Source organism: Sarcophilus harrisii, chromosome 4, assembly GCF_902635505.1.
Source record: "Sarcophilus harrisii chromosome 4, mSarHar1.11, whole genome shotgun sequence".
Lineage (NCBI taxonomy): Eukaryota > Metazoa > Chordata > Mammalia > Dasyuromorphia > Dasyuridae > Sarcophilus > Sarcophilus harrisii.
Genome location: NC_045429.1, coordinates 99,491,268 through 99,614,693, shown reverse-complemented (window position 1 = coordinate 99,614,693; position 123,426 = coordinate 99,491,268). Strand labels below are relative to the sequence as shown.

The following is a 123,426-nucleotide window of genomic DNA, read 5'->3' as shown; positions in this document are numbered from 1 at the left end:
GTGCTATTGTTATCTCCATGCTACACAGATAGGGAACTGAGGCACAGAGAGAGACCAAGTGACTTGCCCAGAATCACAAGCTAGTTAGCATCTATTGCTGTTGTCTGGGAGGATCCTACTCACAAACAGCTCTCGAGCACTGCTGCTTCTTTGTTTCTTGTGATTCTTGTGTCCCATGTTCGGGTGCCATATGTTGTGATATGGGAGCCACCTGCCAGTGGCTGCTGCAGGTCTAACTCAGACCTGTAGAATGATCTCTTCATGTGAGAGGATGATGATGATACAAGGAGACTGAGAGGCAGTTGCTGTTCTCTGACCTCTCTCCTCTTCCCTCTGCCTCCAATTTATTTCATTCCCAATCCACAGGAATATCTGCATTAGCAAAGGCTGCTTTGCAATTCCTTCAAGTGTTATGATCCACATCTGCTGAGGCTCTTGGAGAATTGGCCTGCCCCTTCACTTAGGCATGGTCTTAATAGGAGCCAATACCTATTTAAGTGACTAAAATGAGGTAAGAAATAAGGTGGAGAATGCCCCCTTTTTATTATAGCTTTTTATTTACAAAACATATTCATCGGTAATTTTTCAACACTGACCCTTGCAAAACCTGGTGTTCTAACTTTTCCCCTCCTTCCTCTCACCCCCTCCCCTACATGGCAGGTAGTCCAATACATGTTAAACGTGTAAAAGTATATGTAAAATCCAATATATGTGCACATATTTATAGAATTATTTTGCTGCACAAGAAAAAATCAGATCTAGAAATAAAGAAAAAAATTGAAAAGGAAATGAAAAATGCAAGCAAACAATAACAGAAAGAGTGGAAATGCTATATTGTGGTCCACACTCATTTCCTGTAGTTCTCTCTATAGTGGTAGCTGATTCTCTTCATTACTAAACAATTAGAACTGGGAATCATCTCATTGTTGAAGAGAGCCACATCCACCAGAGTTGATCATCATATAATATTGTTGTTGCTGTGTATAATGATCTCCTGGTCCTGCTCATTTCACTCAGCATCAGTTCATGTAAGTCTCTCCAAGCCTCTCTGTATTCATCCTGCTGGTCATTTCTTACAGAACAATAATATTCCATAATATTCATATACCACAATTTGAGAATGCCCCCTTTTAGTAATTTAATAAAAAAGTTTTTTAAAAGTAGTAAAAAAAATTTGGGAGGGGAAGATCTTCAGGGTTCTGGCAAAACAGATACAATTGTTAATTACATTCATTCGGAACTATCAGAATCTAAACAATTTTGAGTTCCAAATTCTCTCCTTCCTTCTCTCTCTCTTACCTCTCCCTCCATTGAAAAGGCAAGCATCAATATCTTTACTAATAATTAGCTAATTTCACTTTTAGGTAGAGCTATAAGATTTACAAAGCATTTTTTGATGTTATCTCATTTGACCTTCACAACAATCCTGGGAGGGGAGGTGTTATTATCATCCACATTTTACAGATGAGGAAATTGAGGCTAGGAGAAGCTACTCTTGCCCAGAATCACACAGCTAGTGTCTCAGACAGGATTTGAACTCAAGTCTGCCTGACTCCAACTCCAGCATTTTATACTGTGTCACACAGTTGAACCAGATCCAATATTCAGGCTATGGTCTAATCAGGGCAGAGTAAGAAGGATTTTTTCAATTTTTCTTCCCTAAGACAGTGTAATTTAAATATTCTATTTTCCCTTCTGTTATTTGGGCAACTTATATTTTTGTAAATATTCATCCATTTCACTCAAATTGTCAGTTTTACTAGCATATAACTTGGCAAAAAAAACCTACTTAATAATTGCTTTAATTTCATCTTTATTGGTAATACTTCATCTTTACTTTTGATATTAGTATTTGGTTTTCTTCTTTCTTTTTTTAAGCAAATAAATGGTTTATCTATTGTATTGTATTTTTTCATAAAACCTTACTTTTATTTTTTAGTTCAGTCATTTTCTTGGTTTCAATTTTATTAATCTTTCCTTAGATTTTCAGAATTTTCAACTTGGTGTCTAATTGAGGATTTTAAATTTGTTCTTTTTCTGCTTTATTTTAGTTGCACATTTGGTTTGTTCTTTCTCTTATTGGTGATCATTTTTGTTTATATATATAATTTTTCCAGTTACATGTAAAACTATTTTTTTACATTTGTTTTTAAAACTTTGGGTTCCAAATTCTCTCCCTTTCTCCCTCCCTCCTCCTCAATTGAGAGGACATATGTGAAGTTATGCAAAACATGCCTCTAAAAGTCACGTTGTAAAAGAAAACATACATTTACCCCCCAAAAAAAAACTTAAGAAAAATAAAATTTTTAAAAAGTATGTTTCAATCTGTATTCATATAGTTTTCTTTTTTTAAGATTATTATTTTCAAAACATATGTATATATAGTTTTCAACATTCACCCTTGCAAAATCTTGTATTCCAAATTTTTTCTCCCTCCCTTCTCCCTGTCCCCCCAGAAGGCAAGTAATCCAATATATGTTAAACATATGCAATTCTTTTATACATATTTCCACAATTATTATGCTGCACAAGAAAAATCAGATCAAAAAGAAAAAAAACTGAGAAAAAGACAAAACACATGTAAACAACAACAAAAAAGTAGAAATACTATGCTGTGATCCACCCTCAGTCCCCACAGTCCTCTCTCTGGTTGCAGAGATTCTCTCCATCACAAAACCATTGGAACTTGTCTGAATCACCTTGCTGTTAAAGAGCCACATCCATCAGAATAGATCATTATGTAATCTTGCTACTGCTGTGTACAATGTTCTCTTGGTTCTACTCACATCAGTTCATGTGAGTCTCTTCAGACTTTTCAGAAATCATCCTGCTGATCATTTCTTATAGAACAATAATATTCCATAACCTTCATATACTATAACTTATTCAGTCATTCTCCAACTGATGGGCATTCATTCAGTTTCCAGTTTCTTGCCACTACGAAAAGGGCTGCTACAAACATTTTTGCACATGTGGGTCCTTTTCCCTTTTTTATAATCTCAGTAGAGACACTGCTAAATCAAAGGGTATGCACAATTTGATAGTTCTTTTGGCATAGTTTCATATTTGGCATAGTTCCAAAATGATTGGATCAGTTCACAATTCCACCAACAATATAATGTTGTTCTAGTTCCAACATTCATCATTATCTTTTCCTGTTATCTTAGCCAATCTGAGAGGTGTGTAGTAATACCTCAGAGTTGTTCTAACTCTTACCAATAGTGATTTAGTGTACCTTTTCATATGACTAGAAATGGCCTTAATACCTTCATTTGAAAATTATCTGTTCATATCTTTTGACCATTTATCAAATGGAGAATGGCTTGTATTCTTACACAATCAGTTTCATCTCTAGGTATGGATAGCATTTTTTTATCTTGGTGTACTCATTAAGAAATATAGATTGTCTCCCAAGTACTGCTCTGACTGCATTACACAAATTTTAGAATGTTAATCCATTGTTATCATGGTGTTTAACTGTTGGAATCCTAATGTTAACTCAACATGAAACAAGGTACTAAGTGGAACTGAGAAACAATGCTTATGTTCACACCTGTACTCATTGGAGTTCACACGTTTGGGAGATTTCAGAGTTTAGTATGAGATATCCGAATTCACACCTTCCTTGAAACTCTTAGGGTCAGAGAGCACTCTGGGAGAGAAACCCATAATTCCTCTCTCTCAGAAGAGATCCTATATAAGAAACAGACAGAAGCCCTCTCTCGGAGGCAAGAGAGATTCATTCCATCTGGAGACTGAAGAAAGCAGAGGCAAAAGACAAAGCTGCTAGAGCTCTTAGAACCAAGGAGAGAGAGCAGAGGTAGAATCAAGGGACAAGCTCTTAGAACCAAGCAGAGAGATAGATAGGCCTCTGAGCTAACCGGGCCCAAGGAAAGAGACAAGACTTGGAAGGAGAAAATAAATGTTTGTATTTTATCAGGTGGCTGCATTTTGGGTGATTATTTTCTTGTAACTGAAACTAAGAAAACCTCCCCAAGAAACCTGCTTTCTCCCAGAGAGAACCATCTTATTTATTATTTTAAAGAAGGAAAAACACAACATTTAATAAAATAATTGACCATTTCTATGATTTTTCTTTGACCCACTCATTCTTTAGGATTAGAATATTTGGTTTCCAATGGAATCTTTGCTTCCATGGCCCTTTATTAAATGTAATTTTTATAGCATTATTTTCTGAAAAGGATGCATCTCATATTTCTGCTTTTCTGCATTTGGTTGTGATCTAATACATGGTCAATTTTTGTGAAGATGTTATGTACAGCTGAGAAAAAGGTATACTCTTTTATATGCCCATTGAGTTTTCCGAACCAGTAACATTTTTTATAGAAATTGGTCTTTTAAGCAAGCTAAGATTAGATTCAATTTTTTGGCTGCAACATCCCAGTGTTGACTCACTGAGCTTGTTCTTCCCTCCCCCTCTTGCACATACTCAACTACTGCTTGAAACATAAGTAGCTCTTAGGGAAATGACAAATAAGCCAAAATCTAAGATGAATACTGCTGGGGCACTATATGCAGGGATCTGCATGAGAGATATTGTAAGAGCACAATTACTCTCCACCAGAAGCAGAATTTGAATCAGTGCTCTTTACTCTATCCCACACTGCTGTTGTTTGACTGGACAGGACTCAATCTTGGGTCCTCCTCAATTTCAGTTATTCATTGATTGTACTGTTATATAATTCATAACCATAGAATGGGTTGTATATGGCAGATATTGTATATAGAGGAATATTGTTTAACAGATGAGTATTTGTTTCATGGGGAGGGTTGGAGCATAAAACTATAGAATTGGAGCTGGAAGGTACCATTTAGTTTAACAACCTCATTTTACAGACGAGGAAATTGAGACCAGGGAGACTAAGCCACCATGATAACAAATGGCAGAGCCAAAATTTGAATCCAAGCTCTCTGATTCCTGTGAGTAATTAGGATCTCCTTTACAAGGCTCTGTCACATTCAACAATTTGAATCAAACAACAGAATTACAACCTCCAAAATAGCATCTGGAGAACTTCACAGCTATAAAGAATCTATCGTTAACTTTGACTCTTTGTTGGATCTTCACGACAGTGGTGAATAACTTTAGCAAGCATATGTTTAAAATTTAACCTGTTTAAGGTTATTTCTGTCATCTCTTTTAAGGAATTTTGTATAATATTTGCATCTGTATAGGACATTGGTTCTCAAAGTATGGTCTAGAGAATCCTGGGGATCTCTGAAACCTTTTTAGAGGGTCTACAAATTCAAAAATAGTTTTTATTTCCAATATGGTAAATGTCTATAAATATAATACAGATAAACAAAAACTCTTTGGAGAGATCCTCAATAATTTTTAATAGGATAAAGATACTGAAAGCAAAAGTTTGAGAACCACTGGTATAGGATATAGCTTGTTGAAGGATTATTAAGATCACACTTTATTCTACCAAATCAAATGAGAAATAATATGTTCCACTTTAGGATTGTTCACTTTTTTAGGAAATTCTTCCTTACATTATTCTAAACTGACTTCTGTGTTTTCTATTCCTTGCTCCTAGCTCCGCCTTTTGGGATCAAATTGAATGCAACTAATTCTATTCCATATGAAAACTCTTCAGATACTTAAAGGAAGCTATCATGTGCTTTTTAAATCATCTCTTCTTTAAGTTGCATATTTCCCAACCCTTTCAATTTATTCTTACATAGTACAAATTTGAGGTCTTTCAATCAGCCTGGTTGCCCTTCTTGATACAACCAGTTTATCAAACTTTAGGCTTTTTAGTTAATATTCCTTTGTGAAAGATAACTGATGTCAATTGATTGGCCAGTATTGAGGGATCACACCGGATGGGGGATCATGAGTAGCAGATGATATTAGAAAATGCAACTTTTTGAGGTTATTCTTGAATTTTGAAGGAGAAATAGGCATACTTTCTAGTGGAAATGGGACGAGGGGAACAATCCTGAGGGGGTGCTATCTCAGGGTGAGAATGAATATTACCTCATAATAGTTTGAGGGAAGATGGAAATGGATGATTGCACAGCATAACACCCGACTAATTTCTGAGGACAGTCATAAACACGGGGTGAGAAAGGAGGGGTAGCAGCATCTGGGAATGGAGGAGGATCTCACTTGTTCAACCAATTTTGAGTCATTCATCCTAAAACACCACATCATTTGAATTGCCTCCCAACATTTATTAAGCATCTACTCTGAGCCAGAAACAGAGCCTTGTTTGGATATGCAGCAGGAGGGGTTGATGTTAGAATTCAAAAGAAAGATCCCAGCAGTGGGGTGGCCACAGAAAGAAAGGATGACAGTGCCTGATTCCAAAGGGTTTCATGGTTTATGATGGCTTTTGTCATGTCTATCTTCTCAGGTGATTATTGCAAGGATTCCGGGAACAGTGGAAAGAGCCTTCTTGTTCAGGAATCAGAATGTTGTTTCTGAGGCTTACTCCCTCTGTGATCTCAGATAAGTCACTTAAGCCCTTGGAATCTCAATTTCCTCATCTGTATGTTTTTAGAAATTGGATTGTTTTCCCAGATCTACATCTGCAGTTCTAGAATCCTTCATTGTAGTGAGGAGGAAATAAGCTCAAAGAGAGAAAGTTTTTCTATAAAAAATGAGGGAATCAGACTAAATGATATCTAATATTTTTTCCAGATCTAATATTCTAAGCCTTTTTGATCTTTTTCAATAAACCAAGGCAGGGGTGCTGCTAATGGCTAGTGCCCTCCCCCTCAAATTGCCTTGTTATTTGTGTGTATATCTATGGGCATATGTGAAATTATATATATATATATATATATATATATATATATATATATATCAGAAAGGCAGTGTGGAACAGTAGGCAGAAAGCTAGCTGAAGAGCTGGGAAGACATGTGTACAAAGTCTTGCTTCTGACATAGAATAGTTGTGTGATCTTGGGAAGTTATTTAGTTTGCTCTTTTTGTTGTTCAGTCTTACTGTAGTTCCATAGACTATATCATCCATGAGGTTTTCTTGGCAAGTAATAGAGTTAATGGAGTGTTTTGCCATTTTTTTCTCTTGCGGATTAAGGCAGAGGTTTAAGTGACTTGTCCAGGGTCATACAGCTAGGAAGTATCTGCAGTTGAATTTGAATTCAGAACTTCCTGACTTCAGGTTTAGCACTCTATCCTCTGAGCCATCCAACTACCCTAGTGCTCAAGGAAACTATTTAAGACTATAACTTACACAGAAGGTACCAACTTGCACTGTTTCATATACTAATGAAATTACAAGTTGAGTCCCTATCTCTATTCTTTTGTATCCATTGTCTTCCTCAGCAAGATTATAAACTTTTTATATTATTTTTAAGGGGAGAGATTATTTCTCTTTTATCTTTCTTTTTTATCATTAAAGCCTTTTATTTTCAAAACATATGAGTGGATAATTTTTCTACACTGACCCTTGCAAAACCTTGTGCTCCAAATTTCCCTCACTTTACCCCACTGCCTCCCCTAAGTGGCAAGTAATTCAATATATGTTAAACTTGTGCAGTTCTTCTATATAAATATTTCCACAATTATTGTGCTGCACAAGAAAAGTCCAATCAAAAAGGAAAAAAAATGAGAAAGAAAACAAAATTCAAGCAAACAACCAAAAAGGGGAAAATGCCATGTTGTGATTCAAACTCAGTTCCCACCTCTTTTGTCTTTCTATCCACACATATTAGGTGCTTAATAAATATTCATTGATTGATTGGAGTGGGTGACCAAGAAATGTTATGAACCTTTCCTCTAGTGACCTCTTGAAGAATCGATTAGACAGTATTGGATTTGGAGTTCCCAAATCTGGGTATAGATTCCAGATTGTCACTTGCTGGCTATATTTCTCTAAGTAAGAGACTTCACTTTTCAGATTCCTTCTCTGGAAAATGCCAAGTTGGTCAAAAAATTCTTAATTTTTTTCTTAATTTTACTAATTTTTTTTCTTAATTCTACTCTTTATCAACTGATGGAGTAGAAGCCTGATATCTTTACCTTGTTCTGCAAATGAAGGAAGGAACCCCAGGAGGCATGACCTCTTAGCTAGATGTAATCAGCCTACAGAGAGAAAGAGGGAGGATCTGGCTTGACCCATTGCATTCTGCACAGTCATCCTTCCTCATTCTTGGAGAGCACTTCCAGGGAAGAGGAGAGTAGCAAAACCAGAAGCAGGATCTGGGAGCAAGATGTAACTGAGTGTAAGGGATAGTAGGACTGGTGGGAGCAGGGAAGAAAAAGTAGCAGGTTGTAAAAGCAGAACCTGGCACTCCATCATCCCGTAGCATCCCTGTCCAAGTGAGGAAAGGAACGAAGCCAGCCTGGTACTGAGGAGGCGTCATTCCTGCTGGGCTGCCAGCTGCCTTGGCTGTGGGGTCAGGAATGGCTGGGAGCCCATCTGGTTTTTTTTTTCCTGAAGGGGAAGAAAGGCAGGGAACAGACAGTCCTAAGTCCTGGGTCCTATCCAGGATGGGAGCTGTGTGCACATGTATATGTGTGTGTGTATTAGCTTATTCCTGCCCTAACTATCCCTCTCTCACAAATTGCTGCCCCATAAGGCTTTGTGGACTCAACCTCCTGCTATAGGTCTTCACTTAATTCTTTATCCACCAATCTATAAGGAATTACTCCCTTCCCTAATTTCACTAATTGTTGATTGGGTATCTATATTTATTATTGTTCAGTCATGAACAACTCTTCAAGACCCCAGTTGAGGTTTTCTTAGCAAAAATACCAGTGATTTGCTATTTCCTTCTCCAGCTCATTTTACAGATGAGGAAACTGAGGCAAACTAGATGAAGGACTTGCCCCAGAGTCACACAACCAGTAAGCGTCTGAAACCAGATTTGGACTCAGGAAGGTGAATCTTCCTGGTTCCAAGCCCAATGCTCTATCTACTAAGCCACCTAGGTACTCCCTGTATTACTAATTACATTATAATTTATATTAAAATTCATTTTGCACTTGTCTCATCTCCATAAATCCCCTTTGATTGGAAACTCTTTGAGATCAGGTTCTATCTTCTCTCATCTTTGAATGAAATAATGCCTGATTGATTGCCCAGACCTTGATATAGGTACTTGATAACTAGAGATATATAGAATCTCAGAGTTGTTTTATAACTAGCTTTTTGGGAGGAAAATGCATCCATAATTCACTTTAAGTTGAATCTACATTTTCTCCATCAGTTTCTTAAGTCCAGACAAATGACAAAACAATAAATTGAGCCCTGATTTGTATCATTCCCTGATTTCTGAGGTGTAAATACTCCCATTGAAAATGTAACAATTGACTCCTGTTAACACATTTTGAGTTGTTTCAGCAGAACATTGATCTTCCATCCCATACCTGACCACATCATTACCAATAAGTAGTTATTTGGCCTGTGCTTGAAGACCTGTAGTCAGGGGAACTCACTACCATCAAGGCAGCCTGTTCAACTTTTGGATGACTTTAATTGTTACTAAGGTTGAGGGTCTGTCTGTTTTTCTGTCTGTCCATTCATTTGTTTATTTTTTATTTATCTATTCATTTGTTTATCTGTCTATCCATTCATTCATTTGCTTGTTGATCTATCTCTATCTGTCCATTCATCATTTATCTATCCTCTATTTATCTACTTATTCATTTATCAATTTGCCTATCAAACTCTTTGATAATTTTGCTGTTATTTCAATGAGATTAAATCTGCCCCTCTGCCACTTCCCCTTATGGCATCTAGTTCTTCCCTCTGGGGCCAAGCATGATGAAGTTAATCTGTGTTTTGTAAAACAACTCTTCAAATACCTGAAGACAGCTAATCTAAACCTTCTCTTCTCTTCTCCAGGTAATCAGTCAGTAGGCATTTGCTAAGTGCCAGGCACCTGTCCAGAGTACTCAAGATACAAAGTAAGTCTCAAGAAGTTTATGTTAATGGAGGAGACATCATACAAAAAATTGGGCATACAAAATACAGTATAAGTGAAAAGTAATAGATGTGACTGGCAGTGGGGAGAATGGGGAAAGAATTTTTGCAGAAGATGGGATTTGACCTGAATTTGGAAGGAAGCTAGGAAGAGCACTTTAGGCAGAGGGGAACAGAGAGTGAAAAGGTAGAGTTGGAGCATTATGTGTGAAGAGTGACAAGAAGGCCGGTGTTGCTTAAGAAGCAATATTTCAAGTATTTAAAAGTTGTTATTTCCTCAACAGATATTTCTCCTGTATCCTTTGTACTTGGTCCAACTATTTATTCCCATTTTTTAAGTTGTCATTTCTATTCCTCATGCATGTGTGTCTGTGATGTTAGGTCCCTCAATGTGGTAGTTCCATTGTCACTGATGGAGAAAAGATTTTGTTCTAAAAATCTTTACAGATCTTTGCCATTTTTCCATCTGTTGTCACCTTCCAACTGCATTAACTATAGAGAAACAAGATTCAGGCAGGATAAGTTGGAGTTGGGAGATACTAAGATTAAGGACTGAGAAAGCTTCTTGAAGAAGGTGTGACTTCAGCTAAGACTTGAAGGCCAGATTCTTGAGATATTGAAAGGTATAGAGGATACAAGATCTAGATGTACTTGTTGCTCATTGATGATTAAAAGGATGTTAGAACAAACATGGACTCTCCTAACAAAGTGTCTCCATGACTATGTCTAAATCGTGCAAGATGCCCCGAGATGAAATCACAGAGAGAATTTTGTTCAATGATCCTAGAAGTGAGAAATGTCAAATGGGATATGGGAATTATCTTTTGTCATCTGGAGAAAAAGGCAGATAGGTTGATATAGTAGATAGAGTCTTGGCCCTGGACTCAGGAGCACTGAGTGCAAATTTGACCTAAGAAACTTATTAGCTATGTGAGCCTAGGCAAATTACTTAACCTTATTTGATTTGGTTTCCTCATCAGGAAATGGCAAACTACTTCAGTATCTTTGCAAAGGAAACCCCAAATGGGACTGTCAAAAGCCAGACATAACTGAAAAATGACTGAATAACGACAGAGTTCAAATCAAATCTCCACAAGTAAATGAAGAATGCCTACCGCCCAGATTGTGATGGACAATTGGATGGATAGCCCAAAGATACATCCATCTATCTATCCATCCATCTATCCATCCATCTATCTATCTCTGTCTCTATCTCTCTCTCTCTATTCGACAATGGAAATAGGCATGAAGTAGAACCAAAATTGACTAGGAGAAGGAAAACAGATTGGATTGTACTTGAGGAACTTCATAGAGCTTTTAATAAACCCCAACTCCTTCCTGAACCAAAGACCAACATTTTTTAAACATTAATATTCTCCTGCTGATGCTGTGTGATTGCAGGTCACAGAATTCCTGACCCATGTTCTCTGAACACTTACAGTTATTGGGCATTTAAAGGACAGCAGAGAGCTCCATGATGGGTGTGGGTAGGTTGTAGTATATTACTGATGAGGAAATACATAGGAAAATCGGTGTAAATGTTAGCAGAGATGCGTCAAACCCAAAACAACCCGGTTAAGTGCCTCTGCCCTATTGGATTTCTTTTCACCCTAACAATGTCTCTACTTCTACAATTTCTTCCTTTTATTAGTGAATGTCTCACTGAACCTCCATTTGATGGAGCGTTCTAATCAGCTCCCACACTCTCTTCAAATCTGGACCAGTCGATAACACCCCCGGGACTATCCCTTCCCCTTGTCCCCTGTCTGGGTAACACCTTTAATTTCCCCCTCCTTCTATGTCCCTCATCCACCTCCTTCCTTTAGGCTGTGAGACTGCAGGCTCGTGGGGAGGCTGTTCTCTTCTCTGTCCTGTTCCTGCTTCACTCTGAGTTTTTCCAGGGTTACTCAGTATTCTCCCTTATGCCGTCACCTTTCCCTTTCCCAAAGACCTCGTAATGTTAGTTATAGCTCTATCACATGCTGTTAGATTGCCTTTTTGTCCTGTAAAAAGTCATTTCAGTGTCAGTGTCACTTAGCCTGGGAGCCTTTTATGCATCTGGTGTTCAACAAAACAGGGACCTTCCTCTGGGAGCATGTCTGCTGGTGCTTAGGACAGGTGTCCCTGTTCCTTAAAAAATGTAGCCAAAGACTCAATTTGCCCAACAGATAGTCCAAGGAAGGAAAGGGCCAAGGCATATCATTGCTCTTTCCACCCCAAAGTCTGTTTCCATCCAAAATAAGGTTGTGTAGATGTGGATATGTCCACACTGGCTACAATGGAAGTTCTTGGAAGGATAGGAATCATTTTCATTTTTGTCACCATATGCCCAGAGCATTTTAAAATTTACTTGTTAAATAAATAAATACTAAAGAGACATCTCTTTCCCTTCCTCCTTTCCTCCCTCCCTCTCCTTTCCTCTCCCCTTTCTCCCCCTTCTCTCTTCTGTCTCTGTCTCTCTCCTTTCCTCTTTTTCTCTTTTCTTCCCTCCATCCCTCTATCTCTCCCTCCCTCTCCCCTTCTTTCTCTCTATTCTCTGTCTCTCTCTCTCCTCCCTACCTCCCCTTCTCTCTATTCTCTGTCTTTCTTCTCTCCCTTCCTCTCTTTTTGACCCCTTTGTGTGTGTCTCTCTTTGTGTCTCCTTCCTTCTCTGTCTCTTTCAGTCTCTCTCTCTCCCTCTGTCTCACTCTCCCTCCCTCCCTCAAAGAGAGAGAAGCTTAGGAAAGAACTGTGAAGCTGAGCCAGAAGCATTCTGAGACTTGATTCCAAGTACCTTGAATTGCTAGCTTTGCCCTTTCTCCAGCTGATAGGAACTTCCTTGTCAGATGAACACAGCAGAGCTGGACCCCAGCACCCATTGCCTTGCAAGGGAGTCCCCACAGCACAGTGGTATAGCCTCTTGGAGCTCCTTAGCACTTTTTCAAGGTCATAAGCAGGATTCTGAAGCCTAAGGCACATTACCTGATATTATTCTTGAGTAGGGGTGTGCTGGAGCCAGCTGGCTGGGATCCCTTTAAGAGAGCCAACTGTTAACTCTTCAGATCAGGGCTTGATTTGTTGTTTTATTGATTATCTATACTTAAGAAAGTGATGAAGAAAATATTAATAATTAAGACTAAATGTAAAAGTGTGTCCTACATACATTTTTTTTCCTGGAGAGTTGATTGTTAAACATTTACCAGCACAGTTATCAGTGAGAGGTATGGGGCAGAGGGCCAAGAAGACCTGGATTTGAGACCTGTTTTTGATATATACTGACTGTGCGACCTTGGCCAAGACAATCAATCTCTAAATGTTCCAGACAATTCTCAGGGACTCTGAGTCAAAGAAGATCTTTTGCTGGTTAGAGGAATTTCTTCTTTAGAGTTCTCTGCATCAATGAAATCACAGGTCCAGCCCCTAGCCCTACTTGACAGAGGCTGCCCCTTCCCCACCATCACCCCACACCTAATGCCCTTTTTGAGGCCATTCTTCTTGACATAACTATTGAAATCAACTTCTTCTGCATCAAATCTCTCCTCCCATCAATCCAGCTCCCACATGTCTGTTTGAACATTACTGTCACCTTTAAACTTTAGAAAGGGGTAGGGGCAGCTATGTGGGGCGGTGGATAGAGACTAGCCCTGAAGTCAGGAGAACCTGAGTTCAAAATCTGGTCCTAGACACTTAACACTTCCTGGCTGTGTGACCCTGAGCAAGTCACTTAATCCCAGTTGCTCCAGAAAAAAAAAAGACAGGGTAGTCTCTAATTGTCCATAGGATAAAACACAAACTCCTTAGTCTGGCATCCAGCCAGCTTTTCCAAACTTTTCTTATACTTCCCAACCCATGCACCCTATATCCCTGTCCACTGACTGAGTGGGAGACTTGGAGTCTGGAAGAGCTGAACTCAAATTCAGCCTCAGATACTTAGCTGGGTGACATTGGGAAAGGCAATTAACTTGTCTTCTCAGTTTCCTCATTAGATTCCCCATCCAAAGGGACTAATAATCTTCCCTCCCTCCCAGGGTTAGATGAGGATAAAATAACTTTGGAAAGTGTTTTGCAAATGTTAAGGCAACATACAAATGCTAGTTATCATCATTACCAGCGCCATTACTACTCCCACCACTGCCATTATTTCTTCTTCTACTACCATCACTTCTTCTAGTCTTACCACTGCTATTACTACCAAAACTACCACCACCACCTCTCCTTCTTCTACTTCTCCTCCCCCTACTGCCATTACTACTACTTCTACTACTCCCATCACCATTGTTCTACACTATTCTACTATTGCTTGTTTCTATTTCTACTCCTGTCACTCAGGAGTGACCACCACACCACCACAATCATTACTATTATTATTACTACCAATACCACCATTAGCACTACCACTACTCCCATCTTTGTGCATTTATTCACACCATCCCCCGTTTCTGGAATGGATCATACTCTTTTCCAACTTCCCATTTTTTCAGCCCCCCTAAAACAATTAACTCCTCACTTTTTTGAGATTCAGCTGAAATGTCACTTTCTCAAAGGAATTCTTGTTTCCCCTCATGTGAAAGTGATTCCCTTCTCTCTTCAAACATCTTCTAGTACTTTGCTTGGTTGGACCTCTCTGTATCTCTTAATTCGATCCACTTCTGTCTTAACTTTTTCAAATCAACAAGCATTAATTAAGCACTACCACCACCATTACTTCTTCTACTATTGTTATGTTCAAGGTATTGGGGATATAAAAGGGAAAAAAAACTCTTCATACTCAAGTTGCTTATATCTCATCCTGACCCAACCCACTTCCATTGCTACTGAGGGCACCATGATCCCCTTAAGGTCACTGAGATTCCCAACCTGAATCAAAGTCACCTGTATCTATATCCTTTCAATGCTAAATACTGATGATTTCTACTTTGACATCTTTCAACTTTCAATCCTTCACCCTACTCACACATGGCTCATCCTAGGTCAGAGCTTCATTCTTGCAGAAAAGATTGTCTTCTCCAGCAGATAACCTCCTTTATCATCCTCATTCTCCCACTTAACTTCAGTCTCTTGTCTACTGTCTGCTTTCTTGATGCCTACAAGCATCCCTATTTCTCCCCCCATCCTCAAAAAATCCTCACTTGATTAATCCATCTATCCTTAGTATCATTCTCTAGTTCTTCTTTCTTTTGAGGCTAAACTCCTCATATAAGTTCTCTATAATTCATGCCCTTTCTTCCTCCATTCTCCTTAATTCTCTGCAGTCTGGCTTCCAACCTCATCATTCAGCTAAAATTCTTTCCTTCAGTTACCAGTGATTTTTTTATTGACAAACCTAATGACTTTTTCTTGATCCTCATCCTTCTTGACCTTTTTGCAGCTTTTGACACTATTGAGTATATCTATCTTCTCTCTAGATTTTCTTAAGCTCTCCACTAGTCTATGAACTACTCAAAGACAGATTTTTTTTTATATCCCCAGAACTCTTGGGACATAGTAGGTACTTAATACATGCTTATTGATTCAAATTGAATGATTTGACTCAGGGACATTTGCTTAGTCCTATGTCGTTTAATATTTTTATCAGTCACTTAAAAGAGAACATAGATGGCTGTCCTTTCTGATTTGCAGATGATGCAAAACTGGAAAACACTCTCAGTGACAGGATCACAAATCAAAATTATACTGACTTTGGGCTAAATCTAATAAACTGAAATTTTAAAATCTCATGCAAGTTTTTTTAAGTCAGTTTCTCAAATACAATATTGTAGAGGCATGGCTAGACATCACTATTCAGCCGAAAAAGAGATTTCCTTTTTTTAAAATGAATAGTAAATTCAGTATGACTCATTGGGATATAATGCTAGTGAAGAAAGCTAATTCAGTATTGAACTGCACTGAGATATAGCTTTCAGAACTAAGAAAAAAATTGTCTAAATACTACCTTGATGACAAGCTTACTTATATTGTGTTTGGTCCTAGTTTTCATGTTTTAAGAAAGACTCTTTGATAAACAAGGATCCATACAAAAGAAGGCAATGAGTACTGGGAAGAGGCTCAAATTCATGCTATTTGAAGATCAAAGGAAGGCATTTACCATTTTCCTTTTTTATCAACAGCCAATCTACTAAGTGTAAGATAGTACTTCAGAAGTGTTGTAGTTTGCATATCTCTAACCAGTGATTTAGAACATTTTTTTCATGTGGACACCAATAGTTTGGATTTCTTCCACTGAAAACCATTCCTCAACTGGGGAATGGTTCTTATTCTCATAAACTTGACTCAATTCCCTATAAATCTTGGAAATGACATCTTTATCAGAAAAACTTGCCGAATATCCCTGAATTTCCTGCTTCTCCTCTAATTTAGTTGCATTGATTTTGTTTGTGCAATTTAAAAAATTTCTATGTAATAAAAATTATCCCTTTTATCTCCCACAAACCTGTCTCATTTACTTCTAATTCTTCTGACTGGGGATATTCTCGAGAAGACACAGAAAGTACTTGATAGCTATTTCCACAGATTTAAATAAGTCATAAAACCTGGGAGAGAGATTAATATTGTTCTGTTTAGCTCTGGAGGGAATAATTAGTAACAATGTGCGGAAATCACAAAGAGGCAAATATAGATTTTTTTGAATGGGGGAAAAACAATCAAAATACCTACTGTGAATAATTATAGAATCATCCAAAGGTAGAATGGGCTGCCTCAGGAAGTGGGTATTTCCCCTTCACTAGATATCTTCAAGCCAAAGCTGGGAGATCCTTTGGAGAGGGGATTTATGGTCAGGTAAGGATTAGACTGAATGACCTCTGAGATTCTGTTACTATTAATACCTCTCTGCTCCCAGATTTTTCCTTTTTCTATACATAGAACATATAGCTGCCACAAATGCCTTTCCTAAGGTCCGACCACCCCAATCACCTCTGCTTAAAACATTCAGTGGTTCTCTATCATCCCTTGCTTGGATAAACTAAAATGTCTTTTGCTTGGTTTATGAAGCTCCATAATCTGGTTTTAACTCCCTTTCTAGCTTCATTTCCCATCATTCCCACCTCCTTCTCAAATAGTGTTCCAGCCAAACTGAACTCATTTCCCAAATTTAATGTACCATTTCCCATCTCTCAGCTTTTGCTTAATCAAAGCACACTTTCTTCTTTCTTTTCCAACTTCTTCCCTCTGAATTCTTTTCTATCAATGAGAGAGCATGAGGGGAGTGGAAACAACCCTGGATTTGGAAACAGGGACCTTCGGTTCAAATTCCAGTTCTGATATTTAAGATCTTCATGACCCAGACAAGTTACTCTTTAGGTGAAAATTTCCTAATCTTATTAGATGAAAGGATTGGGTTAGGTGATCTCTAAAATATCTTCCAACTCTCATCCTTCAAAGTTCAGTGTGAATGTACATCTTCCCAATTATTCACATTTTCTCATTTCACATTCCCCTGTATCTATCTGTGTTGTTTCCTGAGTAGAAGCTCCATGAAGGCAGGACTGTTTAATTTTTGTCTTGCTATCCCCAGTACCTGGTAGATAACTCTGTATATAGTAGGAACTTAATAAAAATTTGCTCATAGACTATATGTAAACAGGGAAATGAATACCAGGTTGTTGGAAGAAAGAAAGACATGGTACAATGAAAGGAGCACAGGACCTGTCCAGAGGAACTGGGTCCATATCCCAGTTCTTGACACGACTCATGTGATCTTAGGCAAATCATTTCACCTACCTAGAGTCTCATTTTTTTCAAGCTGTAAAACAAAAGTTGCAAAAGACTTAGATGACCTCTTGGGTCTTCTAAGACCTATCCTCCCTATTATCATAAGTATTTGTGCTATGTCAGTTTTCCCATTGGATTGTAAGTTCACTCTATGTCCAGGGTCTGTCCTAGCCCAATTCTTATATAAATTGCTACTGAACGAATGAATGAATGAATACCCTTGATACAATGAGTAGTGACCCAGAAGCTATGTTAGTTCTTGCTTTCGTTTCTCCAAGTCATCACACCCACTTCAGACATGATGATTTATTTCTGGCCCTTTGCGTGGTTGCATTCACAAAACATCAGGTCAAGGTGTCAGGGAACCCTCCTTGTAGAAAAGGCCTCAAGATATACAAAAATCAAATTCTCTCTTCATTAAAAAAAAAGACCTGCATAGACCCCGACACCCACCCACACTCTTCACACATTCACACATCTTTCCCCTTTCTTTGGAATCAGCCTGCTAAAAAATCACCTTGTCTTCAAGGGATCATTTGCTTCTTTTTTGTACAATATGAGTTAAATAGATTATCTGTCTTTGCACTGAGTCACAGGACAGGAGACGGACGTTCACAGTACAGTTCAGGGAGGGAGGGGAGAAGGGGTAGTCCCCAGGTCCTCTCTCTGGGGAGAAGCAAGGCAGGAGAAACATGGCTCAAAGGGGTTGGTACTTTGGTGGAGCAGGGGGTTGGTGATGGGAATTCAGGGATATGGAGGATGGTTCTCAATACCTCACATGGCACAGAGGCGGGATGACATTTCCCTGTTAAGGATGCAGAGAATGAAAGACTTGGACTGGGGAAATGGAATGGGGTGAGAAAGATAGTGCATATGTCCATTTACCAGATCCATTTACCCGTTCTAAAAAAGTGTTCCAAGTTTAGATTGCTCTTGAGGGTAAATAATTAGCCTTAGTGGCAGGGGGAATGTTGGAAGGAAGAGGCAGGACCCTTCTTAGAGGCCAGTCCTAGGTCAGGAAAATCCTTATCCTTCCCATGACTGAGGCTTTTGCTGGCCCCATGATTGGTTCTGTGACTGTTGCTGCCCTTGACCATCCTCTGGGGCAGCCTTATACACAGAAGATGGTCAGGGGCTCAGTGACAGCCCAGGACCCAGAGCCAAGTGGAGCAAGACCAGATATTGAAGGGGTAGTATGAGCTAAAGAGGCCTGATGGCCCAGGGGGACCCTGGCTCCCGAGAACACAGAGATCAGGATTAACCTGGCTGCCTTCTGCCCTGACCCCTGTGGCGGGCATGGGGGAAGGAGCAGCTAGGATCAGATGCTCATATTCTGATGCTGTTAAGAAAGGAAGATTAGGGATGGTCCACAGAGGCAGGGCCACTGGAAGGAGATTTCCTGGAAGCAATGAGTTCTCTCCTACTGGTCAGTTTAAGGAAGTTCCATTCAAACTGGATGGAAACAGGTACTTACTGGGGCAGCCTTTTACTATATTTGGTATTAGAGGGAGATGCCATCCAGTGGAGACTGCTGGGCACTATACCCTGTCAGAAGGGGAGAAGCACATAGCCTTGGAGGCAGTTAACAGGGCCCAGTGGTGGGGAATGGGGCAGGGGGAAGGGGAGACTTGGGGGTCCAATCATGGCTGGGGCTGCCAACTTCCCCCAGACTGGAGAGGGAAGCTGGTGGGGGTGAGGGAACAAGGACCTTTGGCACAGAGAGAAGTGCCCAGGATTTTTGGGTCCTGGGGAGGTGAGAACATTCCTTTTTCTAATTGTAAGGGATAAAAGAAACTGGGGTGTCAGGGATTGAGGAAAGCTATTTCAGCCTTGAAGGTACCAACGAGCCTACAATTAGCCCTGCTTATGTCAGGGGTATCAGCCAAAATCTGCCTGGTCAGAAGGGCCTTGTGCAGAGGAACCTCCAATCCAGGAGAGGTGGGGAATAGGGGCCAGCCAGTGCTCCATTTGGGATGTTCCATCTTCCCCCAGCTGAGCACAGATGGAAGAATCCTGGCCTTTCTTTTCTTGCCTCGTTTGCTAGCTTGGCCCACCAGGCTGGAGCTGGGGTAACCCCCCTTTGAGATATCCTTCCAAACCACAGTGCTCACACCCTGGGGAAAAGAAGCTGGGGGATGGATCCAGGAGTTCAGAACCCCCACAAGAGGGTTCTTGAAAGGAAGGGGAGGGGACACACCAGCAGCCAACAGGGCTAATGGACTTCCCTCCCATTCAGCTGGGACCCCCCTCCAATTCTCTATAGGCAACTCTGGGCCCCTAAGCCCAGCCATAGACAGTTATGCTGGGTACGTCTCATCACTTTTGTGGCCTGTGGTGTGGGGATGGGGACATCTAGCTCAGAAGATGCTCTGTCTTCGATTCTTTCCTCGGCCTGAAAGACAAAAGAGGGGAGAAAAACAGAGGGTGAAATCAATAAGGAACCTGGATTCAGGAAAATAAAAACTTAACTTCTCAAAATGAGAAACTGGACCCTGGGATAAAGGATATGGAAATCGGAAGCAATGAAGTTAATGAAGGAATGTGCTCCAGGAACTACCCAAGAAAACAGGCCTTTCTACAGGGCCTAGGATACCAAAGTACCAAGAAGATCTCAGGATCAAGTGAGCTCCTCCACAGGGGATCTCCCAACCCAGCAATCTAGAGGAGCTCTAGTGTGTTTATTGACAGAGGGGTGTCTCTGCATATTCATTAGGCAGGATTAATTGGGAGCCCTACTGGGTAGGATTTACTCTGTTGGTAGAGGAGATCTCGATTTAGGGTCCAGGGAGAAACTGAGGAAAGATCGAGCACCTGGATAGGGAGGAAGGAGTTGGAAAATGAGATGAGACACACTAACCCACTCCCTCAAACAAGCTGCTGTTTAGGAGACTCTGCAAACCTCCATGAGATGCATGGGGAACTTACATAAGATCAACTCTTCCTCCTAGACAGAGGACTAGGTATTGACTGAAACAGCTCATGGGATCACAACTGAGCGACAGATTTGGGGGAGGAGGGCATGGAAAATAAGGGATGTTACCTGACTGCTGGAAGGATAGACCCCGGTAACCTGGATCTTTCTGGAGCTGAATTTCCTTCAGAGAGAAGATGGAGGCAGCTGTGGGGTAACAAGAGACAGAAGAGGAATGGGAGGAACAAAAGGAGAGGGAAAGGAAGATAATTAGCATTTATATAACACCTACTGTATGTCAGCCACCGCACTGAGAAACTGATTTGAATGTCACAGTAACCCTAGGAGGTAGATGCCTTTATAATCCCCATTTTGCCAAGGAGAAACTGAAGCAACCAGAGATCAAGTCACTTGGCCTGGGGACAAGCTGGGGGGTCAGTCTCACAAAATTGGATATACCAGAAAGCATCCCCAGAGTGCTTCCAGTGGGCACCTCAGTCTGTTCCTACCTGTAGCCCTTCCTATACCCATAAGTTCTACCCTTATCCTTCACTCAACCTCTTTAACAAGTGGTTATTAAGCACCCACTATGTGCCAGCTGCTGCAGGGGCACCAAGGTGGGAGAACCTGCCTTTCCAGGAGCTCATGGAAGGTATTTAGTTGGTTGGTTCACAGATCTAGGACTGGAAGCGTTTGTAGAGATCTGGTCTGACTCAGTCTTTCTGCAAATGAGGACAGTGGAGTTGAGGGAAGGGAAAGTTGCCCATTGATGGAAGATTAGCTGGAGATAATCCCTTCATGTCTCCTCTCCTAGTTTGCTTGGTCAGGCTGGAAATAGGGGCATTCAGCTGTAGGGAATCATTAACCAGGGTGGTCAAGTTCCAGGGACTGGGGAGAAGGTGGCAAGGAGGCAGGGGACAGAGGAGCAGGTCTGTCTCACAAGGTTGGAGATGGCCCTGCCCACATCCAGGACCTGTCCTAGGTCTTAGCTGTGGATGGGAGAGAGAAAGGGACATGTAAATGTGCACTATATATGAGTTCTCCTGGAAACTGCGGGCTGAAGTCAAACGCAACAAAGAATGAGTGCTTGGAAAAATACACATGATAGGGAAGCTAGGTAGCAAAATGGAGAAAACACAGTCATGATGTCAGGAGGACCTGAGTTCAAATCTGGCTTCAGACACTCCCAAACTGTGTAACCCTAGGCAAGTCACTTAACCTTAATTCCCATCCCCCCAAAAAAAAGAAATATGGAAAAATTTATGTGGAAAAAAATAGTAAATAAAGGACACAAAACCAGCTGGTGAGCATATATACCAGCGATGGAAAAGAAAAAGAGACGAACTCTAAGGGAAAGGAAAGAGACAATGGAAAGATAAAATAGGAGAAAGAGCCTGAGATGTTAACAATTTGTATGATTATGGGCATTTCTTTAAACTTCAAATAGTTTCACATGTAAGCAAAATTGTTTTTATTACTGTTTAAAGTAAAATTCATAATGAATTACATATATTAAAAAGAATCCAGAGATCAAGGAGAGTATAGTGAGGAACTAGAGTTTAGAGACTAGAGAGTTAGCCTCAGACACAGAGAGACCAGGGTTCAAGTGTGACTTCTAACACTTAGTGGGATCCTGAGCAAGTCCCTTAGTTAACTGGTCCTCCATCCCCCGGCCAATCCCTTTGGCCATTCTGTTGGTCAGGGCTTCTCTCAGGATGCCTTTCAGAATATTGGATGTCTTTTGATTCCAGCTAAAGGAAACCTTCCAGCTTTGCTTAATTACATTTTTCTCATCCGGCATGTGTAGGATGGCACATGTCTTATTTGCAAAACAAACTAAAATTGCACAAGCCCCATTATCTTAAGTGACTTAAAATCCACAAAGAATTTAACAAAAAAGTCTGCCCTTGTTAAAAGGAAATTCTGCATGTCAAGCCAATCTACAGACTCTCCCTTAAGGTCAATTTAAATGTACAGGGGCCATCATTCTTCACTGGCAGGGAAAACTGTATTGCTAACACATGTGTGTTACACACACACACACACACACACACACACACAGGCTGAGAACTGGAGATGAGAGCAGAGACCCTGGTGCAGGTCTCTTTCTCAAGAGGGATTCCCTATGAAAATCCAGCTCAGATTTCCCCAGACTTCCCCTCCCCTCCCCTTCTTCTCCTTCTTTTCCTATCCTACCCCTGTCAAATTCCTATCCCTCCCAAAATAGAGAAATCTCAGCTAATCATATAAAAAACAAATCGAAAGAAACTGAAGACTATATAGTTATGAAGAAGGTTGACTCTGGAGAAAGACTGGGGGGGTGGGGGTGGAGAAAGCACTTTCCTTCCTTCCTTCCTTCCTTATGAGATGAGGATCTACAGGTACAGAATTTTGCATATATTGAAGTGTGTGGGTTAGGCCTATTGATTTACATTTTTTTTCTTTTTAAATCTTTGTTTACAAAGGATGGATTTCTGGGGAGGAGAAGAAGGATTTTATTTGGAAGTGAATGCAAGGTAGAAAACAAAAGGCATCGATATCAGTGCTTAGGACAATATCTAGCACTCAGGAGGCATTTAATAAAAACTTGTTGACAGATCATTAAAAATAAGATAATCTCCTCTTTTTCAAGAGAAAGGATGTTAGAGCTGGAAGTAACCTTACAGACAATCTTAGTCCAGTCCTTATATTTTACAATGAAAGAAACTGAGATCTTGAGAAGGAAAATGACTTGCTGGAAGTTCCATAGCTCAAGACAGAATGAATAAACGTTTGGCTTACAGTCCTTAGTTCTTTCCACAAAAACATCCTACTCTTGATACAGAGCCCTGTAGGGCCTTATGGGATCATGTGTTTAGACCTGGAAGACCTCCGTTTTTTAACAGATGAGGAAACTGAGGCACGGGGCAATTAAAAGAACTGTTCAGGGTCACACATTTTATAAGCGTTTGAGACAGTGACTATAAGTCCAATGCCTGTGTACTCTGCCATGCCAACTTTTTAGACCCACTTACTGTCAGGGAGTTGGTGCACACGCTCCCCCAGGGGACCAAAGTAAGGGTGTCTCAGGGCTTCCTCCGCCGATATCCGATTCTTGGCTTCATACTGAAAAGCAAAAGGTCAAAGAAATAAGACCAGGAATGTAGGGAAGGTGATTAGGGAGCAGCAGGGACAAAGGTGCAAAGGTCTCAAATGGCCAGAGAGAAGGGACAGGTGGGATTAAATGTTTTCTAGGCCATGGGCCACAGGATTCAAAGCTTGAAGGATCAAGGATCACCTAGTTCAATATATGTATGTTATTGTATTTTTATTGTAAGGAAGTTGAGGCTGGGAGGGGAAAGAGATTTGTCTCTAGTGCAAATAGTGGAGTCGGGTTTCTCGACTCTAGATTTAGACTTTCTACTACCCCACACTTTCTCTGGATGAATCCTGGTGGTCCAAGGCACAGGGAGGATATTCCTTGGAATGGGGAGGATGAGACCCAGAGGAGGCAGTGTTCAGGGCCCATCCAATTCTTTGAAGTTTCAGGTTTGATTTGCCTGCTACTCTTGGACCCCAAAGTTGGGAAGCCACTCACCAGGAGGAGACTGGTAAGTAGATCAATGCCATCTGTGTCCAACCTGTAACATAACAATGTCCAGATGTTGAGGGGGGAAGAGTGAGCTGACAGAGGCCCTGTTCACCCACCATTTAAGCCTCATAGCACAAGGTTCAGGAGCCAAGGTCCAAACCATCCCACGTCCACCTTGGGCCCAGGATCACAGACTAAGAGTTGGAGGGGAACTCAGAAGTCACTGAGTTCAATCCCTACTTGAAGGATGAATCCCTTCTGCAATATAATGGTCATCCAGTTTAAAGGCTTCCAAAGACCTAGCTGACTTTTGTTAGATTCCTTTTTTATAGTAAAAACATATCTGCCTCTATAACTGTTATTCATTGACCAACTGGTTCTGTATTCTGACAGAAACCTTGTTTAACAAAGGTTATATATGCTGGGGGACGACAAAGATACTTGTGTCTAATTTCCAGCTATAGGACAATAGTTTAACTGGACTTTGGTTCTACCTACTTTATGGAATTGATGCTATCTTCTTGCAAAAGATCTAAGATCTTTTGAGGGCAGGATTGTGTTGCTTTCTTGTATTTCTTACCCCAGTCCTTGACACATAATAAGCATTGAATAAATGTGTGATCTATCTCTCTGTTGGTTAATTATTTCACAGCAGGAAGGGTAGGGATTGGCTTGGTGGGTACCTGGGAGCGTGGTTGATGAGCGGCTGGGGTTTGTAGCGGGGGAAATTGTAGGCTCGGAATTCGGGCAGGGATGTCACTCCTGGCCAGGTGTCCTCCGTGGGAGTCCCTAAAGAAATGACAAGGCGGGGGGTGGGGGAATTGAGAATCAACAGAAAAGGGAAGGGCCAAGCATAGAGGAACACAGACAGCTCTATGGGACCCACGGAGATCTTGCCCAGGTTCGAGAGATGAGATCTTATAAAGGCATCTCTCCTCTCTGCTGATGGCGAGAGGCAGATAACAGGTAGGGCACTCACCAAGCAGGCGGAAGATAAGATGCAATTCTTCCTTGACAGTGGAGCCAGGGAAGATGGGCCTCCCGGTGGCCATCTCGTAGAGGATACAGCCCACACCCCTGTGGGGAAAATTAGGGAGGGAGATCAGGAAAATTAGGGAGGGAGATCACTAGATTCTGATGGAGCCCCGTTTTCCCCAGGGGCGCCATCATGAAGGTCATCCTTTCTGTAATAAACCCACACTGAACCAAGGGATTCCTGTGGGATGGGGATGAGTGGCAGTCAGGGGAAAGAGAGGACTCCATTCAACAGTCATTTTATGTAGATCTTTGTGCTCAATGGGAGAGAAATAGGAGATGCAGAGTTTAGCTAAAACTGGTTTCTGCTCTCAGGGGGCTTACAGTTTACTTCTGCTATTTATTAACTGTGTGATGCTAGGGAAGTAATTTAATGACTTTGTCTAATTTACCCATCTTTAAAATGATAGCATTGAACTGGAGAGCCTTTAAAATTCCTTCTGATTCTAAATCTTGGATCCTAATTCCCAAATCTTGCCTGTAGTAAGGGAGAATAAGCCATCAATATAGATAACTATAATACATATTTTTTTTTAACATCCCATTCATCACAGTTGCTGTTCCAAACTTTCTATTCTTTCCTCAAGCCTCCCATGAGTTCTCTTAACTCCATCCTCTCATCTGATATGTCTTTTAAAAAATTTAACTAAATTTTAAATTTTTATTTATTTTAAACTTTAATAAAATAGTTAAAGAAAAATAAATATTGCCATTGGCACAGTTGAAAATAGGAGAAAATTCGAAATATAAAGCAATAAATTTCCACTTCAAGAAAGCCTATATAATAAAAAAAATACGCATTGTGTTGAGAGCTATCCATCTTTTCTTTGTTTCCTTGTAGATTTTCTTTTGTTCTCTGCCCTGCACTTTCTACTTTATCCTTTTTCCCTTCCCCCGAAAGGCTAATTAAGCACAGACGTATATATGTATATGTGCATTGCATACTTATATACATACATGTAACACATATATCTATAATTACACACAAACATTCATATGCATCTATGTAAGATAATACTACGTTTGCCTGTCTTGTTTCTTTGAAGGTGGGTAACATCTTCTTTCATAAGTGCAAGTCTTTCCATATTTTTCTAACTCCACAATTCATTTCCTACCCTATAGCAATATTCCAACCTTACACTATCTAGTTATTTAAAATAGTCTAAACAATATTAATATGCTTGACATATAATATAGTGCCCCTATTTTCTCTTTTGATTAAATTTGTTTTAGCTTTAATCTTGTGTGAGATTATGATTATCATCCCTGCTTTTTGCAAGATAAATTCCATTCCTGATCTTTATTTTATGTTTGTGTGTATTTGTTATTTTCTCTTCTTCCTAACTCCTATACTTTATTTCTACCCGTTACCCTGCCTCCCTATTACTTAACTTGTCCCCCTTTCCAAGGATCTCTTCCTTATCCCCCCATCCTATCCCTCTTAATTCCATGCCCATTAATCTACACACCCTTCTATACTCTTCCCCTTTTCCCATTCCCTCACATTCTTATTTCTTTATAAATTCAAAAGATTTTGATTCTCTGCTAAATGCATATGTTGTTCTCTCTTTTACTCAGATCTGATGTGAGTAGTCTAACTGGAGAGAGTCTCCCCTCAGCCACAGGAATTGTCATGTCCCAGAGAGTATGGGAAGTTAGGAATCCAAGGTGGGAAGAGTGAGGAACCTCTGCTGACAAGGGACGCCAGGGCCAGCTTTACTGCTGAGACACAGGGCTGGGTGAGAAGGAACCAGACATACGTGGTGCTTACTTTGGGCATTTATAGGAGGGTGGAGTTGTTGGTTTGGTCTAGGTCTGACCAGAGAACTGAACTGAAGGAGGACCTCCCTTATCATATCCACCTCCATTTTCCCTTAACCTTTTCTTTCTTTCTGAATTTAGAAGACTTTTATTTATTCCCTTCTGTTATATATGTATTGTTTCATTGCTGATAAGAGGATTCCAGAACTACTAGTCCTCCCCCATTTCATTCCTCTTAGTCACTTCTCAAATTTCATTTGTACAAGATAACTTTTTACCTTTCCCTTTATGATTTTTACTTTTCAGAATTTTATCGCACTAAGTTCTACTCCAATCTTTGTTTCATATTACCCAATTACTAATGATAACTTTAAATACACAGTTTACATTTTCATGGATAAAGCATAAACCGTTTGTCCTCATTGAGTGCTTCGAAATTAGTCTTTTTGTTTACCTTATATTTCTCTTTGATCTTGTATGTCAAATTTCCTATTAAGTTTAGATCTTTTTGTCACAAAATTTTGAAAGTCTGGCAATTCATTGAATATACATTTCTTATTCTTTTTGTACAGGATTATATTGAACTTTGCTGAGTATATTTTCGGCCACAAATCCAGTTCTTTTGCTCTCCGATATATAGCGTTCCAGACTTGTATTTTTTTTAATGTAGTTGCCACTAGGTCAAGACCTAGTTATGATTGTGACCCTGCTGTATCTTGTTGCTTGTAATATTTTTTCTTTGACCTGAGGGTTTTGGAATTTGGCTATAATGTTCCTATACAATTTCCTCCTAGGATCTCTTTCAGGTGGTGATCAGTGGATTTTTTCTATTTCTATTTTTCCTTTTTGTTCTAACACCTTAGGACATTTTTCTTTCAATTATCTTTATGTTCATTTTGTTTTTGATCTGTTCTCCAGAACAGTTGTTTTTCTTATAAGGAGTCTCACATTCTCTTCTATTTTCTCATTTTTTATATTTTGTTTTATTAATTCTTAGTCTCTTATAATTTTGCTGGCTTCCCCTTCTAGTTTTCAAGGAATCATTTTCTTTATTAAAATTCTGGATTTCCTTTTCTAATTGGTTGACTTTCTTTTCATAATCTTGTTTCTCTTGGATTGTTCTTATTTTTAAAAAAATTTCCCCCTCTTTCATTTGATTTTTAAAGTCTTTTTTGAGTTCTTCTATGAATTCTTTTGGGCAGGCAACTATTTCAGATTACTCTTTGGGGTAGGAGAGGCTTTTATTGCTCCAATATTCCCTCTGAAGATAAACTTCCATCTTTTCTATTCTCACAGAAACTTTCTATGGCTACTTCTTTCTCCTTTTCCAGTTCACTTTTTTTTTAATTTACAGGAACTTGTTAGTGTAACCACCTCTAGTTCTGGATATGGGGATGGGGCCTCTGGCTTTATTTAGGTCCTCCTTCAGTTCAGTTCTTCTGTCAGACCCAGAACCAAACCACCCTCCTGTAAATGCCTGCAGTCAGCACCAGATGGGTGCTGGCTCCTTCTCCCCCAGGCGAGTGTCTCAGCAGCACAGCTGGTCCTGCCATCCCTTATCAGCAGTTCCTTCACTCTTCCCCACTTAGATTCCCAAATCCCGATAACAATCCCTGAGGCGAGGTTACCTCTCCTGTTAGCCTGGAGGTATTTATACTTCGCCTGAACCATTGGGGATCATTCTTTGGATCTTCAAAGGTATCCCAGGAGGACCACTATTCTGACCTAACACTTGTTTATTGTTAATTACTCTATGTTAGCCAAGAGGCTCTATGTAGTCTCCTTTGCGAGGGAAATCTGGAGAATTTGCAATGTTCTAAACTCTTCCTTGATTTGAGATTATATGACACAATCCTGGTTTCCTTTTGGTTTGAGTCTCTTTTCTAGTTACCTTTGCTGGTTGTTCATCCATGTCATTCTCATTATCCACATTATCAATGTGGAAATTTGTATGATTGTATGCATATAACCTGTATCAGATTGCTTCCTGTCTTGGGGATGGAGGGAGGAAGAAACAAAAATTGGAAATGAAAATCTTAGAAAGGTGCATGTTGAAAACTATCTTTACATGTAATTGGGAAAAAATAAATTATGATTAAGTGAAAAAAATGCCCCTGAAGGCGCCTTCCCCTTCTCTCCTCCTGTTCTCACTTACCACATATCGATGGGAGTAGAATACTCTGTGGAGCCCAGCAGGACATCAGGGGGCCGGTACCACAGGGTCACTACTTCATTGGAGTAGGTCTTGGTGGGCACTGACTTGGCTCGGGCCAGGCCTGGAGACAGAGGTATAACCAAACTGTCTGTCTGATGGAGATATCCTCTGCTTTGCCTGAGTTCCCCCCTACCCCCAGGCTGCCACACAGGAGGGGAGATGGAGCTGCATGTGCCCCTGGCCTGGACCTAGGCCATGGGGGAGCTGTCCCCTCACCCTGGCTGGCTCCTTGCTCTCACCGAAGTCTGCCAGTTTTAGCTCTCCCTTCTCATTGATGAGCAAGTTCTGAGGCTTCAGGTCCCTGTGTAGGATCTTCCGTCGGTGGCAATAGGAGAGTCCCCGGAGCAGCTGGAACATAAAGACCTGAAGAGGGTGGAGAGGGTGGGAGGAGAATGTTCTAAAAGTCCAATCTGGCAAGCTCGACAGTCTCTCGGGGGAAAGTGAGTCATACAGCATCCACGGGTGGGTGTGAGGAGAAGAAAAAATATATAAATGCTAAGAGAAAGTGGATGGCCTCTCATCTACCCTCCATCTGGGGTCCCCCCCGGCCCTGGGGGGCTCTTTGCAGTGGCCAAGACCAGGAAGGGAGGCCATCTTCGGGAGCTACAGCATCAATGACCCCAGAATGTGTGGAGGTGAGGAGAGTTCCCGGAAAGACCTCCCCCTCCTCCTTCTGACATTTATAGAGAGACTTAAGATTTGAAAGGCACTATTTATACACAATCTGATTTGAGGCACTAAGGGAAACAGTGGATAGACTGAGTGTTGGGATCTAGAGTCAGAAATAACCGAGTTTTAATCCTGCCACAGGCCACTAGCTGTGTGACTCTGGACAAGTCACTTCACTGATCAGCCTCAGTTTCCTAATCTATGAAATAGGGATAATAATAGCAGCTAGCTCCCAGATTCCTCGTGAGGATCAAATGAGATAGCATAGGAAAAGGCAGGCAGGCATCGGACAATGAGAAGTTAAATTCTTACTATGTACCAGAGGATACTATGTATCCACCAGCGGGGAGCTATTGTTAGCCATTATGCTGAGATGACAGGAAAAGATAATGATAATTGTTGGAGGGGATGTGGGAAAACTGGGACATTGATGCATTGTTGATGGAACTGTGAAAGGATCCAACCTTTCTGGAGAGAAACTTGGAATTATGCTCAAAGGGTTATCAAATTATGTATACCCAGCAGTGCCCTCACTGGGTCTGTATAGCAAGGAAATTATAAAGGAGGGAAAAGGACCTACAGGTGCGAAAATGTTTGTAGTAGCTCTCTTTGTGGTGACAAAGAATTGGAAAAGGAGTGGATACCCATGGATTGGGGAATGGCTGGACAAGTTGTGGTACATGAAGATAAAGGATCATTATTGTTTTATGAAAAATGATGAACAAGCTTTACACGAACTGATGCTGAGCCTAACAAGCAGAATCAGGAATACATTGTACACAATAATGGCAAGAACAAGCGATCAGCTATGAAAGGCTTGGTGCTTCTCAGTGGTTCAGTGATCCCAAGCAGTCCCAAAACACTTTGGACAGAAAACGCCATTTGCATCCAGAGAGAGAACTAAGGAGACTGAATGGGAATCAACACATGCCGTGCTCACTTCTTTTTTCTGTTTTTTTTTTTTTTTAATTATCTCTCCCATGGTTTTTCCCTTTTGTTCTGACTTTTCTCCAACCTGATTCATAAAGCGAGGTGTGTTAAAAAATAAATTTACTGATCCAACCTCGGACGCTTAATGCTACCTGGCTGTGTGACCCTCGGCAAGTCACTCAACCCCAAGTTCCTCAGCCAAAAAAATAAATAAATAAATAAATTAACTTATTACATAAAAAAGTGTTATCCATTGTGATTCTCATTCTTAGAGCCTGGCGACAACCCTGTATAGTAGGTATTCCAGACATTATTGCTTCATTTTTTGATGAGGAAACAGAACAAAAAGAGCTGGAGGACTTGTTCCGAGAAGGGCTCGGACGCACACTGAGCAAACAGAACCCAAGTTTTCCCAACAGCAAATACAACACTCAGCCACGTGGCTTCTCCACCAGCAGGGGTCAGATGTATGCAGGGGAGGGAAGGGGGGAGAGGGACAAGGCAAGAAAAACTGCTTTAAATGAAAGAGACTGGCGGCTGAAACCCCCCCACACACACATACCTGACAAACGCACAACACCCCAGCCAGGGGAGCGGCTCTTCCCCACGAGCCCCTCAGGAGGCTGCGAATTTATTTCAAAGATGCGGCTTTTGCAGTCGTCGCTTTGGAAAATCCTTGGGACTCCTTGTCAGCAAATGCTTTTGAATATATTGTTTTTTCTATTTCTACTCTATTTTTTATCATTTCTATCTTTGGAATATATTTTTTATTTCTATCTTTGGGATATATTTAGCAGTGGCAAATCTTTCTATCCCAGAGGAGAGTTTCTCTCAAAAGAAAAGATAAAAAAGTCATGCGGCACTAAGTTGGGTGATATAGTAATACTAATATTATTAATAGTAATTCTTAATTATTATTAATTAATTGTTTATTACTTTAATTAATTATTACTATTAATTAAGTAAACAGTAATATAATTGACAGTAATAGTAAAAATGTTAATATTATTAATAATAGTAAGAGAGTAATATTAAGACCAATAAGAATAGCATCTGCTATGTGTTAGGCAGTATATCACATGTTTTATGAATGTTGTCTCATTTGATTCTCATAATAATAGAATTATTATTCTATCTTACTGTTAAAGAAAAGGAGATGGAGCGTAAATGGTGTTGTGAATAAGGTAAGTGATCTTCCTGGGTATCCAAAATAAGCCATGACTACAAAGCAATGGACCATTCTTTTCTGTCCTGGAAAATGAGAAAAGAGCTCGAGGTAGAGACCACCAGGGTCAAACCTTATTTCTGACCCCGTTAGCTGTGAGCGCGGGTTTCTGCTGGCATTCAGGTTCTCATGCGTAATAGCATCCTATTTGTCAAATGTTGGTGTGAAGGTGAGAGGAGAAAGAGCAGGCTCCAAAGACCTTAAATGTTTGCAAATAAATGTTAGTGACTATTATTAGTAGGATGGCGGGTGGAACAAGGATAGAATGCTGAACCCGGAGCTAGGAAAATTCACCTTCCTGGATTCAGTCTGTCCTCAGACACTAGCTGTGTGACCCTGGGCAAGTCATTTAACCCTGTTTGCCTCAGTTTCCTTCTCTGTAAAATGAGCTGGAGAAGGAAATGGGAAACCCCTCCAGAATGTTTGCTGAGAAAACCCCAAATGGGATCTCAGAGTTGAGCATGACTGAAATGATTGAACAATTATTATTCTGGAGTTCATCGGCACCTCTAAGGGTTGTTCCTCAAACAACTGAACCAACAGTAACAAAACTGAAATATGAGTAGTGCTTCTCCGGCTCATTTGGATTTATAAGCTCTGGCATATTATATTAATTGTTTTTAAAAGATCCAAATGAACCGAAGACCAGGGAACCAGTATAACCCATCCATAGATTGCAATATTGGAAATAAAACCAAAGGCTGAGTAATTGTGATGGCCAATCTTAAAGGTAGAGATTAATGAGTGCAGAATGCTACATATACCGTCAAGCAAAAATGAATGACAGTGATTGTGCTTAACTGTCTTTCTTTGTTACAAAGTTAATTGAATATGGAACAAGGGTAACTGGACATATCTAGAAAGTATTTGTAAACAAAAGTCAATAAAGAATGTTTAAAGAAGAAAATTAATGTGTGGAATCGCACATGTTTATTATATAATGGATTACTCACCGTCTGGGGAGGGGGTGGAGGGAAGGGAGGGAGAAAAAAATTTGGAACACGAGTTTTGTGAGGGTAAATGCTGAAAATTGTCTATGTATAAGTTTTGAAAATAAAAAGCTTTTTTTAAAAAAGAAAAAAAATAATGGAATTATTAATAGAGGAGAAATAACAAAAGTGGAAAATAACAAATTCAATTGGGTGCAATCACTCTTGCTTAGCTATTTGCAGAGAATGTATTTCATGGAAGGCATGTTTGGGTATCTAAATTAAAATAAAATAGATGAAGTTTTTAAAGTAAAAAAAATCAGGCTTTTTGCAGCTTGTGACTTGTGTGAGCTGATTGGAGGCAGCTGCAGCAGGGGCTTGCTTCTTCCTGCCTTTCCTTGAGATCTGCTTTGATGAGGGTCTGGGCCTGAGGTTGTGGGGAGGGGGGTCCTTACCTTGACATTGTGCATGCTCATGAGGTTCCCGCAGTGGTCCAAGTAGTGCTTCAAGTCGCTGTCCTAGAACACAGCATCTGGCTTGTACCCACTCCACAACAGTCAGAAGGACCCTGGCACCCCAAGCTCCAGGGCAGGAGGCCTTGGCCAGGCAGAGAGGGGGAGGGGGCTAGAATACTAGGTCCTTGCCCTGTCTCATCTCCAATCCCATCTCATCTTTCTATAGTCTGAAGGATGTGAGTTCCTCCAGAGCTAAAGATTAATGGCTCTCCCAGTGAGGGTCACCCAGAGGAAAGAGAGATAGAAGTAGAGCTGTATGAAGGGACACAATTTCTTTCTTTCCTTCCTTCCTTCCCTCCCTTCTTTCTTTCTTCTCTACTTCCCTTCCCTTCTTCCTCTCTTTTTCTTTCATCCCTTCTCTCCTTCCCTCCTCTTTTCTTCCTTCTTTCCTTTCTTCCACCCTCCCTCCCTTTCTCCTTTCTTTCCTTCTCTTCTTCCCCTCTCCCTTTTTTTCTTCCTCCTTCTCCCTTCTACAAGACCCAGCTCTGTCTTACCAGATATTCAAAGACAAGGGTGAGGGATCGTTCCGTGTGGATCAGGTCGTGCAGGGTTACAATGTTGGCGTGTTTCAGATTTTTCAGCAGCGACACTGCAGGAAGATGGGCACATTTGGGTTTTCCAGGCCCTTTGCCACCCTGCTCACCCTGGGATTTTTCCTGGGCTTGGAGAATGCATACTCAGCCTCAGCACTCACCCACCCCATTACTCCCATCTTCTCTTGGGGGCACAATACCAACTGTCACTCTTCCACCACCACAAACTTCCCTCCCACGTCACAAGGTGGCAAAGCGCCATGCCCCAGGGTGAGGGGTTTCAGGAGGGGCCCTGGTGAGGAGGTGAGGCAGCCAGCCCCAGATGCTTATACCCTCCCGGATGGCAGTGCATGGGGCACCCTCCTCATGCTCCAGTCGGATCTCCTTCAGTGCCACCAGGTTCTCAGTGAGTTTGCTTCGCCCTTTGAAGACGGTGGCATAGGTGCCCTGGAAACAATCAGGGCACAATTCAGGTCCTTGCCCTTCCTGCTCACAGCCTGGAGTGTGACAATGGCTGAGGATTCAAAGCCCCTTCCTTTTGTGCTTTACCTCCAGGCCAATGGAGAACAACACCATAGGACACAAGATTTGGGGCCCCAAATGGGCCATGGGCACCAAGACGGGCATTGGCAGATGGGGCAAGTTATTTCTTTTAAATCAAAATCTCTTTTGCTAGACATATACCCCAAGATGGACAGGGACAAAAAGAAAGATCCCCTATTCATCAAAATATTTATAGTAGTACTTTTTGTAATAACAAAAAAACTGGAAGCAAAATAAATACCCAGTGACTGGGGAGTGGGAAATAAATTACAATACATGAACCTAGTGGACTATTATTATTTTACAAGAAATGATAAATAGGATGAATATAGAGCATAGGGAAATGTATATAAACTAATGCAAAAAGAAGACAAAAAAATAAAATACATAATCACGCTTGCTATAGGGGATGGTTACCTGGGAGAAGGATGCAAATTCAAACAAAGGCAATAAAAAATGAAAAATTTTAAAATGAATTAAAAAATAAAAGCCTTAGATCTGAACCTCATATACTTCAGATCTGTCAGAGGACTTGCTAGATTTACAATGACTCAACACTTAACGAGCAATGTCTCTTCTTAGGGACAAGGGCAGCCTTAATCAATTCTCTATCCTGGAAAGTCCCCCTCAGATCTCCCAAGAATTCCCAGCTCAATTAAGGGAATGCCCATCAATTGGGGAATGACTCAGTAAAACGTGTTATGTGTTTGTGATAATTGTTCTATGGGAAATGACGAGTAGGATGCTCTCAGGGGAAAAAAACAATCTCAAAAGTCCTCCATGAACTCAAATAAAGTGAAATGTACTGTACACAACGTAATAGCAGTGTTCTGGGATGACCAGCTGTAAATGACTTTGCTATTCTCAGCAATACAATGATCCATGACTACTCTGAAGGATTTATGATGAAAAATCCTATCCATACTCAGAGAAGAAAGTGATTGTGTACGAGTAGTTTAAATTATTCTCTCTTTATCTTTTTTTAGAAAAAAAATCTTTTCAAAACTTTTGAGGGTTTTTATTTTCATTATGGTGAGAGATCTGTTTTCTTTCACAACTTGACTTTTATGGAAATGTTTTGTGTAACTTCACATGTGTTTCTTAATTGTAGGTGGGGATAAGGGAGAGAGCCGAGAACTCAAAAATTTTAAAAACAAATGTAAAAAATTGTTTTAAATGGAACTGAAGGAAAATATTAAATACATTAACAAAATAAAATAAGGACAAAAAAAAAGAAATGCCCAGCTCCTCTAAAAGCCCAGCTCAGTCTCTTACCTCTCCTAACTTGTCCAGTTTCACATAAGTTTCCAGTTTCCCAAAGCCGATATCTGACTGGAAAGGGGAGAGAGAGAGAGAGAGATGTCATACTGTAGCTATGCCCTACTAAGTGGCTATCATTAATTTTCTCCATGGTGACCCCACTGACTTCCCACAAATTCCACTCCCTCACTAACATCTCTACCCTAGTGTTATTTCTTCAACCGAAAAGGAAATGAGTCACTCCTAGGTTGTATGGTAGAATAGAGTGCTGGCTTTAGAGTCAAAAAGTTCTTCAAGTCACTTAACCTCACTCAACCTTAGTTTCTTCATCTATAAAATGGGGATTATAATACCATCTACTGCCCAGGATTATGAGCATTGTTTGATTTTATATAAATATATATATATATATACATATATTTATATATATATATACACACACATATTTATATATACACACACACGCGTGTGTGTACATATGTATATATACACATACACATGTATATTTTACATGTACCTGTTATTATGACCATTATTATTATATGTGGAAACTAATGATGCTATGAAAAGGAAGGAAAGATTTTAACAAAGATCTCTAACAAAGAGATCATAAACTCTGGTATGTCTGTTAAATCATCATCATCATCATTTTTCCAGCCTAGCTTTGAATCAGGGAAGAGACCCTCCCCAGGAAACCTGGCTTCCAAGTTCTATCAGCCGGTCTGGTTCTCCCTCAAAATTCACTGAAGGGACCCATTTGCCCTTAAAATAGAGCGGGGGGAGTAACCCAAAGTTCGTATGCAAACTTCTCGTATCCCATGCTAAAGAACTCTGAGGGTCTCTAATTCATCTCCATCTTTCCAGGCTGGGCAATTCAATGGCTTCAGGGGCTGAATGGACTTAGGATTATGAGCCTGGGGTGCAATATTAAAGGAGATTGTGTGGGATAGGGGAAAGACAGGAACTCCTTCTAATGCCTGATCAGTTATTAACTAGATATGTGATTTTGGTCAAGTCATTTAAAGCTCCTGGGTCTTGGTTTTCTTTGCTGAGAAATGAGAAAGCTGGAGTCAGTGTGAACCAGCCAGAGCTCATTATTACAATTTCCGTGTGGGCATTTACACCTTGGAAAATGGCAAATTCTGTAATGGCTTTGTTGATTCTCTGAAAATGGGAGAAAATGTTAATAATGCGCCGTCCCTGCCCACCCCCACCTCCCTCCCCAAAAGCCTGTTGCTAAACATTTTCCAACACAATCTAGCTCTCAATGATCTCTTTTAAAAGGCTTTTCCAAACCTGAGGTTTGTTTTAATGACTATCTATGCCGGTGTCTTGCTTTGACCAGGAGATGGAGCCAGAGGCCAGATTTCCCCAGACAGGGAATTTGCTATCAAGACAGAAAGTGGGGACCCATTCAGCCTCCCCGGCTTCTCCCCCAGGGAAAAATGCAGGCCGAAAGCGGGGCCTTTCGTGGGCCGTTCTGCCCCTCCTCACCCTCTGCGAAGGGACTCACTAGGGATGCCCGGCGGGACATTCTGCTGAGGGGTTTGGGCAGCTCCGGGCTCTCCAGCTGAAGCTTCTGCAAGAACTCTGGTGGCAGGCGGATGTCCATGGGCAGGGAGAGCCGTTTGCTGACATCCTGCTCGGGGACAAAAGTCTCGGGTGAGATCCACAGAACCGGCTCCACAAGGGCTGCAGCCCCAGGTCTCCCGCCAGCATCCTTAGAGACTCGGGACAGGGAGCTCAGTCCTCCCGGGAGCCGGGCCCCAGCACTGCCTCTGAGCAGTGAGGAGCTGGATGACCCATCGGAGCCCGTCTATTCCTATAAAATGAAGGTGAAAAGCAAGCTGGAATAGCGAGGAGCCAAGAAGTGGGCTCGAGGCTCCTCTCTGACACACACTGAAGACTTGGTAAGTCTAGGCTAGCCATAATTTCTCTGTGTCTCCGGGAACTCTCCAGAGCTGTAGGGTGCGAGGAGTTGCTCGTGTGCATCAGCGGAGAGTATTTCCTCCTCTGGGATTCGTTAGACCAAGAGATTGAAAAGAAAAAAAAAAAATGGGAATAGTTGTACTTACATTATTTATTTCACAAAGATGTTGTGAAACTCAAATGGAAAATTTGTGTGAACCTTAAAATATAGTCAATGATTATGGTTTGTAAATATATACAGATAAAAACATGCCCAAATCTTGTGTCTATGGGAACTTGCTGTTGTTCTAGTCAGTTTAGTCATGTCTAATTCTTTATGACTCCATTTGGAGTTTTCTTAGCAAAGATACTGGAGTCTTTTGCCATTTCCTTCTGCAGCTCATTTTACAGATGAGGGTCAACTGACTTTTCCAGAGTCACTCAGCTAGAGCCTGAGCCAGATTTGAACTCAAGTCTTTTTGCAACTGATTAAAATGAAGCTTGAGCTAGAGCTCCAACCCTGGAGTCAGGAGGACCCGAGTTCAAATCTGTTCCCAGACACTTAATAGTCTTGTAACTCTGAAGAAATGATTTCACTTTTGGAAGCCTCAGTTTCCTCACCTGTAAAATGGGATTAATAACAAATCACCTATCTCCCAGGTTGGTAGTGAGGCTCAAAAAAAGTATCCTGCCAAATTTAAAGTGCCCAATAAAAGCTAGTTCTTACTGTGATTATTATGGTGAGGGTCTCCACACACACGTTCTGTGATCCTGCTGAGCTCAGAGCCTACCTTGCATGTAAGCAGGGAGTCTGTCTCTTACCTCCATGGAGAAACGGCGCTGGTTGTGTTTCCGGTAGTGCACACCTGGGGAGGACTGGTTGTGGCTGTCCCCAACTTCCTCTGCCGGGGAGATGGCACTGGGCTCCGGCTGAAAGTCTCCTCCCACCAGGGGGCCAAGTTGCAGGTGCCCTTGGGCTAGGTCTAAGGGGGAAAAGGAGCAGCTCTACCTGGGAAGGTGAGTTTGCCCCAGGCTTCCTCCTCCTCCCTTCCGGAGCAGCGGCACCCCTTCCCCAAGCACAGGGTGGGAGAAGTTTAAGACTGGAGGTGACACCAAGAGGTTGGGACTGAAGTAAAAGGGGCTTGCTAGAGAGGGATCAGGATAACTTGGGTTCGAATGCTGCCTCAGAGACTTACTAATTAAGCCTGTCTGTGCCTCAGTTTCCTCATCTGTGAGAAGGCTAGACTTTTAAGGTCCCTGCTAGCTCTAAATCTCTGAGCCAGGCCCCTGGACACCTATATGAACAAGATGCTCCGGACAGAACCAGAACCGAGAATTACTGAGCCCCAGGGTCCTCACCTTCATTTCGCCGGCTGTTAAGTTGATTGAACTGCTCAGTAAATTCAGCCAGAGACTCCTCGATGGTCTCTGTTCGGGGCACAGAGAGAGAGAAGCGACGCTTGAAATTCTTCATCTTGTTCATGGTCAGCTGGGGCCCCTGGCAGCCAGATCCTGTGTGGGCACAGAGAGACTCTGAGCCAGGTGGGTCAAACCTGCCCCGTCCCCACCCTCCTGCCATTTCTGTACATTTCTACAAGAGAACTGCCCCGTTGACCCTTAGAAGCCCCCTCAGGCACACACTCAGGGCAAAGAGAACAGGTCCTCTGGAAATACAGAACAAGAAAATCTGAGTTCAAATCCCACTCACTGGAACCACGTGGCCCACAAAGCTGCTTCAGATGCTACATATACAGATACACAAATTATGTGTGTGGATTTGTGAATATGTATATGTACAAACACATACATACCATGGGGCAAACCCTAGAACACTCAGGACCTTTACCTTTCAAATGGAGTTAATAATAGCATCTACTTGGAGTTGTTATAAGGATAAAATGAGATAATGTGTGCCAAGTTTTTTGCAAAATATGTGTGTCTGTATATATATATATATATATATATATATATATATATATATACAGACACACATATGTATAAGTCTGTATGTAGACTATATAAACATATATATAGTATGATAGTATACATATGCACACAATATATATCTGTGTGCATATTATTTTGTTATTCGGCTGTGTTTGATTCTTCATGGCTCCATTTGGGCTTTTCTTGGCAGAGATAGTTTGTGATTTCCTTCTCCAACTCATTTTACAGATAAGGAAACTGAGGCAAACTAGGTGAAGTAACTTATAGCTAGTAAGTGTCTGAGGCTAGATTTGGTTCTTTCTCTTTGGGCCTGGCACTCTATTTACTGAGCTACATAACTACCTTGATATTATAAATACATATACACAAATTTGTACGTGTATATGTGCATATATTCATATACGAGTGTCTATGTACACACATAAATACATACACACATGTACATTACATGTATGTGAATTGTCTGTATGTATATACATATACTCACATTGTATAAAAAATACACACATTTGTTGTTTGGTCCAGACCCCTGGGATTTCTTTCGATTCAGATCACAGCTTCTCTGTGGTTACAGTGCGCAGTGGCTTTGAGCACAGAAAGGTCACCTTACCTCTTGCTAGTCACAAAGCCAGTATGTAGCAGAGACAAAGCTTGAACTTGGATGTGACTCTGAGACTAACCCCTCTGATCATTACACAGACAAATTCATTGTCCAGAAAAGCTCCCCAGTGTGGCAGAATAGGCTTCAAATGTAACTGAGAAATGTTCAACAAAATAGATAAAATGCCACATACTTTTAATTTGTAATTTTTCTAAGTCAATATGTGGCCCACGGGGATGTTTTCATTTGGCGCTGATGTCACTGATTAGTTAGCTCCTATGACAGCTGTTATTATTGTTATTATTAGTCTAAATAAAGGGCATTTGTTTCTTTGCTCATGATCTCTATGTGTAAATGCTCTCTTCCCCATCAGCTGAAGATAGCTCCCTGAAGATGCAGACTGCATCTCTGCTCGCCCTGAATTCAGTAATGTTTTCCCTAGCATAACTAGGGCTCTCTAGATCCAATACATGATGCGGACAGGTCTTCTGATCTGTCTTAGCCGATGCAATGGTGTTTCTCTCACAACAATGAGGGAGAGCAGAAGCAAAGAGATGGATGGAATGGGAGAATGTGGACCAGAACGAAGTTGATTCTCCCCTTCCTCTCTGTGATAATTATAGGTCCAAGAGTAATAAAAATAAATGTTCAGGGAGAAAAAGGGTTCAAGAAAAATAAAGAGCCCAGAGAAGGTGGCATGGGAAGAAAGGAGAAAAAGAAAAACTAACAGGTATCATTCTTAACTAAAGGCTTCAGAGCTGAATTAAGAAATCTCAGTGAGAGAGAAAGCAGCTCGGGAGAACCAATCCAGGGAGGCTGTCGGCTAGCTGTGTGACCTTGGACAAGTCACTCTGTCTCGCCTTATTTCCTTGTCTCTAAAATGAGGAGCTTGAATAAGACAATCTCTACAGTCTCTTCCAGATCTTAGAAATCTTTATAGAAGGAAGTTCAGGCAAGCTCCTGTGGACACTGTCCTAACCCCTTGGAGACACTGCCTGCTGTCCCTGTCCAAGGTTCTTCCTTCTTCCATTCCCTTCCTCACTTCTCCCCTCCCTCTCCCACCATTCTCCCTACTGTTTCCAGCTCAGACTGTTTCCTTCTCCCCTCCCCTGGAAAGCTGCCCTGTAGTTTGCCTATGACCCTGGCTCAGATAGTCCTTATCTCTCCAGAGGCCTCTCCTAAACTGAGATAGGTTCCTAAGGGGAGACACTCCACCTCACATCCCCTCTGGGCTTTTACTTTTACAGCAGTCAGGGCCAGTTCCAGACTGGATATTCTCATCCCTACCACTGGCCGTGGTATTGTTGCCATGACAACCAGGCCCCTCCTGGATCCTCTTGGCTTAAGGGATTATGGGTCAGTACCATGTTTGTTTTGCTCGATGATCACACCCCTCTGTCCTCAGCCAACCTAGGGAGGCTCCACTCTCCTGGCCCACAGGAGCTGTTCCCTGCCAATCACTGGGAAAAGACCTCAAACTCCTCCAAGAGGGCTGAAGTCCTACAAGAAAGGATGAAGGAACCTTCAGCTTCAGCTTTCTCTAAATTACAAGGTAGGATCCCCTAATGGGAAGTGATCACTTGACATCATCCTCTGAACTTTGTCCTACACTATATGCAAGGGAAACAGCTGAGTGGTGCAGTGGATAGAACACAAAGCCTAGAGGCACAAAAACTCATCTCCCTTCATTCAAGTGTGGCCTCAGACACTAGCTAAGTGACTTTGGGCAAATCACTTAATTCTGTCTGCCTCAGTTTCCTCATCTGTAAAATGAACTAGAGAAAAAAGTGACAAATCACTCCAGCATCTTCCCTAAGAAAACCCCAAGTGAGGTCACAAAGAGTCAGACCCAATTGAAAATGATTAACTACTACAATATGTAAGGGAGGAAGACTCTGGTTTGTTTGGGAACTTCAAGAACAAACACATAAGAGATCCTCAAGGGTTGGGAAGGGAAAAGTGAGAAGGAGCTCTGGGCTCTCTCAGGTGGTTATTGTTAGATTAAGTCAATCAGGACCTGAAGGGACCTTAAGAAATCCTCTAAATACAATTTCCTCCTTTTACTAAAAGGGAAATTTTCAGAGCCAGAGGAGGATTGATTTGGCAGAGCATGCAAACGGCAGAACCAGGTTCTCGACTTCAAATCTGATGTTATTTTCATTGTCCCTCTATCTTGGTGCTCGAAAAACCCAACATGATGAGGGTAATCCTTTGCTACTATGGAGGATACTGCAAATATGATGTCAGAGGTTCTAACACAGCTCCTGAAGAGAAGCTCCCCAGGCATTCTGAGCAATGACTCCCCAGAGGGAGCGTTTGATTCCTGGAAGGGAACAACCCTCTTTTAAATCACAGAAATCTAGAGGTGGATGGAAGCACTCTATTATCTAGCTCCCACTTACTTTCCTAGCCTTATTTTACATGTTCCTTTTTTTCATGAATTTTATTTCAGGCATTGTCTGTTTCAAACTGGCCTAGTATTCTACATATAACATTTCATTTCCATCTCCAAAAGACCAGGGGTACCACCATTACTGAAATGCAGCCTATCTTCATCTCTGTTGTATAGACTCCCTAAATGCCTTCCAAGCAGGTCTCAAGGGGCCTCTCCTGCACAAGATCTTTTCTGATATCCCCTTTCTCACCCCATCCCGCACTCACGAGTACCCAGTCATTGGTGCTGTCTCCCTCTTTTTACTTAGCCCAAAGGCAGCAAGATGGCATAGGGCATAGGGCACTGACTCTGGAATCAGGAGAATCTGAATTTGTATCAATCTTCATATCAAGCTTCAGCCACTTGTGTGACTCTGGGCAAAGCACTTAACTCCAAGTGCTTTCAAAAAAATTACTTTGGATATTGAATACTTTATATTTACATCTCTGCACTGCCTTCCCCCAAGTAGGCTGCCAGCTCCCTGACATGAGGGAATGGTTCATTTGTGCCTTTGTATCCACTACATCTAGCACAGTTTCTAAGGCATAATAAGCATTTAATAAACATTGGTTAAATTGAACTGACTTTCAGGGATGGGTTGGAGCCAGCTCATAATGGCTTCCAAGAACTGATTGTTAAATTTTAGGTGTGGGCATTAACAAATCAGAAACTGGCAAACATTACAAATCCGAGCTTGATTTATTCTTTTGTTTATGAAGACAAAACATAAAAGTGTGGAACATGTGATTTGGGGTTGTGGGTTTTTTTGGATAGCCAGTAGTAAAAATTTTACAAACATACCTCTGCCTTACTGTGGTTCTCATGTTAAAAAAAATTCACCTTATTACTTTATAATCATTTCACAGAGTAAAAGGAAAACATGATACTAATTGATAGGAGCAGATATGCTCGGAGTTATGAACATCATATACAAAGATTAGGGCCTTTGAGGGTGGCAGGGGTCCTCAAACTTTTTAATTAGGGGGCCAGTTCACTGTCCCTCAGACTGTTGGAGGGCCGGACTATAGTAAAAACAAAAGCTTTGTTTTGTAGGCCTTTAAATAAAGAAACTTCATAGCCCTGGGTGAGGGGGAATAAACATCCTCAGCTGCCGCATCTGGCCCGCAGGCCGTAGTTTGAGGACCCCTGGAAGGTAAAAAGCTAATGAGTGGGAGGTTGGGAGAAGAAATTGGCTGAGACTCACTGTGAGTGGATGAGAAAAGCACAGCAGAGTTTCCTTTCTGATCCACTTAAGACTGCTTATAAAAGATCCTAACTACCTTTTAAAGGCATTGTTCCTCTTCTCAGCACAGCCAAATCATTTTGATAACTGCTGCCCCAGTTAACTACACTTATGTGTGGTCAAACCGAAAGTCACAATTTTAAAAAAACTACAGTTTTTATTAATAGTAAAATTAATAGTAAAAATAGTAAAAAAAAAAAAAAAAAAAGTAAATTAGAGGGGGGTTAGGAAAGTAAGGGAAGCACTGAAGATGTAGTTAGGGATATTTGTTTTACAGAAGAGATGATTGCCAGAACAGGGATGATGACAGCCTTCTAATATGTACAGGACTATGGGTAGCAGAGAAAATCAGTGTATTCCTTTGTGTCCCACCTCCAGAGGGCAGAGGTAGAGCCAATCTGTGGAAGTGCCAGGGAGACAGATTTGGCTCAAGTTCAGGGAGTTATTTAATGATCAGAACTATGCAAAGACAAAATGAGTTCCCCGAGAACTGAAGTATTCAAGCAGATCCTGAATAACAATGGACGTTTCTATAGAGAGCTTTAAACTTTGCAAAGCACTTACCATCCATTATCTCATTAGTGACTGACCACCTGGCAGAGATGCTTTCGAGGTCATTTCTGTATTTGGCAAGAAGTTGGTGGTCTAAATGGTTTCCTAGAGCCCTTTCAACACTGAGACTTTCTGCCTTGACAGCTCTTTCCTGCCAAGGGATTCCTCTCATCATTTCAATGGGTCCTAAAATCCCACTTCCTAGAATGTCAGAGTTGGAAAGAACTTTAAAAATTGCTTAGTCCAATTCTCTTATGTTAGGAAAAAAAATGAGTTCAGGAAGTCTCACAGAATATTAAACAGAAAGGACAAGAAAACTCAAATATAGCATAATTTCAATGACACCTTACTCCCTTTGTTGCAGAGACATGGAGGGCTTATGAGTATTGAATACTGTATATCCTATCAGATCTGGTCAGTTGTTGATTAGTTTTGCTGAATTGCCTTAACCTCTCTCTCTTATTTTTTTTTTTTTTTAATTTAAAAAGGGATGGCTTGATTGGAGGAGTGAGTTGAAATGAGGAAAAGACACTTGGAAATGGATATAATGTAAAAACAAGATATCAATAAAAATCAGATTTTTTTAAAAAATCATAAAATGCTAAAATTGTAAGTGACAATAAGGGTCCAAAGTCCCATGCAAAGCAGTAATCTCTTCCCTAGCATCTGTGAAAGGCTTTGTTTAAGAAAGTCTACCTTATCTCTAACTGTACATCAGACTGGAAAGGAGGTATATGAAAAGCATTCACTCTTAATATCATTAAAGCTTTTGTTATCCTGTCTGTGTCTTTCATCTATTAGACTATAAATTCTGATCTGTGTTCTGAATTCTAATCTAAATTGTTTTAGACTAGAAGTTTCTAGAAAGCAGAAGTTTTGTCTGGACTATATTTATACAGGGCCCAGAAGTGAGCTTCATTTATCAAAAAACAAATTGGGGGGGAGGGAGATGCAGAAGTTTTTCTATCCAATTGAAATAGCCTTGGATCACTGAACTGCTGAGAAGAATCAAGTACATTATAATTGGTCGTCACACAAACTTGTTGTTGCTATGTACAATGAAAAATTTTTAAAAATTGATAATGACCATAAGATAACAAGATGACTGCGGACAAATGGAGTGATACATCCCCAACTTCTATCCATGTACACACATAACTCCTCCCACCATGTTGAGATAGCCTGGGTCCAGATGGCAAAATATCCATTATCCAGATGGTAAAATTAAAGGTCAGAAAAGATATGGGGAAATAGTTCGGGTATGATTAGCATAGGAGCAGGGTTACAGGTATCACCCAAGTACCAGAGATTCTTATTTTTTTTCCTACTAGTAAACTCTTAGGACTTGGCTTTGCAGTGTCTCCCACTGGTTTCTTATTGTGAATGCCTCTCCAGCAGCCCTGGATCCCTCACCATCCAGCTGGGCTCTCAAGAGAGGAAAATGCATGTTGTTGTTTTTTCCCCCAGCTCCAATGCTTTCAGACTGATGAGTCATGCTCAGGTTCCCTCCCCCAATCATCCCTAGGCCTCTGGCTCCCTAGAACACCCCTTCCCTACAGCTAGACAATAGAAAGAATGCCTTATGAATGCATGATGGGAAGGGCAAGGTCTTCACTCAGGCCTGGGCTCCACTTTGGGACTGACCGAGTACAGGACTCAGCTGTCCTGAGTCACAAATCAGATGTTTGGGTACTAGAATGAAGGGGGAGATGTTTTTTTAAAGAGACCACCAGAAATGGGGGAAGCCCAAGGGAGACAAGAGGAAAAGGAAGAGTCCTCAAGTAGAAATGGGAAATATCTTTGCCCTAGAACAATAGGATAATAATAACTCACCTCTGACTAGTGCTATAAGGTTATAAAGCATTTTCCTTATGATAGTCTGGTGAGGTGGGTAATCAATCCATCAAGCAAGCATTAAATAAACACCTTAGTGCTGAAGTTACTGAAGGTAAAATCTAAAGCATCCTAGCCCCAGGGGTTCACGTTCTAGTAAGGAAAACAATATGTACATTGATGAGTCTACACAAAATATAGGAAAGGTGTTTCTATTAGCATAAGTAATTCTCAAGCCAGGAAATTCTTTCAATCTGTATTAGAATATAAATTCCAATCTGCATCCTGTATTTTAATCTAAATTGTTTTAGACTAGAAGTTTCTAGAGGGCAAAAGCTATGTCTGAACTGTTTCTATACAGGGCCCAGAATAGAGGGGTTCTCTTTCTGACTTCAAAGCCAGCTCTGGACTTGCCATGCTGACTCTGCACACAAAATAAATATGAGGCAACTGGGGAAGAAGGTACTACCAACTGGGGAATCAGGAAAGGTCTTATTTAGCTGACTTTCTTTTCTTTTTTTTCATTTCTTTTTGAAGGCAATCGGGATTAAGTGACTTGCCCAGGCTCACACAGCTAATAAGTGCCTGAGGCCACATTTGAATTCAGGTCCTTCTAACTCCAGGGTCAGGACTCTTTCCTTATTTAGTTAAGTCTTGAGGGGAAAAAGGCATTCTAAGAATCGGAGGTTGAGGAGAGAATGCATTTAAGAAATGGAAGGTCAGCTCATATTTGCAAATGCATGGGGATGGGAAATGATATTTATGAGATATGTGAGAAAGTCAGTTTGACTGAACTGTGGAGAAAAATGTATATTTGAAGAAAATGAATATTTGAAGAAAAATGTATATAATAAGGCTGGGGAGGTAGGTTGGAGCCAGATTATGAAAGACTTTAAATGCCTAATAGAAATAGAATGAATATTTTTATCCTTCTTTTACAGGAAAAACTGAGAAAGAGAACTTTGAAGGTTAAATAAACCTTTATATCCATGGTCAAATCCAAGTGTCTCCTGACTCCAATTGGAAATTCTCTTCCCTCTATCCTGTAACTCTCTCTCCTGATAGTATCATCCTAATAGTTTAAGGATCTCTCTAATCACTATCACCTTCTTAGGAGGAGTGGAGTGATACATCTCAGGGGCAGCTCTTCTCTAAATATAATTAGGGTCATGGTTTAATTCGGGGGTCAACTCAGAAGCTCTAGACTTAGGGTGAATGCCATCTTTGCCCCACCAAGGAGTGGTCAGCCATTCCACTCTCTGATATAGGGCATCTCCATAAAGCCATCCTATGACCAAAGATTTATGGGGTGACAAGTTCAGTTTGTGGCTCAAGAATCTACCAGTAGCCACCATAAATCTTTTCCCAGTTTTCCCACTGTGGGAAGTGGGGAATTGGTTTAAGGCTTTCTGGGAGGGAAGCAGTCAATTCCCTAAAACAAAAGGGAACATGCTACAGCTACTCTTTTCAGGGTTCCGCACTAAACTCATGGGTAAAGGATTTCAGCCTTGGATTCCAAAGACTTAAGATCAGAGGAGGGTGGAATTTTCTCCTCTGATGATGTCTATTCTTGCCGGGAGTTTTAGTGGTAGAGAGATGGAAGTTTGAATAGACAAATCATTTGGCTGGTGAGAAGTGGAAGATGATGAAGAAATTAAGAATCAGCTGTTCCCTGAGTTCTTTACCTTTTCTGTGTCATGAACTTCTCTGGAATTCTGGTAAAATCTATGGACCCCTTCTCAGAATGTTCATAATTGAAGGAAATGCTAAATTTTATCACAGATTGGGAAAAATAAAGATGCAATTTCCCCCCATTCAAGTTCACAGACTTTTTGAAATTTATTCACAACTCTTTGGAGGATCCACGGTCTTCAGGTTAAGAACTCCGATTCTAGGAATGCCCTTCAATTAGGGAATGACTGAACAAGCTATAGTATATGATAATAATGGGATTTTATTGTGCTAAAAGAAATGATAAGAGGAATGATTTCAGAAAGATCTGGAAAGGCTTACATGAACTGATACAAAGTGGAGTAGAACCAGAACATTGTACACAATAACAGTAACATTGTAAAATGAAGAACCGTGAATGACTTAGCTCTTCTCAACAATCCAATGATCCAAGACAATCTCAAAGGATTCAGTTTAGAGTTTTGTTGTTTTTTTCTGAGGCAAATAGAGTTAAGTGACTTGCCCAGAGTCACACAACTAGGAAGTGTTAAATGTCTGATATCCTTCCTTCCTTCCCTCCCTTCCTTCCTTTATGAATTTTCTTGAACAACACAACAATATGGAAGCGGTTTTCATGGCTGCACAAGAAGTAGAAAGAGCACCAGCCCTGAAGTCAGAAGGACCCGAGTTCAAATCTGATCTCAGACAATTAATGCTTACTAACTGTGTGATCCTGGGCAAATCACTTAACCCCAATTACACCAGAAAAAAAAAAGTAGAACCCCTGTTCTACAATTGAGAAGAAGAGGCTAGGAGCTGGGTCTGTAACAGGAGAAATGATGAAAAGACACAGGGAATGACTTACTGATAATGATAATGATGGGGAACAGGCAACTGGGGAAGAGATGACCACAGCTGGAGAGTGGACGCCTTCTTTCTGCTAGGGACAATCAGGGTATTGAATCCAGCATAGTCCCTGGTGTGACTGGTCAGCCTAAGTAGTGAATGAATTATTGTTCCTCAGGTTGAAACACAAGCTGCCTTCTGTCAAGTTTTCCTGGGGAGAATCAGCTCCCTGGACTTTGTGGGGTGAGGGGAGGAAGAGTCAGGAAAAGAGCCCTGTCACCTTGGTGCCGTCTTCTCCTCAGCCCTAAGCTGGGGACAGAAGGTCTCAGTATGACCCGCTTTATAGCTGGACCAGGGCAGGGTGGAGTGATACAGAGTGGCCTTTGTCCCTAGGGCTGAGGAGCCAGCCGGAGCTGTCACTGACTGACTGGTGCCAGGGTAAGGAGGGAGATGCTAGTGTTGAGGGTGGGGGTTAGTTTGTCTGGGTTGGCAAGGAGTTAAAGGGGCTGTCAAACTGTCTGGGGTTTTTGGGGGTGACCCTAGTTAGGGGTGAAGAAAGGGACACAGAATAAAGTACTTAATTTGTCAAGGAAATCTCAGGCTTGATGCCCGTCAGCCTGAAGCAGGCAAGAGTGTCCCTGCTTTGGGTCATGGGACCCTTCTTCAGGAACCATCTTCCTCCCCCTATCCGGGTCATTCTGAGAAGTTTCAGCTCCACTCTCCCAATCTACTTCCTTCTGAGCTGACCCATGTACTTCCTGCTGGGACAAGGGTGGAAGAGGCGGTGGCTATGTGGCATGGGCAGGGGAGGGAGGAGCTTGAGGGAGAAGGCTTGGGAGAAAGCCAAGGGCTCATTATTCACAAAAACCTAGATGCAGTTCACTCATTTTTGTTTTCCTTCTAGTTTGAAAAAGGGTAGGATCATAATTTGTTGATAGCAAGAAGAGATTGTAAAATTTGAGTTTAATGTCCCTGTTTTACAGATGAAGAAACTGAGACCCACAAAGGGGAAGTAATTTGCCTAAGTTTACATAGTGAGCTAATGGCAGACCCAGTTGCCCACACCAAAATATTGTTCTCCCCTGGGTGGTACCTTTCTCCCTCCCCAAAATTTAAATGCTATTTTTCCCTGCCAACCCCTTTGCCATCAGTGGCATCTGTTCTGACCTCAGTCTGACCTGAATCTTGATTCCTTGCCAAGCAATAAAAGTACCCCAAGAAAAGAATTCCAGGAAGAGTTCCTGGTTACAGGCCCTGCTTCCTACCCGCGGCAGCCCTGAATGCCAGAGCTACTTTCCTGGTTTTCTCCACTCAAAGGCAGGCTCAGCCAAGTTGGCAAGGATTCGCTTCCCTGGCACCCGAGATCTTCGGATGAAAGATCTAGGTGGAGGGAGGGAAATACAGAGCACAGTCAGCCATGGGGTGAAGAACTGGAAAATAGTGAACACAGAGAAGACGAAGGGGAAGAAGGGAAGAAGAAGGCAAGAGATGCCACGACTGCCAACCTTTTACTCTTCTGATGATGAGCTTACAATTCACAGCATCAGACAGAGCTGGGCCCAGGATGACACTCTTTATTCTCCCTCCCCCTAGTCCTCCTCCCCATCATGGGATGTTGGCCTGGAAGGAAACATGGTGCCCAGATGGTCACCAAGTAGACTGGCTGTCAGGGAAGGGAAGTTATTAACTCAAGGTCATGAAGTAAGTGAGTGACAAAGCCTGGAAGAGTCCCTAAGTCTCCTGACTCCCAAACCAGGAGGAGTCTTTGTGATACCACATTGCTCGAGGATTCAGAAGGTCATGAGTCAATCCGGCAGAAACCCTTTCCCCCAGCCCCAGCAGGCCAGGACAAGCCAAGCCTGGTTCCCTTGCCTTTCCTCCCACCCCCACTCAAGACCACAAAGATGAACTCACTAGTTCTGGGACTAGAAAGCCGAGAGAGCCACAAGCAGGTTGCCCAGGCAGCTCTGGCAGAGACTGGCATTGGGGTTATAACCCTAAGTCAGGAAAGGATGGACCCAAAGGCAAGCTCAGAGCTGGACTGACAGGAGCAGGGGAACATGGGGCTAATGGAGGTAAGCTAGAAGAGCAGGCAACAGCGTAGTACAACAGGAAAAGTGCTCTAGGCTAGAGAGCTGAATTTTAATTTTTACTCTGGTAGTAATGGGCTGGGTGACATTTGGGAGGTCACTAAACTTCCCTGTGCTTCAGTTTGCTCATCTACCAAATGGGGATAATAATCCCTGTTTTCAATCCCTACACTGTTTACAGGGACTTTGTGACTATCAAGTCAGAGAACATATGTTAAACTGATTTTTAAATTAAGAGGGGCTCTCTTGGTTTTTCCCTTTTGTTCTAATTTTTCTCTACCAACATGATTCATAAAGAAATGTGTATTTTAGGGGCAACTAGGTTGGTGTAGTGGTTAGAGCACCAGCTTTGAAGTCAGGAGGACTTGAGTTAAAAATCTGGCACTTAACACTGCCTGGCTGTGTGACCCCGGGCAAGTCACTTAACCCCAATTGTCTCAGGGGAAAAAAAAGAAAGAAATGTGTATTTTAAAAAGTTAATATACATATATAACCAGAAAAAAAAATACTTTTTAAAAAAATAAATAGAGAGGGGCCACCTGGGATAGGGAATGAAACTGATTTCACTGGTCAGACAAATACAAATAGCTGCATATTATTCTGAAAAAACACAAATTAACATTGTCTATGTTGTATTTAAATTATTTTTGCTAAACATTTCCTAATTGCATTTTAATCTGATGGGGGTAGTACTTGAGAGTTTTGCAAGCTGCCCAATTGAGCTTGACAAGGTTAGTACAGGGGACTCCCAGGTGAGGAAACTCTACCAATGCAAGTTGGCAGCTTTTCCGAGACTTGTGTGAACCACTGAGAGATTAAATGCCTTGGGCAGAGTCATACAGCTAATATGGGGCTGGACTGGAACCTTTCTAGGCCAGATCTCTATCCATTCAATCATGCTGGTGTCACACAGATTATCGTTAAAACCTCATCGAACTCCACGGGAACCAGAGGTGGAGTTGACAGTTGTTTTCCCCGGAGAAATAAGGCAGACCCATTTCTCAGCTGCAGAGAAGAAGATTGAGGTAAGGAGAGGTTGACTGTCCTGACCCAAAGGAATGGTATCAGATCAGAAACTCTATAACCTGTGCAACCTTAGGCAGGGGTCTTTCCCACATGGGCCTGAGGTCTTGCCGGTCTCCAAAGTCAATCCCAGAGAGGCAGCCTGGATCATGGAGAGCCTGAATGCCAAGGGCTGAACCTGCTCTCAGTCACATCCCATCTCTGACACTTTCTCACTGAGCAAGTCTTTTCAGTTTCCTGAAAAATTAGGGTAATCGTAGTATCTACCTCATAAGGTTTGTGTGAGGCTCAAATGATGTAATATATAGGCTTTGTCAACCCTCAAGAACTACAAGAATGCCAATTAATTAATACAATAATGATGATGATCCTATGATCCCAATGGTCCTGGCTCTTCCCTGCACCCCCTCCCCCTTCCTTTGTCGTTCCCTAACTTAATTTATTGACCTCTATCACAGAGGTACCTGATCTAGAGGAGAGTGACTGACTCCTCTCTCCCGGTCCCTTGACATTCAGAACCCAGACATTGCTGGCTCAGACTCAGAAGGAAAGAGGAGGTGACTTTGAGGTAATTCAGAAAGACAAGAAGGTCCAACAGCTGGTTCCCTCACCCAAAGAAAGCGTTAAAGTGAAAGCTTGGCCCGGGTCCAGGCAAATGTGTTCCATCACTCTGTACCTCCCTGCCAGCTTTAGGAATGTTTCAAAAGAGCAAAAGACCGCGGTCGGCTGAGCTTTACAGACGTCACAACCATCTTTGGACGTTTGTCTACATGTCTTTTTGGAGACATTCCCTTCCGACTGGGGAAACTTGGCCACGGTTCCAACAGAAGGATTGCCGATTGAACTGATAACATTTCTTCTCCTTCTCTACTGCCAAGGTTATGGCTTACCCAAAACAGCTTTGTTCCCCTGTACTGGGTTTTAAGCCCCTGTGTCTTCATGAAGAAAGTCAAGCTCTCCATTGCTTCCCCAACAAAACTCTCGCTCTGGTGGGGTGCTGCTTGACTCCCAAGGGAGCAGAGGCTGGAGAAAGGAGGTGGCTCAAGACTTTATCCCCTCAGAGGTTATCTCCCCTGGGGAAGACAGAAGGGATTAACTCACCTCCGAGCCCTTCCTCCCTCCCCCACCCTTCTCCCTCTCCCTTTCTGCAGCAGATGCTTTGGAGGCAATGATTGGAATTCAAAGCTGATTTTTACAGCCTCTGTTTGGAATGAGGATTCAGGGTGGGATGACCTTCCTGGAGGGACCAGGCAGACTTTCGAGATCAGTCTCTCCTTGCTCTAAAGTGGATGCTTTTGGACAAATGTCCTATCACTCTCTGAGGTAGCCTTGTTCTAATGATAGGTCAAAGGACTATAGATTTTGAACTAGAAAGGATCTTAGAGATCATCTTACCTTATTTCGCCAAAGACGAAACCGAGGTCCAGAGGGATTAACCAATCTTCCAAGGTCACACAGGTAGTAACAGCAGGTCTGAACAGTTCAGGATTTGAACTCAGGTCTTCTGATTTAAAAGCCATAACCTTTTTCTACTGTACTACACTGACTCTAGCTTTCCAGCAAAGAACCAAAATCCCTAGATGTTCAGAGCTAGAATCAACCTTAGAGATCAATCAACTTGTTTAATACCTTACTTAACCTAAATGGTAATTTCCCTAAGATCACACAGTTAGTTAATACTAAGGATGGATTGCTCATGTCCTGCATTATCAAAGAAAATCATTGATCTTTGCTATACCTCACTTTCCCTCTTTGGAGCAGGTTTGTTTTGGGATTTTAGCAAAATCCAAGAAGCCCAAATTAACACAATTCTGGTCTCTCTCTTATACTCCCCTCAACAGGTAGGGAATCACCTGGGCTATTCATGTATTCATTTAACCAATACAGATTGAGCACCTAATATATGAAATGCATATGGTAGTGATGTAATATGATTTTGTAGTCCCCTGATTTTAGGGGAACTTCTGTTCTAATAATAAGTCAATAAATCCTAAATCTTCTGGTTTTAGAGCCTGCCTCAAGGACTTCCCACACTCCCAGTCAGATAATGACACTAATTCTGAATAGACCATTCCTCAATTCATTGCTAAGTGATAATCTGGACAGTGAGAACCAAATTCTAGAGACCACTCCTCTCCTACTTCTGAGTCACAGAATTAGCATGTCAATGATAGAAAAGCTGGATAAATGTGTCTCTTTGCTTCTGTTTCCTTGCTATTTCTTTTGGAGTTAGCCTGCTTGTAATAATGGCGTTACAATTAAGATAAATTTTGCCCCTTGACAAAGAAATGAGTTCAAGCCTGCAAATTCTTTTGAGACACTTTATGACACTGGTCTGTGACCCCAAACTTTTGGGATCCCCTTCCCAACCTCAACAGTAGGTACTGTAATAGACATGTATAGATAACTTTTATTTTTAAAAAGGATTACCACAAAGATCCTATGAAGAAAGATGCTGTCTGCATCCAAAAAACTCACAACCCCTCCCTCACACCCACATTTGTGTCTAATGATAATCATCTCAAAGTTTGGGGTGAAAGGGAAAAAATTATACAATAACTGTTGAATATTTGAAAGGAATAGCAAATTTTCATACTGGATCTACAATTTCAGGTGCAATCCTGGTTTTCTATTCCACTTTGTTATGGAAATGCTTGTTTTTTTTTTTTAAGTTCAGAACAAAATAAAGAAAAAATTTTTTAAAAGGATAGACAGTAAATGGTGGAATGATACTGGTACATTTCAAAAGGAGGAATGGAGATTACAGCTCAGAAATTGATGGGAGGGAGGAGAATCAATCACCTTTCCTAGAGATCTTTAAACTTCTGGAAGACCATGTTATTGTTAGGTTAGATAGGGGGCAGGATACTGCCAAGAGTGAGAGGTGGGGAGGATGATGGACAAAATTACTCCCAGCCAAAGAATCTGAAAATTCCTTAGAGCTTTGTCACAGACTAATGACAACAACAAACACAAAGCAGGCAGTACTGAGCCCTGGGGGAGATACAAAGTTTAGACATAACATAGTTCTTACTTTCAAGGAGTTCTCAGGCTAAGACACATATGCAGATAAATAATACAATAGGTTGGCTTGGTGACAAGGCTAGATTATATCTACTGAACAGAAAGGGGTCTGGGATGGGTGGGGAGAAACACTGCTGAGTCTCTGGATGCAACATGGAGTCCTTAATGGACAAGAAACTAGTTCTTACCCTGTTCCCCCTGAGTCCCCCAACTCAGTCTACATCTCCTAAGACATCTGTGAGATGACTCATGACCAGGGAGGATGCCCACAGCCCCACCTGGGGGGGGGGGTGACTTAGGAAAGGGTGGAATCCTAATGGGAGGCTCAAACCTGACATTAAAGATGTCATCCTGCTAAGAGGTAGGGTGGGGTCAGTAGGGTAGGATAAAAGCTTTTTTCTCAGTCTCTTCTTAAGGGATAGAAGTCCAGACACTTATTGTGCTAACTCCTTCTTTTCTCCATCTTTACTTTAAACTCAAGCCCATCAGAAGACAACTTTCCCTGAAATATAATCTTCATGAACACTAGAGCATCTGGGAGCTTAAATGGCTACCTTCTCTCTTTACAGGGCCTTCCAAATCTCGGAAAGACAAGTTCAAAGAAGCTTTAGCCCCTACCCTTAAGCAGAACCTCTCCCCATCATTCAATCACCCAGGGTTTATGATTCTGATGTAGCTGATTCTTCATGACCAATCACATTTAGGGTTTTCTTGGCAATGGTTTGACATTTCTTTCTTCAATTCATTTTACACATAAGGAAATTGAGGCAAACATGGTTAACTGATTTGTCCACATTTAGGGAGTGACTATGGCCAGCTTGGAACTCAGATTTTCTTGACTCCAGGCCCAGCATTCTATCTATACCCTGAGCCTCTTAAGCTGCCCAGTAATTACTTTTCCCCAAATGTGAATCCTACCAATAGAATCTATGTTAATTTTATGATTCAATTTTCTGCAAAAAAAAAAAAAAAAAATTAAGTGACAGCTATAAAAGGAGACAAAGATGAAATGATCCTTGCTAATTCTTACATCACTATTAGCTTATGCCCATTTTCCTACTGCTCTGCTCTTAGTTTACATTCTCCTGAGAAAGTTTTACTTTATTTGTAATCCTCAGGCTCAAGTAATAAAACTCTCCCTGAGATATAATTCAAGAAAATCATAGCATTAAGGAACTGGAAGGGGCTTGAGAGGACATTAAGTTCAGTCCTTTCATTTTACAGATGAGTATGCTGAAGCTGAGAGCTAAGTGCTTTGTACAGGGTCACACAACAGGTAAATATCTACGGTGATCTTTGAATCAACTCGTCTGAATTCCTAGTCTGTCCACAATACCACAATCATATTCCCCTTCTCAATAAACTCCGGTGACTTCCTATTATTTCTAAGTTTAAATAAAAACTCCGGCTTCCTTTGGCACTTAAAGCCCTTTACAGCCTGCCTTCAATCGACCATTCTAACTATATTATATATTACTTCCCTTTGTGAGCAACTAGCTGATGTAATGGACAGAGCCCTGGGTCTGGAGACAAAAAAGTTTCTCTTACTGAGTTCAAATCCAACCTCAGATACTTACCAACTTTGTGATCTGGAGCAAGCCATTTGACCCTGTTTGCCTCAGTTTCCTCATTTGTAAAATGAGCTGGAGAAAGAATGACAAATCACTCCTATATCTTTGTTAAGAAAATCCCAAATAGAGTCATGGAGTCAGATATTCCTGAAAACTGAATGAACAACACTTCCCTTCATGCATTCCTACAGGTCCAGCCAAAATGATATTATTGTTAAACACACATGATACTCATCCCTCGTCATGCCTCTGCTCAGGCCTGAAATGCAGTCTCTATTTGCTTCCATCCTGAAGACTCCCTAGTTTTCTTTAAAGTTTTGTTTAAATGGTCCCTTCTTTCTACATGTGATCTTTCCTGATCCTCCTAGCTGCTAATGACTTCCCCAAATAATCACTTTGTGTTTATATTGTATGCTGGATGTCCCACAAGTCTTAGGGAGTTTTCTGTTATTAAAAGCTTAAAACTAATACTTATATACATACATGTTATCTCCCTGACAGATCACAATTCCCTCGAAGGCAAGGATTATTTTCTTTTTGTCTGTGTTCCAGTGCGTGGCACAGGGTCTGGCACATGGTAGGTGCTTAATAAATGTTTATTGATTAAATAATTGACTGAGAAGTTCTTTAGGAAATTAGCCCAAAGGCATGCTGCCCAAGAGATGAACTCAGAATTATAGGGCAATCACTCAGTTCTGCTTATCTCTCCCTCTGCCAGAGACTGTCCTGGCGGACAGTCCCCACATGCTATTCATCTATACTGGGGCTGCCCTTCTGGCAATCATCCCAGTGAAAACAGGGCTTCACTTGATCATTCCAGGTAGATCCACCTGCCTCCTACACACTTGGAGATTCTAATATTTCCTCTCTTGGTCTCACATTCATTGAAGGAAGTTTTTTCTTGGATCTAATTTAAATCTCTTCTTAGACACGTCTGGTGGTTCAATTCTGAGCAAGTTATTTAACCTGAGTTTCTATAAAATTGGAATGAAAATAATAGTAACAACAACTAGTTCTCAGGGGGCATTGTGATGATCAGATGAGATACTGTACTATATATAAAGTATTTAGTGTATGTAAAATAAAACAAAGTATTATATAAATTCAGGCTGCTATTTTCTTATATCACTATTAGCTTATACCTATTTTCCTACGGCTCTGCTCTTAGTACAGGTTCCACCAACTAGCATATAGCAAGAGCCTACTATACAAGCACTGGGTAATGAGAGATCAATGGAAAGTTTCCCATCACCCTTTGTCTAGGAAGATATGGAGTGACAATCATTAAGTCACCTTCTCCTTGGCCTTCCCTTTCCAAGGTAGAAGAATTCCAGTTCTGTTTGTCTTCTATGCAGGATAGTTTCCCATCCCCAAATCTCTCCCCACTGCCACTTTCAGTTGGGAGTCCCCATCTTGGGGAATAGTAACAGGGGTGGAAACAATGGGGTACAGAATCAAGAGTATTGGTTTTGCAGTCAGGGCAAAAATTTCACCTAGGTTCAAATCTCACCTCTGATGATGACTATTTGTTGGGAGGGAAGGAAGGAAGAGAGGGAGGAAGAAAAAAAGAAGGAAGGAAAAGGAGAAAGAGAAGGAAGGAAGGAAAAAGAGAAAGAAAATAAAGAAAGCAAGGAAGGAAGGAAAGAAGGAAGGATGGAAGGCTGGAAAGAAGGAAGGAAGGAAGGAAGGAAGGAAGGAAGGAAGGAAGGAAGGAAGGAAGGAAGGAAGGAAAGAGGAGAGAGAAAAAGGGAGGAAGGAAGAAAAAAGAAGGGAGAGGAAGGAAGGAGGGAGGGAGGGAGGAAGGAAGAAGGGAAGAAGGAAGGAAGGAAGGAAAGGAGAAAGAAAGAGAGAGGGAGGGAGGGAGAGAGGGAGGAAGAAAGGAAGAAGGAAGGAAAGGAAGGGAGGGAAAGTGGAAGAAGGAAGCAAAAAGGGAGAAGGAGGAAAGGAGGAAGAGAAGGAATTAGTAAGCAAACTACTTATTAAGTCCCTACTATATATCTGTAATTATGCTAAGCCTTTACAAATATTATCTCATCTGAGCATCACAAATAGGTGTTATTATAAAATCCATCTTACAGATAAAAAATGGAAGCAGATAGAAGTGTAGTGACTTTCACAGGGTCACATGGCTTGTGTCTGATCTAAGATTTGAATTCGGTCTTTCTGACTCCAGGCCTGATGCTCTGTGCACTGTGGAGCCACTTAGACATACGACTTGTTACTTAACACCCCTGAGTCTTTGCTCCCTCCTATTCAAAACAAGGGAATTACACAAGACAGGGCAGTTGGTCCAGTGCACAGAGTGCCAGCCTGAAGTCAGGATTCATCTTCCTGAATTCAACTCTAGCCTCAGACATTAGCTATATGACTCTGGGCAAGTCGCCTAACCCTTTTTGCCTCAGTTTCCTCATCTGTAAAATGAGGAAGAGAAGGAAATGGCAAACCACTTCTTGCTGAGAAAACCCAAATGGGTCATGAAGTCTGACATGACTGAACAACAACAGCAACAAAACAAGAAGGCCTCTGACGTCTCTTCCAGCTCTAGATCTATGATGCTAGTATTTCACGGCACCTTTTGTCACATTCCTATTTATACTCCCTTCCCACTCTTCCTCTTCCCCCCTCCTCCCCTCAGTCCGCAGGCCTCTTGCACGTCAATCCTGGATTCCTATAATAGCTTCCTCACTGACAGCTAGTCTTTCTCCTCCTGTCTTTCACACAATGTCAAACTGAACTTCCCAAAACACCGCCTTCATCATGTCCTCCCCAACAGTCTGCAATTGCTCCCTACTGCCTATCTGCCCAAATCGCACTTCTCTAAGGAATGCTCTCCCTCAGTGCTCCATGACCTTCCCTTCACATTCATCCTCTCCTCAAACCTTTCCAAAAAATCCCAGAATTGGAAAGAGTGGTAGAGATCATTGAGTCTAACTTTGTATAGCATTCATGACAAGTGCTCTCTAGCACTTGGGGATAGTTTCCCATCCCCAAATCTCTCCCCACTGCCAGAGACAGATGCTTTGATGATTTTCGGGGATCTTCCTTCTTTCTTCCTTTTTCTCTCTTTCTATCTTTTTTTCTGGCAAGGGCAGTTAAGTGACTTGACCAGAGTCATACAGTTTGTAGTCTCAAGTGGGGATTTGCCCTGATTCCAGGGCTGGTGCTCTATCCATTGTACTACCTTGCTGCTCTTTCCATCCCATTTCTGAATTTCCATTGCCACGTTCTCTTCTCTAGGCAGGAAGGAAGGATGCTTATGACGCTCCCCATGACTGGAAGACCTATCCCCACCTCACCCTCATCCACTTATCCAACTCCTATTCATTCTTTTAGAGGCCAAACTCCTCCACAATTGTCTCAGATCTCCTTTGACTTTCATCATACTGGCAGTATCACAGTTAAGCAAGTATTTGTCCCTTAAATGCTTTGGTGGGTTAGTTTTGTCTCCCCCCAAGAACCTGTGCTCCCTGAAGACAGGGTCTGCTTCCAACCCTCCTTTGTCATTCCCCTCTGCACCCAGCCTGGTGCTGGACTCATATCAGGAGCTCGATAATTACCTGATTAATATTGCAGGATCATTTGAGCTGAGGCATTGGGAAGAGAACTCTAAGATAATGACAAAGGAGCCTCGGACCGGGAGGGGGATGTCTGGGCTTCAGTGGTCTGACTGCACTCGGCTTTATTCTGCCTGATGTGAGGGGACGCTTTCTAGAGCAGAGGGCTCCTCCCTTGGATGGAACCTCAGCTATTCCAGAATCCTGGGGGAGATCCTGGAATGAACCGTTAGGGCTTTACGCCACCGTCTCTACAAAACTGTTCCTGCCCCCCAAGGAAGTGAACTCTCCTTCTTTTGAACCCATTCTCTCAACTCAGTACTTATCAGTCGACCATATATGAGCATCTAATGCCTCAATAGTTATTGGCTGTATGTCCCTAGGCCAGTTGGTACACTTTCTGTTAAAGAGGAATCACAATATGTGCAGTCCCCAACTGGCAGGGCAGTTATTAGAATCAACTAAGACATAGAGGGTGTGTGTCTGCTATTGTGTAATCCATATCACAATCATCTCCTTAGAGATAAAAGGCCCCTTAGGGGCCATCTGGTTCGAGCCCTTCACATTACAGCTGAGGAATCCGATGCTCACAGAGGCACAGGGCAATTTACCCCAAGGTCACACAGGTGCCAGGCGGTCAACAAGCAGTGCCCTGATTAAACTTGGTTCCTAGGAGCATAAATTTCGAAGTACAGCTGGGTAATTAATAATGATGGAGGAAATAATCTGAGCTACACAATTTATTAACAAAACATGCATAGCAAATGGGTCAGTAGAGTCCCCAGCCTGAAGATCCTTAAGAACAAAGTGAAGTAGATTTTTGTGTATTAAAAACAATTATTCAAAAAATTTGTTTGATTGCTTAGTCATGTTTGACTCTTCCTGACCCTATCTGGAGTTTTCTTGGCAAAGACACTGGAGTGGTTTGCCATTTTCTTCTCTAATTTATTTTATAAATGAGGAAACGGAGACAGAGTTAAAGTGACTTGCCTAGAGTCAAACAGATAGTAAGTATTTGAGGCTATAATTGGACAGAGGACCTTCTGACTCCAGGGCCAGTGTTCTAATCACTTTACCACCTAGCTGGCCCATTAATCAAATAAAGCCAATTTATTTAAAAAATATAATTACCCAGGATATAAAATTAGGTAATGTAATTTTTAACTGGAGAAAAGAGTAGGGACTTTCCAAGTTGCAAACAGGTGCAAATCCCTGAAATCAGATAAGGAGGTACCCCCTCCCCAAAGTGTCTGTACACAATCAAAGGAACATGGAAACAATAACCGACTGAACAGTATGGGCCCCTTTTCAGATAAGACATATGAGCTAACTGAGATGTACAATTATGAGAAAACTTACATCAGTGTTTGGATCTGGCTGGGATTTTGTTCAGCATAACCTGGGTTCTTGATCCAGGATCTCTAAGCAATTGGTAGAGGTGGTCCAGTTTCCCAGCAATGCAGGAGTAGATTCAAACAATGCAATAACATTTTCTCACAGGACAGAAATTGGATTAGACCCATAATTAAATCAAAAAAGGAACTGAGCTAGATCCAGAATTGAGTCACAAATTGGAGTCAGTGTGGTTCACTCAATTCCCACAATTCCCTTAGAAGGGACTTTGGAAGCCATCTAGTCCATCTCTTTTTACAGATGAGGAACTGAGACCAAGAGAGTGTGAGGGTTTAGTCCAAGATTGGGCAATTAAGAGCAGTGCTGAAATTCAAATTCAGGTTCTCTGATTCCAAATGCAATACTCCCTCCAGTGGACCTGACTGTCCCCTCCCATCTCTGAAAATGCCTCCACCCTAGCAGACACTTGATTACTGCCTCATTATGGTTTAGAGATGACCGTGGACTTTTGAAGAATCTGTCAGTGGAGATCTAAATGTGACAGGTCCTAACTAAGCAGGAAAGGCTAATCTGACCTCCATAGACCAGCATTGTTAGGTTCAGAGTTTTTTTGAGTTTTCATTACCAGGTTAGTTGCTGAGGGAGTTGGACACACTTTTTGACCACAATAATTCTTGAAGACTATCTTTTTCATTGTAGAGGGAGGCAGCGGTAGATAGTGATACACTCATGTTCTGTTTCTTCAATAAATTGTGAATGAGTCCAACTTTGTACTACTCATTGGGTAGGGTTCAAGATCATACAATCCACTGGGTAGGTTCAAGGTCATACAACCCATTGAGTAGGGTTCAAGATCATATAACCCACTGGGTAGGGGTCAAGGTCATATAACCCACTGGATAGGGTTCAAGGCCATACATCCCATTTGGGTAGGGTTCAAGGTCATACAACTAATTGAGTAGAGTTTGGATGCTCAGTCCAGGAGTATTTGCACTACAGGTCAGCTATGGGTAAAACAAAACCAGGGGAACCTATCTGGTTTTCTATATACTGATAGTCAACAACTCATCCAGATGCTCCCACTCTTTGAGGAAGGCGTAATACTAAGGTTTGACAATAGCTTAGAACATGGCGCCCACTCCAGACTCTAGTGCCAAGGACAGGCAGGGGTTCTTTAACACATAACTACTCCCAGCACCCCCTGGTTCCCTACCCCCCAATCCTGGCTTTATCATATCCTCTGCTGAGAAAACTGAGTTCAGGTGGTCCAGAAGTAGCTCTCATATCACTGATACTCTTAGGCACACAGTTTCCTGTATGGATCCTTCCCCTCTGAAGCAGGAGGATCCTGGGCACCTGATATCTAGGCAAACATTATCACTGTGGTCAAGGCAAAAAGGGAAAGAAGCCTTATTCAGTCTCAGTTCTAACATCTGTAAAATGGGAACGATAATAGCATCTACAGGACATTGTGATTGCTTGTTCACATCTGACAGTGCTGTCGAGAGGATTAAATAACTTAGGGAAAGCATTGTAAAGCCACTAAAAAAATGTTAACTACTATTTACCTAAATACTTACATGTTATCTGTAAGCTCCTTGAGGGCAGGATGTTTTTGATTTTCTTTGTACCTCCAGAATTTAGCACAGTAATTGGCACTTAATTTGACATGACTTAATCCCATCTCTCCCCTACAGCCTGCAATTGCTTCCTATTACCTATGCCCATCAAATTCGGGTTTCTCTAAGGAGTAATCTCTCCTGATCCTGAGTAACTAGGACATCCAATGCCTTTGCTTGGAAGAAAAGCTTCTTCCTGATGGGTGGGCAGGGGTCTGCTCTGTGCCCAGCGGAAAAAGGCAGAATGGGCTCGCCCACCACCACTATCTTGTTCTGCCAAGGGAAAGAAGGGGGTGCACCCAGGGGACAATAGACGGAAAATGGGGAACTGAATTGCCAGCACTTACAACAGCAACAATAATAACATCTGACCCTCTTAGAGCTCTTTATGGTACACATGTGGCTTTCAGTACCAATGACCTGACCAGGTTATTACAAGTTTCATTGGTGCCTATTGTACAGATGAGGAAAATGGGGATTAAACAGGAGAAGTCGGTTACCTATGGGAACTTGGCTGGAATGACTAGAACTGCTCTGGGTTTCACTGCCCCTTCTACTTTGCCAAGCTGTCTCCACAAGACCTTGCAACAGCTTTGGTAAAACTTGGGGCTGTGGAATGAGGGATTGATGAAATCAAAATTCACAATTGGGGTGAAGATCTGATATTCCATAAGAACCTTCATTTAGGGCAAATTAAAACATAGTATATTTAGCTAGAGCCTATTAGACTGCTCCTACCTGATTCTCTGGAGAGAAAGCCTATCTCCATTGCCAAAACTGACCAGAAGAGCACCAACAATGGTCCCTCAGGGGCTGTCTACTCTATTTTCCTGCTTCAGGGCAGAATTCTCTCTCTCCAGTGTTTATGGAGATCTTAACTGCTCAGAAAGACCTCAGAGAAGGGGATTCCAATCTCTCATTCACTCATTCATTAATTCAATTGTTTATTAAGTACCTAATGTATACAAAGCACTATTACAGCTTCTGGATAGAATTCTACCTCTTCTAGTTCTGAGAGTTTATGGAAGTCTTACCTACTAAGAAAGACCTCAGAGAAGGGGATTCTACTCTCTCATTCACTCATTCATTAATTTAATTGTTTATTAAGTACCTAATGTATACAAAGCACTATTACAGCTTCTGGATAGAATTCTACCTCTTCTAGTTCTGAGAGTTTAGGGAAATCTTACCTACTAAGAAAGAGCTTAGAGAAGGGGATTCTACTCTCTCATTCACTCATTCATTAATTTAATTGTTTATTAAGTACCTAATGTATACAAAGCACTATTACAGCTTCTGGATAGAATTCTACCTCTTCTAGTTCTGAGAGTTTAGGGAAATCTTACCTACTAAGAAAGAGCTTAGAGAAGGGGATTCTACTCTCTCATTCACTCATTCATTAATTCAATTATTTATTAAGCATCTAATGTATACAAAGCACTATCTAGCTTCTGAGTAGAATTCTTCCTCTCCTAGTTCAGAATGTTTATTGGGAGCCTTATCTACTAAGAGAAAGAAGATTCTACTCTTTAATTCACTCATTCATTAATTCAATTATTAATTAAGCACCTAATACATTTTTGTACATACATACAAAGCACTGTGACAGGTACTACAGTTCTACAAAGAAAACAAAACATAGCCCCAGTTTCCATTAAGTTTCTTTTATAATCAGTCAACCAGCATTTATTAAGTGCCTACTATGTGCCAAGAAAAGCTGCAAAAAGAAAATGAAACTGTTTCTGCCTTCAAAGAACTTTAATTCTTTTGAAACAACATGCAGGTAAATAAGCATATATATCATATATACAAAAGATTCATAAATGCTTGAGCATGTGCCAAGACTGTGCTACCAGGAAGTAGTTTTTCCTGTGTCCCCTCCATTTCTCCTTCAGAGCAGGGAGTACTGGGGTCTATTTTTGTCCATGGCTATATCACTGCTCTGCTTCTCTCTTTCTCCTTTGACCCTGAGCAGAGGAGACTTTGAGAACAGATGGATTTTCTTTCAATCAGGAGGTTCGGTTGCTTCCTGTCTTCCCAGAGTGGTGCCCTCGTCTAATTCACCACCTCCCTACCTAATCCAGCAATGAACTCCGTGGCCATCTGTGGGAAGTGATCATAAAAGTCTAGGGACTTCTATTTCCCCAACTATAAAATGCTAGGATTGATGTAGTGTTGTGGAATGGATGCTGGCTTTGGAACCAGAAGACCTCACTCCTAATTCTAGCCCTGGTTCAAATTTCAACACTAAGACTTGATCTTGGATAATCTGTATCACTTCTCAGGGTTAAAGTGATCATAAAGTCTAGGGACTTCCGTTTCCCCAGATATAAAATGCTAGGGTTGATGCAGTGCTATGGAAAGGATGCTGGATTTGGAACCAGAAGATCACACCCCTGATTCTAGCTCTGGTTCAGATTTCAACGCTAAGACTTGACCTTGGATAATCTATACCACTTCTCTGGATCTCAGTCTCCTCATTTACAAAAATTAAGTGATTAGTAGACTAGATAGCCTCCAAAGTCGCTTTTAGGTCTAAATCCATGACCTTGTGCCTAGATAATAAGGACTGTTTGAACAATGTTTCAAAGTTTGCAAAATTTTTGGTCTTTTATCTCATTTGACCCTCATAACAACCTTGTGAGTCTGGTACCACAGGTATTCCACTGAGGAAACTGAGGCTCAGAAAGATGATGTGCCCAGACTGTGGTCAGTCAGGGGCAAGGGCAGAATTCCCTACTCCCAACCTAGGAAGTCTATTCCTGTTTACCCTTCTATCAGATTGCCTTACTTGGATAATCTCTATGGTCCTCTAATATTTTATGAGACTAAACTAACCCTTTCTGCATGGCTTGATTCTGAGATCTAAGCTTAAGCTTAGAGAGGAGGGAGGGAGGGAAGGAAGGAGAAAAGCTGACCTCTCTCTGTCCCCTCCCCTTGGACATGTGAAAATGCCCACTCAGCAGGTACTGTCAGAAGGGCACAGGGTCCAGGTTTGGGGGAGTCGGGCAAAAGGCAGGGAAAAGGAGAGAAAAGGTCAAAGCAGGACATTGTGTATGAGGCACAGTGTGTGAATGGGAGGGGTGTTATGGGGAGAGAGTCTGGCATGACTGTGTCCTAAAGGACCAAAGCTAATCACCCAGGTCTGGAGCAGAGCCCACTCCAGAACAGTCCAGAACAGAACAGTGGCTGTAATTAATTAAGAATTGGGGGAGGCATTTTACCCTGCAGGGACAGTTTTAGAAAAATCCTTTTGAATCCCCCCCACCCACTTATACACCCATTATATCAACAGTACTTATTAGTCCCTCTGGCTAACAAGTTAGTTAGTGCCCCTTTCTGACTCCAAGCCTGGTTTCTTCCTCGTTCTCTGGGCTGCACCCCCTTCTTTCCCTTCACATAATAAGAAAGATAGTCACCTAGTAGTTCACCTGGAGATGGTGGGCGAGCCTGTTCCTGCCTTCCTCTGCCTGGCCAGGCACAGAGCAGACCCCTGCCCACCAATCAGAAAGAAGCTTTCTTTCCAAACAAAAGCATTCAATGTCCAAGGTCTTTCTTCTGCCCTGGAGGGCCCAAGCATGGGTTAGGAAAATCAGAGGGGGAAATGAGTGCTGGGAGTACCCCCATTGAGACCGGAAGTCCCGAAGAAGGGAAGGTGACTGGGGCAATGGTAGGGGCTGAGTTTTGGTGTTGTTTTTTTAAACCAGGAGTTTAGAAAACCTTTTCCTTAAGAGGGGGCAGAGGGCAGCAGAGAACAGAGTCCCTGGAACTGTAGAGGAAATAAATGCAACCTTAAAAGGCAGCTCTGTCTCATCCCAGTCCGAGTGGGAGACTCCCAGGCAAGAAACCTGACCCCGGCAGGAGATCGGCTGCAAAGACCTATCTGCTTCCCAAACCCCCCCTTCTCGATTCTGAGCGGTACCAAAGGACTAAGAACTTCATCCTTCCGTTTCCTCCCCTAGTTCCATCCCTGCCTTCCCTGGGGGTCCTAGTGCAAAGATAATCCTCCAGTATTAAAGCTGGATGGAATCATAGAGACCACCTAGCCCCTACCCTTATCTTATGGATAAAGATGAAGTGATTTGTCTAAGTCCAATTTGTTTCTGAAAATCCAGAGGGACCTGGGATGAATCAAAACTTCGATAAACAGGCCAGGGGAGAGGGATGTCTACTTAACTAGACATCCAGGGAATACAGAGACTCTTACCTAGGCTAATACCGTGATGAAAGGGCTTTGTATGTCAACGCCTTAATCACAGCCCGTTAGAGGAGCAACAAAGACAGCCTGAAGAAGCCAGAGCAAGAACTGAACTCAATATATTTTTAGTGCTGGAAAGTAACCCTCTTTCTAGGCAACAGAAGAAAGTTTTAAGGATCAGAATGGGACTCAGACATGACTTTCCCATCCCAAACACACAAGCAAAGAGGTGCTGAGATGTTCTCTGTCTCAACCCTAAGTTCATCTTCCCAGCCCCATCTTATAGGGATAATGGAATAATTGTGTAATTCCCTCTTTGGATCACAGATTTAGATTTAAAATCCCTGCAAGGGACTTTATAAGTCATCCAGTGCAACTCCCTCTTCTTACAGAGAATTACCTAATTCCCCTCTCTCAAAATATCCATTTCAGCCCCAGTCAACTAGTACTTCCCTTGATCAATCTCTTACTGGCCCTTGGTTCTGCTTTCTCAGATCACTCTAATGGAATGTATAAATACTCAGAGTGCTTGGAGGGGGAGGGGAAGGGACAGGAAATCTCACGAGGAGCTGACACAGGATGGACAGGGCAAGGTGTCAATGAGTCACAGAGCCAGGGCCTGCTGTCAAGGAACCATGGAGGGCCAGAGGAACTTGAGGCTAGGGAGAGGGATAGTCATTGAGAACTGGCCCCAGTGAGACCTTTTCTGCCCAAGATCAGGGTGGGGCTGACCTCTCCTCCACCCAATACTGCTCTTAGAACTCTTCTACATAACAATTAATTGCACAAATTAGGTATGATTGATCACTGGATCATGAATCCTTAGCTATGCAGACCCCTTTCCCATTTCCCCTTCTCCATCAGCACAGTGCTCATCCAGAGGCCTGGGTATCTAGAGATCGCATAGAGGAAACCAGAAAGAGGCTGTAAAGAAGGGCTTTCCCTCCAGTGTGGGATTTCAGTTATAACATCACCTTCTCTGATCAGTTCCCGCCACCAGATCACCCCCCTGGGACAAGGAAGACTTTTCTCCCACCCCCTGACAGAGGAGAAGGCTCTCCTCTCAGGGGTTTCAAACAGAAGTGATTCACCTCTGATTCTTAACTTATCTTCCCACCCCACTCCTCACACATTCAGTCCTAATCCTTGTGGACTCAGAATCCCTAACCGCACATTTCTCTAGGAACCAACCCCCACCCCCAAGACACTTCCAGCCCCTAACACAGAGCCTTCGCCTGCTGGCTGGAGGTGAGAAGTGGGGTACTCATGCAGCTGTCTACCCCAGACCCTCCATCCTTTTCCCACACTACCAGCAGACATTCCCTGAGGAAGAATAGCCCACCAACTCTCACAAGTCTTGCCCTTGGGCTCTGGACTAAGTTCAGCCACAAAACGCAGGAAGGTAAACATATGGGCAATCCCCAAAGCCTTTGCCTCCCCCTCCAGCAATATTTCATTGCCTCCATCACACATCCTCAGTCCCTCAAGGCTCAGACGGAGCATTTGGTCAGAGCTCAGGCCTTGGGCTCTCTTCTGTATGACTCTCCAGTCCAAATGCCTGAGTCTCTTGGGTTCATAAAGAGACCCCTGACCCAAAATCCTTTTCCATTAGAAGGACGATTAAAGCTTGTTGAGAAGAGCTTTAAAAAGCAACAACAAACTTTGCTTTGTGGGGTGGTGACGAGAGTCCAAGGGCTACTAAATTGACCCGGATACCTGAGTCCGATTGCAGAATCCTTGAATGGAGGTTAGGAGCAATGGGGGGGGGGGGGGGGGGGGGGGGGGGGGGTCGAGAAAAGGGGGGTGGAGGTATCTGAATGTGAGAAAATGTCCCAGCTCTTACTCCTGATCACCTGGAATTTGGTGCTTTCCGGCGGCGCCCCTTGCCTCCCCTCCAAAAATGCCACACACAGAGTACGTCTCAGCTTCTCCTTCCACCCCCCGCCCCAGGGCAGAGAGCAGCGCGGCCCCTTTAAGAGTTTCTCCGCTGTACCTTGCTCCGTTTACACGACGGGCAGTACCCCCTCCTTCCCCTGCAAACATTCCCCTACCCTACCCCCAGTGCACCCCGGGCCGGCGAGCCGGACCCACCGCGCAGCTCGCAGGGCAGGACTCACCGCTGGGCGCCCCGGCTCCGGCTTCGGATCCCTGCCCGGGGTGGGTGGAAGATGGGAGGAGGTCCGAGGAACTCAGTGCCCTGCGCCCTGCTGCTCTCCCCGCCCTGGCACGGCTACTGCTTCCCCAGCTCAGGAAAGGTGAGCAGCTCCCGAGAGAAGCTGCAACCTGAGCCGGAGGGGGAGGAGGGAAGGAAAGAGGGAGGGAAAGGGGACGGTCGGGAAGGGGAGGAGGAAAGGAAAAAGCCCAGCCCCCGGCCGGAGTTTTTCCACTTGTCCAAATTGACTCCACCCCCTACCCAACCTCCTCCCAGCTCTGCCCTCCTTCGCTGCCAATCCCCAGGGCCAGCTCTGCCCAGGTGCCCACCCCCTCCTTCCAGCTCGGAGAGCTCCGAGACCGCAGCGAGCCTTAAAGATCATGTGGTCCAGCTTCGTTTACCAGAAAACGGAAAATTATTTACCCAGAGTCACACTGTGGAAGGCAGGGCTGGGATTCGAATCCAGCACCTTGCCTGCACCATGCTGTTGCCTCTCAAGGACTTCTGAAATAGGTGGCCCCTGTTACGTCCCCATTCCCGATTCCCTTCTCCTTGCAGTGTTGCTCAGCCCGGTCCACCCCAGCCAGAGAGGTATCGGCGTGAGGGAGGGTTTGGCTGGAATGTCTTGTTGCTTCTAGTTTTCCCATCCATCAGTTCTCCCCCAGCCCAGCTGAGCCAGCCACTTTAGTGCGGAGGAATGCTTCTGCTCCACTGCATTCAAATAGCAGAGAATATTTAACATCATAATTTTTATAATTTAATAATGTTTGCAAAAATTACCCCATTTATCTTCACAAGATCTTCACGATAACTCTGAGAGGTAGATGCTATTATTCTTCCCACTTTACAGATGAGGAAACTGAGGCAACAGAAGAAGTGACTTGTGTCTGAGGTTGCATAGAAATTCATATCTTTCCTACTCTAGAACTGGTACTGTATCCATACTTACTATAGCTAGTATTTAAGCTGAGATCTTGACTCCAGTTCCAGACTTCTATCCGCTTCTGACTAACTGCCAACCAGGAAAATTATAAACTTGAAAATCGGTTTATTGTGTTCAGCTGTGTGATGGCCCCATTCCCTGGGGTTTTCTTGGCAGAGATACTGGAGTGGTTTGCCATTTTTTTTCCCTCCAGCTCATTTTACAGATGAGAGAACTGAGCCAAATAGGGGTAAATGACTTGCCCAAAGTCACACAGTTTATAAGTGTCTGAGGCCAAATCTGAACACAGGAAGATGAATCTTTTAGATGCTAGACCAGAAACTCTTTTTGTTTTTGTTTTTGTTTTTGTTTTTTTACTTTGACACCTAGCTGCCCCCAGAAACCAGTGGCCTGGGTTCAAATTCTGCTTCAGATAATTCTTGCTATAGGATAATGAGCAAATCACGACCTTTCAGAGTCTTGGTTTCTTTATTTATAAGATGAGGATGATCCTATTTACTACTACCGATTAACAGAGTTTTTGTGAGCATTATATTCTTTTTTTTTTCTTGCCTAAAATCAGACAGTAAGTGTCTGAGGTTGCATAGAAATTCATATCTTCCCTACTCTAGGACTGGTACTGTATCCATGTGCCACCTAGCTGCCCCAAGTGAGCAATATATTCTGCAAACCTTAAAGGAATATATAAATTGAGTGATTATTAATGAAGAGAAAATCAATTTATCTTTCACATTAAGGACAGCAGAACAAGTGAACTAATGTAGGAAGATGAAAAATTATATCACAAATCTGGTCATGTTTTAGTACTGGTTCTTTTTTTAATTTGTGTGAAAGGAAGAAATTATCATCATCTGGTCAGATGAAAGTTGACATTGAGGACTAGGTGGCCTCTGCCCCTGCCCCAGTAGGGGGTTGACTCTTGTAATCTAAGGGTTATAACTAGAAGGAATTTCCTCCAGAAGGGTCTACAATGTAATGGTTGTTCCCGACAATGACTTTGTCCAATAGTTGCTGAGACCCAATTATTCCTTTGGTGTCAATAATAATAGGAAGCAATGGTCTTGTTGTTTGTACTCTGCTCCTGTTAGACTGATCTCAGAGATTTTCTTTAATTCTGGGTACCACACTTTCAGGACAGACATCAGCTGAATTCTGGACAGAGGATGATCAGAATCCTCTGATCATATGGTATATGTTATACTATATACCATAAGACATGTCCATGCACAAATCACAATTTTAAAATACTTGAGAGCTCAATGATCAATTATGATTCCAGGGGACTAGTGATGAAAAATACTACTCAAATCCTGACAGAGAAATTTCACTGTCATGCCACCTGTGGATCTAAGGGAAATGTCAGTATTTGGTTAGAAAAGAGAAGATTCAGGGGACCAAAGAGGTTAGACTGGTTCTGTTTGGACCTAGAGAGGAGAACTTGTAGTAGTGGGGTGCAAAGCAAATTCAGTTTCTCTCTCTCTCTTTCTCTCTCTCTCTCTCTCTCTCTCTCTCTCTCTCTCTGTCTCTCTCTCTCCATATATATCTATATTTTTTTCTTGTTTGTACATATTTTGTTTATTTGTCTGTCCAGTGGAGTATAGCAAGCTCCTTGAGGGCAGGTATCATTTTTGCTTTTTTTGTATCCCCAGCACTTAGTACAATTTCTGACACATAGTGGGTACTTAATAAATGTTTGTTGACTGACTAATTTCATGTAAGAAAATACAATCAGAATTCTACAAATGTAGAATGGGTTGGTCCTCATCTGGACATCTTCAAGCAAAGGCTGAATGACCCTTTATCAGGTATGTTGGAGAAGGAATTTTTTTTCAGATATGAATTGGACTACTTGGCCATTGAAAACCTGGCTTACTCTGAGATTCTGTATTTCTTAGGGGTATCATAGTATTGAAAAAAAATTAATTCTAGGCTCAGGGACAGGAACCTACATCTGAATTCTGGCTCTTACACAGTAAGTAGGAAAGAATGAAGGAAACAATTACTTATTAAGCACTTACCAAGTGCCAGGTACTGAGCTAAGCTTACTTAGTAAGATCAATAAGCAAAAATCCTGGCCAAATCACTTAATAATAATAACAGATGACATTTACATAGTGTTATGAGGTTTGCCAAGGATTTTACATATGTCATCCGACTTAACTTTTAAAACAACCCTGTTTTGACCTACTATATCAGGTTGACCATCCACGGTGGCCAAGTCTTGGTTTCGCTATCTCTACAACAGATAAATAATACAAAAAAGAAATATAACAGATGTTGGCAGTGCTGTAGAAAAAGAGACACATTGATGCCCTGTTGGTGAAGCTGTGAATTGGTCCAGTCATTCTGAAGAGATCATTTGAAATCATGCCCACAGAGTTACTAAACTGTGCATAGTCATTGACCCAGAAATACTGCTACTAGTTCTATATGCCAAGGACATCAAAAAAAAAGGAAAAAGTCTTATATGTACAAATATATTTATGGAAGCTCTTTTTATTGTAGCAAAGAACCAGAAACTAAGGAGGAATGTCCATCAATTGGAAAATGCCTATACAAATTACAGTATGTGAATGTACTGGAATTTTATTGTGTTGTAGAACTGAAAAAAAAAAGTCAGTTTCAAAGAAACTTGGGAAGAATTGTATGGACTGATGCAAGATGAAGTGAGCAGAACCAAGAGAGTAATTTATACTATGTAACATAATCATTGTAAGACACATCCATACACAAATCACAATTTTAAAATACTAGAGAGCTCAATGATTAACTATGATTCCAGAGGACTAGTGATGCAAAATGCTATTCAAATCCTGACAGATAAGTGATAGACTAAATACTCAAAATAAAATACATTTTTGGACTTTGTTAGTGTGATATTTGTTTTGCTTAATTCTGTTTATTTGTTATAAGGAGCTTATTTTCCACTTTTCTTTTTTGACAAGAGGGAGATGGAAAGAAAAAAAAAGAAATGCCTAATGATTTTTTAAAATGAAAAAATAAATGTAATATATGGTACATTTAATTTATATGTAAATGAATTATGATCACAGCTGACATTAACATAGTATTGTTGTTGCTTTTCCTTTGTTCTCAAAGAGGACCATGACATCAGACAAGAGATGCTATGAAATGCAAATGAGTTGGATTTTTTTAATTGAAGCTTTTTATTTTCAAAACATATGCAAGGTTAGTTTTTCACCATTGACTCTTGGGAAACCTAGATGGCAAGTAATCTAATAAATGTTAAATATGGTAAAATATATGTAAATCCAATATAGCATACATATTTATACAATTATCTTGCTGCACAAGAAAATCAGATCAAAAAGGAAAAAAAAATGAGAAAATAAAATTCAAGCAAACAACAACAAAAGAAGTAAAAATGCCATGTTGTGATCCACTCTCAGTTCCCACAGACCTCTCTCTGGGTGCAGATGGCTCTCTTCATCACAAGATCATTGAAACTGGCCTGAATCACCTCACTGTTGAGAAGAGCCACATCCATCAGAATTGATGATCAAAGTATAATCTTACTGTTGCCATAAATAATGATCTCTTGGTTCTGCTCATTTCACTTAGCATAGGTTCATATAAGTCTCTCCATGTTTTTTTCTGACATCATCCTGCTGGTCGTTTCTTACAGAACAATAATATTCCATAACATTCATATACCATAATTTATTCAGCCATTCTCCAACTGATGGGCATCCACTCAGTTTCCAGTTTCTGGCCACTACAAAGAGACCTGCCACAAACGCTTTTGCACATGTGGGTCCCTTTCCCTCCTTTAAGATCTCTTTGGGATGTAAGCCCAGTACAAACACTGCTGGATCAAAGGGTATGCACAGTTTGGTAACTTTTTGAGCATAGTTCCAAACTGCTCTCCAGAATGCCTGGATCTGTTCACAATAAGTGAGTTAGATTTAAGTGAAGGAGGGCTATGCACAATCACCAGCCTCACTTTTTCCTCTGTTGACATCTGGATCAGTGTCCAAATATAGATTGGAAAGACTGAAGAAGGTTTTTATAAAGTTAATGTTACATAATGTCTACAGGGTTGATCTTGAAGCCTGGAAGACCTGACTTCTAATTCTACCTTTTAACGCTTACTGGCTGTGTGAGCCAGGATAAGTGACATGACCTCTCAGAACTCTCAGGAGACTCTCTAAGATCATATCTGATCTTTATAGAAAAAGGAAATTCTTCCCCTGGCATTTCCTTTACCATTGAAATCATAGATCTAATCAAAATGTACATATTTTGTGCTGTACTTAAATTGCCTCATTTGCTCCTCACAGCAACATTGCCTCAATTCTGAAGAACTGAGATGTGGACCATTTATTCAAGGAGGGGAGTGGGGGGAGATGAAAGTGACCAGGAAAGGGGGAATGAGGGGTTGTCTTGGAAAAGATGTTGGGAATGGATTTATTTTCTCCCAGGAAGCTATGAGCTTGAGATACATTATGAAGATTGGAAACTCTCATCTTCTCATTCTCCAGGAAAGGTATATACTTATATCCAACAGAAGCTAGTGAAAGAACAGCAGGAAAATGGGGGGAAGATGTATGTGTAGGGGGGAGGAGGGAAGCCTAGGGGAATATTCAAAGAAGGACCTCTCCACTCTGCTTTCATTTTGAGTTTTTGTATATTTAGAGCACGCAGATTTCCCCAGCACAGACGCTTTATATAAAAATAAAGGCGATAAGCAAAGCTGAAGTGTCAGGATGCTAATGACTCCAGCAGGTTCCCAGGGAGGAGGGGCCTGGGCCCTGGTTCTGCCTGGGCAATTCATAGGCAGATAACTGAAAAAGGTGATAGGATATAAAGATGTGGGGAGAGCCTCTTTTGGGAAGAGATGAGGTCTGCTCAAAAAATAAATCCTGCCTACTATGGGGAGAAGGTTAGGTAAAATGGAGCAGAACTTAAGCCATGGCAAAGGGAAGAAGGACAGAGCTCAGGTTACCCATAAATTTGAGCCCAGAAATTCAAGTAATTGTGCACAAAGCCTGAAGAAGGCCAGGGAAGGTCAGGAAAGGCCTTATGTTCTGGGTGGCACCTGATCTGGGCTTTCAAGGAAACTAGAGATTCTAAGAGGCAGAGGTGAGCAAAGAGGGCATTTGAGGCATAGGGGACAGCTTTCAAAAAGGAGTAGAACGGGGAAAAAAGCATGAAAATGTTTGTCCATGTTTGAGGAACAGCAAGGAAACTAGTTTGGCTAATCCAAGAGCACATGACACAAGTGATATCTAATAAACCTAAAGGTAAACATTTATTAAGCTCCACTGTATAAGGGATGTGAAGTTAATAATTCACCTCTAGTATACTTTCTTTTCTCACATTAGACTTGAGAGGTAGATGATACAGGTATTATTATTATTCCCATTTCCCCCCTCATATTTTTTTCTAATATACTGTACTGTTTCTCATACAGTACAGTTCTTACCTTTCTAGAATTTAATTTAAACCTGTCTATATAGGACTGGTCATAAGACCTATAGCTAGATGAAAGCTTAGGGATGCCTTTAATCCAATATATTCACTTTACAGAGTAGTAAACTGAGGCACACAGAGTGGGAGGCAAATAGTAGAGCTGGGATTTGAAGCCAGGTCCTGTGATTTCTCATTTTTACCATATATGTGAGTTGGAATCTCATACTTGTTGAAGTATAGTCTTTAGGCTAAAGCTACACAGCTTGAAGGGCCTCTTCTTTCCATCCTTTGGGTCTTTGTCCCCCATTCATAGGAGAGTGAAGATAACAAGCACATTACTAATGGTAGAAAATCTGTCTTCCTTAGAGTCTGCAGGATACTTCTGTCTCATAGGTAGGACTGGAAGACTGGAGGTTGGCCCAAAGCTCCCAGTTGATGGAAGAGGGCTCTGGATGCTCTGAATCTCAACCATGGGAATTCCTTTACATTCTAGAGCTAGGAGTGAAAGGGCTAGAAAGGGACAGATAGACTAATGGAGGCTAGAATACTGGATGCTCTATGAGACAGATGTGTATGTTTATACAATGGATTTGCAATGCTTCCAAATGCCCATATCTCTGAGCCTTGGGCTCTTTGTTTCACTGGGCACCCAACACTCAAATTGTGTGTGTGTGTGTGTGTGTGTGTGTGTGTGTGTGTGTGTAACTTATACCTCTATGTATACCATTGCCCAAGCCTAGCTCTACATTTCCTCTCCAGACACAAAGGAACCTCTTCTCTGAAGGAGAGCTGCACTCCTTACAATCCACTTCCCCTACTCTGCAGATGTTTCCCACCAGCCAGGAAACCTGGCTCATTACCCTACAATTCCAAAACAAGGGGAGAGAAGGAACTCCTGAACATCTCTCATTCAGCTCAGTTACTTCTGGTGCCCCAGTCCTCCATATCCCATTCACAGAGAGGCTTCTGGGCAGATGCTAAGTATGGGGGTGGGGGTGGGGTCAGGGGAGGACACATAGAGCTTCTGCAGTCTTTTCTTCCCCTCACATCCAATTCTAGAGGGGTATGGGAGGTGGAGGCTCTTGTAATTCCCCAGCCCCAGTGCTGAGATAGAAAGAGATCTGAGCAGCATGACAATCTCAGCCAAGAGCCCCAGGGACTAGCTGGGGATGCTCTCCTCAACAGCAATACAGACCTTTCCTCCTCCCCCGTTCAACTTCTCCCCCGCTCGGCTCCCAGTAACATGCCTGCTGCTCTGCAGATTGGACAGGCATCCCTGGCCCCTGGCGGGATCTGTGGGGGAGCTGGAAACAGTCTCCCTCCTTGGCTGTGTGGGCAGCAGAGGAGAGTAGCGCCTTAAAAACCCAAGCAAAACTCAAGCCAGACACATTCCTCTCCCCTGCCCCCACAGATGATCCAAGACATAAATCAAGGAAACTGAGGGGCTTCCCCCTTTCAGCCTATTATCACATGGCCCTGATGGAGACCAGGGAAACTCCTTAGCTTAAAAAGGCCGAGGTCTCCCCTTGCACCAGAGTCATCTCCAGTCATCCTCATCCAGAGCTGCCCACTGAACCCAGATGTCTCTGGAACCTGGTGACCCAGCCCTCCCTCCCTCCAATCCCAAATCACTTGCGAGTCGTAGTCTCATCTTCCTGATGCAACAATCAGCAGCAACATGCTCCTGTGTCCTAAGGAACAGCTGGGTAAGGTCACTGTGGGCTTGCGTGGTGTCCTGGAAGCAGCAGTGAATCTGGAACTGGAGATCAGGAGTTCAAACCTTAATTCTGCTCCTTACTCCTTGTCAACACTTCCCTTTCCAAGGTCTCAGTTCCCTCTCTGCTGGATGACAATATGAGGCCAGATGATCTCTAAGCTCCCTGCTAGCCATGCCTGGTCAGCGAAGGTCATCTCAGGCTGGCCGGAGTCAGATGATCCTCTTGGCCAACAAGGGCTGCCTTTTCCTTAGTCCGTGTTACATGGGAGCTGATGAATGATGCTAAGATCCTTGTCATTGATGTCACAGCCTTAGTTCCTGTGGTGAGAAGGACAAATAAATGCAGCTAACATGTATTTACCTGCAAGGCAAGGCTGTTCACAATAAGGAGCATGAGAAATCCACTCACTAAACCTCCCCACTTCCAATATGTGGTCCTTGAGACCACTTCACATGGGATAAGGGCCGTTTGTCAGAGGGGCAGATTGAGCATATAAACACAACCATCCAATCACAGACCTGTTCTCCCTAGCAACCAGCAGAAGCCATTGACCCCCACCCCCCAACACACTCCTCTCTAGTAGTACTCTCTTATATTGCCTGAGCTTTTTGCTTCTCCATGACAACAGAGGCCTGGCAAATGGGAAATTTGTCCTTAGTAACAGGGCCAAAAACCAGGGAAAGGACTAGGGATCTATGGGGCACAGAAAGAGTTTTGAAGCCAGGAAACTGAGAGAACTATCACCTTGAGTCCATGTCAAAATCCTGAGCCTTAGTTCTTCTCTCTGTTTAATAGATATTTTCACTACTTGGTTGGTAATAGTTTATGGAAGAAATAATTCAAGGGCCTTTGGGATCACTGAGGGAGGTAGAGGTGGTTGAATGGGACAGAGAGTGTCCTGAATGACTGGGAATCCTATCAAATAATCCAGCTCCAGAGTACAGGTATATCTTTGCATATATGAGATGTACTATGAGACTAGTTTCCCTGTACATCTAAAACAAAAGCAAACACAGCAAAAAATAATCAGAGCTGCTTTGGAACCATAACAAGAGGGGGGGGGGTCTAGTTGTGTCAAGTCAGCTTGCATTTAAGTGCCTACTGTGTACCAGGTATTGTGTTAAGCACAGAGGATAGCCAAAACAACACATCAAGGAGCTCACAGTCTAATGGGCACAAATAGCCATGTATAAACACATCCTATACAGGAGACATTGGAGATAATCTTAGAGGGAATGCACTAGAATTAGGGGGGATTTGAGGAAGACTTCCTGCCCAAGGTGAGATGTTGGGATTTAAAGAAAACCAGGAAACTGAGTAGATGCCCATCAATTGGAGAACAGCTGAATAAATTGTGGTATATGAATGTTATGGAATATTATTGTTCTGTAGGAAATGACCAGCGGGATGATTTCAGAAAGGCCTGGAGAGACTTATATGAACTGATGCTGAGTGAAATGAACAGGACCAGGAGATCACTATAAACTTCAACAATACTATATGATGATCAATTCTGATGGACCAGGCCATCCTCAGCAATGAGATCAACCAAATCAATTCCAATGGAGCAGTAATGAACTGAATCAGCTGCACCCAGGGAAAGAACTCTGGGAGATGACTATGAACCACTACATAGAATTCCCAATCCCTCTATTTTTGTCCACCTGCACTTTTGATTTCTTTCACAGGCTAATTGTACACTATTTCAAAGCCCGATTCTTTTTGTACAGCAAAATAACTGTTTGGACATGTACACTTATATTGTATTTAACTTATACTTTAACATATTTAACATGTATTGGTCAACCTGCCATCTGGGGGTAGAGGTGGGGGGAAGGAGGGGAAAAGTTGGAACAAACGGTCTTGCAATTGTCAATGCTGAAAAATTACCCATGCATATAACTTGTAAATAAAAAGCTATAATAAAAAAAAATAAAGTAAACCAGGGAAATAAGGCAACAGAGATGAGGACACCGTGAGTGAGGACACATGAAAAGACACCAATGGAGTGTCTGGTACAAAGAACAACAAGAAAGCTGGGGTCCCTGGGATGAAAAGTTTGTAGAGGACAATTAGGCATAAGAATAGCTAGATGGTGGAGTGGATAAAGCCTAAAGTTAGAAAAATCTGAGTTTAAATTCAACCTTAGGCACCTAATACTTCCTAGCTATGTGAACCTGGGCAAGTCACTTAATCCCGAAACTTTGTTGTGCCTTGCAAAAAAAAAAAAAAATGAAAAGCTAGGAAGGGATTAGATTATGAAGAACTTTAAAAACCAAAGAGAGATTTTTATATTTGATTCAGGAGGTAATACGGAGCCATTGAAATTTGTAGAATAGGGGTAGTAATATGGTCAGACTTGTACTTAAGGAAAATCACTTTGATAGATGAATGGAATATGTTCTAGAATAGAGAAACATTTAAGGCAGGGCAATTTATTGTTTGTTGTTCAGTCATGTCTGACTTTTTGAGCTCATTTAGGGGTATCTGGGCAAAGATACTAGAAGAGTTTGCCATTTCCTTCTCCAGCCCATTTTCCAGATGAGGAAACTGAGGCAAACAGGACTAAGGGCTTGCCCAAAGTCATAGAGCAAGTAAGTATCTGAGGCCGGATTGGAACTAAGCAAGATGAATTTTCCTACCTCCATGCCCAGTGTTCTGTCCACTCTACCACTGAGATGTCCCTTTAATACATAAGTAATAAAAACAAAGCATTTGGCTTGACCCTGGAGACACAAAGCCAAAAGCGAAAGTGTCTGCCTCCAAAGAACTCATTCTATTATGGGAGACAACACATATACACAAATGTTCAGAATAAATAGAAATAAATACGATGAGTTTAGGAGAGAAGGCACAAACAGCTGTGGGGATGAGGAAAAGCTTCATACAAAAGGTGGTACTTAGACTATGTCTCAAAAGAAGCAGGGGATTCTATAAAGTGGAGGTGAAATGAGAGTGCATTTCAATGAGAAAAATAATCATTAAATAACTGTTAATACTGGGGAGAGCCAGGATTTTTTCCTTCTTAGATTCTCATTCTCTACTAGATCAAGCCAGCATCTGAAGTTCATTGTTGATGGATGAGGTTGCTCAAATCACTGCTGTATATGCCTTTCAGTTTTGAGTGGGTGTTGTTGCCCCACTCAACTAAAGAACCTTAAAAAGAATTTAATCTAAGGTGAATTCTGATCCACTGTGTTCCACTCCAGATCTGGGCAGGGGATGTAGATCCTTTTGACTAGATTATCCTAGATGGGGTATATGAATATAGATGAGTCTCTTTGATGGAAACTGAGTTATTAGACTCATATTCCCTCAGCCTCTCATTAGAATAGATTCTCTTCTCATTATAATATTCATTCTTCTCATCAATTGTTAGCCAGAGTCAACTGCCTCAGGAATACCCACTTTTCCAAGGACATAAGCATTGAGTGGGTTACATAGGAGTCTTTGGCATTTGAGAGTGCCATTGACCCTTTTTATTAATTATTGCTAGCATGATTAATAAAATTATTAATTACCCAGAAACTAAGTCACCAATTTCAGGGAGATAGCCAAAGCAACATGAAGGCCAATTAATCTATTGAATGTGGGAAGGAGACGGTCTGTGTACACTTTCTAGTGAGACTGGGTTGGGTTCAGGTTAAGAAGGACTTTGGAAGCCTAATGGGTGTTTTAGTTTATCTTAGAGACAACGGGGAACCACTGGACTTTATTGATGAGGAGAATGAATTTTCAACCCTTAACTTTAAAAAAAAATCATTTTGGTGCTATTTGGAGGATGGATTGAAAAGAAGAGAAGATTTGAGGTTGGTTCACCAATTAGGAGTTCATTGTAATAATACAGGAGATAATACATATTGCTGTATGAGTCACCAGATGGATGTAAAATGTTGGGGAGGTAACATGGAAAGACTTCCCACATTAGATCAAGGTCTAGACTAGAATCAAGAAGATCCAAGTTCAAATCTTGCCTCAGGCACTTATCAGCTTCGGGATCTTGAACAAGATTTTTCTGCCCCAGTTTCTTTATTGGTAAATTGGTGATAATAATAGCAATAGATTTGATCCTCTAGGGGTTGTTATGAGGACAAAACAAAATAATATTTCTAAAGCATTTTGCAAATCTAAGAGGGTTTAGAACTGGAAGGACTCGTGTGGTATCTGTGTTATTTAATAAGGGGCCATAATGTCAGGGTGTAAATGAGATAACAGAAAATAGGGAAGTTGGTGGAAGCATTGGCCCAAATCCTAGAAGAGGGGGTGGGTAGTGGATATTAATGAATACAAGTTTGAGTCTGTCTATCATCCATGTCCTGATCAGGAGTTAGGAATGAAACAGGGACTTTCTGATTCTTATTTTTTCAGATGAAGAAACCAAGCCAGAGAGATTAAGTAAATTGCCCCAAATCACACAGTTAGCATCAGAACCTGGCTTCAAACCTATATCTTTGTGCCCAAAGGGCTATCAAACTGTACATACTTTTTGATCTAGCAGTATATTTACTGAGTCTATATCCCAAAGAAATCATTAAAAAGGGAAAGGACTTTTGTGTACAAAAATGTTTGTAGCAGCCCTTTTTGTAGTGGCAAGGAACTAGAAAGTGAGTGGATGTCTCTCAGTTGGGAATGGCTGAATAAGTTATGGTACGTGAATATAATTCATATTACTGCTCCGTAAGAAATGATGAACAGACTGATTTCAAAAAGGCCAGGAAAGATACAGAAGTTGATATCGAGGGAAGAGAGCAGAACCAGGAGAACATTGTACATAGTAATAGCAACATTGTTTGATGATCAATTTTGATAGACTTAGCTCTTCTCAGTGATACAGTGTTTTAAGATAATTCCAATAAACTTTGGATGGAAAATACCATACACATCCAGAGGGGGAATTATGGACATTGAATGCAGAATACTATTGAGAAAACAAATAACTTAGGTTTACTAAGACACTGAAGCTGGGGGTCTTTCTACCATACCCTAGGGTTCATCTACTTAAAATCATAAGATTTAAAGCTCTTTGGGATTTTTGAGGTCAGGTAGTTCAACTCTCATTTTATTAAGAACATTGATATACATAGAGGGCAAATAATAAAGTTCTCACAGGGCAATAGTGGAAGAGCTGGGATTTGAACCTGTTGGTTTGATTTAACCAGAAAGGACTTCCAGAGAACTTTAGTTAGGGGTGATGTAGTACAAAAGAGGCTGAGTTACATTCTATTTTCCCACTAAAAAAAGGTTTTAACAACCATCTCCTTTCTGCCTCTCAAACCATTCTGGCTTTAGGTTGCATTGAAAGCAGTCGCGTCCACAGCAATTAGATAACTGTAAATTACAGAGGCAGAATGTGTTAGCTTCTTTTCTGTTGCTCATTCCTTAGCCAGGATCCAGAGAGGCTTATGTACACCCCCTCCTGGAGATGTTTCAGGGCCAAAATGATGATTGGTATTTGTGTCCTCCAAAAACTCCAGACTTCTGCACTAAAACCTCCTGCCTCTCCTATCTAAATAATGTTGTTTCCAGGGAGTTTTTTTTTTTAGTAACAAGGACATTGTGGTAGATTTTCCTAAAGCTTCAGTTTGACAACATATCTCAAAAGAAGTAAGAGATTCTTTGAGTGGAGGTGAAGCAGGAGTACCGTTTGGGCAGGGAGAGAGAGACCAAGCAAGGAAATAAGGAGACAAAAGAGAGAGGGTGGTATGTTGTGGAGCAGCAAGAAGACCAGTCTGGCTAGATTGTGTGTGGGAAGGAGAGACTCTGTAATACTTTTTAGTGAGACTGGAAAGATGGATTATATCTCCTACTCAATAATGTCCAGTGGTTCCCTAGTACCTCTAGGCGTGAACAAATTCTTCTTGACATTAAAAGCCCTTCACAACTTGGTTTCAACCTCCCTTTTCAGCCTGATTACAGAGTATTGTCCTTCACACATTTATTGCCCTTTCATCGTTCCTTATATATGTATCTATTTTCTGTCCCTGTGACTTTTAACTGGCTTTCCTCTATGCCAGGAATGCACTTTCTCCTTGCATCTGCTTCTTAGAATCCCTAGTTTCTTTCAAGAATCATCTCAAGCACTGTTCTCTATGTGAAGCTTCCTTTGACCCCTAGTGCCTTCCCTGAAAAATTATCTTCTATCTACTTTGCAGTTTACCTCTCTGTCCCTTCTCTGTCTTTGTCTATCTCTGTCTCTCAGTTTCTCTCTGTGTCTCTCTTTCAATCTCTTTCTGTTTCTGTCTCCCAATCTCTCTCTGTCTCTATGTTGCTCTATGCCTGTCTGTCTCTTGCTGTCTCTGTTTCTGTCTCTCTCTTTCTTCATATGTACATATATATGTATGTGTCTCATCAGCGAGATTATAAATTCCTTAATGGTAGGATCTGCCTCTTAGTGGCTCATAGTAGGTGCTTAAAAATGCTTGTTGATTGATAAATTGGGAGATTGAGAATCATGGAACCTTAGAATGTCAGAACTGGAAGGGGATCTAGTCCAAATCTCTCCTTTTAAAGATAAGGAAACAAACATTCTATAACCTGCCCAGTGAGACATATTTTCATGTGTCAGGATTTGAATTCATGGCCACTGACTCAAAAACCTGTCTTTTTCACTGTAAACATGCCTTTTTTGATCCTTGATGCTGAAGAAAATCATGCAGTGAGGGTCATAGCTCCATCATTGGGAATTGAGAATTGGGTGACAGGATAGTGGGATGGAAATAGAATAAGGGTTCAAATCCTAGTTATGGCATTTCCTACCTGTGGAATCTTGGGCAAGGCACTTAGCCCTCTGGACTTCCTCTGTAAAAGGAGAGATTTGGACAGATGATCTACAAGGTTCCTTCTTGTTAATAGTTGTGATCCTGTGATTTTCCTAATGTGGTTTTTAAATTAAAATTGAGAAGACATCTGGGAAGAGGAATGAAAAAAATATGAATTGAGAAAAGGGCTCTTACCACATCTCTTTTGTCTCTGCTTTCTAAACAGCAAGAAGGAGGAAAGTGGAATAGGCTGCAGCAGGGAGGGTGAAGATCGGACACCAGGAAGAACTGGCCCTTTATGGGGGGAGGGAGGAACCAGGAGGGTTGGAGAAAGGTTGTTCCATCTTACACAGATATCTGTACAGAGAAGGAGGAACCCTCACTTCTCCCCATCAGCCAGAAAAAGGGGAGGGAAGTACCATATGGCTGGGATGCTGCATGACAGCCAGGGGCATGGATGAGATGAGCATCATCGGGCCTTGACCACTGATGGAGACTGATTTCTGCCAACGGTGACCTACACGAGTATCTCATCAAAGCATTGTTGCCATAGTGCCATGGCACTATGGCTCAGATCAGGGGCTGAGATCATCTTCTGTTGGGGCCAATTTGGAAACTACCAGAAGGAATCCTGAGTAGGATTGTCATTGTGCAGAGTGACCTCCCATTTGAGGGAAAGAATCTAGATTTCCTGAGATCCTTTCCCCCCCAGGGCATCCATGGCTCTGGCAGGAGACAGAGAGCTGGTTAGCAGTTCTGACAGTCTGAGCTGATGGGGAAGGACAGAGCCAGAAGGAAAAGTAGGAAGGAAAAGAGCAAAGATGAAGGAAAAAGAACAGCCCAGGAAGATAGAGGGGACATGGGAACCTGAGATATCAGAATGTCTGGGTATCAGGAGAGTGACATTGCCATGCTATTTACATATATTTTACATGATATTTCATGTTAAAATGCCACATGGAATTTAGTGGTCAACACACAGGGGGTGCACAAAAGACAATGTTGACAACCTGCTAGAAAAAGAAGGTTCCTCTGGTCCCTGCAGTTAATCAGGTTCCTCTCCCTAGAGTGACCTCCCATCTTCTGATTCTTCTCTCCAGTGCCAGTCTTTCCTTTTTTCTTCCACGAGTCCCCTACCTCAGGCTCATTTGATTTGAGGAGGGGAGACATTCTAGTGGTGACTCATTATGAGACTAGCTCAGGCCAGACTCATCTCTTCCACTCTTTCCTTCCCTCCTGCCGGCTCAATCTGCAGGTGTCCTCCCTCACCTGAAAGCAGAGGTTCTTAACCTTTTTTGTGTGAATCTTATAAATCTGGTCAGTCAATGGACCCTAAATCAATAAATCAATAAAGGAAACTGATTATACTGAAGAACAGTCATCAAAAATAGTGCTCAAACAAGTTTTCAGACCCCAGGTGGGGAACCCCTCTCTTAGAGAATCTGACCTGGGAAATTTCTGCCTTAGAGAGAGCTGCTCAACTGCAGGACAGGGAGAAAAGTGGGGGCCAGAGGAATCTCTTTTTCTTGGGGTGGGTACAGACAGCTGGGCTGCAAGTGACCTAAGGCCTTTCCCCTCCCAGCTGTGGAGCCAGTCCCAACCTCCCTAGAGGACTCCGCAGGAATGTGGGCCCCATGGGACCTTGTCCTTTGCAGCATCGTGTGAATCAACCCCTCTGGAGACAAGCTGTTCTCTGGAGTCTCAGTTAATTTCCCTGGGGGCCCCTCCCTGACAAGCTTCCCTTTTTCTATTGCTTGGAATGGGCTGGGCCTGCTGTGGAACCTGGAGACCAGCCAGGTGTAGCTTAAGAGAATGGCCCTGGGCCTGGGTAGTAGAGAGAGGGAAAGATAGGGTGATGTGGACAGAGAGGGGCTGGGGATGGAGGAATGAAGGGTGGAAGGTAGAAGGAAGGATGCTTGTGCAAGGAAATGTCTTCCACAGCTAAACCCTTCACCTCAGACCCCCAAGGGAATTTGTTATGTTTCCCCTTGCTCTCTGGGTTGGGTTGGTTAATAAAAGGTTGCTTCAATAGGACAAGATTTAAAGTTTTTTTTTTTTTAATTATGGAATTTAAAAGGAAAAAAGTTATTTATTCAAAACTTCATTCGTTGATCAAACGGATTTGGCTGCTTTATGAGATAGTGAGTTCCCCATTACTGGAGATATTTGAAGAGAAGCAGAAGACCACTCTCATAGAGAGCTTTCGTGATTCAGATTGGATTAGGTTACTCTTGAAAAACCTAATTTCAAGATTTTATGACTAAAATAAAACATTTTGAAGAAACACAGAACAGGAAGAAGCCCACTGACTAGTTTCAGAAAAAAATCATGTTCTGATCCTGGCATTTACTACCCTTCTGACATTGGGCAAGACTTTGAAATCTCTATGGGTCTCAGTTTCTTCATCTGTAAAATGAAGGGCTTGGACTAGTTCAGGGTCTCTTAACTCTGTTGTGTGATGGGCTACTTTGACAATCTGGTTCAGGATAATGTTTTTAAATTCATAAAATGAAACTCAAAGGAAACCAATTATATTGAAATAGTTATCAAAATATTTTAAAAAATATATCACAATTTTTATTAAAACAAAGCTTTTTATTCAAAATCCATACATGGATAATTTTCAACATTCACCCTTACAAAATCTTGTGTTCTAAATTTTTCCCTCACTTCCTCTTACTCTCTCCCCTAGACAGCAAGTAATCCAATATATGTTAAACATGTGCAATTCTTCTATATATATTTCCACAATTCTCTTGCTGCACAAAAAAAAAAAAAAATCAGATCAAAAAGGAAAAAAAATGAGAAAGAAAACAAAATGGAAGTAAACAACAACAGAAAGAGTGAGAATGCTATGTTGTGATCCACACTTAGTTCCCAAAGTCCTCTCTTTGGGTGCAGATGGCTTTCTTCATCACAAAATCATTGGAATTGGCCTGAATCATCTCATTGTTGAAGAGAACCAAATCCATCAGAATTGATCATTGTATAGTCTTGTTGTTTTCATGTATAATGATCTCCTGGTCCTGCTCATTTCACTCAGCATCAGTTCCTGTAAGTCCCTCCAGGCCTTTCTGAAATCATCCTGCTGATCATTTCTTTTAGAACAATATTATTCCATGATATTAATATACCACAATTTATTCAGCCATTCTCCAATTAATAGGCATCCACTCAGTTTCCAGTTTCTGGCCACTACAAAGAGATCTGCCACAAACATATTTGCACATGAGTTGCTTTCCCTCTTTTATAATCTCTTTGGGATATAAGCCCAGGAGAAATACTGCTAGATCAAAGGGTATGCACAATTGGATATATCACAATTTTTAAAGGTTCATAGACCCAAGGTTAAGAACCCCTTGAACTAAATGTCTTTGAGGCCATTTCCAGCTCTAGATCTAAGAATTAATAAACCTCAGTAGTGTGTCCTGAGATGGCACATCTTATAAAGTTAAGCACTCTAGGACAGAGCTCTAGTCGTCCCACCCTAGTTCTAGTTCTAGTTCACATTCCAACCTAAATCCAAGTCACTTGATTCAAAATGGTTGCACCCATTTACAGGACATCTAGATGACTCAGTGGATGGAGAACTGGCCCTGAAGTCAGGAGGACCTGAGTTCAAATCCAGCCTCAGACATTTAATAGTTAGTAGCTGTGTGACCCTGGGCAAGTCACTTAACCTCAATTGCCTGAAGGAAAAAAAAAAAAAGATTTTCAATGTAATATTTTCCCCCAGTTAACAGAACCACCACTTTTTTTTTTTTTTTAGCATTGAAACTTCATCACTTCCTCTCAAAATTTTATTTCTTTCTTTGACTCATTGTCAAAATGTATAAAATACACATGCTCATTCCAATTAGCATTCCCTCTTTCCTAGAATTTAGGCTCAAAGCTCAGTTCACTTCTCTATTTTCTTAACTATCTTATTTCCGTTCTGGTGTTGTGCTCCTTTACTAGAAATTACTTCACAATTTTCCAATATCAGAGATAAATTATTTAGACCAGCATTTCAGGCACACTTTCAAGTGGGTCTACAAAGTCCAAACTATTTTCATATAACATTTAGATAGTTTTATTTTGAATATGGCAAATATTTACATAACCCATATGCACATAAGCTCTTTTAAGGGATGCTCAGTCATTTTTAAGAGCTTAAAGGAACCCTTAGATCAAAAAATTTAAGAATAATGGTCACTAACATATGGTTTCCTCCAATAGCAAGGCCAGGGTCATTTCATCATTTCCTGTGGCTCTGTCTATGGATGAAACATCCAGGGCATGGAGGTGAAGGCAGGGGAGGAGGGTTTCCATTTCTGCTCATTCCCCCTTTACTGTGAACTGGATACTCTGAGAATAAGCATTTATTGAAATGGAAGTGGAAGGGCAGGTAGCAGCTCTACAACACACCTGAATGATCAGCTAAGTACAGAAAGACTCCACCTGAATGAACAAGCATGCCCAGTGTATACAGACCTGAGCACACCAGGTAGAACAAGATAAAACCGACAAACTGAATGAGCAGATAAGTGGAAGTAAGATGCACTGAGAAAATTTGGGGTGATGAGGAGAACTGCCTGAATACCCCTGGCTGATCCAACTGAGGACTCTGCTAAGCAGTGAGAACTATATCCTTAGTAAAAAACCAGGGCTGGTCACTCCTAAGTGTCAGGTCTGATTTTCCAAGGTAGTGACAACTACCTGAAGCTACAGGTGGGTGAGTGGAAGGGTGTGGCCATGCCTTACTCATGCCTGTTTTCTTGGTTGGAAGATTTGTTAGTGGATTCCCTCAGGCTAGGAATCACTTTAACTAGGTTCTCTTTCCTGATTTTTATAAGCCTTAGAGCAGCTAACTAGCCACTTGGTGGCTTAACTGATTCTAATCTGAACTTCAGAAGGGGAAACAAAGGGCCTTTGGTCACTCAGGCTCAATGCTGGTGTGATCATCTCTGTTCCCTCCAGAGGCAACTGGATGGTAAGTTCAAATCCAGCTTCTGGCACTTACTAGCTGTGTGACCCTGGGACATCTTCAGTTTCCTCAACTGTAAAATAAGATATAATAATGGCACAATAGCACCTACCTCCCAGTGTTATTGTGAGGATCAAATGAGATGATATTTGTAAAGGTTTAGCACAGAGCTCAGCGTATAATGAACGGACATTTAATAAATGCTTGCTTCTTTCCTTTATTATTTTTTTCTTTCTTATTTTTTAGCACTTTTATTTAAAATTTTATTTAAAATTATTTAAAATTTAAAAAATCAAATTCTATCCCTCTCTCCTTCTTGAGATGGCAAGCAATCAAGTATAGGTTATACATGTGCAATTACATGAAATATTTCACATCATTCTATAAGAGAAATATTCCATATTCTACAAGAAGGAAAAAAAATGAAAGAAAGTGAAAAATAGTATGTTTTGATCTGTGTTCAATCAATGTCAATTTTTTCTCTAGAGGCAGATAGTATGTTTTATCCTTATGGGGGACTGTCTTCAACCATTGTATTGCTGAGAATAACTGAGTCATTCACAGTTCTTCATCAAATAATACTGCTGTTACTATGTACAATGTTCTTCTGGTTCTGTTTACTTCACTTTGCATCAGTTCATGTAAGTCTTTACAAGCTTTTCTGAAATGATTCTGCTTGTCATTTCTTAGAGCATAATGCCATCCCATTACAATAATGATCTGCAGCAACCCCAGCCATTGGAGACCCCGAAGAGGAAGTCCCATCCTTCCATGTCTTGGTATTATCAACTGGTTCAGCATCAAAATGGATACTGTCTTATCAGTGGAAATAACATGCACCCTAAGGACCATGAGAACTTTCCATCCTACTTGGCTATTGGAAGTTCTTATATGTATTATCTCTCCAATAGGAATGTCAGCTCCTAGAAAAAGAACAAATTAAAAACTCTCAATTAAATGCCAAATTTGAAATTCTGAAACTAAAAGGAGAGATTAATAAAATTGAAAGTAAGAAAACTATTAAAGTAGTGAATAAAACAAAGAGTTGGCTTTATGAAAAAGCCAATAAAATAGATAAATCTTTAGCTAATTTGAAAAATTAACTTAAAAAAGAAAACTTAGATTAATTTAGATTAAGAAAAAAAGATTAGGAAAAAAGGAAAGAAGAAAATCAAATTACTAGTATCAAAGATGAAAAGGGTAAGCTTATCACCAATGAAGAAGAAATTAAAGCAATAATTAAGAACTATTTTGCCCAATTGTATGGCAATAAATCTGATAATCTAAGCAATGGATGAATATATATATATATATACACACATATAGATATATATAGATTGCCTAGATTAACAGGGGAGGAAATAAATTACTTAAATAGTTCCATTTTAGAATGTCAGCTCCTTGAGAACTGGCACCGCTTGGCCTTTCTATTTGTGTTCCAGGGCTTTGTCCATAGTAAACACTTAAATGCTTTTTCGTTCATTCATTCACTAATTCATGCATTCCTGGTAGGCTTCCCAAAGATAGTGCTACTCAGGCCAAAAGGACATCTAGTCCAGTTCTCCAGGGAAGATTGCTAAAGCTCAGAATTATGGAGTTTTGTTCATGGCTTGAAGACTAATCTTCCCAGCAAATGTTCTAACCTTTTACTGACTAAAGGTCTTTGGTGGTTAGGAAGTTCTCTCAATGTTTAGCTCCCATTCTTCCCTCTGTAGCTTGGGGGCCAAACAGAGGCAAGAAAAGAAGAGACCAATCCTAGCCTGTCTCATCTTTCCTGAGGGTGTACAGAGGTAGAGGTTCGTTGATAGAGTCCTTACTCCTTTTTGAGCTAATGAAAAAAGCATGTCATGGGACTAACTCACGGAGAACATTGAACCGCATTGGCCCTTGTGACGTTCCCTGGGAATTGGAACACTACCCACCAGGAGTAAGTTACTCAGTCCTTTACACAGAATTGGAAGCCTCTAAATCTCTTCCCTCAGTCTCCTTCCCCTCCCCGCCCCCAGGTGATTCACTTTCTCAGACTTTCCAATTGGCATGTCTTCTGTCAGCCAAGATGGCCCTGCCCTGGCAAGGACCACAGGCTTCCCTACCCCCACCCACAGCTGGCTGCCTTCCTAGGAGAAGTAGGCTGAGATAAGATAGAGAGGATAGGGAAAGGGCTCCAAATGAGTCAGGAAATTAAAGGGATCTGCATGGACCTTCCAGGGCTACCAGTCAATGTAGTTATCAAGGACATGATAAAGAGAAAGAAATCTCACCCACCCTCTCATTAGCATTGATCTAAAGGATCTGACCTCCACATTCTCTGTTTATTAGCTGTTTTTGTATTCCCTCACCTCAAAGGCCCTGGCTTCCAATAATGTGTCCTGTTTATTAAACCAGCCAAACACACTGATCCAGCCCCACAGGCTGATGGAAATCAGCAGATAGGTGAAGCAAAACGTGGTTAAAAATGGAAAAACCTCCTTCTCTCAATGATCTGCTCTCCCACTCCTTTAGCCCTAGCCCGCCAAAATAACAACAACCAAAAAACCCACAAATCCAAACCTTTTTATTCTTCTACATTCTATGTTCTCTGGGATGGGGATGGGGAAGGGGGTTAGACAATGAGGATGGTGCCAGATGTGAGGCAGGGAGTGGTGAAACAATAAAGAGAAGGGACAGGGAATCTAGAGCATAAAGTCTGAGACTTTATCTTTTAGAGAGGAGTATTAGGAAGGATATCATAGATAATATATTCATTCAAATGTGGTATTTGTAAAACACTTAAAAAAAACTTCCTGTCACATAGTAGGTGCTTATCAAATGCTTATTTCCTTCCCTCAATTCATTTATTCACTTAACAAACATCCATTAAACACTCAATACCCAGTGTGCCCTCACTAAAGCACTCCCCTTGGCTATTGTGGGATAGATGTGGCCATGTATTTTTTTTTTTTTTTTTGTAATCTCATTTAATCACAAAATCCTATGATAATCAATGGGACAAATATTATATCCCATTTCACAGATATGAAAACTGAGACTCAGAGAGAATAACTGACTTATCCAATGTGATCACTAATTTAGTGAACAAGACTTGACAAGAAAATTTCTAATTTTTTCCAAGTCACCATATTGCCATTTTTTTCACCAGAGGTGTTGGTGACCAAGTCTTCTTGAAGACTTTCAGAAGAGTGTGAGATCTAGTAGGTTTTCCCAAGGTAGAAAGGCTTTGCTGGCAGCCTCGTGATATTTCTGTAGACTCAGGACCATCCCACCCAAGTTCTCAGAGGCTCATTCCCAGTGTTTTGACCACCAGCCAACAGGAACTCATTCAAACATCTGCAATAGTACTCTCGGAAGGCATGTTATCTTAACTAGGAGGAGTATCCTTGTGAAATGAAATAATGAATACTTAGGATATTGAAGTAACTTCTGGTTTAACCTTCCCATTCTACAGACCTGATACTTGCTTGAGCTGTTAGATTTTCTTTGTCTAGATAAAGGTAGATGGAGTGTATAAGCCCATGGATACTGAAAGAACACAAGCAAAAGGACAAATGTGAGACTTACTTAAAAAATATATGTGCACATGTGTATATATATATGGGACATTCTGTGCATGTAAAAATGGTTCTGAATGCACCTGTATATGAATGTCTGTGTGTGTCTGTGAATGACCCTAGAAGGATGCTGTTTGTATCTAGGCAGGGATGCTGATAAATGCATAGGGTAGGAAATCAATGTCAGATAGAATGTCAGACATCACAGGGTTTATAGCCATAGAGCATCTCCCAACAATCTGAATTAATATATATGCTTAAGAATGCATTAAGACTTTTGGAACACTGTCTATTTTTAGTATGTAGGGGAGGCCAGATGGGTAGAGTTCAGCACCTGAAGTCAGGAAGATTCATGTTCCCCTGAGTTCAAATTTGGCTAGCTGTGTGACCATGGACAAACCACTTCATCCTATTTACCTCAGTTTCCTCATCTGTAAAATGAGCTGGAGAAGAAAATAGCAAATCATACCAATATCTCTGCCCAGAAAACTCTGAAGGAAAACGAAGTGAGACACGATTGAAAAACCAAAAAGAATCAGTATGTAGGTACACTTTGAAGGATTTTATTGATGGTATACTTTAAAGGATTTATTGATAAATGCTGCCAATGGGGTAGATCCCAATCTCGCTGTCCAATCATTTGATGACACCTAATCTGTATCCTTCTATAAATAAAAACGTCATAGAGATTCTTCCAATACCTTAAAAGCCTTCCTGTAGGTTAGGACTCTTAACATGGTTCCTTAAATTTACTTTTCTTTTGTTCTCTAAATAAAATAGCTAAGTGGTACAGTGGATAGAGTGCTGAATTTGAAATAAAAAACACCTGAGTTCAAAGATAATCATTAGCTATGTGACATTGAGTCTCTCTCTTCACCTCTGTCTACCTCAGTTTCCCCCTCTGTAAAATGGGAATAATATCACCTACCCTTCTGGGTTATAGTAAGGATAAAATGAGATAATATATAGTAAAGTATTTTATAAACCTTAAAGCAATATATAAATGTTAGCTATTATTATTTTGGAATTATATTTTGATAATTCTATTTCAATGGAAATAGTTTCCTTTGTAGTTCTATGTTTTTAATGCATTAAAAAAATTAAACATGAAAACATTAAATCACTGGTCTGCCAAAAACATCTAGAGGATTAAAAAAATAAAAATTAAAAAAGGTAAAGGATCTCCGAGCTGGGTCTTTTTGCCTTCCATAGATAGCAGTGCTAAAGACAGCATGACAATGTGCTAACTTTGGAGTCTGTTCAGGACTTGAATTTGGTTGAACCTTGAGCAACATTCTACGCCTAAGTTTTTGTTTGTTTTAAGCTACTATATGTCGCTTATCATGGGCAGCAAGTTGGCGCCATAATGATAGAATGCCAGACCTCATCTTCCTGAATTCAAATCTTGCCTCAGACACTTAGTAACTGTGTGAGCCTGGGCAAGTCACTTAACATGTTTGCCTCAGATTATTCATTTGTGAAGTGAGCTAGAGAAGAAAATGACAAACCACTCTAGAATCTCTGCCAAGAGACTCCCCTCTGCCCCCCAAAAAGGAGGCGGTGAAGAGTGGGACAGTACTGAAACAGCTGAAAAAATTAAAGTCATAGCTAGAAGGGAGTTCCCACAGCAATAAAAATCATCAGTCTCTCTAAGTTCTAGCTCTCATTCTGCAACTAACCCAGTTTCCTTCAAGGTTCAGCTCAAACATCAATCACCATGATCCTAATGTCTTACCCACAAATTACCTTGGATTATTTCATCTTTACCTATATTTGTTGGTATTGCTTCCCTTGGCTTGACTGTCAAAGACAGGGATTGTCTCATTTTTATCTTTTTATCTTCAGTACCCAGCTCAGTGCTTGGTGCATGTTGATTATTTGATTAAAATCATATTCCTTGAAAATATTTCCTGGATTATATCAATGGGAGAATGCATAATAATACTAATAATAAATATAATGTATAATATAATAATATTTCTGTAACACTTCACAATTTACAAAAGAGGAAGGGGGAAAGAAGCAAGCATTTGTAAGATTTATTAAATGCCTACTTTATGCCAGACACTACTTTAAAAATATTATCTCATTTGAGAATAATAACAGTAAACATTTATATATTCCTTACTATGTACCAAGAACTGTTAAGGACTTTACATTATTATCTCATTTGATCTTTCCAACAACCCTAGCAAGTAGGTGCTTTTACGATCTCCATTTTACGGTTGAGGAAACTAAGGTAGACAAAGACTAAGTATCTCACCTGGAGTCATACTGCTAGTCATTATCTGAGACTGGATTTGAACTCAGGACCTTTTGACTCCAGTTTAAGCTGTACTTCCTAGCTGCCTTGAAAGAACATTTTCAATATATCATTTGATGTTGACAACACAGAGAAGTAGGTACTATCGGGATTATTATCCCTGTTTTACAAATGAATAAATTTATACCTGGAATGGCAAAACGACCTGTCCAAGGTCCTGCATCTAGAAAGTAGCTAAGGTGAAATTTTAACTCAGATCTTCTCTCTCTGGGTTTAGTACACACACACACACACACACACACACACACACACACACACACTCACACACATACACTATTTGCCTCCATTAATAGTTGACATGGCCAAAGAATTCATGACCCCAGTGAACCATCTACTAGTGAACCTTTCTAAGATTCAGGACCAAAGTCCTGCCTGGGATTAGAGTTAGGGCTCTAACCATGTGAGGACTGTTTAATTTGGTGAGTGACCTTGAGAAAACATGACTGGATAAACCAGGCTCATCCTCGGTTACTTTTCCATTGGTAGGCAGGTGGGTATATGCTGTCACCTACTGGCCATAAAGAATCAAAGCTCTCAAGAATTTAGTTAGGCTGTTTTTAACTAACCTCACGTTGACATTAGTCATCTACTATGTGCAAGACATTGTGGATAGGCTGTAAGGATTTGGACATGCACATATGTTTGCATATGCACAATTATAGGTACACACATTTTATATGTATTGTATGTATGTATGCATGCACATACACACAAGCCTTGGACTTGAGAACCTTACAATCTAATTGGGGAAATAGGATTTCAAACATTAGCTTAATCTATATGGTATATTCAATCCAGAGAAAGAACTGATGGAGTCTGAATGCAGATTGAAACACGCTATTTTCACTTTATTTTTATATGTTTTTTCTTTTGATCTGTTTCTCCTCTCAAAACATGAATAAAATAGACATCTTTTACATATTGCACATATATAGATAGTTTATATCAAACTGCTTAGCATTTTGGAAAAAAATATGCAACTCAAATATTTTTTAAGAAATTAATCTTAAAATTTGTCTTTGCATGTCATTGGAAGAAATAAAATGTTTTTAAAAATAAAAAAATAAGAAAAACATCTTCCTCACAAGACTGTGAACTACTAAAGATAATATATTTATCACACCCATTTTAAACTGAAGTAATGTCACAGAATCAGAATGATCTAGAGCTTGATGAAGACTCAGAAATCATTCAGTTTATTCTCTTCATTTTATAACTAAAAATAGTTGAAATCTGTAAAATAAGTGGCATTAGGAAAAATATTTTCTGACATAACTCTCCACAAAATTCCAGCTGCCTCTTAGGTACATAAAGAAAAATGATAATTCTAGGAAGTGTGTGATGGGACAAAAAACAAAACAGAGGAAATACTGTAGCTGAGGAATAGGAGCTGTTCATGGTAGAGAGGTCAAGGCAGATTTACAGAGGAGATTGGTCTGACTCGGGCTTGGAAGGGTGGCTAGGGCTTAGTTAGAGAAGGAGTGGGGTAGCAGATTTGGGGAAAAGTTGAGGATTTCAGTTCTCCATGTTTAGTTTTTCAGAATTACAGGAACATAGTAAAAATATCCATCTGGCAGTTAGGTTTGCTAGTTTTTAACTCCACTCCCTTCCTGTTTATTAGTTTTTATTTATACTGCATCTAGCTGGCTTTGTATATTTGTTTGCATGTAATTTCTTCCATTAGATTATAAACTCCTTGAGGGTAATGACTGCTTTTTGCCTCATTTTGTACTCCCATTGCTTTGTAGGTGCTTAATAAATGTTGATTGATTAGGGGAGAGGGCAAAAATGGTGATAGAATTTGGGGATTCAATCACATAGCGACTACAAATGAGTTTGGATAAGTCCTCCAAAGAAGAAGACCAAGATCTAAGGGCTAAACCCTAATAAGAAAGCAGAGGAAAAACAGGAAAGGAGGCAAAGAAAGGATAAAAGAAAAAGCATTTGTTAATTGCTATCTATGTGTTGGACTGGCCTAAGAGGCAGTAGGGAGGACGCATAACCATCGAGGCATGAATATTTTGGGTATCTTATAAAAATAAGAAGGAAAGGAAAGAAAAGAAACATCTACTAAGCACCTGCTGCATACCAGATATTGTGCCATGGCTTATAAATTTTATCTTATTTTACTTATTGTGTATCTAAGTTATATTTTAATATATTTAACATCTACTGGTCATCCTGCCATTTAGGGGAGGGGGTGGGGGGGGTAAGAGGTGAAAAATTGGAACAAGAGGTTTGGCAATTGTTAATGCTGTAAAGTTACCCATGTATATATCCTGTAAATAAAAGGCTATTAAATAAAAAAAAAAAATATCTTATTTGATTTTTGTAACTACCATTAAAGGTAAGTGTTATTATTATTCACATTATATAGTTGAGGAAACTGAGGCAAACTAATTAAGTCACACTGTAAGTAAACGCTTGGGACCAGATTAAATCAGGAACATTTCAATTAAGAAAAGGGGACAGCTGTTGGAAGGCGCCAGACTGCCCATTGGGGTTTAAGAGAAGATATATTGGAGAAATCAGGAGAATTCAGGTACTTAGAGTCCAAAACAGGCGAGATTAGAAGTGCCCATTTTGTTCATAAATATGCAATGTCCTGGGATGGATTCCCCACCTAAGAGCATAGGAAAGAGTTTCTTGTCCAGAGTGCAGATGCTCACCCTCTGTATGGCCACTAGAGGGCAGAAGGGGCCCATTGGCAGAGAGGGAATCCAGCATTCACCCAAGATGGAAGCTCCCAAACCAGGCGGCTTTCCTTAGTAGGGGACATGTGTTCTCCTTGACCCTAGATTATGCACAACTCAGTTCTTGGTCTGCCATTGTACAGCGGCCCTATTTGGGGATAACCTCCCCAAATCTGAGAGAACCTGCCCAAGAACTTTCTGAATGCCATGGTCAAGACCTGGCCCCGGCAGGGGTCCTCAAACTATAGCCCCCGGGGCCAGATGCAGCAGCTGAGGACGGTGATCCCCCTCACCCAGGGCTATGAAGTTTCTTTATTTAAAGGCCCACAAAGCAAAGTTTTTGTTCTTACTACAATCCGGTCCTCCAAGAGGCTGAGGGACAGTGAACTGGTCCCCTATTTAAAAAGTTTGAGGACCCCTGGAAGAGTTTAAGCTCTTCAGCAGGCAGTGGGAAATCACAAGAAGTTTCTGAGCAGAATAACTGGCTGAAGCGATGCATTATGCATTGCGACAGTTATTCGGGTCATGGATGAAGGATCTGGTGACTTTCACACATACTGTCAAATTTTATTATTCAGCTAATACTTATCGTGTCTATTCTGGGATCCACGGTGGGCTCTGGACTTTTGATGTTCATATACAGAAGTGTGAGAAATAATCCGCAATCCCAGCTCCTGCCATCGCAGGGATGTTTTAGGATAATGCTCTATTTGTTGTTGTTGTTGTTTTAAGATGAGGAAACAGAATAATAGGGCAACCTATCAGAAAGGTGAAAGGTTTCTTCCCAGTCACACAAGTAGCAGATAATGGAACCAGGATCTGAAGGAAGCATCTCGGTCTCCAGATCCTGTGCTGTTTATACTAGAATGTGCTGCCTCTCTCATCCCGTTGGGGAGATAGGAATTGGATTTTTGATTTCATCGGTGCAGAAATTCCTAAATGAAGAAACTCCTGGTAAAGTAGGTCAGCATCTGTAGTCTTGTTGCAACCTGTAGTCTTAGAGATACGTAGAATGCTGGGAGGTTCCATGGTCCCACAGCCAGTATCCAAAGTAAGACTTGAACAAGTCATTCTGATTCAGAAGCCGGCTGTCTATCATCCTAGGTTATCTTTGCAGATGGGGAAGATTTTCTCTGTCTAGCTCTTCTCTTTCTATGTATCTATCTGTCTCATCCCAAAAGTCTTAGTTCAAGTTTAAAACTTAAAACACATTTAATAAATGCTACTTGATTGACCGACTGCATAGTTATTTGCATGTTGTCCCCCCCCCCCCCCCCCCATTAGACTGGGAACTTCGTGAGAAAAAGGACTGTTGTTTTTTTTTTTTTTTTTTTGCCTTTCTTTGTAATCCCCTGTGCTTACCACAATGCCTGACACATAGTAGGCACTTAATAATACTAATTAGCTAATCAACTGTCGGCGTTTAAAAAACTTCAACCGCCCTAAGACTTTTGGGACACTCTGTACATACATATATGTTCATATAAACACGTCCTTTGTATAAATAGTTAATTAATCATATAGGAGAGTATTTGGAAAGTGCTAGGCAAGCAGAAAGTAATAATAGTAGCAGTTAGCATTTATATAGCTTATTAAGGTTTGCAAATTACTTTACAAATATTTTCATTTAATCCTTACAAAAACCTGGGAAATAAATTCTATTACTATCCCCATTTCACATATTAGGAAACTGTGCCAGATATATTAAGTGACTTGCTTAGTGTCTTATAGCTTGTGTGTTGATTAATCAGTCACATTATTCAGTCACGTTTGATTGTGAACCCATGTGGGGTTTTCTTGGCAAAGATTCTAGAGTAGCTTCCTATCTCTGTCTCCAGCTCATTTTACAGATGGGGAAACAGAGGCCAACATGGTTAAGTGATTTGCCCAGGGTCACACAGCTAGGAAGTGTCTGAGATCACATTTGAACTCAGCAGGATGTCTTTCTGATTCCATTACTCTGCCATCTCTCCACCCACATGAGGAAGTAGATAAAGTCAAAAGTTCTCTCTAGCTCAAAATCTTTGCCTATGTCTTTAAGAGCTTTGGGAAGATTTATCTGGAGGCTGTGGGCAGGCTGGGTGGCAGGAGGAGGACGGGAGGCAGAGATGAAGCCTCTGAGGAGGCTATTTTTAGTCTTAGGCAAGAGGTAACAAGAACTGGAATGAGGAGAGTAACTGAGGAACTAAAGGGGCAAAGATGAAGATGAGGAAGCGTTCTATTTCCAAGCCTTCTTGAATATAATCCCTTGATTTGCTCGCTTGTTCATACATGTCTTTCCTTCAATGATATACATTTAATCCCTCCATGATTCATCATCCTGTGGGATTTCTGTCTAGTGCTTAGCACTGTGTCTGGCACAAGTTGTTGCTGAGTCATTTCAGTCATGAGAGGGAAAGACATCCTCATCCAACAAAGGTAAATGTCTCCAAGATAAATAAATGTGTGTTGTACACCATGTACTATATATGAGTAATTTAAATATACAGAGTATATATAACATGCTTTATAGATAGTATATGTACTATGCTACATACATCACAGATATAGAGTAATATATACATACACAAATATATATAGTTTATATACACACACAAATATATATATATATATATATATATATATATATATACATACATATACACACACATATTCAAAGAACTAAGGCACTTGCGTCTTGGGGCTCAGAAAAAGCTTCATGTAGAAGATGATGCTTGAGCCAAGCTTTTGGAGGAAATCAGGGATTCTAAGAGTCGGAAGTGAGGAGAGAGAGCATTGAGATATGAGGGCTGATCAGTGCAAAGGCCAGTTTGATTGGACCATAGGGTATGTGGAGGGGAATGAAGGGGGAAAGGTAAGTTGAGAACCATGTTCAACCATGTTCAATGTTAAACAGAATTTTTTCTTGGTCTTAGTTATAATAAAGAGATGCTGGAGTTATTGAGTGAAGAAGTGTTATGCTCAGAGCTAGACTAAGGCTTAGGCAGCTAGGGGATGCCATGGTACCCTGTGCTGGGCTGGGAGTCAGGAAGATTCACCTTCCTGAGTTTAACTCTGACTTGATACTTATTGGCTGTGTGACCCTGGGCAAGTCACTTAACCCTGTGCCTCAGTTTCCTCATCTGTAAAATGAGCTGGAGAAGGAGATGGCGAACTATTTCAGTATCTCTGCCAAGAAAACCCAAATGGGGTCATGAAGAGTCGGACATGATGGAAACAACTGAGCAACAGCAACAAGGCTTTAGGGAAGTCATATAGAGGATGGACTGAGAAGGGGAATGATTTAAATCATGGAGACCAATTAGGAGGCTATTAATTTTAAATAAGAGGGCTTGAATTTGGGTGGCTGCCATATAAGTAGAGAGGAGGGGATGAATTTGAGAGACACTGCCGAATTATACAAGATAAGACTTGGCAATTGATTAGATATGTATACATACACACACATTGTATATATACACACATTATATATGCACACATTATATATACACATATACACATACATATATACACATTGTATATACATATATATAGATAATACACTGTATATATAATACATATTATATATACATAATATATCATGTACATTATATATACATGTATATATATACACAATATATTATGTACATTATATATACATAATATATATAATATAACATTATGTAATTATATATACATAATAGATACAATATATACATAATATAATATTATGTACATTATATATACATAAACACATATATACACATATACACACATTATATATATATATATGTAAAACACACATTGTATATACACACACACATATACATGAACACACTTTATATACACATACATTCACACATATATACACACATATATACATTATCCCTACACACACATTACATGGACAAAGATACACACACACATATAGTCATTGGCTGTTGTCCTGCTCCCTAAGAGAGAGCCAAAACGACATCACTGTGTTAGAGTCAAGTTACCGTGTGTCCCACTGTGGCTGATCAGAACGATATGGCTCGGAATGTCCTGCCACGGGTCAGACACAAATAGTCCCTGGGAACATTGGGAGTAGCTTCACTAATTTTGGGCCACTTCGGTTCCGCTTTGCTTCTAGAGCACAGCACCTTCTCTGATGAGGGCTTACCATGCTGAGCTGTCCTGTGCCAGTGTCTCCCTTTCTATCGATTCTAAAGTTCTTAAGAGAGACCTTGAGAGTGTTTTTGTATCACTTTTCCTGACCACTTTGCGAGAGCTTGCCCTGCGTGAGATGCACGAAGTGTGGACCAATCTCTCCTGCTTGGGCTAATTTTGTCCTAACAATTAACACCCAGAAACCACAGGCCCTCCTGCAGCCAGCGCCACACTGTCTGTGTGCAAAATCTCGGGTACAGTGAGCGGGGACGTTCTCTCATCTTGGGCGGGGTGTTCCCCAGAGATGTTTGCCTGGGTAATGAGACCGATAGGTGCAGTGCCAGAGCTGGCTCCAAAGCAAAGTGTGGGAGAGGAGAAGTATTAGACTTTCTACCAGACTGAAGGTCTGCAGAGCCTTGTGCTGTGTTCCTTGTTACACACACACACACACACACACACACACACACACACACATACACATACACACACACAGACACACACACTCTCTCTCTCTCTCTCTCTCATTAGATAGATATACACATATATACATTCTATATATACACACAGATCATATATATAATATGCACACAATACACATGATATATATGTATATATCCTGTGCACATGTGTACATTACATGCATACACAGTATACATTCTGTGTACATAATACAACATACACATGTACACACATACACACCCATCATACATGCACACACATAGACATTATATGAACACACTACATATACATACACATATTTACACATATATACTATATATGTACACACACATTTTATATACCTATATACACACATATACATATACCCCCATACACACATTATATATACACATAAGTATATGTATGTGTGTACATACAGACACACATTATGCACACATATATACATAGATAATATACATACATGCACATCTATGCATAAACGTGTCACATAATGAACATTATAGGGACATAGTCATAACCTATGTGTGCAATATGCATGTATGCACACACATATACTCACAATATAATTACACATTATATTCACATAAATGTATATATACATTCTATATACACATACATTTATATATACACATTATATATACACACAAACACTATATATAATTATCTCTACACACATCATATACAGACATACACATTATAGACACACAGAAAATACACACTATATACATATGTGTTCACATACACACCTATATATGCACATTTTGTATACATATACATTATATGCATGCAGTTTTATATATACACACATATGCATTTACAATATATGCACACATTATACACGCACACACATATACACATAATATATACATATACATATGCACATTATATATGTGCACACGTTACATACATATACACACATCATATATTATCTCTATGTATACATATACATACATATATATAAACATACAACATATACACACCTTACACACATACATAGACATTATATTGTGTATGCACAATTACATATGCGCACATTATATATATATATATATACATGCATGCACACATAAACAATATACTCATTGTATACATATATGTACACTCACATACCATTTATATATACACTCACTCACACATATACACATTTTATATAAACAGATATACATTATATCCACATGCATTTGTGTGTATGTATGTGTGTATACATACACACATACATACATTCACACATACACACATTATATATACATACATATTGTATATGTATATATACTGTCATATACATACACACATGCACATTATACACATACAAACACACCTAATATACACACATATACATATATCCATTTTATATATACAGATACATTATATATACACCCACATACATACATACATATTCACACGTGCACATGTATATACACACATAATACAAAATACAAACACATATACATATTCATACATATATACACATTTATATGTGTACATACACATATAAACAATACACTCTTTATATACATATATAAACACATGCATATATGTGCACACATTATATACACACACATCATACACACATTTAAATATACACACAAGTATAAACATACACATTATATATGTATATATATACACATATACCAATTATACACACATTATACAATACATACACACGCACACATAATATATCCACACACAACACACATATGGACACATCATATACATATGAATAAACATGTACCCACACATGTGTGCACATACATGTACTGTCTGGTCGATATTTATATATGTACATTCATATACACACATTTTATATGTATAGTCACTCATACACACATAATATCTACATATCTATTACATGTATGCACACATTATATACACATACATATATACGTACACATGTACACATACTTTAAATGGGTAGGATCATAAAGGTAGAATTGGAAGGGACCATAGAGACCGTTTTGTCCAGCCTCCCACCTCCTTTTAATAAAGGCAGATTAATGACTTGCTCACGATCACCTTAGTAATATTAGTAAGTTGGGTGAGGAAGAGACATCTTCATAAAGTTCATAATGACTCAAAGATTATGTAGCCTGGTGACTGGAAGAATGAGTCGATGAAGAAAAAAAGAGATAGTTCCTACATTCAAGGAATTCACACAATAATTGGAGGGAACATCACAATTAAGTTGCAGAGTGGATGGGAAAGTGCACCAGTTGTCACAGTTCAGTGATGGTGCAGATGGCAAGGACCAGGAGTCTTAGAGTATGCCACTGGGTCAAAAGATTGTGTTCAGATCTCTAGTGGACAGAATTGTATGGTTGAAAGTAAAGCCCAGAGGACTTTATAATGAAGTGGCAAGGAAGCGAGTAAGACCTGATTGTCCTCTATCTCACTGGGAAGTTTATCCAAGTGGAACATGAGCTGCCATGTTTCTTTTCCCATCAGGGTACTCTGGGTGGATTCTGAGATACCTGGAGTCCTGGCAGGAAGGGTATAATGAAGACAAGAGGGAGATGACCCTTGTTGGTTATGGTGGTGATGTTCTCGATGGTAATAGGGGAGTTTGAAAGAGGATTGAGTTTTGGCAGAATAATAATGAATTCTAATGTAGAGAAGTCAAACTTGAGATGCTTATGGAATGTCCAATTTGAAATATCCAATAGATTATTTCAGAATGGTGTTTATGAGAAAGACTGGAACTGGATATATAAAGACTTGGTAATAATCTGTGTAGACATGATAATTAAGTCTAGTTTCTTAAAGTTTTCAAAATGCTTTAATATCTTTTATTTCATTTTAAGTCATACAATCATTCTCGATGGAGATATTTCAGGTATCATTATCTCTATTTTTTATACATGAGGCTAGTAAGTGTTTAAGGTAGTATTTAAGCCTATTGAGATCTCTCCTGACCTCAAGTCCACTATTTCACACTGTCTTTTACAATTTACATGTAAGATACTTCTGAATAATCTACTAGACTTTGGACTCTTTTATTTCTATATTTTCAAACTATGTTTTTGCCACTTTCTCCTATAATCATGTTTACAATGAAGTCATCAAAAATCAATGTATTCGTTTGTTTAGTGTATCTTGTCAACTTTCTCTTAGTATTTCTCTACCTCTTTATAGCATAATATTTGTAAAGCACTCAGCACAATGCCTAGGACATAGTAGGTGCTTAATAAATACTTATTCCCCTTCCCCTTTCCCCGTGCCACAAATCTTGATAATACCTTGTGATTCTCTTCTCAGTGGTATGTTTGCTTTTACTTGTCAAGAGCCTTGCAAGGTATCCCATGAAATGAGGTTTCTTGTTGCCTTTGGGCACACAGTGAAATCAACAGGATAATGGCTTTATTTTCCTCTCAAGGGAAAACCTGTGAGCCATCTCTCCATTTAACTTCCATTTTTTTGTCTTCTAGTTTCATTTATTGCTAGCTACCTTAGGATTATTATGATTCAATTCCTTCAATATTATGTTAACTCATTGTCTGTGAATCTCACATTTAGAAGAGCAACAGATAAATTAATGATTAATATCATTATCATAATCATCTACTATCTGATCTCTAAACTGTGATTCTTAGCATCTTCTGACCACTTTTCTATATCTCTGACATTATCACTGTGGTTTGTTGACTCTGACTCCTCCTCTGACACTTAACTATTGTATTCCAACCCTAATACTAACCTTGACCCTAAATTCTAACCCTAATTCTTCCTTAACACTGCAACTCTAACCCTAACCCTAGCCCTCACTCTGCCTCCAAATCAGGCTCAATCTGAACTCTTGAGTTTCTCAAGCCCCCTACAACTCTAAGCCTAAATCTAAATGGACTTGGTCTCCATATTGGTTGATGACTCTAACCTAAGCTTAAACCTCTACATCCACCTCCCACTCTGCTTCCAACTATAATAGGAACTCCAAATCTAACCCTATCCCTCCCTAGCCCTAATTTCTTCTGACTTCAATTCTCTCACCTTGGATGCCCCCCCTACTCAATCTCTACATCTACCTCAAAGTCTTATCTTTCTAGCCCTAGCCCTAACATTCACCCTAAATTCTAACTCTAAATCTACCTTAATCCTCCTAACCAACCATACCCTAAAACTAATCCTAAAATCTAACCCTAATCTAACCTGGTGGCCAAACATACTAGTTAGTTCTCAGAAAGCAGACTTAAAGTGAGGGTAGGATCATATTTATAGATTGGCAGAGGTATATTCTGCCATTCTAACTCTGGGGAATTCAGAATTCTCTCTACATCAGGATGAAATATCAGATTAGTACTTTTGTGAATAGTTTTGTGGCTTGGGTGAGAAATATTTGGAAGGAAGATTTGTCAGAATGTGGTAACTCACTAGTTGGATGGGTAGAGAGTGAAAAAGAAGGAGCTCAAAGTTGGAGAATAGTTACTCTGAAAGGAATAGGAAATCCAGGAGAGGGTGTTGGCTTTGGGGGAAAAGTTGGTAGATGGAGATGGTCTTATACAGGGGAATTTGAGCAAGATATCCAAGTGAAAATGCCTCAAATGTAATTGGAGGTATAACCGCAAGGAAGAGATGATACAGATGCTGGCCTAGGTTTGATATTCATCATCATAGAAATAATAATTGAGCTGTGAAAGAGAAGTGAGAAGAGAAAAGTTGAGGACAAAAGTTTTAGGAAAATACACACTTAGGGAGTGGGAAGAGAAGGAATCATCTCAAAGACGTAGGAGAAATGGTCATATCATGTCAATGGGTCCAATGGAGGAGAGAGTTTAGAAAATGAAGAGTTTGTCCATTGTGCCAAATATTGTCAAAAAATCAAAGCAATTTTTTTTCCTCACCATAACCCTCTAAGGAAATAAGGTAGATATTTTGACACTCACAAACTATGTGGGTAAGTCATTTAAACTCTCTAGGCTACAGTTTCTTCATCTGTTAAAGGAAGACTTTGGTCACCACTAAATGACCTTTAAAGTCTCTTCTAGTTCTAAAAACATCATTTTATGATTTGTTTGACATATGAAGAAACTGAGTCACATAATGGTTAATTGATTCTCCTCTACTCACATAGCTATTTTTTTTTTTTTTTGCAAATTTCCATACACTTCCAGTACTCAGAATTTTCTAGAGGCTATATATCTCACCATATTCAAACAAAGCTCCAGCCCTGCCCATCCACCCTTGCCCATCAAGGAAGTTATTTGATCTTAAATATTTTGGGGGGTGGGGAAAGAAATACCACAGTCTCTCTTGGCCACCCCTCCCAACATGTGCTTTTCACCATTATGAAATTCTTCCTGATGTCTAACTTTAATCCCTTTTGCTACTAGATGGATTATTGGCTTTTGGGGGTGGGAGGTGTCAACTGGGAAATCTAAAGTGAGAAAGAGGGGGGTAAGAGATGCCAAAACAGAGTGGGTAAACATCAGAAAAGATAAAGAGCCATTTGCCTGAGCCATAGCCCTCTAGGCTTCTGAGAGGGACCCAGATCTCCTGGAGAGGATTATCACTCTGGGTAAAAGTGACTGCAGCTGCTGGGAATGTTATTGTTGCAAGAGGCTTATAGAATTGTAGACACCCAACCCTGACGTGTCTCAACACAAAAACAGGAGAATAATCAGAATTAACTCCCACTTCTTAAGCCTTTCTATTGTCCTGCTTCCTGCTAAATACCTTTCTGATTTCTCTGCCAAAACCCTCGAAGACCTAATCTAGATCCCTCTGAGTCTTGGTTACCCTAAAGTGTGTGGGGAAAGAGAGTAATCAGGGAAAAGATGAAGTGAAAGGGAAGGAAGCCAAGTATTTTTGTTCTATGATTAGTCAATGAAAGGGGAAGATATAACAGGAGAAATTAAGGTGATGTAAAAGCTAAAGTTATTATAATTTTTTAAATTAGGAAGGCAGCTTCCCCATGCCCCCATCTCAATATTCTTATACCAATCCCTTCCACACCAGTGTTGTTTAATGTTACCATTTACCCATCTTTAGCATATACACTCAAATCTTTCTCCTTTCCCCTGGGGATAAAATGTATGACCCTCTTTAGGAATCTGGAGGGGGGTGATGTTGACACCATCATTTGCATTGGTTTCAAGAGATCTTTCTCCATTTGTTAACCACCCATCACTTTCCCTCCCATCAATTGCCATCTCTCCCAAGGACAGACAAAGGACAGAGTCTGACAGGGTGCAGGGAGACCCAGACCCTGAAGATGATAGCTGAGTCCAAAACAAAAAGGGCTGTCTGTCTCCCTGTCTCCCTCCAATGTCACATCCTGATGAGGGATTTTTCCGACTTCTAGGAAATGGATGGTTAGAGCTGTCAAGAGCTAAGAACCAAAAGGGACAAAAAACAGCTGCTGAGAGGTGCAGGGGGCATCTAAATGGGGCAAGGGGGCCTGGAACTAAATAGAGAAGCATGCACAGGCTTCAGAAATCCAAGACTGGACAGGGAAAGGTTATAAGAAGTTTGTGACCTGAAGGTAGAGAAGGATGGGAGAAAGCAATGGAGTGGATCCCCATGAGTCTCTCATGATGAATCGGCATCTTTGCACACTTCTTACCAGTTATAAACTGAGGCTAAACCCCTGTTGTTGTTATTTCCTATGTCCAATCCTCCACTTTTCCATCAGGATAAGAACCTCTATGGCAAATGTCCTGGTAACTAATGACTTTAGAGAGCTGGAAGAGACCACCTTAGAGATCAGCTAATCCAACCTTATACTTTTAAAAATGCCAAAAGTATTTTATTTTTCCAATTACATGTAAACATAGTTTTCAACATTCATTTTTGGAAGAATGTGAATTCCACTTTTTTTCTCCTTCTCTTCTTTATCTCCCCAAAACAGCAAGCAATCTAATATAGATTATACATGCACAATCATTTCAAACATATTTCCATATTAGTCATGTTATGAAAGAAAAATCAGAACAAAAAGGGAAAACCATGAGAAAGAAAAAGAAAGCAACAACAACAAAAAAGTGAAAATAATGTGTTTCAATCTACATTCAGTTTCTGTGTAGTTCTCTCTCTGGAAGCAGGTAGCATTTTCGATACCAACTCTATTGGATCTTGAATCACCTCATTGTTGAAAAGAACCAAGTCTATCACAGCTGATCTTCACATAATTTTCTTATTATAGTGTACAATGTTCTCTTGGTTCTACTCACTTCACTTAGCATCAGTTCATGTAAGTCTTTCCTGGCTTTTCTGAAATCAGCCTGTTCTTCATTTTTTATAATATCCTATTACATCCATACATATTATAATTTATTCAACCATCTCCCAATTGATGGCCAATCATTCACTTTTCAATTCCTTGCCACTACAAAAAGAACTGCTACAAACCCAATTTTATACTTGTCCATCTTATACTTTTACAAATTGGGAAACTGAACCTGTTGATTTGAAGATACAAGGAGATAAAATGACTTGTACAAGATTATATAATCAATTAGCTAATCAATCAACAATCATTGATTACATATCTATTAGGTTTGGGGCCCTGTTGGGCACCAGGTACCCAAAGATCAAAAAGAAAATAATTCTTTATCTCAAGGAACTTGTATTCTACTGGAGAAAACAAAATATGCATGAATAAGTCTATACAAATATATATGCAACTGTTCATTTTGCAGTCATATCTGATTCTTTGTAACTCCACTTGGGGTTTTCTTGGCAGAGATACTGAAGTGGTTCACTACTTCCTTGTCTAGTTCATTTTACAGATGAGGCAGACAGAGATTGTTGTGTCTGAGGTCAGATTTGAACTCAGGATGATTAGTCTTTCTGACTCCAGGCTTGGTACTCTATCCATTGTGCCATTTAGGTGCCCCTATACATAATTATATAAGGTAAGTTTAAAGAGGGAATAATACCATCATTTGGAGGCAGAGAGATGAAGAATGTTGAAGATGTTTTTTGAGCAGAATGTTGAAGAAATCAAAGGATTCCAAGAGGTAGAATTGAGAATAGTCCATGAAGGGATCACCAATCCAAAGATGGCAAATAGGATATGGGAGACGGCTTTTCGTGGCAGGGAGGTGGGTGACTGGCAGAACTCTGAATCCAAGCTGTTGGCTTGGATCCTTACACAGTGTTTATGCTGCTGTCTCACAGCTGCCTTTCCAGGAGGAGTTAACAAGGCATTCCATTGCTGAGAAAGTTTGGGATAGAATATAGTTATCCCCCCCATCCCACTACAACATAGCTTATATTTATGAGTGCTCATAGGGACATAACCCTACCCATATAATAACCTAATAACACATAGATATGGGAGTGTCCATGTAGGCATGAGTGCTCCCAGAGGCATTTGTTGCGTACTTACAAGGTCACACACGTGTAAACAGGAACAAGACAGGTTTGTGCTGATGAACATCCATAAAACCCCAGGAACTCTGCTCCTTCCCCAGCTCCCTGCCCCAACTCTAGCTCACATTACTGCTGGGTTGCTGTGTCCAGTCCCCTCCCTGCGGACAGCTTGCCCTTCCCTCGCCACCTGATTTCTGAGCCTTAGTTCCCTTTAGCCCCATCTCCAGCCTTGGCCCCCCTCTTGCCCAGACGGATTTTTGGTGGCAGCAGCTTCTGATGATGTCAGCTGCTATTTTGAGTCGGACAGAGTGGGAGGCGACAGGAAAATGTCCCCACATGGTTTGGAGAGAGCCCAGCTAAGATCGGAGCATGGAACCAAGGATGTCTGACCATGACCATGACAAAGGAAAGACTGGAGGGCAGCAGAACTCTGGCTGGGCTTCCATTTACCCAGGTCAATCTAGCACAAGATGCAAAAGAAAAGGATGAAGAAAAGAGCAAAAACATGGGGAGCCACTAAGGAAATACACAGGCAGAGAGAGACTAAATGCTTTGAAAGGGAAGGGGAATAAGCATTTAGTAAATGCCCACTATATGCCAGTTCTGTGCTAAGTATCTTTTAAATGATCATTTTAATTAAATTAATTCTCATAATAATTCTGAGAGAGGTACTATTTATGATCCTCATTTTACAGATTAAGAAACGGAGGCAGACAGACACTAAGTAATTTGCTCAGAGATATACAGCTAAGTGTCTGAGGTCATTTGAACTCAGGTCTTGCTACTGTACCACCTAACAGATACTAAGTAGATACCTTGTAAAACTTAGTTTATGAAGGAAGACTTAGAAGACTGGTGGGGAGCAGGGAACTGTGTTCTATCCCTCATTCCCCTCAGCAGCAAAACACATGAATATCTCTTGGAGATGCAATATGGCATAATTTCTAGAAATGGGTTCAAGTTCTGTCTTGGCTGCTAACTAATTAGAGGCCATGGGCAAGTAACTTAAAAAATCTCTGAGGTTCAGTTTCCTCATCTGTAAAATGGGGTCAACAAAGCCTGCCTTACAGGGTTCCTGCAAGGAAAGCTCCAATTTTTCCAAATACAGAAATAGGCAAAGTAAGTTGCCTTATTTGTGACTTTGCAGCTGAGTCCCCTTGCCCAAGGGCAGAGAGTGGCAGGACGCTGTGAGAAGAGCACTGGAAAATGTGAATGAGGCTAACAGAAACTGTGTCAGACTGATGACCTCTGTGATCTTCAAAGCTGGGGAAGACATGGAGACTCAAGAATCATGCACTCCTTCCATCCCACCAATATGGATCATAGCATATTCCCTCTAAAGTGACTTGCCCAGAGTCATGTGTAGGTTGTAAATTATGGAATATCTGGTTCCAAAGCTAGTAGTATTTCTACCTATCACGACACTAGGCAAAGAAAAGAAGGCTCAGATAATCAGTGAGCTGAAAGGCCACTTATCTATTGATTTTAACAGACAGGGAAACTGAGTCCTAGAGAGCCTGTGTCACATAGACCAAAGGTCACATATGGCTGTCAGAGCTGGGATTTGCCAAATCCATATTGCTTCTCAAAGAAAGAATAGGGAGGATAAAGGTACTTATGGTCTCTGGGACACTAGGCAGTTTGGTATAGTATAATAACAGAAGATTAGGTCTTGGAAGCCATGGCTTCACATGCCATTTTTGCTACTTATTCTCTGGGTTACTTTCCGAGGTTCAGTTCCCTAGTCTTTAAAATAAAAGGATTGGATTAGATTATTTTAAAGGTTCCCTTTGGCTCCAAATTCTATGTTGTTAGGTCTCCTGCCCCTAGTCTGGGTTTACCAGGAACACTAGGATAGAAGTCTCAAGAACTTGGATTTAATGCAGGCTTAACCACTAAGTGGCTATATGACATTCAGCGAAACATTCTGGCTTTCTGTATCTACTATAAAGAATGAGATAAATGATCTCTAAGTTTTCTCCCAGTTCTAACATTCTCTGAGTCTGTCTAAATTAGCTGAAAATGCCAGGACATAAAACAGAAACAGCCAGACCTCACTAGCAAGCTTTGGGCCGAGCTGAAAACAGACTACAAATCCTTATGTCAGAGGTGGACCTAGGATAAAGGTGAGAGAAGGTGATCCCTCTGGTGAGGGAAATTCAGGAGAGGTGCTAAGTGCCTCAAGAGGTCTGAAGCCAGGGGAAAACCAGGCAAGGCCCTCTGCCCTCATTCCTTCCTGCTCCCAGTTCCCACAGGGGTCTCTGCCATCTGCCTAAGCCGGAAAGGAGAGGTTTCAGCTCTGAGGCAAAAGCTCAGAAAGAGACTGGAGCCAGCCCTGAGGATTTAGCCTTCTGCCACTGGGCTCTTGGGCATAGGACAGCTTGTTGGAGAAATCACATGGCCCCATGGAATGAGGACCCACTGAAAAGGCTGGAGGTGGGGGAGCTACATTGCCCCCGAGCCATCCTTCAGAACAGACATTCTGCTGTCTGTCACTGCTGAATTGGGAAAATTCACCTTTTCCCAGGTGGTTAGGGAAATCTCCACTGGACTTAGAATCAGGAGATCTGAGTTGAAATTCTGATTCTTGTCATCACTGTGAACAAATTACTCCCTCTACCTCAGTTTTCCCATTTGCAAAAGAGAGATAAATATGCTTATAACTCCTACCACATATATCCTTGTAAAGAAACTGCTTTGTAAACATTAAAGCAGGGATCCTCAAACTTTTTAAATAGGGGGCCAGTCACTGTCCCTCAGACTGTTGGAGGGCCGGACTATAGTAAAAACAAAAACTTTGTTTTGTGGGCCTTTAAATAAAGAAACTTCATAGCCCTGGGTGAGGGGGATAATCGTCCTCAGCTGCCTAAGTGGGCCTGCAGGGCTGTAGTTTGAGGACCCCTGCAAAGTGTTAAATAAATGTAAATTATATTATTACTTATTATTATTTCCAAATGGAACAGGCTGCAATAGTAAGAAAGTGCTCCAATTGAAGACAGAATGGAAGAGTTGATTTCATGTTTTTGCACATCTTTCCAAATCCTATTGGGTCCTCAGTCTCTGTCTCCCCTTCTCCCTCTTTATTACCCACCCTGGGAACTAACTACAAAAAAACTCTAGATAATAGTGCTAAGCCAAGAGTGCCAAGGTGGGCATAAAGGAGGAACTGGAGAATGTATCTGTGGGCATTTATGAGGAAGCGGACAGCCAAGGCCATGGCACGTAATTGTATGATCTACAAACATTCTTTGTATTCCAACTTTTACCATCACTTATGGACTGACAGGAATTTGCTCAGATTACTGACGGCTATAATATCATATTATACACATACATATCATATTACACATACACACACACACACACACTTCTTTTTTTATTATAGCTTTTTATTTACAAGTTATATGCATGGGTAATTTTACAGAATTGACAATTGCCAAACCTTTTGTTTCAATTTTTCCCCTCCTTCCCCCCATCCCTTCCCACCCCCCCATGGCAGGTTGACCAATACATGTTAAATATGTTAAAGTATAAATTAATAATGTAATGTAAGTATACATGTCCTAACAATTATTTTGCTGTACAAAAGAACCGGGCTTTGAAATAGTGTACAATTAGCCTGTGAAGGAAATCAAAAATGCAGGCAGGCAAAAATATAAGGATTAGGAATTCTATGTAGTGGTTCATAGTCATCTCCCAGAGTTCTTTCACTGGGTGTAGCTGGTTCCATTCATTACTGCTCTATTGGAACTGATTTGGTTCATCTCATTGTTGAAGAGGGCCACGTCCATCAGAATTGATCATCATATAGTATTGTTGTTGAAGTATATAATGATCTCCTGGTCCTGCTCATTTCACTCAGCATCAGTTCATGTAAGTCTCTCCAGGCCTTTCCGAAATCATCCTGCTGATCATTTTTTTTTCCTTTTTTTTTTTAAATTTAATAGCCTTTTATTTACAGGTTATATGCATGGGTAACTTTACAGCATTAACAATTGCCAAACCTCTTGTTCCAATTTTTCACCTCTTACCCCCCACCCCCTCCCCCAGATGGCAGGATGACCAGTAGATGTTAAATACATTAAAATATAAATTAGGTACACAATAAGTATACATGACCAAAACGTTATTTTGCTGTACAAAAAGAATCAGACTTTGAAATATTGTACAATTAGCTTGTGAAGGAAATCAAAAATGCAGGTGGGCATAAATATAGGGATTGGGAATTCAATGTAATGGTTTTTAGTCATCTCCCAGAGTTCTTTCTCTGGGCGTAGCTGGTTCAGTTCATTACTGCTCCATTGGAAATGATTTGGTTGATCTCGTTGCTGAGGATGGCCAGGTCCATCAGAACTGGTCATCATATAATATTGTTGTTGAAGTATATAATGATCTCCTGGTCCTGCTCATTTCACTCAGCATCAGTTCATGTAAGTCTCTTCAGGCCTTTCTGAAATCATCCTGTTGGTCATTTCTTACAGAACAGTAATATTCCATAATATTCATATACCACAATTTATTCAGCCATTCTCCAACTGATGGACATCCATTCAGTTTCCAGTTTCTAGCCACTACAAAAAGGGCTGCCACAAACATTCGTGCACATACTTGCTGGTCATTTCTTACAGAACAATAATATTCCATAACATTCATATACCACAATTTATCCAGCCATTCTCCAATTGATAATCATCCACTCAGTTTCCAGTTTCTGGACACTACAAAGAGACCTGCCACAAACATTCGTTCACATACAGGTCCCTTTCCCTTTTTTAGTATCTCTTTGGGGTATAAGCCCAGTAAAAACACTGCTGGATCAAAGGGGATGCACAGTTTGATATCTTTGTGAGCATAGTTCCAAATTGCTCTCCAGATTGGCTGAATATATTCACAATTCCACCAACAATGTATCAGTGTCCCTGTTTTCCCACATCCCCACCAACATTCCGCATTATCTTTCCCTGTCATTCTAGCCAATCTGACAGGTGTGTAGTGGTATCTCAGAGTTGTCTTAATTTGCATTTCTCTGATTAATAATGACTTGGAGCATCTTTTCACATGGCTAGAAATAGTTTCACTTTCTTTGTCTGAGAATAGTCTTATCCCTTGACCATTTATCAATTGGAGAATGGCTTGATTTCTTATAGAGTCAATTCTCTATATATTTTGGAAATGAAGCCTTTATCAGAACCTTTATAAAAATGTTTTCCCAGTTTATTGCTTCCTTTCTAATCTTGTCTGCATTAGTTTTGTTTGTACAAAAACTTTTCAATTTGATATAATCAAAATTTTCTATTTTGTGATCAATAATGATCTCTAGTTCTTCTTTGGTCATAAATTCCTTCCTCTTCCACGGTCTGAGAGGCAAACTATCCTATGCTCTTCCAATTTATTTATAATCTCATTCTTTATGCCTAGGTCATGAACCCATTTTCACCTTATCTTGGACACACACACATTTCTTAGCTATCATATAAGTTATGTAGTTTCTGTCTCAGTTTCTTCAACTGCAAAATGGGGATCATAATAGCACCTATCTTCTAGGTTGTGGTGAAGATCACATGCTATAGGATTTGTAAAGCACTTAGCAATAATGATTGGCATATACTACTGGCTTAATGAATATTTGTTCTCTATATCCCCCCCTCCTTGGAATCAAAGTGTGACATTGGAGTCCAAGGACCTGAGCTCAAACACTGGGTCTGCCACTTACTAACCGTATGACCCTGAATATAATTTACCTTCTTTGGATCTAAGTTTTCTTATCTGGAAAATGAAGGGTTGGATGACATCCAATCAATTCTGTTCTAGTTGAGTAATTTTGTGATCTTCTCCTATCAGATCTCACTCGGCTTATCCAAAATGTAACTTATCATTTCCTTCCCTAAATTCATCCCCACTCCAAACTTAACTTTCTTTCCCTTGCGAGTACTACCCAAGTGATAAATTCAGAACCATCCTTGATTCTTATTTCTCCTTTACTATTTCCTGCTCTGTTCTCCTCCTACCTATCTGATTGGTCCTTTTTATTTGCTTTTGCTGGACCTTCATCAAAGTCACAATTGCTAAGGGAGGGAGTGTATCATGGAACTCTGTTCTATATTCTTTTCTCTTCTCCCTCAACCTATTTCATTTGGTGAAGAGGGAAGAGCTGAAATGGTAAAGTAGGAACTCACCAGCACTCTCCCTAATTAATCTCCAAACCACTATAAAATAATGTTTTAAAATATCTGGAACAGGAGGACCAACAAAGGGATGAGGTGAAACAATTTTTCAGCCCAGGACAACTTTGCTGGGTTTTTTTATTATAACTTTTTATTTACAAGATATATGCATGGGTAATTTTTCATCATTGACAATTGCAAAACCTTTTGTTCCAACTTTACCCCTCCCCTTCCCCCAGATGGCAGGTTGACCAATACATGTTAAATATGTTAAAGTATAAGTTAAAAACAATATATGTATACATGTCCATATAGTTATTTTGTTGTACAAAAAAAAATCGGACTTTGAAATAGTGTACAATTAGCCTGTGAAGGAAATCAAAAATGCAGGCAGACAAAAATAGAGGAATTGGGAATTCTATGTAGTGGTTCATAGTCATCTTCCAGAGTTCTTTCACTGGGTGTAGCTGGTTCAATTCATTACTGTTCTATTGGAACTGATTTGGTTCATCTCGTTGTTGAAGAGGGCCATGAACATCAGAATTGATCATCATATAGTATTGTTGTTGAAGTATATAATGATCTCCTGGTCCTGCTCATTTCACTCAGCATCAGTTCATGTAAGCCAGGACAACTTTGAAGGTCAGCAGGAAAGGTCTGTCTCACTGAGGTCAAAGGGGAGTGTGGTCCACTATAAGTGGTGTAGTAGCAGGCTACATTCCAACAAGTCAACAGTGAGGCCCAATCCCCTGGACAGGCCAGCAGCAAGGACCCATGCAAGAAACTTGAGACATTGTTCCCTCACTCCAGGAGCAAAGTCCAACGTATAAACTAGACTGGGAAAATGAACAAACAACAGCAACAACAAAAAGAACTTGGCTATAGAAAATTATTATGGAGACAGGAAAGATAAAAACACAAACTCAGAATATAACAATGTCAAAATGACCACATGCAAAGTCTAAAAATAAGTGAATTGGTCCCAGACCTCAAAAGAACTACTGGAAGAACACTAAAAAAAGATTTTAAAGATTAAATAAGAGAGGTAGAAGAAAGATTGGGAAAAGAAATGAGATGATGAAAGAGAATCATTTAAAAAAGAATCAACAGAGACCTAATCCAGTTTCAATTGATCAATGATGGACAGAAGCAGCTATACCCAAAGAAAAAACACTGGGAAATGAATGTAAACTGTTTGCATTTTTGTTTTTCTTCCCAGATTATTTTTACCTTCTGAATCCAATTCTCCCTGTGCAACAAGAAAACTGTTTGGATCTGTACACATACATTGTATCTAGGATATACCAGGACATATTCAACATATATAGGACTGCTTGCCATCTAGAGGAGGGGGTGGAGGGTAGGAGAGAAAAATCGGAACAGAAGTGAGTGCAAGGGATAATGTTGTAAAAAAAATTACCCTGGCATGGATTTTGTCAATAAAAAGTTACTATAATAAAAAAAAAGAATCAACAGCTTGGTAAAAGAAGCATAAAAATGGAAAAAAGATGTAAAAAAATTTACTGAAAAAAACAACTCCTTAAAATGCATAAACTGACCAAATGGAAAGTGGGGTAGAGAAATCCACTGAAGAAAATAATTCTTTAAAAATTGAACTTAAGTGGAAGATAATGATTCGATGTGACATCAAGAAACAATAAAACAAAATATTAAAAAAAATTAAAATATTTCATTGGAAAAATACTTGACTTGGAAAATAAATCAAGGAGAGATAATTGAGAATTGTTGGAATACCTGAAATCCATGTTCAACAAAAGATCCTAAACATCATATTTCAAGAAGCTATCAAGGAAAACTTCTAACTCCTACAACTAGAAGGAAAATAGACTCCAAAAGAATCTACCAATCATCTTCTTTTCAAGGTATTGTTTTCTTCAGTGGATTTTTTTTTTGCATTTGGCCTATTGTAGTTTTTAAGAAATTGATTTCTTCAGTGGATTTTTTCCTTTGCATTTGGCCACTTGTATTTTTTAAGCAATTGTTTTCTTCAGTCAATTTTTTCCTTTCTTTTCCAAGCTATTGACTCTCTTTTGCAAACTTCTCATTTCTTTTCTTACTTTTCTTCTATCTCTCTTATTTGTCTTTTAAAATCTTTTATGAGCATTTTCAAGAAGCCATTTTGGGCATGATACCAATTTATAAGACTCTTTGAGATTTCCTCTGTGACATTTTGTCCTCATATGAGTTGGTGTTTTGGTCTTCCCTATCAGCATATGATTAAGGTTCTTGCTTATTTTCTTTCTCTTTCTCTTTTTTCCCCTCTTTTGTGCCCTTTATGGTCAAGCTCCTCAGGGAAAGGGGTGCTGTCCCAAGCTTTCCATGAAACTCTAAACCAGGGGTCCTCAAATTTTTTAAATAGGGGGCCAGTTCACTGTCTCTCAGACTGTTGGAGGGACAGACTATAGTAAAAACAAAAATTTTGTTTTGTGGGCCTTTAAATAAAGAAACTTCATAGCCCTGGGTGAGGGGTATAATCGTCCTCAGCTGCTGCATCTGGCCCACATGCCATAGTTTGAGGATCCCTGCTGAGCCTTAGCTTTGAGCACAGGATCCTTTGTGTTTGGTGTCTTGCTCTTTCTGTAGGTTCCTTGATGGCAGTTTGCCTTCTGAGCTATAACTGTAGGCTTGCCCTACTGGTCTGCTCTGCTACTTAACCAGGACAGAGGGTCTCAGTTATTGATCTTCTGTGATTGAGACATTGTCACTAGCTTTTCCAAACATCATCTGAGCTGGGCTGAGTACCCCTTTCACCCCAGTGAGACTGATCTTTCTTGAAGTTCTTCCAATATATCTTGAGCTGGTGAGTGGTTTCATTCCTTCAGACTCTGTTCAGAGGCTTGGTTTCATGTGGTTTTTGAGGGGAAATGGGAGCGTTCAAGCAGCTTCCTGGCTTTACTCCATCATCTTGGCTTTGTCCCTGGAACTCCCTCACCAGTCATCTCCTGAAAGAGATCCCTAAATGAAAACTCTTAGAAATATTATAATCAAGTTCTAGAGCTTCCAATTAAAAGTGGAAATTTTGCAAACTATCAGAAAGAAGCAATTCAAATATCATGCAGCCAGTCAAGATTACATAAGATTTAGCAGCTCCTACACTAAAGGAGCAGAGGGTTAAGAAGATGATATTTCAGAAAGCAAAGGAATTAGGAGTACAACCAAGAATCATCTACCCAGCAAAACTGAGCATAATCCCTGAGGGGAAAAAGTGGATATTTAATGAAATTGAAGACTTTTAAAAGCATTTCTAATGAAAAGACCAGAGCTGAATAGAAAATTTGACTTTCAAATATGGCTCAAGAGAAGCATAAAAAAGTAGAGAAGAAAGAACACATAAGGGATTCAATAATATTAATCTGCTAACATTTCTAAACAGAAAGATAACACTTGCAAGACCTAAGAACTTTATCATTATTAGGGCAGTTAGTAGTATACCTAGGAGGTCTTAACTTTCCCCTCTTAGAACTAGATAAATCTAACAAAAAATAAATAAACAAAAATGAAGTTAAAGAGGTAAATATATTTTAGAAAATATATTTTTATTTAAAATTTTTGCATCAAATAACGGTTTGGTTATGTATACTTATTGTGTATCTAATTTATATTTTAATATATTTAACATCTAGTGGTCATCCTGCCATCTGGGGGAGGGGGTGGGGGGAAGGAGGAGAAAAATTGGAACAAGAGATTTGGCAATTGTCAATGCTGTAAAGTTACCCATACATATAACCTGTAAATAAAAGGCTATTAAATTTAAAAAAATAAAATAAAATAAAATTTTTGCATCAAAATTCATTAGGGAAATTAGTCTATTGGGTTTTTTTTCCTGTTTTTGCTTTTTCTAGTTTAGAATGTCAGTCCAATATCTTTGTGTTATAAGAGGAGTTTGGTAGGACTCTTTCTTAAACTATTTTTCCAAATAGTTTATGTAGTATTAGAATGTATTGTAAAAATATATTTTTAGAAATGTTAGAATTGATAGATCTTTGGAGAAAACTATATGGGAATAGAAAGGAATCTACCTTTATCAGTGGTATATGGCACCTAAATAAAAAGTAACCATTTATTAGGTCATAAAAACTTCGTGGTCAATTATAAAAAAGCAGAAATGTTCAATGTTCAGATCATAATGCAAAAAAATTACATTCAGTAAACAGCCATGGAAAGTTAGATTAAAAATTAATCAGCACCCAAACAATCTAATCTTAAAGAATGAGTGGTTCAAAGAACAAACCATCGAAACTATCAATAATTTCATTAAAGAAAATGACAATGGTGAAATAACATACCAAAATTTATGAGATGCAGTCAAAGCAGTACTGAGGGGGAAATTTACATCTCTAAACATCTACATTAAGAAACTAGAGAAAGAACAAATCAATGAATTAAGCATGCAATTAAAAAAAAAAAAACTAGAAAAAGAACAAATTAAAAATCCCCAATTAAATACCAAATTGGAAAGCCTGAAAAATCAAAGGACACATTAATAAAATTGAAAATAAGAAAATCATTGAACCAATAAATAAAAGTAGGGGCTGGTTTTAGGAAAACCATAATAAAATTGGTAAACCATTGGTTAATTTGATTTTTAAAAAAGAAAGAAGAAAGCCAAATTAACAATATCAAAAATGAAACAGGTGAATTCACCACCAATGAAAAGGAAATTAAAGCAATTATTAGAAGCTATTTTGCCTAATTATATGCCAATAAATCACAATCTATGTGAAATGGATGTTTATAAATATATAAAACACTGAGATTAATAGAAGAGAAAATAAACAACCCCTTCTTTAAAAAAGAAAGTGAACAAGCCATCAATGAACTCACGAAGAAAATCCCTCCAGAGCCAGATGGATTCAGAAGTGAATTCTACCAAACAGTTAAAGAACAATAAATTCTAATACTACATAAACTATTTGGAAAAATAGTCTAAGAAAGAGTCCTACCAAACTCCTTTTATAACACAAAGATATTGTCTAAGAAAGAGTCCTACCAAACTCCTTTTATAACACAAAGATATTGGACTGATATTCCAAACCAGAAAAAGCAAAAACAGGAAAAAAACCCAATAGACTAATTTCCCTAATGAATTTTGATACAAAAATTTTAAATAAAGTATTATTTCATTTGGTGATTTTATCATCTTCCACGGGGTCAATTATCATCTCTGTACAATAGACTCTCAAATCTACTTATTCATCCTTAACCTCTCTGCTGACCTCTAGTCTCCCATATCCATTTTCCTAATAGACATCTCAAACTGAATGTTCTATAGCATGTGCGGGGAGGGAGAGTTTAAAGTGTAAGAGACTGAAAAGGTGTGTCTGTGGGGGGGTGTTAGGTTATGAAGGATGTCAAACAGAAGATTTTGTATATGGTCTTGGGGGTGATGGAAGACATTGGAGTTTATTGAGTGAAAGGATGACATGCTTTTGGAAAATCATTTTGGTGGATGAGTAGAGGATAGACTGCAATGGCAAAAGACTTGTGGCTAGCAGACCAATCAGCAGGCTATTACAATAGTCTAGGTATGAGAAAATAAAGATCTGAACCAACATGGTAGCAAAGACAGAGGAGAGAAGAGAGCACATACCATATATGAGAGGTGTTAAAAAGATAGAAATCTATAGAAATTCAACATACCTTGACAATAGATTAGATAGATGATGAGAGAGAGAAAGGATTTGGGGATGACATGGAAGTTCTGAGCCTTTGACAACTCAGAGAATAGTGTTGCCATGGTTGGTAATAAGAAAATTTGGAAGAACACAGAGGATTTGTGGGAAAAGATTGGGACTTCAGTTTGGGACAAGCCGAATTTAAGAGGTCTACAGAACATTCAGCTTGAGATGTGCTTCTTTGACTGTTGTTTGCATGAAGTCTCCTCCATTAGTAGTCTTCTTCAGGGAAGGGACTATCTTTTGCCTTTCTTTGTATCCTCAGGACTTAGTACCTTGCCTTGCATTTAGTAGTCACTTATTAAAACAATTTATTGATTGATTGCTAAATTTTGCCAATGTTACTTCCATGATATCTCTCCCACTTATCATCTTTCTATACAAATTTTTTTCTGCCTGGCTTAAGCTCTCATCACTTCTCACCTGGGTTATTTCAAAAATCTGTTATTTGGTTTCTTTGCTTCCAGTTTTTCTGCTCTGTAAACCATTCTCCATATGGCTGCCAAAATAGCCCTACCACGTCACTTCTCAATTCAAAAAACTCTTTAGCAGTTTGCCCCCACAAAAACCTTTAGACTGGCATCTAAGCCCCTCCACATCTGGCTTTGGACTGCCTTTCCAGACATATTTCATGCTATTCCACTTTGGGCTCTCTGAACACTCTAGCCAAATTAGATCACTAAGTCATTTCCCAAGCTCCCATCTCTTGCCTCTGTGTATTAACACCACTTTCCTTCAAGCCTGAAATACATTCCCTCCTTATCTCTGCTATTCAGAATCTTTGTCTTCCTTCAAGCCAGAGCTCAAGTGGTACCTCCTCAAACCTTTCATGTTATTCTCAAGTTTTAGTTGTTGTTCCCTCCCTGACAGGATCAAAGAATCAATGACTTTAGAGGAGGAGAAGTCATTCAATTTCAATGGGTCTTAGTTCACTTGGTAAAATGGGGGACAGGTTCATACCAGAGATT

General features: G+C 40.5%; 1 protein-coding gene across 1 annotated transcript; it reads right to left on the bottom strand.

The window, feature by feature from the left end:
- Positions 1-17,900: 17,900 nt before the first annotated feature.
- CDK18 (cyclin dependent kinase 18) lies at positions 17,901-69,525 on the bottom strand. The gene is made up of 16 exons (XM_031937232.1): positions 69,291-69,525; positions 38,974-39,126; positions 38,437-38,597; positions 37,220-37,345; positions 35,722-35,778; positions 34,236-34,350; positions 33,865-33,959; positions 33,311-33,373; positions 29,342-29,465; positions 29,043-29,163; positions 25,071-25,168; positions 24,775-24,880; positions 24,098-24,140; positions 23,535-23,625; positions 20,650-20,727; positions 17,901-20,001 (listed from the first exon to the last, which is right to left on the bottom strand). Exons 2-16 carry the CDS (start codon positions 39,095-39,097, stop codon positions 19,967-19,969), a joined length of 1,437 nt encoding a protein of 478 aa, XP_031793092.1. The 5' UTR covers positions 39,098-39,126; positions 69,291-69,525; the 3' UTR covers positions 17,901-19,966.
- Between the last annotated feature and the right edge of the window lie 53,901 nt (positions 69,526-123,426).

What these genes read in the sequence shown, in the direction of transcription:
- CDK18 (XM_031937232.1), bottom strand. Translation starts at nt 39,097, where the DNA reads ATGAACAAGATGAAGAATTTCAAGCGTCGCTTCTCTCTCTCTGTGCCC. An exon ending in GCTAAAACTGGCAGACTTCG is followed by an intron (nt 29,164 to 29,341) that starts GTGAGAGCAAGG and finishes CTCTGTCTCCAG; the next exon opens with GCCTGGCCCGAGCCAAGTCA. An exon ending in TCTACTCCCATCGATATGTG is followed by an intron (nt 25,169 to 29,042) that starts GTAAGTGAGAAC and finishes TTTTCCCCACAG; the next exon opens with GGGTGTGGGCTGTATCCTCT.